The sequence below is a fragment of the Anastrepha obliqua genome, chromosome 4, assembly GCF_027943255.1.
Source record: "Anastrepha obliqua isolate idAnaObli1 chromosome 4, idAnaObli1_1.0, whole genome shotgun sequence".
NCBI classification, from domain to species: domain Eukaryota; kingdom Metazoa; phylum Arthropoda; class Insecta; order Diptera; family Tephritidae; genus Anastrepha; species Anastrepha obliqua.
Window position 1 is genome coordinate 12,614,051 of NC_072895.1, and position 144,179 is coordinate 12,758,229.

At 36.5% G+C, this 144,179-nt stretch overlaps 3 protein-coding genes across 5 annotated transcripts in view; 2 read left to right on the top strand and 1 right to left on the bottom strand.

Moving 5' to 3' along the window:
• Positions 1-12,747: 12,747 nt before the first annotated feature.
• Positions 12,748-84,391, bottom strand: LOC129244578 (Bardet-Biedl syndrome 4 protein homolog). Its single transcript, XM_054882290.1, has 10 exons — positions 84,280-84,391; positions 84,053-84,192; positions 71,111-71,223; positions 68,657-68,947; positions 68,366-68,519; positions 60,130-60,258; positions 49,565-49,649; positions 34,306-34,392; positions 26,580-26,788; positions 12,748-13,073 (listed from the first exon to the last, which is right to left on the bottom strand). The coding sequence occupies exons 1-10, from the start codon at positions 84,350-84,352 to the stop codon at positions 12,762-12,764; spliced, it is 1,593 nt and encodes a 530-aa protein (XP_054738265.1). The 5' UTR covers positions 84,353-84,391; the 3' UTR covers positions 12,748-12,761.
• Positions 84,392-98,654: 14,263 nt separating this feature from the next.
• Positions 98,655-133,036, top strand: LOC129244579 (solute carrier family 35 member F5). 3 transcript variants are annotated; one of them, XM_054882293.1, is made up of 11 exons: positions 98,655-98,776; positions 122,980-123,588; positions 123,663-123,803; positions 128,499-128,552; positions 128,623-128,856; positions 128,956-129,138; positions 129,215-129,365; positions 129,435-129,594; positions 131,309-131,560; positions 132,337-132,421; positions 132,479-133,036. In XM_054882293.1, exons 2-10 carry the CDS (start codon positions 123,499-123,501, stop codon positions 132,383-132,385), a joined length of 1,314 nt encoding a protein of 437 aa, XP_054738268.1. In that variant the 5' UTR covers positions 98,655-98,776; positions 122,980-123,498; the 3' UTR covers positions 132,386-132,421; positions 132,479-133,036. The 3 variants fall into 3 exon arrangements, with proteins under 3 accessions (XP_054738268.1, XP_054738266.1, XP_054738269.1); XM_054882291.1 differs by having other exon boundaries at positions 132,337-133,035; XM_054882294.1 differs by lacking the exon at positions 98,655-98,776 and adding an exon at positions 98,795-99,050 and having other exon boundaries at positions 132,337-133,035.
• Positions 133,037-140,912: 7,876 nt separating this feature from the next.
• The window catches only part of LOC129244745 (peptidyl-prolyl cis-trans isomerase 5), a 6,781-nt gene continuing 3,514 nt past the window's right edge, over positions 140,913-144,179 (top strand). Inside the window, exons 1-2 of the mRNA XM_054882557.1 lie at positions 140,913-141,271; positions 141,540-141,664. Of these exons, the coding sequence (XP_054738532.1) occupies positions 141,182-141,271; positions 141,540-141,664 (215 nt within the window). The 5' untranslated portion in view covers positions 140,913-141,181. The remainder of the gene's footprint in view (positions 141,272-141,539; positions 141,665-144,179) is intronic.

Sequence of the window (144,179 nt, forward strand, 5' to 3'; positions counted from 1 at the left end):
AGGTGTGGCAGTTGGAATACTTTGCTAAGTAAAGGTTTAAAATTTCGAAATGAATTTGTTAGTTAAGAAAATTGTGAACTATCGTAAAATTAAATTAAATTGTAAGTAAAAAATTCATCAATACAAAGTGCCATTCGTTAAGAAATCAAGAAGTGAAAATAGTGTTTGTATATTTTACATTTTTTTAAGTAATTTTTCTAGCACTAAGCGCAACAATACATAGATAAAATTTCATGCCACACATTTTTTAATGAAAAATAAAACTTTTGTATATATTTAGTAACTTCGAATTAAGATGTTTAGGTATTAAGTATTTAAGCTTCTTCATTGTGTTTAAAAAAAATGTATTCTATGTCATTAAAAGTTCCCAATTTCTATACGAAACATTCAGCTTTGTTACAATAGACGATTAAATGTGGTTTTGTGAAAAATAAAGTACTTCAATGTTCATAAGATAAATTCCAAAAACATTTATAACTCATAAAAGCTGGTTGAGTCTATACAAAAAATAATTTAAAAAATAAGATTAACAAAAAAAGATGAGGAATCCTACATGCAACTAAATAAAATTGAGAACTCCTATAAAAGTAAATATAAAAAATAGTAATAGTGAAAGCTACTTGAGAAACCAAAAAGTTAAAACAACACTTGAAAGAGCTTACGTAGCGTTTTAATGTAGCTTAAAGTTCCCCGTTTGCTCCAAAAGAAATCATCCGCCTTTGAAAGCAGCGAGTAAAAGTATATTGGAAATGTTTGATGTGGCGAAGAAAAACACGAAAAATAACCCAGCTTACTATTTGAGCAAATCTCCAAGCGCACTACACTACGAATATTCGGCTCATGCGTGAAGTCCCTATTGTTGTACGGAAGCGAAACATGGCTGGTATCTAACACTATCATACAGAGACAACAATCCTTCATCAACAAATGCCTCCGCATCATCTGCAAAATATTCTGGCCAAACACCAACAATAACGACGCACTGTGGAGATTAACGAACGAGGCACCCATCCTTAGGCAAATCAAACGCAGCAAGTGGCGATGGATAGGACACACAACGAGAAAACCAACAGAGAGCATCACGAGAATGGCAGTGGACTGGAACCCGTAAGGGAGCAGAGGTCGCCGTCGACCAAAAAACACTTGGAGAAGGTCAATGTTGGGCGAACTAGCAGATGCCGATATCTCATGCGACGGTGCAAAACCACAAAAACAACAGCACAGACTCGGTACGATGGAAAAGTCTTGTCGAGGCCCTATGCTTCCGAGAGGAGTGAACAAGGAAACAAGGAAAAAAAAAACAATTTAAATCCATTAGACTCGAATACCTAAACGTTTCTAAACATGGCAGATACGGCCGCCGTAGCCGAACGGGTTCGGAAGTGCCCGGGTTCGTAACCTCGGACATGAAAGAACAAGTGACAGAAAATGTTTCTTTCTAATAACGGTGGCCCCCGGCAGCCATTGGCAAACCTCTGATTAAATTTTAGCCATGGAAAGGCTCTTCATAAGAAACCATCGCACGTTCGGAGGCGGCGTAAGACTGTAGGTCCCTCCATTTGTGCAATAACATCAAGACGCACACAACGAATAGGGGAAGAAGCCGATTCAAAAGGTGTAAGCGCCAATTATACAGTCCGTGTAGGAAAATAAGGAACCATGATTATTCATGAAGTATAAAAGAAAAATATGTAAATTATTTTTACATGAAAGTATTCACAAAACTACGAGTTGCAATTACTTAATAAGCCGTGTAGTCTCCATCGTTGTCGAGTATAGCCTGGCATCTTCTCGGCATGCTTGGAACCAGCTTTTCTGCGTAGCTCGTCGACAAACAGGCGAACTTTTACGAACTTGACGCACGAGTTGCTTTAAATCATGGCCTGACCTTCCGGCAAGATGGGTTTTCATAGTTTTCCACACATTTTCAAAAGGGTTGGTGTCTGGGGACTGGGAAGGCTGGACGCCATTTTCTTGTTTTGTTATTTTTCAATGTGTTTTTCTGGAAGCAGTGGTTTTGATGATGTGGGACGGTAGATATGTTCGCCGCCATCAATCGACGTTCGATGCAGTTGATACTCACATCTTTTCCCTTTTTAGCAAGAACTGATCGTGTTTGGCGTAGTCACAAAGAAGCGTACCGCTTAAAAAGTTGTACCATCACTTTATCCTGATTTTTTGTCGTCACTCGCTTCAAGGCGCGCTTGGAAAAGTCTTCAACATTTTTGTACACCTTATACCACTGATTCCACATCACAACAAACTTTTTTGATTTTTTAATTACTTTTGCAGTCGCGGCGTAAGATAATTTCGACCCTTTCGACTGCGTGCATAAAAATGCCACCTCGAAACTCTTCGCGTACTTCTCACTCATTTTTGTTTGGTTGCGTTTACGGGAAAGTTTCGAACACTAACCTGAGTTAGCACTGGCGTCGTAGCCCTTGAGTGTGTCTATTATGCAGCAGAAAGCGAAAAATATTTTTAAGTTACAAGAAAAAAACCGCTTCTTTTCTTCTGACACAGACTGTACATATACGCTGCGGTCAAACTACTAGCAGTGCACACACAGTGGGAAGGAAATGAAGAAGTAGGTTTTTTTAATTTTTTTTTTTTTTTTTTTTTCGGTGTTTCAGTACGATCCATGGTTTCCTTTATCCAGTATAGCGGTCCAACACGTTTAAATGAAAAACATACCGAAATCATAATACTTTGTTCCCCACGGTTAACAGTTTTGATGGTGAATTTCGGGTTGTGCTCGTAGTCAGCAGATCATCTCACTTCAAAGCTTACACATTGCTTTTGCTTAATCCAAAGCGACGAAGTGTACCTAAATTACTTTCAAATCAAACGAGATTATGTGATTTTCAAAGTATTTTACTATACTTACTTAGACCTGCCATAAGTTCTGTTACAAGTTAAGTCCGTTCTAGATATGAAATTATAATACTTTTTTAATGAAGTTAGTTTTATTTAATCATGTAAATATAAAAAAAAATTTAAAATTTTCTTTTTCATTCGAAATGGTCACCATTTGCTTTTACGCAAGCCTTCAAACGTTTAGGCCATTCAGCTTTTGTAGCATGGATATTCGCGTCGCTGCTCGAACCAAAGATTGTGTCAGACTCTCCAAATTTCTGTAAGGTCTTCCACAGCCCATATTCTCAAATTTTCAACACAAACTGTAGTCCAATGGAGTCATACCTAGACTTCCAGATGGCCAATCTTCTGCGGCTATGAACCCAGGAATGCTGTTTTTTTAGCCATTGTTGGTGGTTTTTGCTTTATCAGCTGGAGTGGCAACTTGCTGGAGAACCCTACGCTCTTCATTGAAGAGAGTACTGCTGAAAGGCTTCACCACGCCTTCTAAGACAACCTCCTGGTACACTTAACTCCTGGTCTTAACTCCTTTTTTCGAAATGAAGAGATGTAACGCCCTTACCAGACACTCCCCACCGAACTATTGCGGAGCCGAGATGGTGGCCACGCTGCACCCTTGGAGCAACATTTTTTGCGTCTTTAGAAGTTTTAACGTAGATTTTGTAGTCTTTCTTATCAAAAACTTCTTCAACAGTGAAAGTTTTGTCATCTGTGAAAAGAATATTTTATGGGCCGTTGACGCCAGGCCACCGAAGAAGCTGCTTGCAATTGTCGAGTCTAATTTTCTTCAAGCGCGTTGTCAAAAGATGCTGGTCATCTGAGCGATGGAAGGCTTTCATGTGGAGATAATCGCTAATTAGTCTTGACAGGGATCTGGTCGATGCACTCATTTTCCTGTACATGATTTTCTGCTTTCTAAGAGGATTTCTGCGAATCCTTTCTTGAACGTATTTTATGGCTGCACTGGTTCGAACCACGCGAGGACGAGTACTGCTTTTTCCGTCTATTACTTCAAACTTTTGAAAAGAAACGATTGATTCTGCGGTAGACAAATATTCTTTGAAATATATTTTGAAATAATAAGTTTTTTTTCAGTCACTCGTAAATCTGACTTGCACTTTTGCCATACTTTTTTAAGGGGTTACATGGGTTTCGTGGGTTCAAAAAATCGATTTTTTCTTTGGCTTATTAATTTCTACTACATCTCAAGAATATTATCCTAAATTTTCAAGTCGATCCGAATAATAGCTTCGGAGATACAGTCTTTGGAAGGTGTGCGCTCCAAGCCACTTTTATTGTTACTCGAAACTTCAAACGCGTTTTTCTCGGAACTGTGTTTTCAAAGTCGGTTGTCAAATGTTCTCGAAAACTACTCAACCGATCTCGATGAAATTTTACACAGGTGTTCGAGATACAATTTACTCGTGCTTGGATGAAGGATTTTGTGGTTTTTTTATTGTTTTGTTCAATTACAACTATTTAAAAAAAAAACCAAATGTCAAACAAATTTGACGGAAATTTTTATGTTTTTGGAAAAATGTCTGCCAAAATTCCAATTTTTACTTTTTTTATATTTCCTTCGTTCAAGCACGAGTTTATGGTCTTAAGGGGGGAGCCTGGTTTATAAGGTCAAAAAAATCAATTTTTTTTTTCGTTTTAAGCGATTCTTAATATATTTCAGAATATTCACACAAAGTTACAGAGCCTAATTCTCAATATTTCCGTAGATACAAAGCCAAAGGTAGGCGAGCGTTAGGTAGTTACGCTGTGACCGGACAGCTATAGTACAAACTTTATCTTCTTTTCTCGACTTTTCATTTTTATGATTTCTTTGAATTGGCGTACATTAATGAAAAAAGCTAATTAATCTTTTGAAATGAATCATAGCTTGTTCCCTTCAGTATTAAATTCTCTTCTATTTCAACTAACAAAATAGATTAAACAAAATTTTTCAAGATTTTTATACCAAGTTGAAGTGAATTTTTTTTTTATAGAAAGGGATTTTTTTCTTTAAAACCTCCAAAAAATTGAAATTTTGGAATTTCTCTCAGTTTTCTTAGTTCATCTAGAATAAAAAATCATGATAATTAGAAATCCATTTGAATTTTTTGCTTTAGATAATAATTACGAGCTGTGTCTTGTACGCCAGTTGGAAACTCCAGCGTTGCAGCACTCTACTAGTTTCTATGGTAAACATTTTTTTCAACTTATTTTAACCAGTACAAAAATTTGTTATACTTTTTAAATGTTCATTAAAAGATAGAAAAAACTTTGCAGTGCTAAACTAATTTTTTCCTTAAAAAAAAAATCGCAAAGAGATGCAACTTTTACACCTCATAAACCAGGCTCCCCCCTTAACTAAAACACTTATTTTTGTTTTTTCATTTTTGATGATCCAGTCAGGAGTTATGCTGACAACGCGGACGCGCCTTTTTTTCGAGGCGTCACCGGAAATGACGGCACAATAGAGGAGTTTTATTTTATTTTTTTGAAAATTTCAGAAATTATTCTTTAAATATGTATCTAAAAGACAAAAAAAAAGTTTGAATTAAATAAATAATTTTTTACATAAAAAAAAAAATTTTGAAAATAGGCCTTTTTTACCCGACGAAACCCACGCAACCCCTTCATGCAATCACTGCAACGCGATTTTCCTTAGCTCCCCACGTAAGTGAGTATAATTTATGAGTAGACAATGCATATGAATAAAAGCAAAAATAACGGAACTTTTTTTCTGCGAATTTGTTCTCGCGGTATGAATTGGAAAAATGTGTCACAGAAGTTATGGCAAGACTAAGTAAATACAGGCCAAAAACTATTATTTAAAGCAAAAAAAAAATAAGTAATATAAATTTAAATCTTTTAATCTAAAAAAACAAAAAATCTAGAATAATTGCACACATACATGCATACAATTTATTGACTTGTTCAGAATTAGAGCATTGACTGGAGTTAAGCATTAAAGATTTTAAATCCAGTGACGACCATCCAGCGCAACATACGTCTTCTTATTGAGCCCCATAGAAATGTATTTTGCAGTTGGATATTTAGGATATTTGAATAAACAAAACACTTGAATTATATACTTAAGTGAAAAAAACATAAAATAAAATTAAAAATAAAATAAAAAAATTAAAAATAGAAACTTAAGTACCTACAAAAAAAGTAAGCGAGAGACTAAATTGAAATTAATGCGTATTATCGAAAGTGCGGCTGAAAGCTCGCTTCCTAATAAAAATAATAATAATTCAACAAAAATACCGAAAAAGCGAAACAAACGAAAGCAGGAGAACAGGAGAGCAAGAAGAGCAAACTGTAACGGATTTGAAAATTACTACTAACGAATGTTAATTAAATAATATTCACAAATTAGATATTTGCAATGGCTGCTAAAGCATACATACATACATACATACATACATACATACATACATGTATGTGATTGTATAGATGCTAACTAAGCCATGCAGTTAAGCCGTGCTGGTACACACTAATTTTATAATATAAGCGCTTTTTTTCTAATAAATAAGTCTAAGCACTTAATAAAAATTATGATTAGGGTAATTCTCAATTAAATGCAAATGACTTGGCGCATTATTGTATTTGCGCATTATAATAGTCTCACAACAACTAAATGTGCACACATACACATTGTATTTTACAACAAAATTTACACCAGGTCATTTACAAACAAAAATAATAAAAATAAAAAATGTGAACTACCCTGTTGTATGTAATGTATTTGTATTATGAGTAAGAGAGGAGAGCGCCTAAATTGCCAACGGTTGTGGGAGAACACTTTTTTATTCTCTTAGTATTGTTCAATTGGTAATTAGCGGCTATTAAAATATATTTCGGTTTCATGATAATTAATTTGTGTTTACATAATTTTTGTGAATTTTAATAGCAAACCAATTATGTGTATAAGAATAGAAATATTGTAAATTTCGAGTTAGCAGAGATATTTTTATATTAACAACTAATGAAATGAAATGCAAATAATGTTAAATGCATATGTAAATATTAACTTAGCGCATGTGTGTACTTATGTAATTATAAGTACCCCATATTGTATTGTATGATTGTGTAAATTTTCTATGATAAACTGAATATTCCCTGATTGTTGTATTAAATAAATAAATATTTGAAAAGAACACAGAAACATGAAACATAAACGTGAATAAATGCTTGTTCTTTTTAATGATATGCTCTAATGAGAACGTCAGAAATAACAATTCCTTAAGGGGGGGGTAGGGTCACAAAATCGAAATTTTTTTTCTTCACTCATCTTATAGTAAATCATTTCAAGAATGTTGTGTCAAAATTTTAAGTGGATCGGAGCAGAACTCTCAAAGTTATAGCCTTTGTAGGCACTCTACCTCGAATGCGGAGCATCGATAATTTTTCAGTCATTTTTTCAAACGCGTTTTTCCCGAAACGACTTCTTAAAAGTCGGTGCCAATCACAACTCCGAAACTATTCTCCGATTCTTTTCAAATTTGGCACACGTTTCTAAATCAAAAATACCTCCCCCCCCCCCCCCCACTGTTTTTTTTTATTTTTTTTTTAAGGTTGTTTTTCACTTACAAATATGGCGAAATTTTTCGCCAAAAATGCTCGTTTTACGTTTTTTTGCCACCAAAACTACAAAAATGAAAAAAAAAAAAAAATTTATTAATGGGGGGGGGGAGCATTACGTCATACTTTAACTGAAAAATTCGACTTTTTTAGTTTCAGATGATTATACGACGAATGCCGATCGGCACCGCAGAGCACCTCTCGAAAAACATATCTCCAAAAAAACTCTGTCATGGGCTTATTTGTCAATATTTTATTATTAATATTTTTTAAAAACTTATTGAAAAGATGTACAAAAACATGCAACTGATTTTATTAAAGTATCTTAAGCCATATTTCTGTAAAAAATTCAAAAAAAGTGTTTTTTTTAGCGCTAAACCCTACCACCCCCTTAAAGTAAGTATTAGTTGAAAAATTCCGATTATAACGCACTAATTAATGTGGTCATCAAAAGACTACAACGTATCGTGAAATCGTTCTAAAAGTGAAGAAGCGACTTGAACGAAATCCCCGACGAAGTGCCAGTCAAATAGCGAAAGAAGTGAAAATATCTGACTGCACCATCCGCCGCATACTGACAAATGATCTCAAAGTCAAGCCTTACAAGATCCAAAAGGCGTATGATCTCACACCAAAGCAGCAGCAAGTCAGACTTGAGCGAAGGAGCGAAGGAGTTGCTTCGCTTGGCCGAAAGCGGTCAATTTCCGTATTCCGAACATTGTGTGTTCTGACGACAGAATTTTTCAAATTGAGCAATTCGCAAACTCCCAAAACGATTGACCGACCGTTGATACGAGAATTTGAGTCATCGATTGGCCACCAGGAGGCAGCACTCGCCATAGGTAATGGTTTGGGCCACTGTAACCGCAGATGAGCGCTCTCCAATCATTTTCATCGATCGCCTGGCGTCAAGGTAAATGCTAAATATTATCGGGAAAGTATTCTGGAGGTGGCGGTCCATGGACGTTTCAACAGGACTCAGCATCGTCTCACAAAACTCGAGTGAACCAAGAATGGCTAAAAATCCACGTTCCGAGCTTCATAACGTCCACAAAATGGCTCTCAAATTCACCAGACGCAAATCCGATGTATTATTCTGTTTGGGCCATTTTGGAGAGCAAGGTCTGAACTGCTTGTAAAAGATTCACCAGTCTCGCGGTGCTGAAAAAGCCATTGTCCGCGAGTGGGCCAATATACCTGCAAGTCACATTCGGGCAGGAAGGAACTTAATGCATTTATTTTGCCTAATTTGAGCAATGAAGACATTGTGACTGCGAGCCTAGAGGGCCCTGCTGGACAGCTGTGAGTGATGTCGGCCTATATGGCATATGAAGACGAGGTGGCGCCACCTTCGATGATGCTGAGTGAAGCCCTGGCTGAAGCGCTTCGCAGGAAAACCGGCGTTATTGTAGGTACCCACGCAAACTCCCACCATACCTGTTGGGGAAGTTCCGACATAAATACAAGAGGTGAGTCACTTTTTGATTTTATTTTAAACGAAGATTTGTTTATTTGCAACAGGAGTAAGAACCCTACTTTTATTACTGCAACCAGGAAAGAGGTGCTGGATCTTATTCTGGCCTCCTCCTCATTGTCATACCGAATTTCCAATTGGGGGGTGCTTAGCACCCATTCCCATATCAGAAAGAACTCGCAGTTGACGCCTTCCTCGACATTGAGGGGGCTTTTAAAACGTTCTTCCGGAGGCAACCACTAAATCTCTGGGTAGGCTGGGTGTTGAAGCCAACTTTTCCAGGTTTATCTACAGAATGCTTAGCGACAAAACGGTCGTGGCAGAGTGGGGTGGCATCTCCCTCCGCCGTCAGGTGAGCAGGGGCACGCCGCAAGGCGGTGTTCTCTCACCATTTCTCTGGATCATTGTTATCAATGACTTACTGGAGAAGCTGGTGAGGAGGGGCTGTAGAGTGATTGCCTACGCGGATGATGTGGCATCAATTGTTAGAAGAAAGTTTGTAGATACCCTGTACGATTTAATGCAGGGATATCAGGACGTAGTTGTTCGATGGGCAGCGGACTGCGGCTTATCTGTGGGTCCTCTTAAGATAGAGCTCGTTCTTTTCACGAGGAAATGTAAAATACCCAGAGCTCAACTCCCCTCAATAGGGGGCACTCTGTTGGTGCTTTCCAACAAGGTGAAGTACCTAGGTCTAATCCTTGACAGTAACCTAACGTGGAAGCACAACATTGAGGAGAGAGTAAGGAAGGCAACAATCGCCTTGTATGGATGCAAGGGAGCAATTGGCAAAAGATGTGTCCTCTCGCCTAGAGTTGTATTTTGGCTCTGTAATACCATAATAAAGCCAATTTTTTTATATTGATTCATAGTCTGCTAGAACTCACTGGAGAGGATGACATTGGTGAAGATGCTGGAGAGAGTTCAAAGGTCTGCACTAATTGGAATCAGTGGGGCGCTTCGAACTACTCCTTCTCTAGTCCTTAATGTAATGTTAAATGTAGTACCTATAGACATCGCAGGCAGAATTGCCGCTGCACGTACCGCAATCAGACTGAGAGGCTTGGGCTATAAGCTCAATCTCGCATATGGGCACTCAAGCACCTTCAGAAACTTTGTGTACATCCCCACGTCGACGGATCAGTGTGTACCCTCGGTTAGTCCAACCGTAACTTTCTCCATCCATATTCCATCAAGGGAGAAGTGGACCGGTGGCAAAACTTGGGGACAGGGCCTGGTTAACCTGTTCATTGATGATGGCTCGAAGTTGGACGGTAGGGTTGGAGGAGGAGTATTCTGCAAAGAGCTCCCCATCAAACTCAAATTCAGGTTACCGGATTACTGCAGTGTGTTCCAAGCAGAGGTCGCCACAATCAAAGAAGCAGCCACTTACTTGCGTAATAACTGTTAAGAAGATAAATATTTACTCCGATAGCCAAGCGGCAATTAGGGTCCTAGGCCCTATTATGGTTCACTCGAAACTGGTCAGGGAATGCCTGGTCTCTCTCTCGTTTGCATCAGAGTTCTTCTTCTTTGGATACCTGGTCATACTGACATTGCTGGAAACTGCGAAGCCGACGAGCTGGCCAGACAAGAGACCTGTGAGGTAGTATGCCCGTGAAAGGAGAGGATCGGGATCCCCTTGACAACCTACGCTCTACTCCTGGAAGGATGGGTTTTGCACCAACTCAGCGAGCGGTAGGCAAATACACGAACGTGTAAGTCCTTCTGCCCACGTTTGGATAGGTGGCGTTCGAGGGAAATTCTGAGGATGACAAAAATTCATCTCTCAAATATCGTGGGAATCCTCACGGGGCACTATCCGCGGGTTATACATGCCGTGAGACTCGGAATTACTTCGAGTCCGTTTTGCGTCAGCTGTATGGAGGATGAGAGGGAATCATCTCAGCACCTGCTCCTTAGCTGCCCAGCTCTCGCGACACTAAGCTTCAAGCATCTTGGTTCTCACTTCTTTTCTACACCTGCTGATATAGCAGGTCTTGATATCAAAAATCTGATGAACTCATCAGTAGCATAAAGCGGCTAACACAACCGAAAAATTAGTCACCGTTCATAGTCCACAAATACACCCCCTCTCCTTTTCGTCCTATCGTTTTTTTTTCTTCCTCTCTTTTCCCTCTCTTGCAATGGCATCACAGAGGATGAACCAAACTTTTTTGGTCCAAGTAGGCCCACTCTCTGGGCAACAATTACTACCTAAACTAGCGTAACATTCGGGCAACTTGCGATTCGTTTCTGGACCGTCTCAAGGCCATAGTCGAGTCAAGAGATGGTCGGTCATATCGAGCAAAAGTAAATTGATTCTTAATTTTGTATAATTTTCTTACATTTTTTACTTTGAATTGAATAAAAGTAATTTTCCAAACTAAATTTATGGAATTTTTAATTGCTTACACTTCGAGTGCCGGACCCTGTATCCATTTATTGATTGAATCAAGTGCCAAGCACCAAGAAAATGCTCTACTATTCACGCTAACTCACGCTTTCAAAGTTATTTTCGCTAGCAAATCGTCACTTTTGGCCGTAAAATTTCGAGGCTCTCGATGTTTTTGTTGTTTTTAAGGCTCCTACTTTTTTCGGGGCTTTTTCAAGTATTTCATTTACTTCTTAAGCCATATTTTTTCTGATGTATTGTATTTTTTCTTTTTAGAGCGTGCGAGGACAGCAGAGTCCTTTCCATTAAAAAGAAAGCAATTTTTTCAAATTTTTAATCATCTTTTATCAGCTTTGCTTTTCCACTCAGCAGTTAATAATGGCCTGGAAAAAGCATGCAAGCCAACACAGCTACTTTTCTTCTATTGATTTAAGCTCAGCATTTGCAACCTTTTTGCTCTCGAATTTACCCTTAGTTGCTATTTTCATGCATTTACCTATTTCATAAAAACAAATAAATTGGAGCATTTTTAATCGTCCTTACTCATCTTTTCCGCAATTACAAACCTTTTCTTTGTTTGCCAAAAACTCTGCTACAAATAAGCAAAAATCATTTTCTAAGCATTTTATCTTTATTTTTTTTATTTCCACTTTTGTTGCTATTCATAATAGAAAGGGCGCCAAGCAAACAAAGTAGTAAGCAAAATCAAGCAGCTTACACAACTACAAACAGATTAGGAAAAACAAAAGAATTTTGAGTTGGCACAAAAACCTTTACTTCCCACAAAATTGGATTGAATATTTCAACAATCACCTTTCGCCTTCTCCGCTTTCTCCTTCTCGCATGCATCGGCTTGTTGTCTTCGCATACCAACTTGCCAAACATTTCTATCCACATCCATCATGCCCGAGAGCCGTGCGCTCTTACACACATAGCTCTATACAGCAACTACACATACTACATACATATACACGGCAATAAGTACGTTTTATTGCTGCTACGTTATTGTTAGCGATTTGCCAGTCGCATTCCAAAATAATAGAAATTATGTAACTATGTTGGCCAAGCTGCCCATGTGACCATTGGCATACAAGCGCAGTACCGGCAACAGTTGTTGTCCTCACTGCCATTGCTATTGTCCCGGGTCATGATGCCTCTAGTGCTGATGCTTGTCGATTTACTACCATCGCGCTGCTCTACCGCACCTCTGCCTGCGTCTGCATTTTCCACACTGTTCCTTTGTATGCCATTTTTAAGCTCACAATCCTCACATTTCTCAGAGTTCTCACAGTTCTTACCATCCTCACCGTCCTCCTTACAGTCGTCGTCGTTGTCGATGTTATTCTTAATTTTATTATTTCTATAACTGGTGCTGGGATTTTCGATAGCTTCGGCCTGCTGTGGCATAAGTTCGCTGTCAGCATGTCACTCATGTCGTCAGGCATTGACCACGGCATTCACTTCAAGTGGCATTTCTGTCGAAATGGGTGTAGTGGGGGCAGCCGCTAGGGCAGCTGTTGCCAATGCTCTTACTTTCCGGTCGTTTAATTCTTTTCTGTTGCCTGCTGCTTCACGTTTTACACCATAAATACCGTAGATATCGTCGATGCTATTGATGTTGTTGTTGTTGTTATTTTCCTCAGTTGGTTGAAAATTGGTGTCACTTGCAGGTCCGGTTGGTGTTGATGTCAAAATATTACCGGTTGAAATCTTAAGTAGCGATTTCAATTTGGTCGCTTGGAATTTATACTAAAATGCGGCATGAGAAAAAAGTTCAGGAAGAAGAGAACAAAAACAAAGTGAGAGAAGAAGAAGAAGAAGAGGAGAGATATGTAAGTAAAAATGTGAGAATGATGTGGATGCTTGCTGCTTAAAATTGTTGTCTGCTAGTAAGACACACACACACACATGCATATATGAACATACATATACCAAGATACCCGAATGTCCTTGCATTACTCGCCATTACAGCGCGCAGCGGGTATAGCAAAATAAAATACGGCAATCTACTTTGAAATACGCAACAAAACTAGTAAAAACCGCATCTGCGGAAAATGTTTAGTACTTTAAATGAAAAATGGTTACTAAGATTGCTTTTGGGGCAGCATGGTGCCTTTTAATTTCGATAATAAGTGGTGCGATATAAGCTTACATACATAAATACATACATTCATGCATGCAAGTCTATACAGTAGCGGTGGAAATAATAGCAGTGCGGCATATTGCCAAGTATTAACTAACATATTTTTTTTTTTTATTAAAGCCAGTGCAGTTTTACAGCAGTTTTCTAAAGCGCCTGTTTAAGAAGTAAAAAATGTTTATGACTACTTTTTAAATTTCTGAAATTTTTGTCAGTTTTATTTAAATTTTGGTGCTTTGAAATAAATAATTTTTTATTAAATTGACTTTGCGTCCAACAGGAGGAACAAAAAGAGACCGACCAAGAAAGAGATAGCTTGATGACGCCGAAGTGATGAACGTTCGTAATAGGAGAAATGAGGCAAGAAAGAGACTGAATTGGAGGAGGATTGTTGCTGAAGCTATGGTCCACCACAGACTGTGAAGCTAAGAGAGATAGAAATTAAATTGATGGCAGTTTTCTAAAGCGTCTGTTTAAGAAGTTGAAAATTTCGTTGACAACCTTTTAAATTTATGAAATTTTTGTGAATTTCATTAAAAATTTGGTGCTTTAAAAAAATGTTTTTTTATTCAATAAATTTTTTGTTTAATATAAATTTTTTTTTTATTTTGTTATTCAAAAATTTTTTTTTTAATTTTTTAATTAAATTTTTTTTTTTTAATTTTAAAATTTAAGTTGAAGTTAAAAATTTAGATGAAAACTTTTTAATTTTATGAAATTTTTGTGAATTTAATTCAAAATTTGGTTCTTAAAAATTTTTTTTTTTATTAAAATTTTTTTTTTAATTTCAATTTTTTTTTTTAACTTTTAAATTTTTTTTCTTTTCCTTCTAAAATTTAAGTTGAAAAAGTTAAAAATTTTGATGAAAACTTTTTAAGTTTATAAAATTTTTGTGAATTTTATTCAAAATTTGGTGCTTTGGGATAAATATTTTTTTTTATTTAAACAATTTTTTTCTAAATTAAAAATTTTTTTTTTTTAATTTTTTTATTAAAAATTTTGATGACAACTTTTTAAATTTATGAAATTTTTATGTATTTTTTTCAAAATTTGTTGCTTTAAATTTTTTTTTATATAAACAATTTTTTTTTTAATTTTTTAATTACATTTTTTTTTTTAATTTTAACATTTAAGTTGAAGAAGTTGAAAATTTTGATGAAAACTTTTTAAATTTATGAAATTTTTGGGAATTTTATTCAAAATTTAGAGCTTTAAAAATGTATTTTTTTATTCAAAAACTTTTTTTAATTAAATTTTTTTTATTAATTTAATAATTTTTTTTTTTTTTTAATTTAAAAAATTTTAAATTTCTTTTCTTTTACTTCTAAAAATTTATAAAATTTTTGTGAATTTTATTCAAAATTTGGTGCTCTAAAAACGTATTTTTTTATTCAAAAACTTTTTTTTAATTAAATTTTTTTTTATTAATTTAATAATTTTTTTTTATTTAAAAAATTTAATTTAAAAAAAATTTTTTTTTAATTTTTTTTATCAAATTTACCGCACTTTTCTAAAGCGCCTGTTTAGGAAATTGACAATTTTTATACAATAACAACTTTTTAAATTCATAAATGTTTTTCTGAATTCTATTAAAAATGTTGTGCATTGAAATAAATGTTTTTTTTTTTTGGTGTTTGTAGTGCATTACACTTTATAAGAATCACCCGACAAAGTCCAGATTACTTACGAATTCTACAACTACGCTGTAGAGACTTTTCAAACAGAGGAGCTAGGTTTATTTAAGGCGATTTTCCTCAGGAAACAGATTCCTTACACCTGTCGTAACGCCATTATTACGTGACTTTTTCACCCTCAGTTGGAAACCTTTTTTAAAACATTCGGTTGGGCACCCGAATCTGGCTCGACCAACATGTTGAATGTGATGACATTGGCAACGTTTTGTATTTGCAAGGAAGTTGATGATGGGCTGAGAAAAAGTGATGCGAGATGGAATTTTTTGTCCTTTGGTCCATTGGTCCTTGCAAACATCGAAAATCGTAGAATATGCAGCCGTTATTTCTCAATTCATTACTCGTTTGGCTATGGAATCATTTTTCAAAAAACGATTTACTATCCATGGGAGTAGTCAACCAACCAACTGGAGCCGAAATACTCACAGCGAAGAGATTGTCGGCTTTGCCCACAAGGAGGCGAAAAGCTTAGTAAGAATCCAGCGCTCAAAAATCGCTTGTACATGTTTTGCTTGTCTTCCACCGAATCCATAAATAATTTGGCATTTCATATTTTACGATAAATTTCTTTGTAATCAACTTTTTTTTTTCTTCAGCCTTCTACGAAATGAGTCAAAATAGAGAAAAAAACAAAAAAAATTTCTTTTTCACAAACCAAAATATGTGCAGCAATTATTTTTGCGAAAGCGCATGGCGAAACCAATGAAAAAGGTAAGAAATTAAAAATATATACCTGCGATACCTAAAAGGGAACTATGAATGAGGCGCATTTGCCACACATTCCCATACAAATGCATGTAAATACATAGGAGTTCAGCTGGACCCGAGGCTGCCAACCGAAGGTGTAACTTTTTAAATCCTTTCATTCGTCCTGTTCGATGATCCTTTTTAAAATATTATATCCATAAATCAATAGGAAATTAAATTTCAGGAAGCTACCTCGAAGCTCAAGTCGTTAGCTATAATAGAAATATGTTAAATTCATGTCCAAAGTCGAAAAAGCCAGTCTGGCTAGACCCGAGTGCCCAACAGAGGGCACAAAGTCAAAAAGTCTAAGTTAGTGGATTTCAGCTTCTAGGCGATCAATTGTCCTCATCGCTGCGGCATAAAGGATGTAAAGATTGGAGGTAGTTTTTAGGAATAGGGATTTTTGACAGATCACGCGTGACTACTCTCAAACTAAGTACATCACTTTTTTCAGTATCCATTGACATTTCATCATGGAAAGACTTAGGCCGCAACAGCGTTTACAAATCGGACAGTAGCATTGCGAAGAACGACGCTCTGTGAAAAGTGTTCATCGCGCGCTCAGACCAACTTATGGTGTTTAGCGATGAGGCCCATATCTGGATTAATGGGATGAAGAGTCGGGTTGCTCGAGTTGGCATTCAAGAACAGCCATTACATCCATGGTAAACAACCGTTTGGTGCAGCCTATGGCCTGGAGGAATCATGGGCCCATATTTCTTCAAAGACGAGGCTGGCGTCAATGTCACAGTGAATGGCGAACGCTAATGCGCCATGATAAACTACTTTTTGATGCCGGATGAACGGAAATCGAAGCCCTTGATCTACACAACATTTGGTTCCAACAAGACGGCGGAGACGGTTTCGTCGCGAAATGAAAGAATTGGGATTCCCCTGAGAACCTGTGGTCTGCTCCTAGAAAGATGGGCCTCGAGTCAACTCAGCTAGTGCTGGGCTAGTGCGCAAACGTGAAAGGTCACGAGATCCTTCTGGCCACGGGTAGATCGGGGACGCTCAAGGGAACTCCTAAAGCTAACAAAGCCCCAGCTCTCGAATTTGGTGAGCATTCTTACCGGACATTGTCCGTTAGGTGTTCATGCCGTGAGACTCGGGATTGCCTCAAGTCCGATCTGCAGAAACGGTCTGGAGGACGAGGTGGAATCATCTCAACACTTTCTTTTCAGCTGCCCTGCTCTCGTCTGGCAAAGACTTAGGCATCTGGGCTCTCACTTTTTCGCTACGCCTGCGGATATAGCCGGTATAAATACCATAAATTTGGTGAAGTTCATCAGTAGCTTGTTGCGGCTAACTACGAACGCAAATCAGCCACCGTCGGCGTCGTCGTAAAATGTATGGTCATCATCGTCTCTAATACCAAGGCTCCTTCTTCCTTCCCTTCTCCTTTCTCCTCTCCCATGTATGGCACCACAACGGACGAATTTTTAGCTAGGGCAGTCATTTAACCTAACCTTACCTTACCTAACCTAACCTAACCTAAGACGGCGGACGGCGCGACTTGTCACACAGCCCGTGAAACAATGGAATGGATTTACTGCGTCGTCGTTTCGGTGAGCAGTTTATCTCTCGTCTCGGACCAGTGGAATGGCCACCAAGACCACTCTTATTTGTGGCGCTACGTAAAGTATAAATGTCTTGTGGATTCTGGATCAACCAGCTTCGATTGAGGCACAACAACGGACCCATTTCGTGGTCTAAGTGGCATCGATGTCTCTATGTGCGATGCGCCTGCCAAACCTAACATTACTAAAGTTATTTAAAATGTATGTTAATTTGGTGCAAAATTTGGTGTTTTGAAAAAAATTTGTTGGTTCTTGTTTTTTTTTTTTTTTGTAGAATACATTACACTTTTATAAAAACTAAAGTAAATGCAAAACAAAATGTTTAGAACTTGGTAATTCGTCACGCTGCTATTATTTTAACACCGCTGTACAATACTAATAATTTGAACAGGGCTGGTCAATATAATAGCAGCGCGACCTATTACAAGTTTTGACTATTTTTTTTAATAATTTTTTTTTTTTATAATTTTCAACGAATTTGCATCAACATTTCACGCTTTTTAGTCAGAGTCTTTAGAAAAAATCTGGAAATGCGGTGCTGTAGCTCATTAAAATTTGGTGTAATAAAGTGGTAAGTTTAAAGTAGCTCAACATACGCGTTGTTTTTGTTACTTTTTTTAAGGTGTTTTGCTTTTTCCTCCATATTACGAGTGCTCCAGTGCACTGTACAAACATACACAAATATTTACATACATACATATACGTATGAAAGAGGACAAAATGAAATAGATGCGGCAAGCTGATAAAGCAAAACTCTTGAAAACTCTTCTCCTCATCCTTATGTGAGCCTGCATACATTTACATACACTCGCGTGAATACAAAACATAAAACTGTGCACAGACACCAGCTGCTACCAACTTTTTCAAGGTCAACTTAAATTTAATAGAAATATAAATAAGTTAAAAGTTTTGCGCCACTGACCTGACAATAAGCTGCTAGTCACTCTTAACTCATTTTTTGTCGGCAACCGTTTTTTTTGTTTGCCTTTTGTTTCAAGTAAATTTCTTAAATATACTTATACGAGCATATAAGCCACTATCACGGCCAAGTGGGTTTGTGCGTACCCTTGCCTACCATTCAGTTGCCCTAAGAGAAGTCTTTGCAAATGGCGGTTGCCTCTCAATATAGAATGGCAAGTGTGCATTTCTGCCGCGAGAAAGCTTCTTACATAGAACCACTATCTGCCGTCTGTAGGCGGAATGAAGCAGTAGGGCAAGATTATACCACAAATTGGAGAAGAAACTCGGCCAAATACGACCTGATAAAGGGTGGTCGCGCCAGTTATATACCCAAATGAATGTACAGTATGCAAAATTCGTATTAGTACACCCCCTTATAAATAAAAAAACCACGTATATTTTCAAATTAATTTTAAAACAAATGCTTGAAACCGTTTTATTTTATAGATAATTAACTAAAATAAGGCCAAATAACAAAACCACTCACAAATAGTATTGAATTGCAAAAAAAAAAATAAGAAAGAAAAAAATTAACACTTTTCACAGAAACAAAATTCGTATTAGTGCACATGTATTTTTAATGATTTAAAGAGTAAATAAAAGATAGTTCAGAAAATTAATATTTTGTAGGATACCCTCGTTGCCTTAGAATAGCAGAAAATCTCTTCGGCATAGATTCCACCAATTTTTTGTGAGATTTGGAGAAATCTTCTTCCACTCTGATTTCAGAACTTTTTAAATGTTCTCGGTTTCTTATTTGATGATGTTTCAGTTGCTTTTTGAAAATCGACCATAAATTTTCTATGGGATTAATATCCGGGCTTTGTGGTGGTGTTTTGAGATAATTTGGACAGTTATAAAGGATCCATAACCTTATATCCAACGCCGTGTGCTTAGGGTCGTTATCTTGTTGGAATATAAATTTTTTTTGCAACCCAATTTTTTGGCACTTTTGCGTAGATTCTTTTTTAAAATATCAATATATTGCCTCGCAGTCATAATTCCATCAATAAAATGCAACTTTCCTACTCCGTTTGCCCCGAAACATCCCCATACCATCAGAGAACCACCACCGTGCTTGAAAGAAGGCTGCAGATTTCGTTTTTGAAGGCTAGTATTACACTCTCTCCAAATTTTTATGCGTCCATCGGACATTTTTATATTAAATTTACACTCGTCCGAAAAAATTACCCTTTTCCAAAACCGCATATTTTTGTTTAAATATTGCCTGGCGAATATAATACGCTTTCTTCTCTTTCTTCTATTGACAATTTTTTTACATAATTGCGCACTGTTTGAGGTGTAACTTTGATAGAAAAGTATTTTTCTAGTTCTGCAGCTAGTGAAACTCCACTGACGGTGGGATCTTTCCTGATAAGGCGTTTCAAATAAGTCTTGTGCCTCTGTCCAAGCTTTGCCCTGTTCACATTTCGAAGCTTTTTGTCAATCCTTCCACTGTCTCTATAAATTTTGACTACGTTTTGTATTGTAGACACACTTTTCTGCAATGTTCTCGCAATTTCGCGTAAAGACTTTCCGTTTTTGTTCATATTTATTATTAATCTCCTAGTTTCGTTTGATAATTCACTTACTTTAGGCGACATTGCAAACTAACTCCGCGAACTTCAACGAATGGCTACTAAAACGCAACTGCCCAAGGTTAAACTTTGAATGTTTAACACAATCGTTTCGAAAATAACGGTAAATACCAACAAATTGTTTACAAATTCAACGCATGCTAAGTGTACTAATACGAATTTTGCCTGCAGTAGAAATAGCTACACTGCTACTAAAGCTATTTTTTTCAATTCTATGCAAATGTTTCGGAGTTTTTGTTATTATTCTATTTTTTTATGAATTATACAATACCGCACTACGATTGAAATCAATTGCTTTAAAGTAAATTTGAAAATACACGTGGTATTTTTATTTGTAAGAGGGTGTACTAATACGAACTTTGCATACTGTACATAAAAACATAGTTTATGCTACAACAAAAACCACATAACACAAAACTTCAAACTTCGCACTGAATTATACAAAGTTGCTTAAAAACTTTTAACCAGAACTTTTAAACATTTTTGGTATATTTAAGGTCTAACAAAGAGTATTTTTAGGCATCAGAGTTATCAAATATGCGAAGTCTAAATTTAAATGGTTCAAATAAATTCCAGCTCATTATTTACTGAAGTATTTCATATTTATTTATAAGTATGATTTCTTACTACCTACGCAAAGTACTCGTATAAATGTACGTAAATAAGGTGTATCTCTATTTAAAGGCATAAGTGGCATACATTTTTGGAATGAGTGCATTTTTAAGATGATTTCACAAATTTTGCTATAGGTGTATGTGTATGTGTACATATATGAACATATAAATAAAAGCAATTTTCAAAGTTAGAATGTTATTATATCTAAAATTGAGGCAACCAATTCTCAATACCAATAGAACTACATTCCACTTGGAAATGATTTGTTAGCTTTACATTAATGAAATTTTGATATCCAGTTCAAATAAAGGCAATTTTTCACGTGAAAATACTAAAATGCAAACAAATATTGTTTATGGGCTCTCATTAGAATTTGTGAAATATTATAACATCAAGCAAACAATGTTAATCTCGTTTTATAATTTAATCAAATTGTGGTAGAGACACAAGTACTGGATATTAAATTAGTGTAAACCAGGTACAGTGCCGAGTATGACATGAAATTGAAAGCTTCTACAATTTCCAACAAGTACCTACAAGTAAAAACATGGTGAGTACAGTACAGCTACAACAACTACTTGTGCTCTTGCACAACTCAGTAAGTGGATAAGTGTACGAGTGTATAAGTATTTAAGCGTGAACTCTTGTACAACTGCAGGCTACTGTGTAACAAATCCAATCGATGAGCCGTTACCGGTGCAACGCGTACTCATGCATGCATACATACAAGCACACATATGAGCGTACGGAGAGCCACGTGCACAGAGCAAGTATTTGTACAGATGTGAAATCAGCCAGATAAGATTACAGCAAATAGTTTGCCAACTTGAATGGCAGCCAATTAGAACTTGAACCGACTAAACTACTAATGATATTACACACACATACATATGGATATATTGTATAATACATTTGTATGAAAGCTTTAATTGCATTATTAAAAAATTTTTATAATTTCGAAGAAATAATTTAAAAAATATCCTGAATAACTGAAATTAAAGTTAAAAAAATGTTCGTTAAGATTTTTAAACTTTTTCATACGAATTTTTAGGATGTATGCCAGGAAAAAATTAATCACCCTATTGAAAGACACTTGTGAACTAGCGAGCCATGATATACAAACAGGCGTAAAGGTCAAAATGAAGATTTTCATCAATCAAAACCATTTGCGTTTTATTTAGTAAAAAAGTTATACAAAAACAAAGAGGGATGATTAATTTTGCGCCACCAGCCAGAGACAATTTTATAATCGCTCTATCTATCCATGTATCAAGAACGATGGAATACATGACAATGCAGATTGAATTGAAATTTTTAGAGTCAAATGTTTGCACCAGTGGATATATTCCATAAATTTTTTTTTCTCCTGATGTCCTGACGTCATTTAAGATGGGCTACGTGAGAGAACTTTGAGAAAAATGTCAAAATAGCTAGCTTTTGTATGCAACAACGAATGGTTAGATTAGATTAATGCAGCCTTTAGAACAGAAAAGAAAGAAAAAAAGTTGGTTGCAAGCAAAAAACAGTTCGACAAAGCACTGAAATGGCATCAGCTGCCCCAATCCGTGAGAATCCAGTAATGGTACTGCGATATGCAAAACCTTCTGCATTCTCTCTGCCATGCGTGCGCCTATGAAAGCTTTGGCAATTGAGCGATTCCATATCCGAGTATGTACTGTTGTCGAGTTATTCTGGATGGTATCGTAAATTTTTCTTTTAATTGGCTTATTTGTATTGTTGAGTATAATAAAAAATAATATTAATTTTTGTTTTTTGGTTTTATAATTTAATAATTTTGAGATTTATTTAGGTTGAAAATTTTCCTATAGAATTTAAGTGGTAGTGAATATCTAACTTTAAAAAAAGTGTTATATTTCTTAATATAAAATATACTATGTAAAATATACTATATATAATATATACACAACATTTTTTTTTTTTAATATTTTGCTCAATTTTTTGTGAAAAAACAAAATTTAAATTTAAGAAGCTTTTGTTTTATGGCTCAAAACGGGTTTTGTGAAAAACAAAATATTTTTTAAAATATTTTTATTTGTTTGCTACAAATTTTCGGGAAAAAAATTTTGCTTTAAGAAATTTTTACTTGCTAAAAATTTTTTTTTCAAGTAATATTTACTTTTTTCTTACAATTATTTGCGAAAAACAAATTTGGTTTGCCAAAATTTTATCAAGAAATTTTTATATATTTGCAAAAATTTTTAGGAAAAAAATTTTTCGTTTTTAAGAAATTCTTAACCAAAACACCCATGTTTAACAAAACAAAAATTAAAATTTCTTAAAAAAAAAAATAAGAATTTCTTAAAAAACAAACCAATAAAAATGTCTTAAAAACATTTCTCAAAAACAATTTAAATTTTTTTTATTTTTTACAAAAAAAATTTGTTGTTAATAGTTTTCTGTTTTTATTATAAAATGTTTTCTTCTAAGAAATTATTTTCCAAAGACAAAGTTTTTAAAAACAAAAAACAATGAACAACCAAATTTTTTTATACAAAAAAATTAAAAATGTCTTCAATAAAATTTTTTTTCTCCAATTACTTCTTAAATTTTTTTTTGCAAAAATTTGGGGAAATAATTTATTAAAACAAAATTTTTAAAAACAATTAACAACAAAAATTAAAATTTTTTTAAATAATGTTTTATTTTTTTATAAAAAAAATGTGTTGTGGGTAATAATTTCTTAAATCTAAAATTTTTAAAACAATTATATTAACAACAAAAAAAAACCTTTTATAAAAAAATAAAAACTTCTTCAAAAAAAATTGTTTTCCAAATATTTCCTAAACTTTTTTGAAAAAAAATTAAGAAATTTTTATATTTTTGCTAAAAAATTTTGGGAAACAAATATTCATTGTTAAGCATTTTTTTAACAAAAATAAATAAAAAAATGGTAGCAAAAAAAATTAAAAATTTCTTAAAAACTAAAATGCAAAAATTTTGTAAAACAACAAATATATATATATGTATACATATATATTTTTTTATGTATGTATATATATATTTCTTATATTTTTATAAAAGGAAAATTTTGTTAATAGTTTTTCGTTTCTAATAATTTTTGTTTTACGATATTATTTCTCAAAAACAAAATTTCTAAAAACAAAAAGCAATGAGCAACAAAAATTCTTTTTTATAAAAAAATAAATATTTTTTCAAAAAAAGTTTCTTTTCCAAATATTTCTTAAATTTTTCCCCCACATATTTCTTAAATTTATTTCCGGAAAAATTTTGGGAAATAATTTATTAAAACAAAAATTTTTAAAGCAAAAAGCAATTGACAACAAATTTTTTTTTTTTTAATAAAAGTTTCTTAAAAAAAATTGTTTCCAAATATTTCTTAAATTTTGATTTCGCAAAAATTTTTGATAAAAAAATTTAAGAAATTTTTATATTTTTGGGGAACAAATTTTCATTTTTAAGGAATTTTGAACAAAATAAATAAATTAATTAAAAATTTCTTAAAAACAATATTAAAAATAGATTAATAGATATTTGTTTATAAAAAATTTTGTTTTAAGAAATTTTTCAACATAAAATTAAATTTTCTTCAAAAAAAATTTTTTTTTCGAAATATTTCTTACATTTTTTGCCCACACATTTCTTAATTTTTTTCCGCAAAAATTTTGGGAAATAATTTATTGAAACAAAAATTTTTAAAACAAAAAGCAATTGACAACAAATTTTTTTTTTTTTTTAATAAAAGTTTCTTAAAAAAAATTGTTTCCAAATATTTCTTAAATTTTGTTTTCGCAAAAATTTTTGATAAAAAAATTTAAGAAATTTTTATATTTTTCCTAAAAAATTTTGGGAAACAAATTTTCATTTTTAAGGAATTTTGAACAAAATAAATAAATTAATTAAAAATTTCTTAAAAACAATATTAAAAATTTCTTAAAAAACAAAAATATCTTAAAAAAATTGCTAATAGATTTTTGTTTATAAAAAATTTTGTTTTAAGAAATTTTTCAACATAAAATTAAATTTTCTTCAAAAAAAATTTTTTTTTTCGAAATATTTCTTAAATTTTTTGCCCACACATTTCTTAATTTTTTTCCGCAAAAATTTTGGGAAATAATTTATTGAAACAAAAGTTTTTAAAAACAAAAAACAATTAACAACAAAAATTTTTTTTTATAAAAAAACCCAAATTTCTTGAAAAAAAGTTTTTTCCAAATATATCTTAAAATTTTTTTTGGTCAAAAAGTTTTAAATTTTTTTTTCACAAAAATTTTTTACCAAAAAAAATTTTAAGAAATTTTTATATTTTTACTAAAAATATGTGGGAAAAAATTTTCGTTTGTAAGAAAGTTTTAACAAAAAAAAATTAAATTTTTTCTTTTTTAAAGTTTTCTTTTTTTTATTTTTTTATAAAAAAAACATGTTTTGTTAATTGTTTTTTGTTAAAAAAAAAAACAATTAACAACAAAAATATGTTTAATAAAAAAATAAGCAGGAACAATTTTTTTATAAAATAAAAAAAATTTTTCCAAAAATTTCTTAAATTTTTTTTTCGAAAAGTTTTCGGGCAAAAAAAATTGTTTATGAAATTTTTACTTATGTATAAATTTTTTTTTTGTAATTTCTTAAAAATAGAAATTCTTTTTCCCAAAAATATAAAAATTTTTCATTTTCCTAAAATACCCATCTTCGGTTTTTTTCTTCTTATTTTTATTATTAACAGCTTAAACTATATGAGACTCTAATAACTTTATATTTTTGGGGTGAAAAAAGTTGTAACAACCTTTAAGAAATATTGTATTTATTTTTTTTTTTTGCTTAAATTTTTGGGGAACAAATTTCTTTTTAACAAATTTCTATTTTTTGCAAAATTTTTTTTGTGTAATTTTCTTAAAATGCCCCTCTTTAGATTTTTTTCTTCTTATTTTTATCATTAAGAGCTAAGACTATGTCGGATTCCCATGTAGTGCTAACTAGTGAATGACTGGAAATATTTACATATTTTTAAAAATAATATTTAATAATTTGTAAGTACATAAAGGGGCATCAGAGTGATGCATATAATTTTGATTGAAATCCTTTCACGTCTGCTAAAAAAGACTTGTATTTGATTGACAAACTTTTGCCATTTTTCGGATTCAAGTACCAGTGAATCAAATTAAATGATGAGCTAAGGATATATCTTTTCTGAATAGTAAATTAGAAGAGCAACCGCACTTTGTACAGAGTGAGATCAGAGTCCTAACTTTCTACAATAAACTAAGTTCCATTAGCGAAAGTGGCAAATTTTCCTAACAATCGAGTCTACATCAGCGCAATGGGCCAAATTTATATCCTAACAAGGATGGTGAAACCAGCAACACATCCCAAAAAGTTTGCCATTACTTTACTATTTTTAATAAATTATACATTCACATACCTGAGCTAGGAGGTGTGCTAAGTGCATAAAACCCCAACAAAGTCCCCCGAATTTCTTACAGTAATAAATTAAGGCACACCGTTTCTAGATATGCACACTAAATCTCCAAGCATCTGAATCCCTTTCAGGGTGACCGGTTACTTGTGCCACTCGAACAAGTGCAACAGCTATACATACAAACAAATGTGCCATTTTAACAAAAACTACTATTAAAGTGTCTACCAACTATCCATTTAACAAACTGTCAATTTCATTTAGCGACATCACAAGAGAATACAAACAATTAAGGACAACAAGGGGCAGAAAATAGAAACTATATAAAGTGCATACAAATACATACATACAATACAACGTCATGTATACAAATGCTTAAACTCTTCACACTACCACTACTAAGTACTACTACTACAACTACATACTACTCCAGCCATTGATAGTGCAACTACTGCATCAACAAATTACATCATCAACGCCAATTCCTCACCGCATATGCCCATTGAGCTTTTTGTAATTGCCTCAAACTTACTTCGGTCGGCAGCAGAAGATCCTGCGAAGAGCTAACAAAGCGTGTAAATTGCTCCGTTGCCAGCGCAATGCGTCCGGTCTCATAGCAGAAGAGCGCAAAGTTTAAGTGCACAAGTGGATTACGTCCGGCATCCTGTTGTAGTTGTATTTCGTTGGAACGTTGAAAAGCCTTAAATGCATTCTCACCATCCTCCAGCTTACGTAAACATACTGCAATTGGTTGGCAATTCGTGTCGTAGATGTTTCGAGTACACAGAGAGTTTTGTTGGCGCGGGATGGTAGGTGGTTGGAGGATCAATGCAAAAGAAGAAGAACATTTTTTGTAATGGCATGCGGCAAAAATGAAAAGTAGAAAAGTGGAAAAGTTTAGAAGAAAATCAGTAATTTTAGTAAAGTAAGGGAAATGATGCGCGGAAAACTTTAAGTAGATTTGGTGACTTAAACAAAACAAAATGAAAGATTGAAAAAGTTCAAGTTTACTCTATACTCTACAGCGCATACATACAAACATTTTTAAAGCTACTAATTAATGGCATCTACGATAAAAATTAACACTTAATCATAGTTTTCTATGGTTTTTACGCCACAAATATGTATATCTGTGAACTTTTGATAAAACAACTTAAGTCGATTTAGCGTTTTAGAGATATTCTTTAACATGTTGGCCTTTGTCTGATGATTGAGGTTTATATTATAACTTAATGTTTACTACAGTCTGTGTCAGAAAAAAAGAACCGGTTGTAGTTCTTGTAAGTTCATGATATATTTCGTTCTGCTTTTTGCTGCATAATAGTCTCACTCAAAGGCTACGACGCCAGTGCTAACTCAGGTTACTTTCCTCAAACTTTCCCGTAAACACAACCAAACAGAAATGAGTGAGAAGTACGCGAAGCGTTTCGAGGCGGTATTTTTATGCACGCATTCGAAAGGGCCGAAATTATCGCGAATTTTGGTACAAGATTTGAAGATGTTTCCGTACAAAGTCCAGACGATGCATCAGTTGTTAGCTGCTGACCGCCAATCGCGTCTAACATACGCTCAAGCCATCCTTAATCACCACCAAGAGGAAGATGATTTTTCATCAAAAATAATCATGAGTGATGAGGCCCATTTCCATCTTAGCGGGTACGTAAATAAGCAAAGTTTACGCTTCAGGGGCACTGAAAATCCGCGTGTAACCCACGGAGAGCCATTACACCCGCTCAAAGTCACACTATGGTGTGCTGTTTTCGCTGGAGGAGTCATCGGACCTTTTTTCTCCGAAGACGTCGCGGGCCAAACGGTTACTGTGAATGGTGAGCGCTACAGAGCAATGATCAACGAGTTCTTTTTGCCGCAACTTGATGAATTGGGATTGGAAAACATGTGGTTCCAACAGGACGGTGCAACGGCACACACTGCACGTGCCACAACCGATATGCTGACGGATGCATTTCCCGGGCACCTAATCTCCCGTTTTGGCGATTTGCACTGGCCAGCAAGATCGCCTGATTTGACGGCTCCAGACTTCTTTTTGTGGGGCTTTTTGAAGTCGCGGGTTTATGTCAACACGCCTCAGACTCTTGCAGCTCTTAAAGACAATATCCGTCAAGAATGTGAGGACCTATCGCCGGAAGTTTTGGCCAAAGTGATGGAAAATGCCATAAAAAGGGCTCAAATGGCAATCAACTGTGGCGGCGGCCATTTACGTGACATCATATTCTCGACTTGATGTAAAAAAAAATTAAAAGACCAAATAAAAATAATCCACAAGAAGAATAAAAGTTTTTCTTTTTTTTTAAATTACAGCCAAAAAACACCGCAAGGTTACTTTTGCGCCACCTGTATAAGGTGTACAAAAATGTTGAATGCTTTTCCGAGCGCGGCTTGAAGCGAGTGAGTACAAAAAATCAGGATAAAGTGATCGTCCAACTTTTTAAGCGGGACCCTTCTTTGTGACTACGCCACGTGCGATCAGTTCTTGCTAAAAAGGGAATAGATGTGAATATCGACACCATCGAATGACAACTGAAAGAGGTAAACATATACTATCGTCCCACATCAGCAAAACCACTACTCTCAGAAAAACACATTGAGAAACAACAAAACAAGAAAATGGCGTTACAGTAACGGACTGGCCTTCCCAGTCCCCAGACGCCAACCCCATTGAAAATGTGTGGGGAATTATGAAAACACAACTCGTGCGTCAAGTTCGCAAAATCTGGTCCTCTTTGTCGACGAGTTACGCAGAAAAGCTGGTTTAAAGCATGCCGAGAAAATGTCAGGCTATACCCGACAACAACGGGGACTACACGACGACTTATTGAGTTATTGCGACTCGTAGTTTTGTGCATACTTTCATGTAAAAAAAAAAATTACCTTTTATACTTCATGAATATTCGCGGTTCTTTTTTTCTGACACAGACTGGCACGTACACCCTTTTTGGGTATTTGGCCGAGCTCCTCCTCCTATGTGTGGTGTGCGTCTTGATGTTGTTCCACAAATAGAGAGGCCTACAGTTTCAGGCCGACTTCGAACGGCAGATATTTTTATGAGGAGCTTTTTCATGACAGAAATACACTCGGAGGTTTGCCATTACCTGCCGAGGGGCGACCGCTATTAGAAAAATGTTTTTCTTAATTTTGGTGTTTCACCGGTAGTCACGCACCAACCCATTCGGCTACGGCGGCCGAATATACCCTCAATTAATTTGTTAAAGCTCCTCGTTTGAGAAATTACAAAAAAAGGTTTACTATCATAATTTGATATGGTACTCGTATCGTCAGAACGAGTTTGTGTAAATGATCCAAATCAATGTTGTTTTATTTGCGGAGAATAAATGTTTAAGAACACCAATTAAATGTGACACCGTCCGTAACTGAGGCTTAGAAAATTTACTTTGGTCACACGATGGAAATGAAATATATTCCTTGGATTCCTCAAAAAGTACGCGAAATATGCGTTGAGTTTCTACGTTTGTGGACAAATAAGAAATGGAATAGATTTAGGCACGAAACTGCTATGGTCTGGAAGGAGCCTGTGCAGCAACGAACGACGATTTTTGTTTGGTTAACATAACTGGCATTAACCGGAAAAATCGAGCCAAATATCCTTGAGGAATATCCTTGCATACGGTCGGCACATAGACGTGTTTAAAGCCCTAACATATCACCTGAAGCTCCAGCTGGTCCATCACAGGAGGAGCCTATGCATTTAAAAGGCGAATACTGACTTAGAATGTGCCCTGGAAACGCCAAGCCCACTCAACCAAAATTATTTAAACGAGCTTATCACAGATTTGGGTCTATCAAAGTCTGCTTCTGAACTTTTGGCTTCTAGGCTAAAAGAAAGAAACTTAGTAACAAAGGAAACTAAAATTTCTCATTGCCGCATAAGAGATTCTTCTGAAGCTTCTGAAATATTTTTCTGAAGAAAATGACTTTGTATTTTATGAAGATGTACCTGGTTTAATGGCTACGATGGGATTACAAAATTACGTGCCTAATGAGTGGCGTTTATTCATAGACTCATCAAAACGGCGAGTAGGTAATTTCGGGCTCGTGTGCGTACTACCTTTCTTTAGCAATATTCTTCAGTTTAACATACGAATTTTTCTTCGTTGACTGAATGCGATAGTTGCATTATCTCGACCGGAAAGTGTCAGGAGATCAATTTAGAGTTTAGAATTTAGAGCTAACGGAATTTAAATTGAAATAAAATAACGAAAACTCAAATTGATTGGGCAATCTTCGAGTTTATTTATTCAAAATAGTCCCCTCTGGTCTCGATACACTATTTTGCGCGATCTAAAAGCTTTTCGAAAGAGTGTTTCAGAACATTGACCGGAATCCGGAATGTCATTCAGGATGTCGGTAAAAGCCTTTTGGATGGCCTCTACGGACGCAAAACGTTTTCCTTTCAAGGCCAAATGTAATTTCTGAATAAGTAGAAGTCACAGGGAGCCATATCAGGCGAATACGGTGATGGTTAAAATGATGTTTCTAGTCAAAACATCAGTCACAAGAGTGGATCGATGAGATGGTGCATTATAATGTAATAAGCGCCAGCTTCATCCTTCGCGCCATTCAGAGTGAATTCGACGAATGCGATGCTACAAACGCTTCAAAACGCCAAGAGAGAAAATTACATTGACGGTTTGGCCCATTGGCATGAGCTCCTTGTGGACAATTCCCTTGGAATCGTAAAGACAAAAGTGCATCAAGTTGATTTTTGACTTCTACAAATGCAATTTTTTGGTTGGTGGCTCGTCTGTGGTCTTCCATTCGGCACTTTGACGCTTAGTTTCAGGTTCATGTTGGAAACACCACGTTCCATCACCAGTTACAATGTCGTAAAGGAAGTTCTCGCCTTTTCTTGCCTCTTCAATGAGATCTTTGGAATGTTGAATTCTGAGCAATTTTTGGACCTCAGTTAACTTGTGCGGAATGACCTTTCGTAAGCCCAAATGATCAGTTAGGTTAGGTTAGATTACGTTTGGCAGCCGCATCGCACATAGAGACAACGATGCCACTTAGACCACGAAATGGGTCCGTTGTGAGCCGCGGGGGTTGGGTTACATTTCCCTCTCCATATTGAACCATCCTGAGCTTTTCACAAAGCGGAAAAATTGTTGATACCTAAAGTGTATAGATTATCTATATTCGTTAGGAAGTAGGATTTTAAAAATCGGTTTCTGCTTCTTGGCTGAATTGTTTCCAACTCCTCTTCATTTCTGCAGCTACGACAGAAATCATGCGTGTAAACGCCTAATCTCCTTGCATGATTTCCTATGAGACAATGTCCGGTGAGGGCCCCTACTAAGGTCCTGATTTGAAGTCTACTCAATTTTATAATACTCTTGGACAGACGTAAGTTTAGCATTGGTCATGTTTGCCTAGCAATTTCACGGGTGTTATTGCAAATCCATCTTTGATTTTCAGAACTGATTAGTGCGTCCTTAATGAGAAGCTTACAAGTTGCGAGAGGTATCTCCATAAAATTACTTATGCTTGATCAGTTAAAATTCGATAAATCGATCTTTTGGAGGTATTTAACTCCAATTCCATGAATTTCAACAATGATTTCGGTTCATTTTTGATAAATTTACAACCAATTTCGATGGAGTTTTCGGTGATTACTGTTTTTGGGCGGCCCGTATGTTCATTGTCATTTATGTCCTCACAACCATTCTGAAACTTGTAAACCACTCATGAACTCTGGCACGAGATAGACAATCATCGCCATAAAGTTTTTTCATCAATTCAAATGTTTCGGTAAAGGTTTTACCGATTTTAAAACAAAATTTAATTTGTTCGAAACTCATTTTTGTACCGATGACACAAACGTACTGACACTTTAGACGCAATAATTTCGCAATAACTCGACCTCCGAAGAAATTTGAGTAGTTCTTATAGTGCCAAGCAGCAAAGGTGACCGTTTCTAACCACATCAGTTTCAAAGACTTCAAGTCTAATTCGAGCGAAGGCCGGGCAGACGCACAGAAAGTGGTCCACCGTCTCACCCACTAAACCGAATGCCACCAAGCTTTCACTGGCCGCGGTGCAGAAAGGATTGCTTTCACTTGAATAACCTTTCAGGATATTTAAAAACTTGGTGAATATGGTTAATGGTAATTATTATGGTTAATTATCAGGTCAGTCCATAAGTTCGTGCGTTTTTTAAAGGTGGTTTTAAAAGTATTTTAAGTATTTATTAATCAATAATGTATTTTCCTTCATTATTTACAATATCTTCCCAACGTTTAGGCAAATTTTTATTTCCCTGCTCAAAAAATTGTTTGTCCTCGGAGCCAAAATACGCTTCGATATCCCTTTTTATAACTTCTGTTGAAGAGTAGTTCTTGTAACTCATATGAGATTGAAGTCCAGGGAAAAGGTGATAATCACAAGGTGCAATATTCGGAGAGTATGGTGGATGTGGCATTAGCTCCCATCCGAGCTCTTTCAGCTTGACTAATGTTTGCCTTGCGGTATGAGGTCTTGCGTTGTCCTGGTGAAACAAAACTTTGCGTCTATTCACTAAAGACGGTCGCTTCTTGTTAAGTGCGCCATTCAGGTTTGACAGCTGATGGGAATAATAATCAGCAGTTATCGTCTGGTTTGGTTCCAGAAGTTCTTAATAAACAATAGCGGCCATATCCCACCAAATAGACAGGAGAATCTTGTTGGGGTGAAGGCCATTTCTAGGGGTCAGTTCTGGTGTTTCGTCTTTATCTAACCATTGGCGTATGCGAACAGGATTATTGTAAACGACCCATTTTTCATCACCAGTAACGACACGGTTCAAAAAACTTTCATTTGCAAGCCGTTACAGCAGCTGAGAACACACATTCATTCGCTGCTGAAGGCTGGCGAGGGAAAGTCTATGCGGAACCCATTTTCCCAGCCTTGAAACCTTTCCCAACTGAACCAGGTGCCTGTGAACTGTTCCATGCGATGAATCTAACTTCTGAGCTATCATATCGACTGTGAAATTTGGCTCAGCTTCCACGAGTTCGAGCAAGGCGTCGGAGTTAAAGACTTCAGGACGACCAGCGTGCGGGGCATCCTTCACGTCGCAGTTACCACTTCGGAATTTTGAAAACCACGTGTGCGTAGTCCTTATACTCACGATATCCTCTCCGTGAGCAGTGTTTATTTCCGCAACAGCAGTTATTGCATTTTTACCACTTTTATAAAAAAAATAATATACAAAATATGCCTCTTAAACGCGTTCGAAGATTCCATTTTATTTTTTAACAACACGTGCTTCTATCTGCGATTAAAATCACTTGTTGAATGCAAAATATATCAAAAAAAAATATAAATAGTTCCGTTATATTTCGCGAATAATTTTTTGTATACAAAAATCGTACAAAAGTGAAATTATGGGTAAAATACGCACGAACTTATGGACTGACCTGATATTATGGTAATATATGACTAAAAAATAAACCAGCTGGTGACCCCGATATATTTTAAAGAAAAAAAGGAAATATTTTATCTTCCAACTGAATGCAAAGGCTTAAAAAAATGCCTACATTCATTTGTATACAGCCATTAGTTCAATTCCAAGGGTATTTCTTTTTTGTTGTCAACATTTTTTTGGTTCATTGCACACTGGTTGCCTAAGTGGATTTACTACTTAAAGGGTATACTTACATACCTACATACATACATGCTGATGTCAACTAGCAAGCGTTTAAATTTTTTCTTAAACTTTTTCCTTCTTTTGTTTCAACTTTTATCCACCACTCAGCGGTTTCTTAAGTGCACACTTCGTATGTAGGCAAGCAAGATATTCGTGGGTGGCTTAATTCGCAGCCACAATTAGCGCTTATGCAACATAAATGCAGGCTACAGGACTTCCGGTTAGCGGTCATGATAAGTACTTCTGTATGTGCGAGTATCTACGTATGTATGGATGTATGTATTTGTGTATAGAGCGCGCCTAAGCTGTGGTGATAATTGTAGTAAAGACAAAGGGTCACGCCCAACAGCCAACCCAAAAAAGTTCATTCTTGGCGAATTTAACATACATACATACATACATACATACCTACATACATACCTACATACAAACAAAGCTCAATGCCTGTTCTGTGGTGACTTTTTGTTCAGGCCGGCTTTGCTTGTATGTATTCTTCAGAAATCCTATATCCATAAGGATGTATAAGAAGCTTCTCACATTCCTACATACAAATCAAACAAAAGTGCGTATGTGTATGTGCGTGTAGATAGCTACTTACTTCCGAGCAGCATGTAGCATTCGGCGCTGTCCTTGCGCAAGTTGATGGCCGCAGCAAGCGTATGAAAGGCACTCGCGTATTGTTGCGCTGCATTGTTGTCAAGTAGTGACATGAAAGGAAACAAAAACAAATTCGAAAGTAAGACAAAACTTTGAAATGTAATTTAGGCATCATAATATAAATGTAATACGTGTAATTATGTATACGAGGGTGGGCTTTTTATACTTTTAGGCCAATAATGAAATCATAGTAAAATAATAAAGAAAATCGATTTTTGAAGTGAAACTTCTTAGGCGTCAATGGACGAGTGAGTATGGAGAGTAAAATTTCAAGGCCATGCAACGTTTTGGGAATTTTCGTTCCGCGAGAGAGAAAAAAAGATGTAACGTAGAGGAAACGGAGAGAGAGAGCTATACCTTATATGTATCTTAGATACGCCTTTGGCTATTTTTCCTGAGTTTTTCCTTGTGGTTGCTAATTTCTAGGGAGAAATAACACTGCCTACTTTTTGGCGCTTGTTTGTTGGTGAAAATATATTTTTGTTGTCCACTTTTTGGCGTTATATTTCCTTGGTGCCTACTGTTTGGGGCGTTTTCTGATCCTCATTTTTTTGGCTTTTTTTGGTGCCTACTTTTTGGCGCTTTACCGTTTTCTAGTGCTAGTGCTTGTGCGTACTATAAAGTGCTATCCATTCCGGCGTCGGATTTATTGGTATTGCCTTGCGGTAATTTGCGCCGTTGCTGCGGCCTGGAATCGCTGCGTTTATGCGGGTGATAAACCCTCGGAGTAGTGCGCGTTGTTGCCACGGTTTGTGTACGGAGTTTACCCACACCTTCTCCGGTTTTTGTAAATTTTATCTATTTGTATTCTGTGCAAATGTTGTGAATTTATTTAGAATATATTCTTTCTCTCTATTTCTCTCTCTCTCATTCTCTCTCGGGTCTCTCCCTCTTTCTTTATCTGCCTTGAAAGTTTCACTTCTGTTGTGTGCACTGCGCCACACGCACTCTATTTTTTTTCAAATTATTGGAAGTTAATACACCTTTGCATTCGTTTGAACTCAATTTTTGCAATTTTTTTTGGAATTTTCAAAGCAGTTTCACCCCTTATAAATGGACACCTCCTAAACGAGCTGTTTAAAGGCTTCAACAACTTCTTCAGGCGTTGAAGAACGTTGACCTCGTATTTTATTTTTGTTGTTTGGAAGCAAAAAGAAATCATTAGGTGCTAAATCAGCGCTGAAAGGCGGACGACCCATTAATTCGATCTTTGGTGTGCTCCACAACTCTCTTGTGTGAACCGATACGTGAGAGAAGAATGATTCCTTTTCGACGATTAAAAAAAACAAAAATAAATAATTGGCGCGTACACTTCTGTTAGGTGTTTGGCCGAGCTCCTCCTCCTATTTGTGGTGTGCGTCTTGATGTTATTCCACAAATGGAGGGACCTACAGTTACAAGCCGACTCCGAACGGCAGATATTTTTATGAGGAGCTTTTTCATGGCAGAAATACACTCGGAGGTTTGCCATTGCCTGCCGAGGGGCGACCGCTATTAGAAAAATGTTTTTTATTAATTTTGCTTTCACCGAGATTCGAACTAACAACCTCTCTGTGAATTCCGAATGGTAATCACGCACCAACCCATTCGGCTACGGCGGCCGCCAACGACGATTAGTTTTCCTTAATTCTCCGAAAACTTTTGGTAAACAAATGCTTGTGTAGCACCCAGAGTTAACTGTCTTAAATTTCTCTAGTAGTACAGTTGAGACATGACCAAATGCTAGATTTTCCGAAACAACAGGCGACCATTTGCTTTGAGATGCTACTTCTGCGAACATCTCTTTTGGATGAAGTGCGTCTTGGAATACCTATACTGTCGATTGCTATTTTGTTTCCGGTTCATATGCATAGATCCAAGATTTGACACCTGTTACGATGTCATAGATGTGCTTTTAACCAGCACGCCCGAATTTCTTCAATATTTCTTTACACCTATCGGCAAGAGTACTGTTTTTTGGGGGGAAATTGTCAAATTATGCGGTATCCAACGAGAACTAATCTTGTTGACGAGCAAATTTTCATGCAATATTGAATGTATTGAATGAAACTAATACCCAAGGACGCCCCTATCATGCGATATTTTACGTTATCACTTGACGCACAGCATCAATGTTTCTGGCACAGCAATCGTTTTTGGACGATCTTCATGAAATTCACCCTACAAGTATCGGCGGTCACATTGCAAGTCGTTGGACCAGGACTATAAGGCGGATAGCCCATTAATTCGATTTTTTGAGTGCTCTCTTGTGTGAGCCGATACGTGAAGGATGATTCATCTTCGGCGATTGGTTTTCCTTAGTTCAGGGGCTAAGTGTGGTGCTTCAAGGCCAAAAGACGAAATAAGTTGATTAGTGCTCTTCTATTTTGCGAATCCCCGTCGCAAATCGTAGTAAATCATTGCATGAAAATTTTAAAAATTTTCACGAGCTAATTCCATCTTTTGGCGAGATGAATTTTTCAACTCATTGAAAAAAAAAACACATAAAGTTCGCTTGTGTGTAAGTTTATGTTAAAAATACTAAAATTTTCGATAAGAATATCGAACTACAGCTCATCGCAATTAGTGTTACTAAGACGCAAAATATAAAAGTCAACCCTCGTATAGTTGTAGACATGGATTTATATATGTATATGTATTTGTACAAGAAAGTTAATGTGACAATCTTACAGCTATAGCAACAAAAACAAAAATGTTTTAATTATCTCTACTAAATTTACATCAGGACTTAACCTCAGGAATTTAGCTATGAAATATTTGCGGGTAAAGTTTCTTTGTCATTTAATTCATTAATAATTGCTTCCATTTTGTTATACTCACGCGAAATTCTATACGCTTTATGAAGGCACCATTTCATATTTGGTCTGTTCATGCCGAAGAGGACCACAATCAAAAATTTCAAAATGGTTACCAACACAATCTCGCAACTAAATTTCTAATTTCCAATGCCGCAACAGCAAAGTAGTCAGCAAATAACAAAAGGACCATATTTCCTTATCCAAAGTACATCTGCAGTGTAATTCACTAACTTTAAACGATACGAAAATTATTTATCGTTCTAGACGACGTTATGAGCCAATTGACCCTGCACAAAAGAGGCAGCGAATGGAGTTTCCCCAAAAATCTTGAGGACCTGGCCTTTGCCGATGGCATCTGCCTCTCCTCTCACAAACTCACTGACATGCAAGCGAAGGCGAACAAACTAGTCGCGAAGGCGGCAAACTAGCTGGCAAGCACTGTCGGACTGGAGGTCAACATCGCCAAGATCAAGGCCATGAGAGATAACCACAATAACGCAAGGCAGATATTAGTTGACAGATGCCCGGTGGAATTCGTCGAAAGCGTCCGATACCTCGGCTGCATCATCACGGCAGATAGTGGATCAGATGAAGATGTCAACTGCACGCTAAACAAAGAAAGGACGGCATTCGGGCGAATGCATACAGTGTGGGGGAGTTCCCAAATCTCCAGGCACACTAAACTACGAATATTCGGCTTATGCGTGAAGTCCGTATTGTTGTACGGAAGCGAAACATAGCTGGTATCTAACACCATCATACAGAGGCTACAATCCTTCATCAACAAATGCCTCCACATCATCTGCAGAATATTCTGGCCAAACACCAACAGTAACGACGCACTGTGGAGATTAACGAGCGCGGAACCCATCTCAAATCAAACGCAGCAAGTGGCGATGGATAGGTCACACAACGAGAAAACCACCAGATAGCATCACGAGAATGGCAGTGGACTGGAACTCGCAAGGGAGCAGAGCTCGCGGTCGATCAGAAAACACTTGGATAAGGTCGATACTGCGCGTACTAGCAGATGCCGACATCTCAGGGAACGGTACAAAAACACAAAAACAACAGCACAGAACCGTGTACGATGGAAGAGTCTTGTCGAGGCCGTATGTTCCCGAGAGGAGTGAACAAGGAAAAAATAAAAATTTCATGGAAATGGGTAATTTTCGTTCTTTCAAACTGCAGGATATTTTCAGAAGAATATACCAAAGAATCTGAAAAATTCACACGCGACTTGTTATTTCTGTTTCTGTCGCTATTCTATCCCATCTTTTTTCTTCTATTACTTCTCTCCTCTCCTCCATGACTAGTTATCTATCCTTTTCCAGCGCTTTAAATGCAATGGGCTTTTGAGCCTAAGTGTTTTAGGATATGCCCAGCTCTCGATCCTTCTTGGCTCGACCTTTTCAAATTTCAATTTCATAGCAAAAACGACTAACTATGCGTACAGACAACCTGTTAAATCCAACTTTGAGTGTTTTCTTCAATTATATTTGTGAAAAGTAAGTAGAATAAAATAACTATTTATTGGAAATTAGTGTTTACTTATTGCTTTTTGTATATTGATTTAGAATGTCATCGACAGCACCAAAATCAGAGCCACTCCATCAAAAATGTCTCTTGTAGCTTGCCGCTCCACTTATGTAGGTCATACAAAACCTCACATTTGCGTAAACCAAATAACGGTTGATTGCATCTGTACGCTACGGCTAAATGACGATTGACTCATGGATATTCCGAATTGCTCAGCTGCGGGTCGTTGATAACATCCATTTGCGAAAAAACGCAGTGCAGCAAAAACCCAGTAATATAACGGCAGTATTTAGAGTTGAAGAAGCTTAAAGGTTACAATATGTGCCTATTTTTCAGTCGAAATCGCTGTTATTCTGGAACCTCTAAGTTTACTGTCAAGCAGAGAAATTAGGTGCTCAACCATGTCTGGAGTTAAGCAGAATAGTTTTTGGAGCTCCACTGCAAACAAATGGAATGATTTGTCCACATCTTAGCGAATATTGAGCTACTGTTTGAGGGCTTAAGTAAAGGATTTTGATAATGTATTTTCACCATTTTAATTAAAGACAGAAATTCTCATTTTTTTGTTTGAATTAACGACACCAAAATTGTTGTCGTCTAATTTGCGATAATCGAATTGTTAACCAAAACAGCTGATTTCGGCGTATCGATTTTTGTAATGAAACGGGCTATAACGGGTATAAGTATAAGTATAAGTATAAGTATAAGTATAAGTATAAGTATAAGTATAAGTATAAGTATAAGTATAAGTATAAGTATAAGTATAAGTATAAGTATAAGTATAAGTATAAGTATAAGTATAAGTATAAGTATAAGTATAAGTATAAGTATAAGTATAAGTATAAGTATAAGTATAAGTATAAGTATAAGTATAAGTATAAGTATAAGTATAAGTATAAGTATAAGTATAAGTATAAGTATAAGTATAAGTATAAGTATAAGTATAAGTATAAGTATAAGTATAAGTATAAGTATAAGTATAAGTATAAGTATAAGTATAAGTATAAGTATAAGTATAAGTATAAGTATAAGTATAAGTATAAGTATAAGTATAAGTATAAGTATAAGTATAAGTATAAGTATAAGTATAAGTATAAGTATAAGTATAAGTATAAGTATAAGTATAAGTATAAGTATAAGTATAAGTATAAGTATAAGTATAAGTATAAGTATAAGTATAAGTATAAGTATAAGTATAAGTATAAGTATAAGTATAAGTATAAGTATAAGTATAAGTATAAGTATAAGTATAAGTATAAGTATAAGTATAATATAAGATAAGGTGGCGCAAAATTAATCGCCCGAACGGAAGATTTATAATTTTTGCAAATGGCGTCGTACGTCAATCGTATTTGACACTTGTGAACTAGGTAGTTAGACGCCGGTTAGCACGAGAAAGAAACGACTGGCGCGCTTTGTTGAACTTGGGCAAAATCGCTTAAGCAGTTATCGTGCCAATCAAGAAGAAAAAAAACTAGACGGTTGCAGTATTCCAAAAGACAACAAACGGGGCGCATAAAAGACAAAATAAAGATTTCCATCACAACAATTTTTTTTTTTGTAGTATTTAGTAAAAAGTTATGCAAAAAGAAATCGATGATTAATTTTGCGCCACATTATATACCTATATAGTATATATGTATTTGGCGCGTACACCCTTTTTGGGTGTTTGGCCGAGCTCCTCCTCCTATTGTGGTGTGCGTCTCGATGTTGTTCCACAAATGGAGGGACCTACAGTTTTAAGCCGACTCCGAACGGCAGATATTTTTATGAGGAACTTTTTCATGGTAGAAAGACACTAGGAGGTTTGCCAGTGCCTGCCGAGAGCGACCGCTATTAGAAAAATTTTTTTTTTTTCTTAATTTTGGTGTTTCACCGAGATTCGAACCGACGTTCTCTCTGTGAATTGCGAATGGTAGTCACGCACCAACCCATTCGGCTACGGCGGCCATTTGCGCCACATTGCTTATATATAATTGGTATTTTCATCCTTTCTTGGGTGTTTGGCCGAGCTCCTCCTAAAATTTGACGCTCACCATTCCAGAAATTCCTGTTATTCCAGAAAAGCCGCCTCCAAAAAGCAAATGATTTTTATGGCCAGCATTTTTAAAGAATCATTTCAAAGATTTAAATATAAAATTTTGAATAACTCAACGGAAAAAATTCGCATGAATTTCGAAGAAGGGCCTTATGATGTAACTTCTTAAGGAATTAGAGTCATGGTTTAAAGTTTGGCTCTCAAAAAGAACAAATTTGGAACTTAGTCGCAAAACACTAGCAGTACTTCAGTGCACTAAGCTTTGGGCAGCGAGTTTTTTCACTGAACACAATTTTTGCATATACATTTTTTGTAATTTTTGAGCTCGATTGTGTATTAATAAAAAAGTAGGTGAACCTCACTTTTCCGGTCATGCAATTAAAGGCATCAAGTTTACGTGTTTCCCTGGCTGGCACTTTGGGGCTCGCCGGACTGGTGGACTGTGCACTCACGGCTACACTTGCCATTACAATGTTCACGGCCATCAAGGGAAGAGTGGAAACGGGACGATGTAAGACAGGACGAGTCCATCCATGTATACACAGATGGCTCAAAGCTCGGGAGCAGGGTGGGTGGACATCTGGTGATCTCCGTCAGTTTTCGGCTCCCCTACTATTATAGTGGCTTTCAAGCTGAACTGATGGCAATAATGAAAGCCGCGAAACTGATACAGTGTCATGCGATATCCAGAAATGATATCTACATTTTCACTGATAGCCAAGAGGCGATAAAATCCCTCACAACACAGTCGACAACCTCCAAGGTAGCCATGAAATGCCGTACATCTCTTAACGAGATGACTGAGTAATTTCACCTGAAAGTTGCATGAGTTCCTTTACCCCCCGCGGGTTAGGGAGTTTTTTCCCCGAGGTAACGGATGCCTGTCGTAAGAGACGACTAAAAACCACACCTGTTATTTATGAGTTAACTCAACGATAAGAGGCTAAGCGAAACAGAAGCGGCTTGGTAACGATGGGAACACTATCGTCATTGGAGCGTTCAAGCACCTAACAGTACATAATTTTACATTTGCTTATCGGGCTTGTGTGTCATTCCGCATTTGGGGTTTGGTCCCACGTACAAGTGATTGTAATATAACAGAGACTCAATCTGCTCTTATACATATTCTTTTGGATTCCAGCCAAAACAAGACTCTGTCGACCGAGTCAAGGCGATATAACCTTGTCAGCACTTTAAGCTAAGGTGTTGAGGTACCCGTGCCGAGCGCTGCATGACTGGTAGCGCCTAAATAACCAGTCCTTAACGGTCCCCTCCGATGCCCAGGTAAGGTCGATTGTAGGAAGCTCCTTGCCGTGGCATGCCGGCTCTGTCACGGCGGACCATTTCTTTCCGTACATACTCGTAGGGCCAAAATCTATGTAAATGGAATACATAACACAAAAACACTACGGAAACAATAAAAACTGAGAGTATGCTGGGCACACTCAACAAACGCAATCCTTTTCTCCGGCGCTCTCTGGTAAAGATGTCAAAAAGAAAAATAAAAAATCCTCTGGGTCGCTGCTCAAAGACCGCGCTACCTGAGAGCCAAATTCACGCTGGCTAAGATAGCTAAGAATGAATTGGCCGGCAGACCAGATGATTGCGATACAGGGGACAAGGTCAGATATGAGGCCGTAGTTTCGGAGTAAGAACCCATGGCTGCGAGGAAAACTACCAACCTCCAGTCACAAAAAAATCCTCAGAACCAACCAACGGCTAAGCGGAACCGATCACAAGATATAAGCGGGCGCGCTGCCAAGAAAATAAAAAGTTTCTCGACTCGGGGAGTTGAGGGCTCTACAACAACTTAACCTAGCCTAACCTAAGGTACTTCCCTAATAATTTTCTTTCCAAGCGAACGCTAACAAATAAAAATAATGAACGATGTAACAGTAATTCAGAAAATAGGCTGCAAAAATTATAAAAAAAAAAAATTTATAAAAGTAAGAAAATATGTAGTAACTTGGGAGCATTTTACTATCCCTTGCACTAAGCTTCAGATTGACAAACTACACAAAAAGTTCTTCGTTTTCTAATCCCTACACTCTCAAACTGTTGTCCTCGTTCTTAGTTTGGTCCAGGTTAGAATACGCGGTATTCTTAAGGAGACCGTTTCATGCAGTCTATATCAATAGATTAGAGTCTATTCAGCGAACTTTATGCGTTTTGCTTTGCGCTCGATGAAATTCGTTGATTCCATTCCGTCTTATTGGTTTCGTTGCTTATTAATAAATCTAATGTCCTTAGAGTCTAGACGTGTTCTCGTGTCGATGTATTTTGTCTTCGATATTTGTGCGGGCTCAGTAGATTGTCCGCATCTGCTCAATAGAATTAATTTTAATGCTCCCTCACGGATTTTCCGTTGCAATGAATTGTTTTTTGTGGGCATCGCTAAAACTTTTTATGGAATGAATGCTCCTTTTAGAAGGACGCTAGCTTAATGTTTATTCTTCTTCCTTAGTCTTTGATTTCTTTTACTCTAAGTTTACTTTGAAGATGTTACTTGTAAGACTCTTGTCATAAGGTCTTAATTTGTGTCTACATATGTAATAGTCTGTAAGCCTCTTGTTTGTTGATTAAATAAATAAACAAATAAATAAAACCACAACAAGCAGCGCTCTACTGATGCACATCACCCAATTTTGTTTCAACATGGGTTTTGAGACCGCCTTACTTTGACGACAGATGCGGCCATGTACAGCATTAGTGGCGAAATGGTTCGCCATTGACGAAATCGGAATAGCTATGAACCATAAATTGTTTGCACTGCTTCAGATTTTCACAGCTGGGCTGAGAATTCATTCACAAGTCAGCATACAAAGCGGCACAAATAAACTCAATGGCGTACCGCAGCTACAATGAAATAATGTCATTGGCATTTTGAAATGCCTTCAAGAATATTCGATGAACTTTGCAGTGACCCCTGAAATGGAAAATTCAATTTCCGAGTCCCAGAAAAATGGAATACACAAAAAACCGATAAAAATGTGGAAATCAGGAAAAGTGCCGAAAATATATCAAATATTGGCAAAAGAAAAAAGTGGCGAGCAAAAATTCACAATGGTACGAGTATGATTAGGCAGAAATCATTCAAGTGCAAACGATGTCTTGATGCCCACCTAATTTTATCAGCATCATTAGTTAATGCGCAAAGTGCAAAAAGTGCCAACTGGTGGGTTTACTTGTAATATGACAGCGGGCATATCTGTGATGTGTACGGCTGTATAGAAATACATATACACATACGCATGTATGCAAGTATGTATGTACATCCATATACATATGAGAATACCCGCAGTAATAATAACAGTACATATTCTTTCATTAAAAAGTGTCCCACTACCAAATTAATTGAAATTGTGATTGGAATCTCCATAAATAGATATTACATGCAGGTGGATATGTGTGTGTATAAACTACAAAATACAATATCAATTGGGATTAACCTAAGCGCAACGCCCAGAGGTGTGGGCAACCGAACAGGATGTATTTTGACAATGGCAATGATTATCCCTGACGTTGGTGTACGGTGATTATGATGATGTAATGACAAGGTGTATAAATGGCGACTAATGTTAGTGACAATCAGGAACTTGGCCTAAAGCTTATTCAGTGGAAAATGGGCATAGGGACGCAGCAAATCACCGTAGAGGGAGAAATTATGAGTTGGGTTTTTTTTATTAAAATGATTGGCACAATGACGACATGAATTACGATGAGACGGATGTCAGTAATAAATATTTTATTATATAATGGGGAAATCTGTACAATTTAGGCAGTGAAGTGAATAAGATTTGTATGAAACAAACACACACACATACACACATACAATGCTCGTAAGCGCTGGCAAAGTGCTAGAAGCAATAATCTGTAACCGACTAGAGCAGTACTCAGAAGGACATACAGGTCTTGTAGAATATGGCTACGAGGAACCAAAAAATATTGCGCAGTCGTGACTCTGGACGTTTAAAATGCGCCTAATATGGCCAAATGGGACCAAATACTGATGGCACTGCGGAGTATGAATGTGCCGAATTATCTGATAAAGCTAATTGCTTCATACTTTGATAACAGAACCCTATGGTATGATACAGACGTAGGCCCCAAAAGCTATAAGGTAACTGGAGGAGTTCCTCAAGGCTCTGTATTAGGCCCGGCACTGTGGAATATCATGTATGCTGGAATGCTATGCGTTGAACAGCACGAACAAGCCAGCATTGTTGGGTACGCAGATGACCTAGTTGTGGTAGATGTAGCAAACGCTAAAAGAGGTCTCACGAAGGGTAGAGGACACCATCAATAAAATTAAGCAATGGTTACAATCGTCTGGGCTAAAACTAGCAGACCATAAGACCGAACTGGTTATCATAAGTTCTAGGCGAAAAGATGAAAACATTCAAATAAAGGTTGGTAGTCACAACATAACGTCAACAGATACCATAAAATATTTAGGGGTAATGATCGACAGAAAGCTCAATTTTAAAAAGCATCTGGAATACGCAAGGCCTAAAGCTGTAAAATCCTGTGCGACTTTATCGCGACTGATGCCTGATGTGGGTGGACCAAGGTAACAACCTACCCTACAGAGGATCGATGATATCGCTCTGCAAAATTGGCAGGCCAAATGGAACGATAGTGAGAAGGGAATAACCACTTTTACTATGATCCGCGACATACCGAAATGGATCCGGAGAACATATGGAAACGTTACCTTCATGCTGACACAGTTTTTAACTGGGCATGGCTGTTTCAGGCAGTATTTGTGCAAATACAATCACACAGACTCCCCATTCTGCCTATACTGCCAAGAAAAACATGAAACGCCTGAACATGCCCTGTTGGAGTGCTCTAGATTTGATGGGGAACGAAGCATGTGGCGCTCAAATATCGGCGAGAGCATGATAGCTGCTAGCAAGTACAATATATGCTAGAATCGTGGAAGAAACGTGGAACTATGGTTGTAACGTAGCCTCAACAATTATGCGAAGGCTGAGACATGAAGATAATGAACGCAGATAAATGAGTGAATAAACTTATCCTGCCCCTCGAAGGAATATCTTAACGGGCAATACCGAGGGGGGAAAAGCAGAACAGCGAGGCGATGGGGTGGTTTAGTCCGCAGGCACTACGAAACTCAGTTCAAAAGAGCCGGGGAATACCGCATGTGAATCGGGCACACGTATGAGTCGGCTCATGTGTATCTTTAGAAGATTGCACCTCCAAGGTTCGCATACCAAAAAAAAAAATACTCGTAAGTGCACATGTGACCAAAACATACTAAGGTGCACAGCATTTTTTTTATAAGTAAATTCATATTTTTAAAGCTTGCATTGCTAAATAAATAAAAAATAAATAAATCGCTTAAGAAATGGGTGGCCTTTTGTTTTAACAGAATTGGACAATATTAAAAAATATTCGAAAATCTACGAAAGTTGAACGGTGATGCCAGTCAATAGCAATCAAATAAAGGCTAAGGGAATTTCTATCTGCTTGGTCAATTGAGCGGCCTATACCCCTACTGGCTATGAGAACAGCGTTATTACCAGAAAGTAAATGGTCTTCTGAAGAGTATATTCTTAGAAAAGTCTTTAAGAATTTTTCTTAAGAAATCGAACAAAAAATTGTTTGCTAGTTCGTGTCAACCACTTCATAGTATTATCTTTCATAATTCGTAAAGAAATCACTACAGAATTCGAAACATCTACTTTTAAATATGATATTTCGGAAAATTTTGGTGCGCAGGGTACGCAGAGAAGAACATATGAATCAGTGTGAAAACCTTAAGAAACACGGACCACCCGAACGAATTATAAGACCAACTAAATTTCTTATATTTAGGGGGTAACAATTTATGTTTTTAATATTTAAACTTTTGATTTTGATGATAAAAGTTTTAAAAATATCCAGAAATAAGCACACATTTCACAAAACTTAAATTACAGAATCCGGTACTCGAAGTGTAACCAATTAAAGAGGCCATAAATTTAGTTTGAAAAATTACTTTTATTCAATTCAAAGTAAAAAATGTGTGAAAATAATGCAAAATTAAGAATCAATTTACTTTTACTCGATATCACCACCTTTTGCTTTGACTATGACGGTCCAGAATCGATATTAATCGCATTTCTAAGGCTTTTATCGCTAACAAATTCTCTTCCATTTTCAAAAAATGTTGGAGAAAGTACGTTGCTTCACTTGTTCCCTATCGATCTGGCTGGCAAAGCGATTGCAGCGAAAGCAGCGACACGCATGAATGCCATATCGAAATGGAAAAAGTATCTTGGCCATTCGGCCATACTGAACAGGAACACTGTTATCTCTTCCGACATAGACTATCATGTAAGTCTTCCATCACCACCCTTGCTATTCTCCTGTTCGCTCCCAACCAGGGAAGAATAGAAGACAAATCTTACCGAAATCGATGGCCCTCTGATTATATATACAGATGGTTCAAAACAAGACGGCAAAGAGGGATTTGGAATCTTTTCCAATTCCCCTCCCATCAATCTATCATTTAAATTACCCGACTACTGTGGTGTATTCCAAGCGGAAGTATGCGCTATCTGGTATGCTGCGAAAACTATCTTAGAAAAGAGAATATCACTTGAGGATATCCGCTTTTTCACTGACAGTCAAGCGGTCGTTCGAGCACTCAGCTCCTCTTATACCCACTCAGATGTGGTTCGATCCTGTCTCTTATCTCTTAACGAAATAAGTGTTCAGATTTCTGTCCAAGTTATCTGGATACCGGGCCACAGTGGATTCGAAGGTGATGAGTTCGCAAGAGCTGGAGCTGCGCAATCAAATGTTAGTAACTTACCCACAATCCACATTCCGCTCTCAACATGTAAATTGCTCATTGATCGAGAATTTCACAGCATTGCTGATCGGAGGTGGCGAGTGGAAACTACTTGCGTTACGACCAGACAAATCTGGCCATCCTACAATCTGAAACAGACAAAGACCCTTATAAGTCTATCGAAACACGAACTAAGGCATATAATATCTCTTATCACCGGCCACTGCCTTTTGGGCACTCACGCACGTCGGCTCGGGGTTCCTCAAAACGATCTGTGCAGATACTGCGAGGACGAAGATGAGGAAGTATCGAGCAAGCATTTGCTGTGCAGTCGACTCGCTCTTCTAGGCTCTCCAGCAATTGACAATCTTTCAGTACTCTCGGACCTGAAAATCGAATCTCTCATAAAATTCTCGAAACGAATTAATATTTTGGACCAAAATCTATAATAAAAATCTCGGTTAGGTGGAGAAATCATATAAAATAATGAGCTCTAGGGCAACACAAAGGACCCAACTTGCGGTCTATGTGGCACTCCGATGCGGGGTCACCCTTAAACCAACCACCCAACCAAGTACTGGCTAAACATTTTTGATTAGTTTAAGGAAAAAAATCTCAATATGGCCTTTTTATGTCGTGTGGTTAACTTAGGTTTAGGTACTCGTTTTACATATTTTAGACTAGAATCTGTTTGCAAAAATTGTTGACACGACGGATAGTAACTTCCAAGCTGCGCACATGCCCTTATACAGCCCTTCAACCACTTCAAGGGTAATTGAGTACTGCAAATCCAGGTTAAACTATGTCAGTAGACATAATCGCCCGATGCTAATATGGGTACCGGGACACGTAAGTATAGCGGGTAACGAGATCTCTGACTCTTTAGCCAGAATGGGCTCTACGGTCAACTTTTTTGGTCCGGAGCCCGTTCTGCCACTCCCTTCTGCAGCCATCAAGCCACGGTTAGCAAACGGGTTACTCTAAGCCACAAGCGAGCCTGGTAGGCTGAGAGAGGCTGTAGATGGGCAAAACTGATGGTATCCGTCGCAGTTCCTCCTGTCATTAAGCAGCAGGGACTGTAGGCAGCTGGTTGGACTGATGACGAGCCACTTTCTATGGGCAAAGCACATGGAAAAGGTGGGCATCTCAGACAGTGCACTCTGCCCAGCATGTGGAGAGGAGGATAAGACAGCGGACGACTTTCTGTGCATCTACCTTTATTCACTCGAATCAGGCTTGAGGTCTTTGGCACTCAAGTGTTAAGAAGTGACCACCTTGGCTCCTTTCCACTCAGATTTCTTCGGAGATCGAGTAGATTTAAAGAAAATTAAAATGGGGAACCCGAGTGCAGTAAAATGAACTTAATTGTGTCTGAGTGTTGTACTTGCTAGACTGTCCCAAAAAAACAGAAAAAAAATTCGAAATTAAGAGTGTATTTAACACAGCAAGGCACAGTTTTGTTGGTTTTTAATTTAGAAGAAATCTCTTGCATTGTAAGGCCATCCTAAAACTTGTCCCTGACAGACAAAGCCCAAAGCTTTTCCGCACGGCATATTTTTTGTTTCTAAACCTAAAATAGCCATATAAATATCACAAAGAATTAAAGCGATCAAAAACGCTTATAATAAATTATTTTACGTAATAACTTAAATTGTGCACATTTGAATTAAAAGCAAGTGCTTTTGTTGTTATAAATATTTCGTTTCGCACAGAAGAAGAATTTGCGCGTTACTAAAATACCAGCAATAAATGCGAAATAACTTCCGTTATGAGATACCGTTTTAAACATACAATCAACGAAATGATATTTTCGTGCGGAAAAAATTAATTTCTAATATTGTAATTTAGTTCAAAAAGCCATCACCCTAAAGTTAGCAACTATCCACAGGTACTTATATACATAGGTTTGTATGTATGTATATGAATATAGCCATATTTATCTGCAGACAAATTCATTCGAAATTATTTTGTTGATAATATTAGAAGATTTTAACAGGAAATTTAATTTCAAGGGCAAACTCACCAGTTATATAAATCAAACTCAAATTGTAGAGGGCATTATAATTAAGCGGTGAAAACCAAATGGATTTACGCAGTGACGAGATTGCCTGCAAATAAAGGAAATACAAAATTTGGCATTATTTGAATCATGCGAGGCAACAATTGCATTTATGTAAAGGAGTTTAGGGGTTGTTCTCAAAAATTAAAAATTAAAAAAAAAACAAATGAAATCAATTTGTGATATATCATACAAGCTGGCACAAAATTAGTCATCCAATTTTATTTGTTTGAGTGATGGAAATCTTTATTTTAACCTTTACGCGCTCTATTGCTTGACTGCTTGTATACTGCGGCTGTCCAGTTCAGAAATGTCGAATATGATTGACGGACGACGCCATTTGCAAAAATTATGAAACTTCCGATAGGAGGATTAATTTTGTGCCACCCTGTATTGTGACTTTATTAGGAACAAAGCCAGAGGTGGCATCCCTTCCCGAAGCCTAAACTTTCAGCATCTCTTTCCAGTTGTCAAACCACTACAGAGTGCTCCCGACTGAGGTTTAATCGACTATGGAGGCTGTTTAGCTATTCGAATTCTACGCTCTTATAAAAAAATTGTGCCTCAGCGTTTAAGTTCTGCGGCTCGTACGATCCTTTTCAAAATCAAGTTAAGGGGGAACACCACTGTGAACGCGTGAAAATTAAGTGATTTTCATGAATTTTTTTTTTAAGTAGGGATGATTATTTGAAAATCGGACAAGTTATAATTTATTTAACATATATTCAACTATACCGACGCAAACTTTTATTAAAAAATATTAAAAATTTCAATTGTTATTATGGTCACGATACAGCGGTGAAAAATCATCTGAAAGCAAAACACCAAACAATTCTTAATCTATACATCAATAGTTATCGGCGTACGTGGCGTTTATTTTTTTATTTTTATTTTTTTTTTTTGAGAAAGTGGTGAGGTTTGAAAAATGAGTTTGTGTTTTAACCCTTTTCCTTTTGTTTTCGAAAGGCTTGCAAAAATTTTATTTGTTGGAATTTTAAAAAACGGCTATGTACGACTGTAGCCAATACATGTAGAAAAATTAAAAAAGAATGTAAATCGGTTCATAAGTCTTCGAGAAATCGAGGCCACCGTGCTCAGAAAAGTAGCTTTAAGGAAAACACGTTTAAAGTTTTCATTGGCCGTAGTAACTCACTACCTGCACTTATTGTATTGGGTATAAACTCGTCAATTTTCAAAATTTTAAGTAAACGTTTTTTTTACATAATTTTGAATATATCTACTTTAAGAAAATGCAAAAAAAAATTTTTTTTAAATCACAGTGGTGTTCCCTATTAAAGAAGACACACGAGAGCGAGTTATTCTGTCTGAAACCTGGTTTGGCATCAAACAGCTCGGAGAGGTCCTTTCCAGCCCGGAGAGATCCTTCCTGCTGCTATTGACCAACGTCATCTTGCATAGCCGTATTAGTTTTGCGGGGATACCAAATTCAAGCATTGCGGCATACAAGTAACTCCTTTCCGTACTGCCGAATGCTGCTTTGAAGTCGACGAAAAGTTGCCCAACTATAACTGAAAAATTTGGTTAAGCAGAACTAACTCCGCCTCTCTTGAATATAATTTCATGTGAGAATGTATGGAAACTTCATGGCTGCTGCACTTGCAAGACAAGATATGACAAAACAGATTCATTCTAGGAAAGAATGCATTGGTATGCTCTATGCCGTATGCCACTAGTAAACTGCTTCTCACGAAACGTGTAAGTACGCTCTCAGAGTGGCGTATTTATCCACTGTCGCTAAAGCTCTGACAGGGTAAGCGGAAGAAAAAAATATTCATCTATGCAAAAGCATAGTGGCGGGTCCCAAATCCAGCTATCCTGGGATGCTTCGCCTTCTCACGTTGGCTCTCAACATGCCCGTCCTAACGTATGGCGCAGAAGAGTGGACGATGACAATATCCGATGAAGCATCGCTTAGAGTGTTTGAGAGAAAGGTTCTGCGGAAGATTTTTGGACCTTTGCACGTTTGCGTCGGCGTGTATCGCAGTATCACCAGGCACCAGAGGGAGTCTCCCTGGTCTTCTACGCTGACGATTGTACGATATTGGCGTCGAGCAATGACAGTGATGACTTATGCACCAAAGTAAATGATTACCTCACCAGCCTTTCACACTTTTTTACTGCAAAGAATCTACAACTTTTTCCTACGAAGTCCGCGGCAATCCTCTTTCGAACTACAGCTCAAGGTTAAAGTCGACGACACACCAATAACGACTGTAAACAACCTCAAAATTTTGGGAGTTATCTTCGATAGTTTGCTCTTCCTTTCCGAACCTCTACCGGCAGTACTTGGGACAAAGACAAATAAATGTTGCTGGCGACATTTGAAACAATTGGCCTGCTGGTTCTAAATTACGCTTCACCTGTTTGGTCGCCTCGGACTAGTGATACACAGCGGAAAAAGCTCCAAACATGCCAAACACTGCTTTTAGAACAGCCACGGGATGACTCCTGATGCCCGCTTTACTGCACCTACATAATGAGGCACAGATGCGCCCTGTCAAGGAGCACAACAAAGTGCTCAGCAAAAGGTTTCTACTCGGGTGTTAAAGTAGGTTTCACCCAATTATACACCTGCTTGAAACAGAGCCCCCTCTCAAGCACTTAAGGAAACATCTCTTCAACTACTCCGGACCGGACAGTGTTTAGACAGTCAATAAACGACATTCATCGGGAGACACTTACCACCTTTTTATGCTCCCGAGCACCGAATGCTGTAATCGGAGCCCAACCACCACCAAGAGCCTCCACCTAGGCACAATTGCGTTCTGGATACTGTAGCAGGCTAATCACCTACTTATCCAGAATTGACCCCGATGTACTAAACATAAGACCAGCATGTGAAGGCACCCCGCACGAAACTAACTACCTTTTCACATGCCCCTTAAAACCCTCTCATCTAACACCCCTTTCCCTCTAGACTCAAACTGTCGAAACAGCAAGTTTTCTGCGTTAGATGAACTAGACGAAGACCGCCAGTCATCTACATTGCACTGACAGGGTTTAGTAAGTTGCTACAAAAACAAGAAGCATTCGTATTTATTTCTGTTTTTATTTTTATATATTAAATGAATTAAGGTATGAATTAAATCAATCAAATTTTATAAATTTCTTTATTTAATTTGATGACTGCTACTAATTTAATTTTTTCGTATTTATTAATAAATATGAACTCTGGCATCAACAACCTTAACTTCTGACTGACAACTACATCAACAGGTTTTTCAATTATTGTATACCTTCTGGGAAATAAGAAAATATGCTGCTGTACGAGTATTAAGTCCTTCACTTTATATGCAGCGTGGAATGTGACTCACTAAAAACGTTTACGGAAAACCACTCAGAAGTTTTCATTTCACGAATATGTAAAATCTCTACATTCACACAGCTTCTGCTTCATGCAACTCAAATAAATGCTTTTGGCATTGTATGCTCGCATATTATTGCTACTTACTTTAATAAAATATTTAAATACATAACTTCAAAAAATTTGCTTATTTCCTTCCGTTTGTTCTATTCTGCACTCAATCGTCTATTATTACTTTTTGGCATTTCACCAAGGAAACTTTACAAAAACATTGTACCAATCCATTTTACGTAGAAGCGACGCAATAAAACTTTTTATTTTAATATTAATTTAAATGTAAAAATATACAAATGCTTCCGAGTATACAGGGGGTGTGGGGAATTTACGTACGCAGTTTAGTAGTTGATACTTATTTCTCTTCTTCCCTTATAATCACTTTCATCCTATGTATTTCGTACACTTGTTTAGACAATGTAACGGGTATTTTTTTGAAACGTATAGAACTTTGGAGAGGGATATCTGTCAAACCATAAATGTTTTTGATTTTCTGTTAATTTCTGGCAAATTACGTTACAAAGACTAAGGTTAGCTTAGGTTTTTGTGGCAGTCGGCTTAGAGTTGCCAACTCACTTAGACCATGTGGTTCCGGTGTGATACGACTGTGTAACACAGGAACTTTACTGTTCATTTTTCATGGAACCAGTTAGACGCTCTGATGAAGCATAGGACAGATTTTATCCCAACACCGGATACTTCCGTAAGAGAGTCAAAATGGTATTTTCCTTGCTCTACTCCTAGCTAAAGCTGGACAATTACAAACAAAAGTTGTCTACTGTTTCTTCATCGTCTCCACAGCTTCTGCAGTATTCGCGCAAAAATACGCCTAGCCTAGAAGAGTGCCTACCTAACAGCTAATGACCAGTGACACATGCCACGACCTTCGATATGTTCTCTCTTGAGAGGTTGGGCAATTCTATTGACCTTTTCTTAAACAACCCTACCTAACACAATTATTGGGAATGGGAGTAAGTTTCCGCCCTCGTAAAAGAGATGTCGCTGCTGATACTATTTTTGTGTTCGCAAAAAGTAAGGTGAATTTGGTTGTAAAATGAAAAATCTTTATTTATTCTTGTAAATCAATTTCATCCCCTTAAAAATAATCCCCTGTCGATGAAATGCACTTATGCCAACGATTTTTCCAATCCCCGAAACATGCCAAATAGTCGATTTCCGGTATAGCCATCAGCCATCACCTTCTTCGATTCAACTTTTATCTCCTCAATCGACTCGAAACGCGTTCCCCGGAGTGGTCTCTTGAGTTTTGGGAATAGCCAAAAGTCACACAGAGCCCAATCAGGCGAATACGGTGGTTGCGGAGCGATATGCGTGGAATTTTGGCAAAATGGTCACGAAGAACGAGTGCAGTGTGAGATGGTGCATTATCGTGATGCAAAAACCAAGAGTTGTTGGCCCATAATTCTGGTCTTTTTAGACGAAGTGCTTCACATAAACGACGCATAACGCTCAAATAATATTCCTTATTAACAGTTTGGCCAGGTAGAAGGAATTCATAGTGCACCACACCACGAAAATCGAAAAAAACTGTCATCATGACCTTTATTTTTGAACGACTTTGACGTGCTCTTTTCGGTCTGGCCTCGCCTTTAGCACGATATTCGCTTGATTGGTCGGTTGTTTCAGGGTCGTAAGCATAAATCCAAGTCTCATCTCCCGTAATGATGCATTTGAGTTTGTCCTGATAGTCTGAAAGCATTGTTTCACACACATCAACGCGACGACTTTTTTCCAAGAAGTTGAGAGTTTTCGGTACCAAACGAGATTTGACTTTTCGTAGGCCCAAATGGTCTTTCAAAATGGTTTTCACAGATCCTTCTGATATTCCGATCATATCAGTAAGGTATTTAACAGTCAACCGACGATTTTTGAGCACTAACTCCTTCACTTTATTGACGTGTTGGTCATCTGTTGACGTCGATGGTCGTCCGGAGCGCTCCAAGTCATCAACACGTTCTCGACCCTTTTTGAAGTCTTTGTACCACTTATAAACATTTTTCTGTGACATGGTCGAATCACCAAATGCCTTCTGCAACATGCTAAACGTTTCCGTAGCCGAAATTTCATTCCGCAAACAAAATTTGATGGCACTTCTCTGCTCAATTAAATCAGACATTGTAAAAATCGAAAAATGCACTATTGGTCGTTTGGTAAACACAAGCGTAAATATATTACTGATAATGCCACTCACATGAAAGTTTGTCCAGATGTTATTAACAGTGCTGCCAACTCGTGAAAAAAATAACTAGAGCGAAATTTTAATTCCGCGAAGTTTGACAAATAAATTCACCTTACTTTTTGCCCATACTGATGATTTCAAGGTGTATTTGTGAGGTCTCCATCGCAGTAGTTCACATTCGTTTGAAGCGTAAAGATCCTTTTTTATCTTATGTCAAAAATGTCTACGTGTCTCTAAATAGTTGGATGTTAACAGATGAACCGTCGGTAAAGGTTTGCACGCGATGGGAATAGTCCAGAAAGCAGGTAACTTGCTGCCACATCAATTGTAGGAAAGGAATATCGACAGAGGTTTGGTGACGTGCGAGATGCTTCTTTAACGGCAGAAAAGAAAAGGTTTTCAGCATCGCATCGTCACTGGCAATGAAAAATTTATCTATTATGATAACCCTAAGCATCGAAAAAGTTGGAGCCTACCAGGTGAACCAGGTCCATCGACAGCGAAAAAAATATTCATGCTTCAAAGGTAAAGTTGTGCATCTGGTGGGCTCAAAAGGGTGTCATCTATTATAAACTCCTTAATCCATCTGAAACCATCACTGGCGATCGTTACCGACTGCAGGTCATGCGTTTGAATCGAGCTTTCAAAGAAAAGCGGCCGGATGGGACGGTAGACATGACAAACTGATTTTGTTGCATGACAACACCAGGTCACACGTTGCTAAATCAGTCTAGAAATATTTGGAGGGACTGAATTGGGAAATCCCGCCCCACCCTCGTATTCCCTAGACATTGCATTTTCGGATTACCATCTGTTCCGATCAATGGAGTCTGCCCTTATTGGAGAGCGGTTCACTGCTTACCAGAGCATCGCAAACTGGCTCTATGAATGGATCAATTCAAAAGAACTCGAATTTTTCGTCAGAGGAATCCGTATGCTGCCTGAAAGATAGAGTAAAGTTTTAGCTTCTACTGGCACATACTTCACATAATATCGAGTAGTATTTAATTGTTTAAATAATTCGTAACTTTGGCTAAGAAAGGACGGCAACTTATTCTCATACCCAATATTTTCTTCTCTCCATGACCTATTGGCCTTCTGGAGATTATAATTTTTTAATTCTTAATTTGCAAGTTGCCATAGGAATCCCAATATTTCCTCAATTTGTAAACAGTAGATTAGTACCCTTTTTGGCTAGCTCATCGGCCTTGCAATTTCCTTCAATATAACTATGCTCCAGAAACCATATAAGGTTGACCTTGAAGACGGTGCTAATATCATTTAGAGCTGACAGACAGCAACCTTTGATCATAGTATGACTGTCTCCATTGATTTGACAGCCGCCTGGCTGCCCGAGAAGATATTTATCGTAGTTCTTGACACACAGGCCGTAAGGTACACAAATACCTCCTTAATGGCTAAGACTTCTGACTGATATATCCGGAAGTCAGACCGATAATTCGTATCCTAATTCTTTCGAAAAAGCTTCATAGCCTACTTTATTTTCTAGCTTAAATCCATCCGGATAGAAATTTATTTTCCCTCTTCTCCATGGTCTTTGAGTTTGCTACTCTCTTCTTGACGGGATGTTAGTCTTGAAGAACCTGTCGAAGGTGAGTTTGGGAAAAGAGTAATCGATTTCTTGATTATATCTACGCATAGTATAAAGTATATCGTAGAAGCGTGGCCAGGTCTTCCGTAGCGCCATACCATGAAGTCTAGGCGCTGAAGCGGCGGTCTCATGTTTCCTACCAGATTTAAAGCAGGCAAGTTGACTAGCGCCTCGATCGCTTTATTAGAGGGGGACCTTAAAGCGGCGGTGATGCACAAAAACGTAGTTTTTTGACCTTGGTCAGCAGTCCAACTTTCCTTTTGAGTTGATGGCCAGCGCACAAGTATTCCATATAGTAAAATAGGCCAAACTATCGAAATGTAAAGAGATACGAGCTGTTAGTCCCCATCTGATTTAGACCTATTTTTTGCATGTGAGCAATCCAATGTTGACCTTTTGAACCCTATTCTCGCCATTAGGTTTCCACGTACGTATCCTGTCTAATATGAGACCAAGGTATTGAACATTGTCTTTCAAAGGAATCTCTACACCCTTGAAAATTAGCGGAGAGACTCTAAGCAGTCTATGTTTCCTTGTAAAGAGAATTAGTACAATTTTATAGGAGTTCATTCCGAGTCCGCGTTAGAGCGCCATCAGATTAGGTTAAGATAGGTGAGATAATTGCTCGGGGGCATTGCTCACTTGGACAGGTAAATAGGAATAGCTACATTATGTTTCTATGGAGGAGGGAAATATCAGGAACAAATCAGATATGCTAAAGATAACGACTGGCGATTGCGGACGGAAAAACGCTGCGTCCTAATAGGAAATCCTGACAGTTGCTCAGACTTAGCAAAGATACAGCAAAACGGCTGAAGAGCAGTTGCTGAAAGGGTTCCGCCTCATCATGCTAGCTGAATCAAATGGGCCTCAATACTAATCTTAGTCAATAACATGAATAGGATAGTACTAGGTTAATGATAGCAGTGGATCGTTTAGCTTAGGGAGAGTGGCTCGCGGAACTGGGGAATGAGTCCCTTTATAGGGAAGAGCTCGTTGATGCTTATTTAGCTTAGAGAGAGTAAATCGCGGAACTTTTATAGGAAGAGCTTGTTGATGCGTATTTAGCTTAGGGAGAATGGCTCGCGGAACTGGAGAATGAGTCCTTTTATAGTAAAGTGCTCGTCGATGCTTGTTTAGCTTAGGTAGAGTGGGTCGCGGAACTGGGGAATGAGTCCCTTTATAGGAAAGAGCTCGTCGATGCTTATTTAGTTTAGGGAGAGTGGCTCGCGGAACTTTTATAGGAAGAGCTCGTCGATGCGTATTTAGCTTAGGCAGAGTAAATCGCGGAACTTTTATAGGAAGAGCTCGTCGATGCGTATTTAGCTTAGGGAAAGTGGGTCGCGGAACTGAGGAATGAGTCCCTTTATCGGAAAGAGTTCGTCGATGCGTATTTAGCTTAGGGAGAGTGGGTCGCGGAACTTTTATAGGAAGAGCTCGTCGATGCGTATTTAGCTTAGGGAGAGTGGCTCACGGAACTGAGGAATGAGTCGATTTTATAGGAAGAGCTCGTCGATGCGTATTTAGCGTAGGGAGAGTGGCTCGCGGAACTGGGGAATGAGTAACTTTTATAGGAAAGAGCTCGTCGATGCGTATTTAGCTTAGGGAGAGTGGGTCGCAAAACTTTAATAGGAAAGAGCTCGTCGATGCGTGTGGCTCGCGGAACTTTTATAGGAAGAGCTCGTCGATACTTGTTTAGCTTAGGGAGAGTGGCTCGCATAACTGGGGAATGAGTCGATTTTATAGGAAGAGCTCGTCGATGCGTATTTAGCTTAGGGAGAGTGGCTCGCGGAACTGGGGAATGAGTAACTTTTATAGGAAAGAGCTCGTCGATGCATTATTTGAGCTTCGGGATGAGCTCTTAATGGAGTATATCAAGTGGGTGCTCTTGTAAAGAGTCACTTTTACAGGGAAAAGTTTATTGATGCGACATGCCACATAAGTGCAAAGTACCCCTTAAAATTTACCATTTCCTAAGCACTTTGAGAGATGCGGCGATCTGCTCGGCAAATGAAGTGATAAACAAAAACACAAGCAGAAGTCGCTTAAATCCGGAGACTTCCTCAAACGCCACTGACTCTAACAACCTGAAAATCAGTACGGCACACAGAGCTGATTCGAGGACTACCCGACTACTCATTAACGGGCATACCACAGATAGCCACAGCAGTCTCCACCATATTTTATGCAGAAAAACAATGTCACTGGTGCTCAACTGGGCCAGTTCAAGAGCCATACAGTTTCTCATAATTTCTCATAAGTTGGACAGCGAAACATTCAGATGAGACTGAAAGAGAAGTCAGACATTTTCCCAAGTGACTACGAACACACCAGGCTATTATAATAAATATTATACCTACCTTCTTACCGGGTCTTACCCTAACCAGCAGTCCTTTAATAGTCCAATTCTGTGATAGCTGCTACTTCCACCCGAAAGGCACTGTATTAGTGCGGAAACCTAAATTTAAGCTTAATAGGGAACTAATAGCCGAATACGTTGGTGCGTGGCTACCATTCGGGAGTTCGTAGGTTCGAATCTTCGCGCGTGAACACCAAAATCAGGAAAGAAGTTTTTCTAATAGCGGTCGCCTCTCGGTAGACAAAGGCAAACCTCCGAGTCTATTTCTACCATGAAAAAGCTCCTCATAACAAACATTTGCCGTTCGGAGCCGGCTTAAGACTGCAGGTTCTTCCATTCGTGGAACAACATTAAGACGCATGCCCCAATTAGGAGGAGGAACTCGGCCAAACAGAAGTGTACGCGCCCATCATAATTATTTTTTTTTCATTTCTAGAGAGCTCTTCTCAAAAGTCTTGCCCACAAAATTTGTACCATTTTCATCCAACAGATTCGCTGAGTGTTCTTTCCAAATGTTACACTCCATCCAAACTTCCCTTTTGAGTTTGTGGGTGCAATTGACCTCCAGTTAAGTCATATGGCCGATACTTTTAAAGAGATTTGGTTCAAAATTTTTCTAAACGAAGAAAAATGCATCCTATCCTTTACTTCCGCGCATCAGTGCCAACCATTTATGGCTTCCACATTCCACACAGACGGCCACAGCATGACTTGATTCGGATGACCTTTCGGTGTCTAATCAAGATAAGACCAGCCAATCAACAACGAATGCTACAAATAACGTGAATGGCCTGCGTAAAACACAGTTGAGGTAGCCACATACCGAAAATTCTTTATAAATACTCAAACTCTTAAAATATGCCTTTTAATAAAGCTTTGAATGGATCAAATATTTTTCTGTTTGTATAAAATTAAAAAAAAAAGTTACAATGCCAACAAAACACCCATTACTTGTATATATATGTATTTTCTCACTTACCGCTATAATCTTCTGTTGTTTCTGTTTGAAGAAACACAATCCAATATTATTCCACAACTCTGGGATGTCCGGTTCTGTAATAGCGATTTCTTGATATTTTCCCAAGGCTCCATCGACATCATTGCGTGACTATGACGTAGCGCCAATATGACAATAAAAAGTGTGTTGGAAGAAAACAGGAAATAACTTGAATTACAATTCATGCATACATATTTACGTATATGTATATATATGTGTATTTCTTCACGTTCCGCACGCAAAAACTGCATTCTTCCCATATTTGGTTTAAACAAGTCAAAAGTTCACAAAGAAACAAAAAGTGGCAAAAGGCACGTGCGTACACAAATGTGGGTATACCAAATATATGTATATTTGTGTTTTGTATATATGTGTATATGTGTGCAAGTATTTAACATATCCTGCAGTGAGAAGTCATGCATAAATTCTAGTTCATAAGCTTGCATTTGATGGGAGAAGTCATACTAGTTCGATAGTGACTCGCATTGTACCAGTTGCCAGGTGACCAATTATAGGTTTATGTAAAAAATTGTTCTCTATAGTAAATAAGAATGTCTCAAATAAAAATGGAGAATTACCGAATATAAATGATTATGGAGCCATTCAACTGGCTTTTTTTAAATTTTGTTATTTTAATACCCTCGAAATTTATTAAATTTTGTAAATTATGATAGATAATTTTGAAGTGAAATATCTACGTTTCTTTTTAACAAACTCATACATTTCTTGTTTTAATTTTTTAAAATAAAATATACTTAAAAACACTCAATTTAGAAGAAATAAAAAAAATTTGTTGAAAATTTTTAGACATTTTTTTGACAATAAAAAAAATGTTGATGGAAAATTTTTCAAATATAATATGACAAAAAAATTGTGTTGTCAAAAATTGTCAACAAAAAATATTTTTTTTCTTAAATATTGTTTTATGTATATTCATTCTGAAAAAATGTTTATACGAGTATCATATATGTTTTCATTCTAAGAAAAAATTATTTTGGAAAAAAATAAATTTTGTTGTTGTAAAATGTTCGTAATTTATTTCACATTTTCCAAATACACTTTCAACAATAAGAAAAGAGCTGATGGGAATAATTTTCATATACGACAAAAAAAAGTACTTTCGGAAAAATTTTCAACAAAAAAAAATTTTTTTTTCTCAAATCATTTTTTATGTTATTCATCCTAAAACAAAATTATTTGAGAAAAACATAACATTTTTGTAATAAAAATTTTTAGAAATTTTTTTTAAGAATGGAGAATTTTTCAAATATGACAAAAAAAATTACTTTGGCAAAAATTGTCAACAAAAAGTATTTTTTTTAATATTTTTTTATGAATATTCATTCTATAAAAACATATGTATAAACATATATGTATTCTAAAACAAAATTATTTGAGAAAAAATAACATTTTTTGTTGAAAATTTTTAGAAATTTTGGTAAATTTTTCAAATATGGGAAAAAAATTACTTTGTCAAAAATAGTCAGCAAAAAATATTTTTTTTTCTTAATTTTTTTTTTTTTGTATGTATATTCATTCTAAAAATAATTATATATGTATAGATATTCCAAAACAAAATTATTTGAGAAAAAAATAACATTTTTTTGTTGAAAATTTTTTTTAAGAATGGAAAATTTTTCAAATATGACAAAAAACACCTTGTTAAAAATTGTCAAAAAAATTTTTTTTTTTTTTTATTTTTTTTTATGTATCTATATTCATTCAAAAAACAAATTATGTATATTTATTATTAAAAATATTGCAGAGTCTTGTTGGAACGTGTTCTTCTTTATTCGAACACACAGGAAGTGAAAAAATTGTGTATTCAATGAATTGACATAAATGACATTAAGTCTGAGTAATATGGGTGATGCCAGATTTGTTATATATTATTCATTTCAACATTTATTCTAAAACAAAATTATTTGAGAAAAAATATAATTTTTGTATTAAAAAATTTTCGTAATTCTTTTTGACATTTTCCAAAAACATGTTCAACAATAAGAAAAAAGCCGAAGAAGATATTCTTCAAATATGGCAAATATGCTTGCCCAAAAAGTGTAAAGAAAGATATTTGTTTTTTCTGAAATAATTTTTCTTATTCTTAAAACTAAAAAAAAAAATGTATAAGAAAATCGAAGAAATTTCCCTTCAAATAACTCCTGGTTTCTTTAAACAATTTTGTTAATTTCTTGTTTAAATTTTTTAGAATAAATTTTTTTAAAAAAAACAAAACTTATTTAAGATAAAATATTTTTTATATTCATTTTTCAAAAACTTTCAGCAACAAGAAAAAATCAGAGAGAGGAGTTTTTAAAATTTGACAAAAAAAAGTGTTTCGCAAAAGTTGATGAAAAGAACCGAAGATATTTCACTTCATTTGTTTCCCTTAAATAATTTGTTTTTAAGTATTTGTTATTCTAAGAACTTAGGAAAAAAATTGATAAAAAGAACCGGAGATATTTCACTTCAAATAACTCTTCGGTTATTTTAAGAATTTACAAATTTTTTATATTTATTTTTAATAATTTTTAATTTAATTTTAATTTTTAGAAATTTTCTAATTTTTAATTTTTAGAATTTTTTTTATCATTTTTTAAAAACGTTAAGAAATAAATTGGGGTATTTTTCAAATATGACAAAAAAATTCTAAAAATCGTCAAAAAAAATATTTTTTTCCCCCCAAATATTTTTTCCTTTCAATATTTAGTTCTAAAAATTTAAGAAAAAGTTGATAAAAAGAGCAAAAGATAATTAACTTTGAATAACTGTTCACTTCTTTTTAAAAATATACTTAAGAAAAATTATTCGAGCAAAAATTTTTTTTTTTTTAATTTTTAGAAATTTTTTAAAAACACTTTTTAAAAACACACACACAACAATAAGGGGGAATTATGCAAATATGACTTAAAAAAATCCAAAAATTTACAACAAATAATTGTTCCAAAAATAATTTTTTTATATATTTTATTCTAAAAACTCTCTAAGAAATTTATAAAAAAGAGCCTTTAAAATTTAGAAATTTGACTTTTCTTTTAAAAAATATACTTAAAAAAAATTATTTGAGCAAAAATTAGCTTATTTTTTTTAATTTTAACATTTTTTTTTTAATTTTTCAAAAACACTTTCAACGATAAGGCGAAATTTTTCAAATATGGTTAAAACAAATTCCAAAAATTGTCAACAAAAAACTATTTTTTTCGCCAAATAACTTTTTTGATATATTTTATTCTAAAAATGTTTTGATCTAAAAACTCTATAAAAAATTCATAAAAAGAACCGATAATTCCCATCAAAAAAATCTAAACTATAACGTTCAACATTGACTAAATCTCAAAATGATGAAATTTTTTTCAGAATTTTTTTTCGTACACTTCTTACTTGTATTAATCGCTCAAACGCCGAATTATTTCGCACGAAGTTGGTTCAGAACTAGTAGGTTTGACTGTAGGTTAGAGGCAACTACCCACTGGAAAAGGAAAGAAGTCAGCTTTGCCAAATACTAATCAACAACAGAATAAAACTTTAGAAACAAAGTTTTAAGTGAAGTGGTCTACTTTGTATACATACATATATATATGTGAGTATGTATATGTTTACATGGCCGATACGTGTGAGTGGATATACATATTTGAGTTAAGAACTGTAAAGTCAGCATGCGGTACGCAGTAGTAATACAAAATAAGTACTAAAATGCACAGATTTGGCAGTCGCAGTCTTGGCCAAAAGTATAAACAGTTAGATATATCTCGTGATATGTGTGTGTGTGTTTTGCGGTTGAATTGCCAATTTTATTATTAAATTTGTAGAGGAATTTCCGCTTCCTCTTACAACTGTGGACAACTAACGGCACTTTCAAGTGCGCAGATAAGTACGTTGACTGAAATTGTAATGGCATTCGTGGTATAATTGGCTTAACTTACAATAAAAATAGCAATAAAATTTAAATTCATGAAATAGCTATCGAAATAGCTGAAAAAATTGGTCTGCTTATTGGTCTACTTATTAGACTTAAAAAATATTTAAGATTAGCCTGCAGGGTTGAAGTTTTCTATACTCATTTTCATCACTTAAATACTCTCTCTAAAGCAGGTGTTGCATGAACTCATAGCTAGGCACTGGAAGATAAGTGTGGGTCAAACCTATGCAAGGATTTATGCAATGTATCTTTTTTTTACCGACATCCGTCTGTCGGAAAATATTAGTTTGGGGAAGAAGTAATCCATTAGTTTCTCGGTAGATGGCTGTAAAGTATCGATCAAACAATTTAAAGCCCGGACATTTTCCGAGAAAGTGCTCAAAAGTTTTCTTCTCTGAAAGGTCCCCTCAGCTTCTGTAATGGGGATTAAATGGTAACCCTAGCATTACCGCCGATTATCCAGTGACCGGTAAACACAGCTACGAGTTTGGAAATTGAATGGCGTGGCGTTCCCAGGACTTTCTGCGTTCTGCGTCTATTGCATTGAAGCATCTATCGAAGAAATGGAGCTTCATTTGTTCTGAACTTTTCCGAGAGATAAGTTGCACAATTCAAAGGGATGCCGATGTCAGAGTAAGAGATTTCTGAGCCCAATTCAGTTGTCCTCTTCCTGGTAAGCTCATCAGCAATATTATTTTCTCTGTGTTCCTATGTCCTGGAACCAGGATCAGAGAAACTTTACCTGCACACCCAAGAAATTTGATCTCCTCCTTACAGGAGTTGACCAGTTTGGATCGGCATCGTCAGTACCTTGATCGCAACTTGACTATCGGAAGAAATGTTATTATCGCCTTCAGTCCCGCCTTCTCTAAACATTCGACATGCCTGCAGAATCACCAAGACTTCTGCCAGAAAAACACTAACAGTATTCGGCAATTTTAAAGGAAATATATAAATTGGCTGATTTAGAGAGACGCTGATCCGACTCTAGATTCTATCTTGGAGCCGCCAGACAGAGGTACCAACATCGGAACAAATTTTCCCCTCGTTCCAATCCTACCGACTTGGAAAGATTGCCCTGGCACGACCCTCAAATTCCAATTTGCGGATAGAGAGATCTGTACGAAGTTCAGAGAAATGCGAGGTTAACTGCCTAAAAAATGCTACCATAAAATTTTTTCCATTTTTGGTATGTACTTTTTTCTTTATTTTATTTTATTTTATTTTTTTAAATATTATTCATTCTACAACAAATACCAAAGTAATATAAATGTTTCAAACTATATAAAACATTTATTCGATCTCTACAGATTTTCATAAAAAGAATTAAAAAATAAAAAAATGGGTACGCAATTTTATAGCATATTAAATTTTAGTGCAATAAAGTGAAGTCTGAAGTGATTCAGAGCGCTAGTTGATTTTCAGTCATTTTTCCCCTTAAATTGTGACGCATTTTCTCCATATAAAAAAATTCCGTGCATTCGTTGTATGGAGAAAATGCGCAACACCGTTAGTAGGTAGATACGAGTCAAAGAACTGAGTAAATATAAGATATCCTCTTTCCTTTGCCCTAAACTACACTAAATTAAGTTAGAGAGCTGAATAAAAGCCGACAAAAGTCGACACCAGGGCCACCTAGAAAATAATATTTTCTCTATGAAATGTAACCTATAAACAGCTCAGAAAAATCTTCTTTCTAACAGAGATGCCTGTCGAATTCGGTTCATCCATTCAAGAGACTAGCGCGTTCAAACACAAAGCAACAAGCAGGCAAAGTTTTTAAAATAATAATTTGGTAATAATATTTTTTTATATATTTTCATAGCATAGATAAATAAAAAATATATATATTACCAAGAAATATTTATAGGAGTGCAGGTAAGAGTGCAGCAAATATTTTTGTTCGTTTACAGCTTCTATTAAAACTCACCAACAAAAAGGGGCGTATTCTCATTAACGCAATTAACAAAAACAATTGCAGATTTATAAGTACCGGAGAACCTACCTATTGGCCAACTGACGTTAAGAAAATTCCAGTCTTGATCGATTTCTGCATAAACAAAACTATAGGCCATAACCAATTGACAATTCAGTCGTGCTATGAACTTTCTTCTGACCACTCGCCGATATTACTTCAATATGTAAGTTATACTCGTATTAAATTTATAGATACATTTTTTCGCATAGTTAGTGACAGGACCAACTGGAAAAAATTCCGCCACTATATTGACGATCAACTTATACCAAATGTGACATTAAAAGCGCAACTTGACATTCAGCATGCCATTATCCATTTCAATAGTCCTAGAAGCAGACATCAGATCGGCACCAAAGCAAGCGAATAGAACAAATACAGCAACAACTGACATTTCTATTAAGAAGCAAATTGCAGAAAAAGAAAGGTTAAGAAAGAGGTGGCAAAAAACTAGATCACCTGACGACAAAAGAAAACTAAACTTAGCTACAAAAATTCTAAAACAAACCTTAAATAAGAGAAATAACAAAGAAATCGAAAACTATTTGAAAAACTTGACTCCCTATCAAGATACAAACTACTCTGTACTAAAAAATTAAAAACCCAAATAGAACATCAACCACCATTAAAAACAGATGACAATTCATGACGAAAAAGCGAAAACATTGGCAAATTACTGTGAAAAAGTTCTATTAAATGACGAAAAAAAAAAATCGACAACCAAAACAAATTCCAATATGATTTTACAAAAATAAAAGGGACGAATACATACGAAATAATAGCTTGCATCAAAAAAGGAATAAAAAATAAAAAAGCACCCGGATATGACTTGATAACAGGGAAAGCATTAGCGAAGCTACCAACCAAGGCATATTTTTGCGAAACGTTTTTAATGCAATGTTTCGCTTACAATATTTTGCGAAAATGTCGAAAGTGGCAGAGATTATTGCATTGCCAAACCCGGGTAAAGATCCAACTACTGTGTCATCTTATAGACCAATAAGCTTACTACCGACAACATCTATAATTGCTGAAAAATTACTGCATGATCGACTAGCCAATTTCTGGGAAAAAAATGTATAATACCCGATCATCAATTTGGATTGAAAAAAAATGCAACTATCCAACAGATCCATAGAATTACAAATATAATCCAATCAGACCTGGAACATAATAGTTACTGTGAGGCAGTGTTTTTGGACGCAGCTAAAGCGTTTGACAAAGTGTGGCACAAAGGCTTACTCCATTAAATAAAAAGGATGCTACATTTTGACTACTATCTCATCATCAAAAGCTACATAACCTTTTGAAGCTTCTATATTAAATATAACAATCAATGTTCAAATATTCATCAAATAACAGCTGGAGTTCCGCAAGAAAGCGTTCTTGGACCACTACTATATGTTTTGTTCACCGCAGTACCACCTCCTGACGAAACTAATTCATCAATTGCTACGTTCGCAGACGATATACTCGTAATACTACTGCCATCGAACAAAAGCTGAACTATCGTTACTGAAAATCGGCAGCGATACACAAACGCAGTTAAGGAATGGTTCGATAATTGATGCCTAAAAATAAATGAAGACAAAACCGTACAGGTTATATTTACTACCAAAACAAAATTTACTGCAGTTCCAATTAAAATAAATGGCAAAGCAATTACAATTAAACCAACTACTAAATACCTTGGAATACATTTGGATTCGAAACTAAATTGGAATCACCACATAAAGCAAAAGATCAAACAAATAAAAGAAAAACTTCGACAACTTCATTGGTTAGTCGGCACAAAATCCAGACTTACTATACAGAACAAGTAGTATACAAAACTATGATTAAACCAATCTGGCTATATGGAGTACAGGTATGGGGAACGGCTAAAAAACGCATATATGTAGTAAAAATCTAATGACAACAATCGAAGATTCTTCGAATTTTTACCACGTCTGCCAGGTACACGAAAAATGATGACATCCACAGAACTTTTAATATAGCAACAGTAAACGAAGAAATCAAAAAGATAACAACAAGGCACTTTGAAAAATTACACATCAATGCAGAAATCAATAAACTTCTTGAAAGAGAAAAAAACACAAAAAAACGTCTAAAAAGAACTCGACCAAGCGACCTAATAAATGCTAGAAAACAATAAATATGTAAAAATAAATAAAATCCGCATATCTATTAAATATACGTATCGTACATATGTACATACATAAATATAGTGAAATGCCAAAGACTTGCCTTACGGACACTTAAATATTATATTTGCATGCACACACATTTGTACATAAATACATATTTGGCATTATTGTAATTACCTGTAGTATAGCACCGTAAGCCAAAAGTCCTCTCGGACACTTCTTATCCAAATTGATTACTTCGGACAGTCGATCGAAAGCTTTTTGTGTGTCATTAATTTTCAAATAAAGCACACCAATTTCGGTAAGAACTTCAATATTTTCAGGCGATAAACTGCGAAAAAAACATAATTGAGATGGTAAATAAATAAATTGTACCATTCGTACTCTTTTCTTCCAATAAAAAAACTTAAAAAATGCCATAAAAACATATGCATACATTTATATACAAAAAGTATATTAAATACTCACAGCAAACAATTCTCGAGCACCTCGATTGCCTTGCCATAGTCCTTCTCCTTGCGCAGTATTTCGGCTAGTCGTTGAAAGCTTTCCAATTTTTTGCCAGACTGCACTGCTTTCTCGAAGTATACCTTCGCCTCGGCCTCCTCCTGATGTGCGAGCGTTAGCTGATTGCAAGCAGCTGCTGAACGATGCAACAGTTCGCCAATAAAATGGCAAATTTCATGATCCTGGCGTGGTGAGAGCTCTTCAGCTTCGCGAAAGACACTCAATGCCTGATTGAAGCGGCCCATAATGAAGCTGCAAGGATATGACAGTAAATGTTGAGGTGCTGCTGGTAAACCATTAAGTTTCAATGTCTGCCAGTTAGTGAACTTAGGCTCGAAGAAATTATTTGAATATACAGAAAAAAAGGTTGACAATTCCTTTCAAATTAAATTATCTGTGGGATATTTAGAGAGTAGCTATAGTATTTACTCATACATTGTAGACTTACTAAAGCAAAAACAGTAGTTTCATCACCTCTCACAAGCTTATAAACACGCCTTTTGAAATACCTCGATTTATAAAAAAATAATAATAATAATAATAAATAATTTCTCTTCTTCGTGATTGGCGCTATAACCGCTTACGCGATTTTGGCCGAGTTTAACAAAGCGCGTCAGTCGTTTCTTTCTAGTGCCAAGTCCTTCTCCATCTGATCTTTCCAACGCAGAGGTGGCCTTCCTCTTCCTCTGCTACCTCCAACTGGTACCGCATCAAATACTTTCAGAGCCATAGCGCTTGTATTCATTCCTCTTCCCACCTCTCGACCAATTTGTTGATGCCATTCCGCCAAAAATCATCTGGTCTGGTGTTAAAAAAGTTGTTGAGCCAATTTTTAAGGTCCTCTTTGTCATCGAAGGTTTGACAGGTAGCGGAAAAGATGGTAATCGATCGGTGCAAGGTCAGGAAAATACGACGGATGCTGAAGGTCCTCCCATTCGAGCTCTTAGAGTGCGGCTTTGACGACTTGTGCAACATGGGGCCTAGCGTTGTGGTGACTGCATATGGTTTGATCATGTCGATCAGGTCTTTTCAGTCGAATAGCCTCATTCACGCGGTGTAGCTGGGCAATGTAGAGCTCCTTGTTAACCGTGGGGTTCTCCTCCAGCATTTCTCAGTGCCCCGCCCCCTCCCAGTCCCACCAAACAAAGATGATAATCTGCTTTGGATGAAGATCCGCATGACTCTCGGCTTGGGCGTATCTCCTGGAGCCACACACTCCTTTCTTTGCTTCATATTGATGTATAGGCACCATTTCTCATCTCTCGTGACGATTCGATGCAGAAAGCGCTGTTTATGAGCGCGTGTTGCCCGATGGCGGGCGAGTTGGTCAGAAGCAGTTTGAAGGTGACTTTCTTTGTTTTTTCCGTTGAGCTCGTGAAGCACTCAAGCTGCCAAGTTTTCTGTAAATCCCATTAAATGAAGGTAATTGGGAATCATTTTATGAGCGCAGTTCATTTCTTCCGCCAATTCACGACTGGTTGGGCGACCGTTCTCCTTCCAAATTGATTTGAGACGATCTTCATCGAATTTAGAAGGCCTTGGTCTGCGGGACGTGTCATCGACGTGAAAGTCGCAATTTTTGAACTTTGCAAACTATTTCCGTGCCTTCTCCACACACGTCGAAAATGTCCCGGGCTACTTCGGCAGCTTTTTGATCTCGATGAAAAACAAAGTTTTAAAACTTCCGGTTTTTTAATTTCGATAAATGCTTTGAGTCATAGACTTGTTGGTATATTACCTTAACCTGACCCGGAAGCTGCATTTGATCTGCGGCTACTTTCTTCGATAATCTTTTAACAGAGATCCTTGGTGATTATTCTACGCCATAAATCTAGTGATCCTAGCCTAAAGTGCATTGAGCATTCGTTAAACGAAGAAACTGCATAAGACTGCCGGCAAAAAAACTACCAAAAATCAATGCCAATTTTTAGCCACTTCACACTTACATTGTACCAAAATACGAGTATAAAAGGCTATAAAAGGGCATACTCGAAAATTTTCTAAAAATTCTGAATTAAAAGCGTTTTTATGGAAATTTGTACATTTTTTTTTTAATTTGAAAAAAAAATGTTAACTTGAATTTATGTGCTTTTTGTATGAAAATAAACTATATCCCACAAAAAAATTTATTAAAAATAAAGAGGAAAGAAATTAATAGTAAAAATTATACAATAAGTCCTAGTGCTGCTTAACGGAGTGTCTGTGAATAATTTTTTGTTTATTGTGGCTTACAAGTATCAGTATTCGTGTGTTTAGTTCTGCTCTACTGTTACAGGGGCTGTACTCTTATTTGACCGTCTGTACATTGCAAGTATAGATACGCACGTAATCTTAAACTTATATTTGCAGATTAAATTGAGTATGTAAGTATACAAACATACATATACATATTTTATGCAATTTTCTTATACTCACAGCGTTTTGCCAATCTCCTTGTAAGTTTCGATATTTTTCGAATTCAAGTCGAGTGCCTTTTGCAGATTGCGCAGTGCCTCAATGTTGTTGCCCTCTTCACGGTCAATTAAGCCCTAAGCTTGTAGTAAGTTAAATGATGGTCAGCACGAAATAAGTGAAGCAGCACATGCAACCAATTTAGAGAAGGTTAAGAACAGCGTTGTCATCGGCGATTGAGGGAATAGGCGGGGCAAAAATTTAAAAATAGGAGGCAAAATGTATTAACTTTAAGCTGTGGAAATGTATGAGAACAATTTAATAGGAAAATAAAATTGTTGTATAAAAAAACGCAATGCAATATTTTTTAAATAAATATCTATAGATGCCATGTCAGGATAGCACAAAAAAAATTAATAATGATAATATAAAAAATTATGATCCCCATTAAATTTGTGCTATGCACGAAAATGAGACTGATTTTTTTTATTTACATAATTATTTAATATTATATTTTATTTACCCGTGAACATATTACCATTTAATCTTTATGTGTTTTGTTTAAAACTAAAACGCGCTTTATTTAATACCCTTTAAATTTTTTTTATTTTGGATTGTTTACATGTTTCTAAATTTTGGGTAGCTTTTGGGGTCCGTATAAAAAATAGTTAAACGAATTTGTTTATGAATACAGCATTAGAAATGTTGCGCCGCCATTCAAAATATATCAGAGAATGTGTGACATTACATTAGCTGAGGTGCAGTGTTACCAACCATTTGCTCTTCGCAATAAATGCAGTGCTTTTTTATACCCAAAAAAACGAAAATTTTTAAGGGGGAACGCCACTGTGGGGGGTCAAAAAATAGTCGATTTTTGCAATTTTTTTTTTGTAAGTAGTATTCGAGGATCGGACAAAAGGCAATTTATTATATACACTGCTGGTCTTAGGTTAGATGCACCATCGTTTTTTTTAAACAAAATCAATTATTTATTATCATTCTCGTTCTAATTGTCCAAAATGCTTTTCTTATCAAAGTGCGAATCTTGTTCGAAAAAAAAAAAATGCTGACAGCTGGTTGGTTTGCGAAAAAATAACTGTACATTCGGAGATTATAGAAGTTTCTATGGCAATCACACGTGTTTTCGGTTGGTCATTGAATTAGACGCAGCTTAAATTTCTTCGTATTGCGTGCACAAGTGTAAACTTTCGTATTGAAAAAATATCAAAAATAAACAAATAAAGTATTTTCGAGCTACATTTGAAGAAAAAAATGGGAAAAGCTGCTGTTATGAGCTTATTGGAACGTCAAAAAGTAGACTTTCTTCACTCGCAAGGACTGTCCAATCAGAACATTGCCAAACAAATAAATCGCAGCTCCAGAACTGTTGACAGATATTTGAAGGATCCAGAGGCATATGGAAATAACTTCAAAGGGAAAAAAGGCACTATCAAAACAAGCAGTACGCCAAATTGTTAGAATTGCTTCGAATTCGACTAAATCTGCTGCCAAGATCAAGGAATTGGCCGGAGTAAGCGTACGATCAGAAATGTAGAACACCTGAAGCGTCTAAAAATCAAGAAAAAACCCCCTTTGAATGCAATACGCAAAGAAAACCGGCTTCAATTCGCGAAAGAATACATGACGTGGACTGTCCAATCTGACACTCGACTAAATGATTGGCGTTCAGTTGTATTTACTGATGAAAAACGTTTTAATTTAGATGGCCCTGATGGATATTAATATTATTATCACGATTTGCGAAAAGATGAGCTATATTTAAGTCGCCACCATAGAAGGGGGAATAATGGTGTGGGGTGCTATCACGTTTTATGGAACAATTGACTTGATTTTTATCGATGAAAAGATGAACGGCGATCGCTTCAAAACATTGTTGGAGTCCGTATTTCCAAAATTAAAAGATCTCTTTGGACCAATTCCTTGGATTTTTCAACAAGACAATGCTCCTATTCATAACTCTCGAGTAGTAAAATCTTTTATTTCGAGTCAAAACGTTAATATCATGACCTGGCCACCATATTTTTCAGATCTTAACGTAATTGAAAATGTTTGGGGCTGGCTAACACGGAAGGTATACGAAGGAGGAAAGCAATACGAAGAAGGAAACATTAACTGCAGATATTAAACGTGCTTGGAGCGAGATTTCCTTGAACTACATAGATTCCTTGTATCATTCTATGAAGGATCGGATTTATGAAGTTATTACTAACAAAGGAGGCAGTACTCATTACTGAAATTACTATTATTTTTTTTTTTTTCAAATAAATCCAATAGTAATTTAAGTTAAAATCCAAATACTTTTCTTATAAAAATTAAAAAGCCAAAGTGCGTCTATTCTAATGATCAAGAAAAATTCGCCTTATTTTGAGTAGCTTTAAGAAAATGTTTGAAAAACACAATTTTGTTAAATATGTACAATCATTTGAATATTATATTTAAAGTATCATTAAATAAGAAATGTTTTTGCATATCAACTTCTTTTCTATCGTCCTTTAATAAATAAATATGTAGCCAAGTTGTATGCAACTAAACGTGCGTCTAACCTAAGACCAGCAGTGTATGTATGTATTAAACTACATATGTTGATGTAAATTTTTATTAAAAAATATTGAAAATTGACAAATTTATGTAAATAAACGTAACGACTTAAAAAAAAATGACGTCATCTGGTGGCAGCGATACTGCAATGAATAATCATCTCAAATCAAAAAACCAAAAATTGTATTAATCTACACAATAGTGGCTATCGTTGTACGTAGCCGTTTTCTTTTTTCTTTTTTTTTTTGGACAAAATGGTGGTGATTTGAATTTCGATGTGCGTTTTTCCCCATTTTTTTTTTATTTTCAACAGGCCCAAAAAAATATTATAGTTATTTTCAAAATTTTGAAAATCAGCTACTTACAACGAAAGCCAATGCGATAACAAAAATTTTGAAAAAAAGAAAATTAAAGTCGGTTCATTAATCTTCGAGAAATCGTATCAAAAAAAGTAGTTTCGAGAAAAACGCGTTTGAAATATAGCATCGTATCGTAGGCGCTACGGAGCCGAACCGACGGGCGCTCACTTAAGTGCACATACTATAGAATCGGGAATAAAGCGAATTTCGCATTAAAATGTTTACCACATTTTCTTGAGTAGTTATACTAACAATTTATGCAAAAAAAATCGATTTTTTTGAATTTTCACAGTGACGTTCCCCCCTTAAGTAATTTAAAGCTACCGAAACTGTAAGTTAAAAAAAACTGTATCATTAAACAAAAGAATGTTAAAAAAGGCCACTCCGAGAAGATTTTAGTGCTTATGAAAAATTGTAGGTTTTTATAAAATTTGATGCTTTAAAAGTTAAAATTTAAAATTTTGCTCCTTTTAAGGTTATGTTAGAATATTAAATCTTCTTCTCTCAACTTTTCTTAGCATTGAAAACCTTTTTACACATTTTAAAAAGCGTTTGAATTTAATTAATACGAATTAAAGCCATAGAGGTGTAATCGTTTCTTCCGAAACGTGTACCATAGTAAAAAAAAGCAAAAAAAAAAATACCAGAAAATACTGAATTTAACGACATTTTTACAAAATGAGTACCTTATCTTGTTACATAACCTCAAATATAGCAAAAACGTCGTTCTTTTAACAAAACAGTTTATCTTAATAAAAAACTCATAAATTAAATTATACGTAAGTCTAACACATTTATTGGAAAAAAATGCACATTTTAAAGACAATTTTTCACGCATACAAAGTTATTTAAATAATTCAATAAAAATAAGTATTTTATTTCCTTTAAATGGGCATTTTAGTGCGTTTTTATATTCAAAACTAGCCAACACTGCAGTAGCGAAAGAAAGATTTGATTGCTGGAAGGAGAAGAATAATCGGTGGCAATGTGACCAGATGTTAAAAAAAGGTAAAGCTAAATAAAACTGAGTGAATTATTGAAGTAATTAAAAAAATGTATATTATACAAAATTATAAACATTACATTTTAATTAGAATTGGCTAGAAAAATGCCATGAAAAAGGAACTAAAGCTCCGAGACTAAATAACAAAAAATTTCTAAATCAAGTTACGAGTTGTAATCTGCCCATACTGGTGCTAATATGACGTCACTCATTGTCAAATTCGCTGAGAGTAAAGTAACGGTACAACGATAAGCTAATATTACTCGGCAGAATATAAAGATCAGCCTGTGCAATAACGGTCGGTGCAATCTGAACGCACTGATACACGTTATTACAATAGACCTACACATTAAGAAGGCGGCAACCATGAGTGCATTCAGGTTAAACGAAGCGGGTCGCTGGAAAGAAAAAAACTTAGGGTCATGCCAGTCTACTATTGCGACAAACTCAGTTAACCTCGGTAAGGCCTGACAACATCATCCCGACGGTAACATTCAATAGGGATTTTGCCACTCTCTTTCCATCTAAGGAGGCATCGAATAAGGGATTCTCACTCAACAACTTCGACACTACAGTCTACGAGTATACAGATGGTTCTAAAATGGATTGTGGTGTTGGAGCTGGTATATACTCTCATAGACTTAAAATTGAAAGATCTGTGCGTCTCCCCAATGCCTGCAGTGTCTTCCAGGCGGAAATACTTGCAATTGGGGAAGCTTGTAAGCTACTAATCGCAGATTTCTCTTTTAAAGGCAATATCGCTATTCTTTCGGACAGCCAAGCTGCAATCCAGACGCTAGATTCGGCTGCAACAACCGCTAAACTGGTGAAAGAAATCAGAAATAGCCTTACCACTTTGAGTGAAAAGCATGAAGTTACCTCAAACTGCGTGCCGCGGCATCGGAACATTGAAGGTAACGAAAAAGCAGATGAACTGGCAAGAAGGGGATCTGCCATGAATAACGCTCTTGCAGAATCGGTATTCACACCATTAGGTGCAGTTAAGAGTACAATTTCCCTAAAATACCTTCGAATCGCGGATTGTAGATGGAGAGACCAGACGAAATGCAAAATCAGCAGAACGTTATGGCCCACCTACAACCTCAAACAATTGTCAATATCGTTAAACATGAAACGACGGGACGCCTGGAGACTAACGGCAGTCAGTTATGCTTTTGGTCTGTCGGAGAACAAGCAGCCAAAATGGGCATCCCTCACAACACACACTGCCACAGCTGTAAACAACCGGAGAAAAAGGAAGCAATCTTCTATTTCCTCTGTGAATGCCCTGTCCTATGGAAGGACAGAATGTTAACCCTGGGCAGGCCGCTGTTCGAGAGTCTCGAACAACTGTCTGGCTTAGATGTCAACAACCTGATAAGGTTCCTGAACCGCACAGACTGGATATATTCATGCCGTAAATAACTGGTAAACAAGTTGGTAACGAGGATGTGGCAACAAAATGGTGCGGAAGTGCTAGTTGGATTCTGGAAGAATCACCACTAAAATCAACCAACCAACCAACGATAGGCGCAATCTCGTTATTCTTTCCATCAAGCGGTCTACCTATTTTCCCCTTCGTTTTACCTATGTATATTCCCCTTCGCTGGCAAAACTGTTACGCTCTCACGCAATTCATTTCAATAACTGTTCAACTCATTCAATTGTCAATTGTAATCAAATGGAAGCAAAATTCCAGGGACATTTTTAATTTTTTCTTAAAAGTGTAAGTTACTGCATATTGGATTCTGACTACGGATTGGGTGTTAAGGGGATCCGGTGATCTAAAAATGTATAAAAATCAATTTTTTGTTTTTTCGATATTTCGAAAGTGTAGTTAGTATCTTAAAAATATACAGTGAAATTTCATTTATCTCGAAACGACTTTTTTCGGCCTGTTGTTGTCAAAAAAAACACCTATTCAACCGAATCGCCTGAATTTTTAATATGTTGTTCACAACATCAATGGCTCATCGCCCGTACTAGAATCATGTTTTTATTTCAATTATTTCGTATTTTTCTTTATTAAAAAAGTGAAAAAAAGTGTCAAATTCAAAACCGCGCCATTTCGTCACATTTTTTTTTTTTTATTTTAGTACGAGACATAGCTGCAGTTATACTGATAAATAATTTTTTTGGTTTTTGTGCTTCAGATAAATAGAAGAGCCAAAATGGACAACACCGTCCAGGTCCAATTTTTCGGGAGGGTCAACTTCAGCGCCATTTTTTAAATTATTAAAATTAAAAAAAAAAAAAAATCATTTTTGTATATAAAAGAAGTTAATAAAAAGCCTAAAAATTTAAATATCGTTTTGAATTTTTTTATTGAAAAAAAAATCCCTGAAAATACCCTAAATTTTTGAGTTCTAGACCACCGTGACCCCTTAAGTTAAAAACTAGTGTAAGATTTAAATTAAAATTATAAGGAATTTGTAACTAAAAGTTTAATACATTTACAGATTTTAGTTAATTTCCTACAACACACTTAAAGTACATTTTTTTCATTTCGCACCCGACTTCACAATGTATAATTAAAACAAACAACAAGAGTTGCATTATTTTCATGGTCATGGAACAATTTTAAGTGGTAGCATCAAGAAACCATTTTTTTTTTTTTTTTTTTTGGTGAGCTATCCTAAAACCGTGCTTAGTAGATATAGAAATGGGCTTATTTTCTCAAATTCGTAGCATGAAACATATTTTAGTGAATTGGCTTGAAACAGACGAGGAGAGTTCACCATCTCTAGCTAATTATACCTAATCCAGGCCTTTCGTAATCTAAATCGTCAGCATTCACATTTTTTTTAAATTCATTTAAATGCTCTGCCTCGAGTGTAGAAGTATGCAAAGTGAATTCGGTTTGTTTAATTTAAAAATAAATTAACATCCTCTAAGTCTTAAATTCGTATTTGTTCTTTATAAGCAGTAATTATTTTGAAGCAAAAACCTTTCGCCAATATTCTCACATAATATTTTTGTTAGCACATCCAAAACCACACTAACACAACGGGTATACCTGTATGTATGTATGTAAGGACACATAGTTGGAATACAAAAATGGTTTAAGGGGTAACACCACTGTACACGCGTAAAGTAAACACGATTTTTAAAGAATTTTTTTTTTAGAGAAGGAAAGGGGAAACAATCACTCTGATTTGGGAAGTTATTACTTGTATACTAAAATACAAAACTACAAAGTTTGATCGAAAAATTTTACAAAATGGCGGCATTGGAGACATTTTTGTAATGTGGTTTCTCTTGAAGGTGCTCCGCGGCACGCAGCACAGAGGATGCAAATTTTAATCTGGAACAAAGAAACATTTTTTTTCTTAATCTAGATAAGAATAGCTAGAGAAACACGTAGGGGATTTAAAAAATATTTATTTTTGTGGAATTAGCAAGCATTTGAAAGAAAAAACTCTATTTTGGACTAAAAAAACGGCACTTAAATAATTATAACAATCGTTTAAATTAATCTATCGAAAATCCCCTACGCTCTTCTCTTAAGAAGGTTATTATACAGACGTAGTGAAAAACCTGATTAAAAGTATTTAAAATTGTTTGAGTTATGCTGAGTGCCAATTTCAGAAAACGTGTTTTGAGAAAAACGCGTTTAAAGTTTGGGAATTTGGAGAAGTCGTTAGGTAGCAGTCACTAACGCTTGGTTAAAAGCTTAAAATATTTATGAAATAGACTTCGGTAACGTATAAAACTTTTTGTTCTGTATTTTAAGAGGTTCAAAGAATTTTTTAAGCTTATAAAAAAAAAATAAATTTTTTGAAATTTCTACAGTGGTGTTACCCCTTAATGCTTTTTAAATAAGTCTGCTTATAAACTTTACGATGTGGCTACAGTGAAATTAGGTAAATATTTGCTTTCAGCTTAAAATAGCATAGGATTTGAAATTCAAAGAGTATACTTTTTAGGTATTTTTTTGGGGGTGTAATAAAGTAGCAAATAGATTCAGTGAAATAGAAAAAATCGCGCACAATTTAAACATAGAAAAATATGTAAATCACTTGTTTGCTAAAAGCTTTTGAAAAATTTGTTCCTACTAATTGACCTAATTCAGGCAGGTACCTAAGTTAATGGCAGACCACACAGAGCGCCACAATGATAAATGTAATATTTCCTATTGGAAAAGCATAATTTGTATCTTACAGATTCCCAATGCAATTTCGCTAACTTAGCAATAATGAAAATCTATCAATGAAGTTTACATGCTTTTCCCGTTCTGCTTGCAAAAGTCCATTAGAATTTAATTAATATCTTATTTGTCCACGCATTGGCAGCAGTGCCAACACATTATGGTCAAATAGGGTATATTCAGGAACACATTATAATGCGCAACATACGTTTGCAGTATGAGCATAGCGTTCAAAAACGCAAATATGGCAGCACTGCGAATGCAACGCGTTTTTAAATGCGTTCATTTCTGCATAAAAAGTCGCGCAATATTTGCAGGAAAAATTTTAAGACTGCCATTTAACGATGGCTGGTGAAAAGAAAGTATAATAGTAATTTTTTAGCTTTTTATGGAAAAATATATTGAAAACACGATAGTTAAACTATATTTCATTATATTTTTCTTTTTTTAGCGATTATTTTAGTACTTCTCTTACTTTATTTTAGAGCGTTCTCTGGAAAAAGGTTGTGGAAGAAATAAAAAAAAGTTAATAAAGACATGAAGATCGACAGGAACATCGCCCAGCGAAAGTTTTCAAATCTATTAATCACATACAAGCGTATAAAAAAAGAAATAATGCATCTGGTAGGGAAGCAATATTATGGTTTCACTACGAGGAATTTGATGAGGGATACGGCACCAGGCACTCAATCAATGTGCCCACTGAAAATTTTCAAAGCTCAGTTGAGCTGCCAATGACGCCATTAACGGAACGGAATCATGTTGAGCCATCAAATTCTCCTCCAACTCCAAGTCGTAGAACCGGACAGTCCCGAAGAAATGGAAGTGGACCAATTCATTCGAAAATGCGAAAAAAATATATCCTAGAGAAATGATTTTATTGTTTCAAAAAAAGATTTGTTTTTCGGTATTTTTCATTTTAATAATAAACTTCGTACAAAATATGTCCTTCTTTTAAGCTTTACGCGGTGTTTTTTTTCCTAAATTTAATAAAAAATTATCAGTTTTTGACTCACATGCATCGTCGGCTACTAAACTTAGTAATAATTCCATTTTACAGCAGAGCGCGTTTTTTATCTTAAATGCAGCACATTTATTTGCAAAACGTCAGCAAATCTATCAATTTCATGAATTGTCACATTGGCAGTGCTGCCAACACTGCAATTACTGCGCATTATAATGCGTTTCTGAATTTACCCATAGTTTTGAAGTAAACATTTGTACTCGTAAATAGTGTCAAGCTTCTATAAGTCGAATCAGCATAATCGAATGAAAATGTTCGACTTATGGAGATTTCGAGTTATTCAGATTCTTTATGAGGTTTGCACTTCGACCTCATGGTCTTTTGTACCCTCACTTTGAGTTATAGAATACTGTTACTTTTTTCAAGAAACTACAATTGTGTAAGATACATCTTAAATAATGAACATAGTATTTATTAAGTCGAAATATTGGGTTGGGGAATAAGTTGATAGGGTTTTTATAATGGGTTGTTCGGAAAGTAATTTCGTTTTTCTGTGGATATATCGAGCTTCGATGTTAAACCCAGGCCTTTCAGGTGGTCATAAATAGTTGAGTTCGATAAATTTAACCTCTCACCGATCTCACGTGTTGTTATTCGCCAGTTTGCATCAACTAATGCCTTTATTGCGTCTTGTATCAGCTTCAACCGGACTTCCAGAGCGTGGTGCATCTTCGACATCAAAATTGCCGGATCGAAATTTTGCAAACCACTTCTGGCACTGGCGTATTGTCAACACATCTTCTCCATCGGTTAATTTCTTTCTGGCTTGAACAGCATTTATACCTTTTCTATAGTAAAAATGTAAAATATGACGAAAATTCTGCATTGCTCTCCATATTTAATAGGGCACCGACCAAAAATTACTGCGTAAAATCAATTGAACTTATTCACACACCAGACCTGCTATATCAGCTGTCAAAACATGTAATGACAATGCGACTTAAGTGTGAAGTTAGCTGTGAAAAAATACAATTAAATCCTCTGTCGGGAAAAAACGAAATTACTTTCCGAACGACCCAATATTTTCGAATTATTTTACAACGATTTGTTTACTGTTTGGCAAAGGGTAAGTATTCACTCGACAGAACTCTTTCTGCTCTACAAAACCATGTTAATTGTATTTTTAAGTTATTACATTTTTTATTGAGGCTTAGAAATGGAATACCCAGTAGGCAAAAAACAACATTTTCGACATCTGCTCCTCTTTGCTTTTCATCGAGGTCAAAAAGCTGCCGAAGCAGCCCGGGCATTTCCGACGTGTATGGAGAAGGTTGACACCTAGGCGAGTCTACAGCACGGACAAGCTTTGCAAAGTTCAAAAATGGCGACTTTGACGTCGATACATGTCCCACAGCGGAAGGCCTTCTGAATTTTCGAATTCGATGAAGAACGTCTCAAATCACTTTTGAAGGAGAACGGTCACCAAACCAGTCGTGAATTGGCAGAAAAAATGAACTGCGATCATAAAACGATTCTCAATCACCTTCATTCAATTCATTACCCAAAAATTGGGAGCCTCGGTGCCTCACGAGCTCAACAAAAGAAACACAGAAAGTCGCCTTCAAATTACTTCTCAGAATCTCGCCCGCCATCGAGCAACATGCGGTGATAAACAGCATCGAATCGTCATGAGAGATGAGAAATGTTGCCTACACATCAATATGAAGCAAAGAAAGCAGTGGGTGGCTCCAGGAGATACGCCCAAGCCGAAAGTCAAGCCGGATCTTCATCCAAAGCAGATCATGATATTTGTTTGGTGGGACTGGGAGGGGCGGGGCACTGAGAACTGTTGGAAAAGAATGCCACGGTCAACAAAGAGCTCTACATTGCCTAGCTACATGGCGTTAATGAGGCTATTCGACTGAAAAACCCTGATCGACATAGTCAAACCATACTTCTGCACGACAACGTCACGTTACACAGGTTTTGCACAGGTCGTCAAAGCCGAACTCCATGAGCTCGAATGAGAGGACCTTCAGCATCCACCGTATTCTACGGACCTTGCACCGACCCATTACCATCTTTTCCGCTCCCTGTCAAACCATGTGAAGAGCAAACGTTACCTTCGATAACAAAGAGATCCTGGCTTAACAACTACTTTGAGACCAGACCAGGCGGTTTGTTGCGGAATGGCATCAACAAATTGGTCGACAGATAGGAAGAGATGGGATGTAAACAGCAGCGGCGAATATATAATTGATTAACTTATTGATATAATTCTGGTTTTTTGTTTAAATAAAGGTCTTCTGTATAAACGCTACGAACTTATTCCCCATCTCAATACAGAGTTCGGCACTCAAGTATAATCAACTTCAGACCGCTCGCGCAGCTGATGTACGGGCATCAGCTGTCTGTTAGTTGGCTAAATGACAGTCCACAGTATTGTTTACAAGCGCGAGGAGGCATTTTGCCGAGAGTAAACACGAAAAAAGAAAATCAGTAATGGATTTCAAACGTAATAGTCTGGGATTGCATTATATTTGGCTGGAAAATCATAACTAGCGATTGTTCGTGAGCTCGAGCTCTTTGAAGTAAATAAAGTTTTTGTTTACGGCACTATAAAACGTAACAATGAAACTGGTAACATCGCGAAACGTCATGGAGGTGGTCATCAAATGACTGCAACGTCACACGAAATGGTTCAAAAAGTGAAGAAGTGACTTGAGTGAAATCCCCGACGAAGTGCCAGTCAAATGGCGCAAGAACTGAAAATATCTAAACGTGGCATCCGGCTCATGCTGAAAAATGATCTCAAAGTCAAAACTTACAAGATCCAAAAGGCGCATAATCTCACACCAAAGCAGCAACAAGTCAGACTTGAGAGAGCGAAGGAGTTGCTTTGCTTGGCCGAAAGCGGTCAATTTCCGTGTTCCGAACATTGCGTTTCCTGACGAGAAACTTTTTCAAATTGAACAATTCGTAAACTTCTAAGACGATAGGGTGTATTTTACCTGCATTTGAGTCAGCGATTGGCCACCAGGAGGCAGCACCCGCCACAAGTAGTGGCTTAGGCCGATGTAACCGCACATGGACGCTCTCCAATTGTTTTCATCGAACCTGGCGTCAAGTTAAATGCAAAATATTATCGGGAAAGTATTTTGGAGGTTGCTTTGAAGCCGTGGGCAGACAAACATTGCGGTGGCAGACCATGGACGTTTCATCGGGACTCGGCATCGTCTCACAAAGCTCGAGTGAACCAAGAATGGCTAAAACACTACGTCTCGAACTTCACAACGTCCACACAAAGGCTATCAAATTCGCCAGACGCGAATCCGATGGATTATTTTCTTTGGGCCATTTTGGAGAGGAAGGTCTGGACTAAAAGATTCTCCAGCCTCGAGGCGCTGCAAAGAGCCATTGTTCGCGAGTGGGACAAAATACCTACAAGTCACATTCCGGCAGCTTGCGATTCGTTTCAGGACCGTCTCAAGGCCATAGTAAAGGCAAAAGGTGTTCATATCGAGCAAAAGTAAATGGATTCTTCATTTTATATTATTTTCATACATTTTTTACTTTGAATTGAATAAAAGTAACTTTTCAAACTAAATTTATAGCCTTTTTCATTGGTTACACTTCGAGTACCGGACCCTGTACATAATTTGGGATTTGCCCTAAATAATTCGCATGTGCCAACATTTCTATTCGGGCAGAAAATTAGAAATAAAGTTCAGTTTTTGGATATAGGTATAGCATTAACTAGCATCTTTCATTACACATCCACCGAAATAGAGCTTTTAATATTTAATATTAAATCGTATTTTCACAAAAACCCTAAGGATAGGCATAAATTGTTAACACAAATTCCATTTAGCCGCTTTTAGGTTGTTACACGCCACACTTACTACACTTTAGTTTCACACACACACGGACGTACCTTCACAAAATACAAATACTCGGGATTTAAACTCCTATACAGCTCCCGTTCGATGATGACGCGGCAACGAATGAAATCACGGCGCGCATAGTAGAGATGCAACAGCCAGTCGATGTTAGTGCCAGCCGCCATGATAGGAACTGGATTACAAATTTTTATTACAAATTAAAGAGAAAGTATCATTAAGCGAAAATTAATTAGTTTAAATTTGTTGCATTCGGACGCACCTGCTTTGACCACCTCCAGCGTGGGCAGCGTTATAACGTGCCCATTACAAATGATCTCGTCCGCACTGGCCATGCAATTGAAGTTGGTAATAAAGTTAAAACTATGTATGACTCAGGAACGATTTTCACTTTTTTTTATTGGTCTTCTTATTCGGCCAACGGGCAGGTAAATAAAAAACCCTGCGTTGGTGTAGGAGTAATTTGTAGTGAACCAGAGGTGATGCGTGTGTTTGTGTGATTGTGTGTGCACAAATGTCCGAAAAAAACAAAACCGCTGCGGCTTTTTTTAATTTTTATTTGCAATTTTATGTTGCTTTTTTACATTTCTATTGAACTGGTAGTTTTCCGGTTGTTTGTGCTTTGTGCCACAAAAGAATTCACGTTTAGCCAAAACAAAAGTTAGTGGCCATGGCAACCTGAATGTGGGCATTAGCAATTGTTGTGGTTTGCAACAAAGCAATGATATGACAAAAAAATTAGAGTTTCCTTCATCGAATTAAAGGGTATCTCAAAAGTGAGGCCTACATAGATGTCAGTAATTCCTAGGCGGTACGTTTTTTTTTATTTCAACTTTGATACTTGTCAAGCAGGCAGATGGACGATAGAACAATGCGTTTAAGGGGACAGATACCTGTAAACGGCCATATTTTCCCTGATTTTCATTAAAATTATTTCAAATGAAGATATCAATATATTTTTTTTTAAATTGGCATACAGTTTATTCATAAAGTTTGAATACAACTTAACTACAGGGTTTGATTGAAAAGTAATGAGCCTTCCCGCGCGGAACGTCTGCCAAGCGATCAACCGAATCTCAATCTCTGTCTTCCCCACCCTCCCTACAGCCCAGACCTGTCCCCTCCGAACTTCTTCTTGTTCGCGCGCCTGAAAAGAAAGCTGAAGGGGAGGCGTTTCGACTCCATCGAGGCGATCTAAAAAACTGTGACAACCGAATTGAACGCGATTCCGGCGGATGAGTTTAAAAAATGTTTCCTGCAGTGGAAGGACCACTACCAGCGGTGTATTGACGCTCAAGGGTCCTATTTTGAAGAATATTAGTTGTATAAGCCAAAAGGTGTAATAAAACAGCTTAAAAAAATAAGGCTCATTACTTTTCAATCAAACCCTGTAAACCTCTCCCAGCCATCGAATGCAAAGAATAGAGTCGTCAAGGTTGACGATCTATAATATAGGAAATACTTAAATTTACGTTCTAAAATTTTTTTGACATATTCTTAAAGGATTATATTAATATTTTATGAAAAAAAAAATTGAAATTTTACTGGTATCTGTCCCCTTAAATTATTGAAACTTATTATGAAAATAGTCGATCGGGAAATTCGTGATTTTTTTCGTGGAAATAATCGTCCGAAAGAGTTGACAATTCAAAGGTTGGTGAACAAATTTCAAGAAACTGGTACTGCGCGTATAGACAAAAGGACTGGCAGACCAAAAACTGGACGTTCTGTTGAGAATATTGCTGCTGTAGCGCAAAGTGTTGCTGAACAACCTTCAATCTTCATCATCGATACTTCGACGTTCTCAATAATTAGGTATTCATGAATCGACAGTTTGGTGTACTTTACCTGTAGATGGTGGACATTAAGCGGGTTTGGGGTAGTCAGAGACACGAAAAAATGATGCTTTTCAATAAAATTTTTTTGGTAGTCAATTGCTTTATTTTACAAAAATAAAAACATAGCATTAACACATCCTGTTTCGACTTGACTTCATCAGAAATTAAAAAAAAAATATTAATAGTTGTAAAAGTTAGCGCTGTTTGTGTGAAGCCCGTTTCTCCAGAAGTCGCTTATGGTGATGAACAAGAGTCCTTGAAGATTCATCTAAAATCAATCGGACAAGAGAAATTAGCTTTATTTATAGATAATATTGTGCCTGATTGAAGATTTTTTTCTTCAACATGAACAATATGCCGGCCTAAGGAAATATTTTTCAGATTTTCAAGAAAACAACCGACAATTAATTGTTTAAAAAAATTGAAATTTTTGAAAACCAAAAAATCCTTCGATCAGGCACGAGTTTTTTATGTTTTTCAAAAGCAGTATACATTTTTTTGAAATCTATCAAGCGGTGTTTAAGTTACAATGATCACCTGTTCAAAAAACACAGTTTTGAGAAAAACGCATTTAAAGTTTTGCTATCGAGCTCCGGAGCTCCCGAGCGCCCTTTGTTAAATGTTGAATAACTCGAAAAGTATTTGTCGGATTTGCTTCAAATTTTCACACAATATTTTTATACTTACAGTAATACTTTAAGAAAATGAAAAAAATAAATGCAATTTTTTGAAAATTCTGACTACCCCTAACCCCTTAAGTGATGTCATTTTTCAGACAGCCGTATTTTGAATAAAAATAGTGAAACTTGAAAGAATCTAAATTTCTACATCTTTTATTTTAACCAAAAAATTCTTTAAGGTTGGTTTGATTCTTTTTTCCCTTAAAACCTTTACAGCTTCATTTTTAAATATCTAGGTGCAAATATATAATAATTTCTTCGGCCCACTGACGCCGTTGTTGAGGTGGTTGAACATTTCTGAACTGAAATGCTCCTAATTAGTGACCAGCACCGTTTTACTACCACTATCTCGTGTGATGATGATGTTTTTTTTTCCAAGTCAGATCCATTTAGTGAGGTCCAAGTATAGCAGCAAATCCTTTATCTCGATGTCTGAGATCTCCTTAATTTGCTGTAGGAAAGGCTTACCGAAAGATGAGAGTCGTGCCCTGGCTAGTCCCGAACATTCACATAAATAGTGGAAAAGACTTTCCTTCGCCCCTTCCGCTTGACAGCTTCTACAGATAGGATTGAAGGGTAGATTGAGTCTAGCAGCATGATCCCCTACCTTCCAATGACCTGTAAGGGTTGCAGTAATGCGTGAGATGTTTGGCGGAGAACATCCTAACAGGTGATTCGTCCTTTGGAGTTTGTAAGACGGGCTTTCGTTTTTTGTTGTAATATATGTAGTTAATTGCTTCCACCTTCTTTCGGCTAAAGCAAGCTAAAGTGTGAGGCAATGGATGCTTTTATTGTGTTGAGTGGGGTGACGACTTCCACCGCCTCTGCTTTGTCTAGTGTCGAACCTTTTCTTACTAGCTCATCCGCTATCTCATTAACCCGTATGTTCCTATGACCGGGAACCCATGTCAGAGTAATTTTAAGCCAATGACTAAGCAACTCTAGTTCCTCTCTACACTGCAGAATTAGTTTGGATGAAGTGGAGTTGGAGTTTAAGGCTTTGATAGCTGCTTGACTGTCTGAGAAAATAGCTACTCTTGCACCAACTTCCTTGTAGAGTTGTGGTAATTCACATGCTTTTCTGATCGCTAAAAGTTCTGCCTGGAATACGCTGGTGACCGTACGACCTTGTTGTCCAGCTTCCTATGCCTCTGAGTCTCACCGCACTGCAAGTAGCTATTGTTTTAATGTGTAAATCTAATGGCAATAGATGTGTTAGTACATTGAGCGCTTCAGTAGGACTGGTGCTAAGCGCTCCTTTAGTTAAGATACACGCTGTTCTTTGTATCTTGTTCAGCTTAGTTTTGTTGTATTTCCTTTCTGTTGCAGGCCACCAGATTACTGCCGCATATGTTAGTATTGGCCTTACAATGGCTGTGTAGGATCAGTTGGATAGTTTGTGTTGGAGACCCCATTTTTTCCCCAACATTCTCTTACACGTGTAAAGTGCTATATTCCCTTTCTTTACCCTGTACTCTACGTTGGACTTCCAGCTGAGTTTGGGGTCCAGGATAACCCCTAGGTATTTTGCCTGTTTGGTTAGCGTGAGGCTGACGCCGTTTAGTTTTGAGAGATTAAAGTTTGGCACCTTGATTTTCTTGGTGAATAAAAAAAAACCGACGCCGTTATAACATGTTTTTCATTTCATTGTTAATGCTTCACAGAAAACAGAGCTAATCCTTTTAACCAACAGACGTATCCCACTAGAAGTAGATATACAAGTACTCGATGCCACTTTATCGACAAAAAGAGTGGTCAAATCCTAGGAGCGCAATTAGACACAAGGCTAACTTACTGGGCGCACATAAATCATGCTGCCACAAGAGCTGCCAAAGTAAGCGGCATGTGGAGTAAGCTCATAGCAAACCTTGGAGGTCCAACGCAGAACAAGCGAAAACTTTTAACGGACACGATGAACTCAATTCTCTTATATATATATATATATATATAATTGGCGCGTACACCCTTTTTGGGTGTTTGGGCCGAGCTCCTCCTCCGATTTGTGGTGTGCGTCTTGATGTTGTTCCACAAATGGAGGGACCTACAGTTTCAAGCCGACTCCGAACGGCAGATATTTTTATGATGAGCTTTTTCATGGCAAAAATACACTCGGAGATTTGCCATTGCCTGTCGAGGGGCGACCGCTATTAGAAAAATGTTTTTATTAATTTTGGTTTCACCGAGATTCGAACCAACGTTCTCTCTGTGAATTCCGAATGGTAATCACGCACCAACCCATTCGGCTACGGCGGCCGCTCTTATCTTCTTCTTAATTGGCGCGATAACCGCTTACGCGATTTTGGCCGAGTTTAACAGAGCGCGCCAGTCGTTTCTTTCTCGTGCTAACCGGCGCCGATTGGATACACTAAGTGAAGCCAAGTCCTTCTCCACCTGATCTTTCCTCTTTCTCTGCTACCACCAGCAGGTACCGCATCGAATACTTTCAAATCCGAAGCCCTTGTATCCATTCGGACGACATGACCCAGCCAACGTAACCGCTGGATCTCTATTCGCTGCGCTATGTCTATGTCGTCGTAAAGCTCTTACAGCTCATCGTTTCTTCGCCTGCGATATTCGCCGTTGCCAACGTGGAAGGGTCCAAAAATCTTACGCATAATCTTTCTCTCAAACACTCCATTCGTCGCTTCATCGGATGTTGTCATCGTCCAAGCTTCTGCGCCATACGTTAGGACGGGCATGATGAGAGTCTTGTAGAGTGTTAGTTTTGTTCGTCGAGAGAGGACTTTACTGCTCAATTGCCTACTTAGTCCAAAGTAGCACTTGTTGGCAAGAGAGATTCTACGTTGGATTTCCAGGCTGGCATTGTTATCGGTGTTAATGCTGGTTCCTAAATAAACGAAGTCTTTTACAACCTCGAAATTATAACTGTCTACAGTGACGTGGGTGCCGATACGCGAGTGCGCCGACTGTTTGTTTAAAGACAGGACGTACTTCGTTTTGTCCTCATTCACCACCAAACCCATTCGCTTTGCCTCTTTATACAGTTTGGAGAAGGCAGAACTAACCTAACCGGCTGTTAAGGCCGTTGATATCGATATCATCGGCATAAGCCAACAATTGTACGCTCTTATAAAATATTGTGCCTGAGCGATTAAGTTCTGCGGCTCGTACGATCCTCTCCAACATCAGGTTAAAGAAGTCAAACGACAGCGAGTCACCCTGTCTGAAACCTCGTTTGGTATCAAACGGCTCGGAGAGGTCCTTCCCACGGATGCGACATATGGGCAGATTCGCTAAGGGTGCATGCCGGCGGAAAACTCTGCAATCTGTGCAACGCTCCTGCGCTTTCGTAATAGAGAACAGTATCTGAAGCAGCGGTTTTAGTTATCAGCGGAACCATCCCTATAGATATTCTAGCACCTTATAGATATTCTAACAAACAGAGATGGGAGGCAAAAATCTCAGGAACTCCAGTACCATGCTTCTCCGACATTAGAATTCAAACGCTCACACTTTGGCAGGCAAGATGGAACTCTGAACGGTACAGTAGACGGACAGCGAGACTAATACCCGATCTAAAAAAGTGGATAGAAAGTAAGCACGGTGAGTTTAACAATTACCTCACACAGTTTTTGTCCGGGCATGGGTCCTCTCGTAAGTATTTGTGGCGAATGGGAAAAGTGAGCCTACCAAACTGCATACTCGTATATGGAGATGCAGAGTATGATGATGCGGAGTACACCTTCTTTAAAGGCGAGCGGTGGAACATAAGAGAACAGCTCTGTAACGAGCTATTGCTGTATTTACACCTGAAGACATACTGGAGAAAATGATGATAGACGAAGAAAAATGGAATACCGTCGCAAATTTCTTGGAGTATATTATCCGAAAAAAAAACGTGAAATGGAAACTTATGCTGAAAAGCACTGAGCGTAGGTTTCTCAAAACAGGCGACCCTGGGTCGCAGGGTGAGTAAGTATGTGTCCTTCTTAGGACGCCGTCTTGGCCCTCTACCTCGAAGCAGAAAAGAGGAGAGATATTTTTAGTATGGAATCACCACGCAACCCAACCTCACCGCCAAAAAAAAACCAAAAACAAAAAAAAAATTGATAATGTTGTTCACTCAGCTCAGTAAAGAAGAAATGTAAGGGGAAATTTTTTTTTTCATGAAATGTTAATATACAGGGTTTGATTGAAAAGTAATGAGCCTTATTTTTTTTAAGCAGTTTTATTAAACCTTCTCGCTTATACAACTAATATTCTTCAAAATAGGACCCTTGAGCGTCAATACACCGCTGGTAGCGGTCAATTCGACTGTCACAGTTTTTTAGGTCGCCTCGATGGAGTCGAAACGCCTCCACTTCAGCTCTCTTTTCAGGTGCGGGAATTTAACTCTTCACTGATCTCACGTAGACCAGCACGACGGTCAATGTTCAAAAATTCACGAACCCGGTTCACATCTTCGTCAGTTTGCGTCGTCGAAGGCCTTCCAGATCGCTGTTCGTCTTCGACGTCCTCCCGGCCTTCCTTGAACGACTTGTGCCACCGTTTTACCTGGCCACTGGACAGAGATTGGTCCCCGTAAGCCTCCTTGAGTAGCCCAATGGTTTCGGTACTCGTTTTGTTTAGCTTTTCGCAAAATTTGATCGAGTAACGTTGCTCCAACGAACGCTGCATTTTCGCCCCTGCAAAATCCTAACACAATTTTAAAACAGCTTTCACGCACGGAGCGATGTTGACTGCACCGCTGTTGCCAGCGAACTGGGACCGGTTTCTAGTGGAAGGGGAAGGTCTAACGACTATTTTCCCCCACCAGCCGATTCGGTTCATTACTTTTCAATCAAAACCTGTAATCCTTTCAGAATATGTCAAAAAATTTTTGGAACGTAAATTTATGTATTTCTTATATTATAGATCGTCAACCGTGACGACTCTATTCTTTGCGTTCGAGGGCGTTGAGAGGTATTGTTAAGTTGTATTCAAACTTTAGACGCGTTTTTCTCAAAACTATGTTTTTCGAATCGGCGTACACGATAACTCGAAAAGTTGTTGACCGATCTCTCTGAAATTTTGCACACATCTTTTTTATGATATTACTTTCTATGTGAATTTAAAGTTTTCGAAAATTAAAAAAAAAAAAAAAATTCCGAAGCAATAGGAAAATTCGCCCCAAAACTAATTTTTTTAAGCATTTTATTCCGCGATTTTTTTTTATTTATTGTTAATTCATATAGAAATTGTGACATAAATAAACGAAAGAGTTTTTGGTTTTTTGTATTCAGGTCGCTGACGCCGATGCTGCAATGCCCGCCGATTGAGAAGCCCCGATGCGACCTTCCTGGAAGAATTGAGTGCACATCCGCCATTTTAAATTATTAAAAAAAAAAAAATTTATATTATTTTAATGTATAAATAAGCTGTATGCCAATTTTGAAAAAACCTTTAATGACTTTTAATGACTTCTTCATTTTAAATAATTTTAATGAAATCAGGGAAAATATGGCCTTTTACAGGTATCTGTCCCCTTAATATTCACTCCATCGAGGAGTTCACTTAAGTCGGGATTCATTTAACCCTAATCGTATCGTAATTAGGAAATTTTATATTAATTTTTGATAATTTTGTTTTTTTTTTCAATTACTCTCAAGCAGCATGAAATCCACGAAACATCTTAACAAGCGCCTTTGGAAAAAAAAATTAAAAAACGCTACGAAATAACGCAAACTCACCTTCCTTAAAAAATTCGCAATGCAGCTAAGCTATTATCTGTTTAACCATTTACTAAATTCATTTTAACCATAATTGCCTTCTGAGATTTTTAAACTCATTTTCACGGCTTTGCATTTTTAATTAGTTTTTCCAAAACTACTCGGAACTCATTTAAGAGCCATAAAAATTCCTCAAATACTTACATACATAAATAGCAAATGAGTAACCAGTCAGTCTATCATAAAGAATTACATAGAAAAATCTCAATGAATACGAGTACCAAAGTGGCAACAAGTTTCCTTTTGGCAACGATGACCACAATGCAATAACGCCGCTGCTGTAATAAACTAAACTCAAAATGGACATATGAACGCTATGAATTTTACGCCATCAACATTATTTGCAGCACTCATACGAGTATGTGTGTATGTGTGCGCGCTGCTTTGTAATCTCTCAATTCACACCAACGCTCCCACAAGGTCGCTAGTGCCTCTTTATGGCTACTGGTTGGTCTGGTGATCATGATCTGGATTTATTTTGTGACACAGTACGCGATTCGTGGAAAATATGTGTAGTTCATACGCGAAATGGGGCGAAAATGGAGTTGTTTACAAGTGCGCATAGTAAGCAGGTAGCGGTCCGTCACACAAAATGCACCAAATGCGGTTACACACAAACGTACATATGTACGTCGGGTGGTGGGTACTTCTCTCAATATGAAGTAATTGATGAGGACGATTTCTAAGGCATAGAAACATTTCAGTAGATGATGCGCACAGTTGAGAGAATATTCTAATATCTCGCAATATTTACATTAATCAAATTCAGGGTAGAGAGAAAATTTATGGTTTCACATATCGCTACTCCACTCTCAGTGAATTTTAAAGAGTCGGTCGTTAAGGTTATGTAATTGTAGAACTTTTTTTATATTTTTTGTTTAGAAACAACTGTTTTCTTTACAGTTACAGATTTTCTACCAACTTCCCTGTTTACATTAACCTAACCTAAATTTCGTTCTTGTTTATAAATGCCTACTATTTTGACGCTCGCTTAAGTTTTCTTACAATTCATGCAAATTACATCAAGGCAAAGTTACGTTCTTTTTTCAATTTCAACCTGCGCAATCCGAAGAATACCTGCATCGGTTTAAACTGGCAAACACCCCTTTCAGTCCACCCTGCCCCCACATGGCGGAAAGTGCGGAACAAGTTATTTTTTACTATGACCGCTTTAAAGAATGAAGAGATACACTAGAAAGCGTTCTGTAGCACCCAACGGCAGCAATCTGTAGTAGCATCATCAGGCGCAGCATCACCATTCGCCTGGTGCTTCGCATCACCTTTCGATCAGTGCAGCGGAGGCTAAACGAAATTGACGGGCCGACGACAACCACAGACACTTGAGTCGTTGAGATACAAGAAGACGAGCCTATAGCATGAAGCTGGCTACAAATATGGTGGACCCAGATGTTTTAGTGGCCACTCAGCGCAGTAGATGACGGTCGCTGTAAGTACGAAGGCATTTTGAACCCCACCTTGCCAAAAAAAAAGGAAATAACCTTCGCGATTTTGGGTTCTACTTACACATGCCCCACAAAGTCTGCGTTCACCCGAACCTTAAATTTATTAAAAACAAAATAGAATATTATGATTAAATTGAAGTCTTTACAATTTGTTTATTCACTACATTCCCAGCTTTTAAGGGCAAAAAAAAACAGATTCCCCACTTTACTTTTTAAATAACGGGAAAATAATTTCAGCAGCATGTAAATGTGGCACCAAAAAGTCTGCGTTCAGCCTGTTTATTTTAATAATACCGTTAATTTTAAGATATTTTTCCTTGTTTATATTAATTTTTGATTGCGCATTACTTCGACTGAATGTAAACAAAGCTTAGTTGAAAATTTTATTTATAACTGGAGATAATTAAAGAACATGGAAGGAAAGGGAAAAGAAATAAGGGTTTCTGCGAGGAAAATAATTATAAAAATGTGGAAAGACGGAAAAAGTTTCTGAAATATTGGAAAATCTATTGGGAGAACGTATTCCTCTATTCAGCGAGTTGTAACAAATTTTCAGCAAACTGGAATTTTTACATCTAAGCCCAGGTCAGGGCGTCCGAAAAAATTACCGACCTGGGAAGAGCGTTCTATAATCAACTTAGCAAAGGTTAACCCCCGGATTACATCCTCAAAAATAGTTGAAAACCTAAATTAAACATTTAAAAAAAGTATTTGCGCTGAAACTGCCAGAAAAGGTCTACGTCAAGCTGGATACCATGGTAGAGTCGCCCGAAGAAAGCCTTTCATTTCTCTTGTGAACAGACGTAAACACATTCAGTTTGCTAATGAGTACATAAATAAGCCTCCCGAGTTCTGGGAAAAAGTAATATTTTCAGACGAAAGTAAATTTTGTATATTCGGAATAAAAGGCCGTCAAATTGTTTGGCGAAAACCTGGAATTGTTCTTGAAAAGCAAAATCTTGTTGGCACGGTTAAGCACGGAGGTGGCGGGGTTATGGTTTGGGGCTGCATGGCGGCAAATGGGGTGGGTCAGTTAGAATTTATTGATTCGACGATGGATAAATGGGGATACTTGAACGTACTAAAACGGAATTTAAAGCAAAGTGCAGAAAATCTCGGCTTATAAAGAACATTTTGGTTTCAACAAGACAACGACCCGAAGCACACAGCCGAGATCGTTAAGCTTTGGCTCTTGTACAACAGCTTAAAACACTGCCACATTCCCCAGATCTTAACCCCATCGAGCATCTGTGGGATCTATTGGAAAAAAGAATTCGTCAGCAAGTAATCACTTGTAGTAAAGAGGTTTTGCGGAGTGTCATGCAGGCAGAATGGAGGAAGATAACAGCAGAGGAAACAGAGAAACTAGTAGGTTCACTGCCCAATAAGCTGGGTGAAATCCTGAAGCAACGTGGATATGCAATTAAATATTAGATTTAATTTTTGCATATAGCATATCATGTTTTTGTATTAGACTTTAAGACTGAACGCAGACTTTATGGTCGCTTTATTTACTTGTTACAGCCATTATTCACCGTTATCTAAAAACTTATGTGAGGAATCTTGAAATTATTTTTGTTTTTGAAACTTAAACATATAAAAAACATATAAATATATACAAATTTATAAAAATTATAAAATCAGGTTGTGTGTTTCATTCACTTAAAAGTTATTGTAGGGTGAACGCAGACTTTATGGGGCATGTGTATATGTAAATTTTGCGAGATATTGGACTGAGCAGTCAATTTCTTTTACAATAATTTTCCGGTTCTGCTGAAACGAATGACACGCCGAATCTGCAACCTAAAACTTCTCATGTTTCTTTAATTAGCCGCTAACATAGCCTCCATATAACAGGTTGGCCAAATTATTAAGTTAAGTTGCGTAACGTAAATTTAGACACGAGTCGGGCGAAAGAACTCCATTCCGTTGATTACCGTGCGCACGTACAGACAAAGGGACGGGCAGACAAGGCTAAATCGAATCCTCCCATCATTCTGAGTATTTTGAGTATATATGTATTTATTTCGATTTATTTATGTTGTCACGTATCAATTTATAATATGGGTACAAAAATACATTGCATTTTATAACATTACCATAATGTTTCCCTTCATGAGAAACTAATAAACTTCGGCTGTTGGGAAATATTTTTCCAATTCAAATTAACAAATTTCACACCATTGTGAATGCTTTCTCTCAAAAGTAATCATGGACACAAACCATAAACAGCAAAGAATCACTAAATTATAAACACTAGTCGATGCACACCCCTTCAGTTATTTGGACAAACATAATTGTTATGAATTAAATCAAATTAAAATGCTTATTTATCTTTCTTGTACTCAAATAATATTTATTTTTTTGTAGTTAGCAATACAATGTTTGCAAGCCAACCATTGATTCTCCAACTAAAAACTATGCTAAAATACAACACTGCTGCGAACAGCTGATTTTGCCAAGAAAGTTACCAGACCTGCATTTTTTGATATATTGAAATTAAATTGAATGAACTGATAAAATTGTCTCGATAAGCGCTTTACTAAATTAAATTATGTGCACTATCCTAGCACGTTGTATGCTTTTTACTAAAAAACCAAACCATTTTTATGGTACTACATTTCTTTTTTAAATGCATCACCTAAAGTCTTCTTACACGTTGTTTATGCTTCACATGCACAGCCATACGTGTGTCACGATGCACAGGATACAGAAGGGGTTGCTGTCCAAAAGCTGTTATTTTGTTTTTGGGGAATTTGACAATTAAACGACGTCAGTATAGAAAATAAACAAACGTTTGTGTGAAAATGTATGTTTGTCCTAATTATTCTACAATTCTTGGCCTCTATTAAATTTTGTTTAATAAAGTGTTGTTATAATAAAGTGTCTTACATATATTATTTTTTTTTTAATAATTATCAAAAAATGTATATATCGTTTCTATGCAAAAACAAGTTGCATGTCAAAAAAATTATTCTTTTTCTAAATTGGCCTGATAACCGCTTACGCCATTTTTGCCGAGTTTGACAAAGCGCCACAGTCGTTACGTTCTCGTGCTAACCGACGCCAATTGGACACACCAAGTGAAGCCAAGTCCTTCTGCATCTGATATTTTCAGCGCAGAGGAGGCCTTCCTCTTCCTCTGCTAGCGCCAGCTGGTACCGCATCGAATACTTTCACAGCCGGAACGTTTGTATCCACTCGGACGACATGACCCAACAAACGTAACCGCTGGATCTTTATTCGCTGCGCTATGTCTACGTCGTCGTAAAGCTCTTACAGCTCATCGTTCCACCGCCTGCGATACTCGCTGAAGCTAACGTACAAAGGTCCAAAATCTTCCGCAAAACCTTTCTTTCAAACACTCCAAGTGACGCCTCATCGGATATTGTTTGTTTGTTAACAGTAATAGCCAGTAATACCCCGCCAGTGTAGGGCATATCACCGGTCATCTTCGTCTAGCTCATCTAAAGGTAGACACAGGAAATATGCTGTTTCGACGGGTTGGGTCCAGAGGGAGAGGGGGGTTAGCTGAGTCTGATTAAGGGGGCATGTGAAGAGGTGGTTAGTGTCGTGCGGGGTACCTTCACATGCCGGACATGTGTTTGCTATGTCGGGGTCGATTCTGGATAAGTAGGAGTTTAACCTGCTACAATATCGAGAACGTAATTGTGCCAGTGTACATTCCCATGGCAGCCGGTTCTACGTTACCGGAATGACTCGGATTTTTTCCGACCAAGGGCTGCCGCCCCAGTAAACTAGCCCTGTCTAGGGAACAGCATATCGGATATTGTCATCGTCCACGCTTCTGCGCCATACGATAGGACGGGGATGATGAGAGCCTTATAAATTGGTAGTTTGTTTTTTGTATAGTATATAAGGGCGGACGCCGTAGCCGAATGAATTGTTGAGTGACTACCATTCGGAATTCGGACTACTTAGGTTCAAATCTCCGTAAAACACCAAAATGAAAAGAACGTTTTTTCTAATAGCGGTCTCCTGTCGGAAGTCAATGGCAAAGCTCCAAGTGTATTCATCCATGAGAAAGCTCCTCATAAAAAAATATCTGCCGTTTAGAGTCGGCATAAAAAGGAGGAGGAGATCGGCCAAACACACAGAAAGGGTGTAAGCGCCAATTATATATATTTATATGCACTCGTATGTATTATTATGTGTTGATAATAACGAAATTAAATTCTTCAAGTTAAAATTTTTTTATATTTATTGAACAAAAATATTTAAATTGTTGTAATTTAATTGTAATTATTAAAACAATTATTTTCTTTATTTTGTCGTGGACCCCTTGTTCAAACGAAGGCATATTAAGCATGTAGTAGCGGTAGAACAAAACCAACCAAAGCAAATAATTTGCTTTTTGTCCCTTGAATGTCATAGTCTAAAAACAAATATTGGCAGTTTAGAGTAGTTTAAACAAAGTTTGAAAATTTAGATACCAAATAAACAGAAATAAATTAAAATTGCGTCCTGCTGCTGCTATTACCTATATAATGTGCCTTGGTTCAAACACAAGCTATTGAAACGATTTGTTCTTTTTTTCTTGAGTGCTTTTTCATATGCAATCAGCTGTCATAGAGAACCAGCTGTTCTTGCCGTGTTTCGATTGTAGAAGCCATTGCAATCGCAATGGAACTAGAAAAAATTTGTTTATTATTTTAGTTTTACTTTTCAACGAATATTTTTACAATAGTCAACAGTTTCGAAAATTTACACATACAAGCTTTTATATTTCGTAAATGTAGGCACAAAAGGGTCAAGTCACAAATTACCGATTTTGACAGCCATAACAAATTATTGTGCAAAAGCTGCAAATATTGTATGTAGCTTTTCATGCATAGAATACGCGTAGTGTTATGCCTTCTATTATTCGCCTTCTTTATTATTCAGCTTTTAATTTAAGCGTCTGGCAACTAAGTGCGCTGAAAGTTGCTGGCGAAAAGTCAGTGTCTCACTTCAAGAAAGCAAAACATCTCGGAAGAAAATTTTATGTAAATATAGTATTGCGCTGGAAGAGTTAACTGAAAGAATTGTGTAAGCATTTAATTATAAACTCGAGTGTAAAGTGCAAGCAAATTCGCAAACTAAAACTTAATTAACGTCAGAGAAGATTGGCGAAATGCCACAAGCTGGGTCAGAAAGTGAAGTTGTTGCTCTGCAACCGCAGTGCGGTGCCGCCCGTTTTGTTTACTAGTATTTTGCTCAAAATTAACAAAAGCGTTGCTTATACAATACATAGACAATTTGTTAAAGTTTTTTGTTTGCTACAGAACTTAAATAATGCAATAAAAAAGGGAGTACTTTCCTGGTAAGCGGTAATTTGACCCTAACTGCGTTCTGGTGACTTGCTTCTGTTGTCCGTATTTGAAATATTAAACTAGACGTGTTAAAATAAAAAAAAGGTTTCATTAAACTTTCTCTATAACAAATGGTTATAAAATTTCCACAATATTAACCAGTCAAGATGGTCTGTGCTTTGAAAAAACTGTTGTGGATTTTGTAAACTAAACCATCGGCTAACAAACGGCCTAATTCTTTTGTCTTATCAAAAAGTAAATATTTGCATATTCACATACTTTGCATATCAAGAAGCTAAAGGCGTTACGCCGAAAATGAATGTCGTTTATATGCGAACAGAAACTTTCCAGTTTACTGAATAAATTGTATAAACAGCAGACTGACTGAGTCATCAAACTTGATTATTATTTTCAAATACCTTATCTTAAACTTTTGTGGTTTAACTTAACTTTTGTAATTTCGAATCGATTAATCTCCATAATATTGATATACGAAATGAAAATGTATGCTTTTGCGACAAAAAGGCTGAGCCAAACCTGGTGGCACGTTTTCCTTCTTAATTGGCATATTAATCCGGCAAAATTGACATTAGGACAAATCTTATAAAACCACTTTTCGAATGCATTTAACACAGTATGATATCTTAGTGGTCTACAATCATCAATATGAAACTCCTATACTTCGAGGTAATAATCAGATGGTATTTGATGTCTTACGCTGATTGCTATTCTTTAACGGGTTCCAGCATTAGATAGGTAGATAGATTTTCGCGAGGTTTTCACTTGGTCTTTTGCGCGCTCTACTCATCACAGAAGCGCTGAGGTACCAGATTCAGTTCCCTTGTTAAACTCAGTATAGAGCTGGGTTGGATTGTATGTATGTGCTTTTTTTCTGGCTGAAGTTGGCCGAGATGCCTTAACCTTCTCTGCGCCATAGCGCTACATTCAAGGAGAAGGTGCATTGGAATCTCATGGGATTGGTCGCAGGAACAGCAAGAATCACTCGACTATATACCGATCATTTGCAGATGGTACGCAGTCTGCAGTAACCTGTAAGAATGTCGGTGAGAATTCTCAGCTTAACCTCGGAGAGGGTTATGAGTTGTTGTTGTTGTTTTGTTGTAGCAGCATAAACATTCCGCATACATGCACAGGGAACGTTGCTAGAGTGACAGTCCTTGGCCGGACATAACTTCGGGTCTTTCCAATAACGTAGAAACGACTGTCATGAGAACGGAGGGTTATGAGTTTTTTAAACCTCTTTCGGTTGTATCCTCCCAATAAAGATTTTGCCTGGTGCAGTCTATAGATTGGTGCCAGTAAACCTCCCTTAGCCCTAGCTCTTCACTCCTAAGCTTCTCATTGATGGTGTGTTGTATCATAGCAAGGAAGGGGTTGGGTCCTATTAATAGCAAGGCCGCATCATTTCTCGCCAATGCATCCGCTACTTCTTTCCCAGTTATACCCCTGTGTTCTGGGACCCAAATTAGCCGATTCTGCGTTTCTAGTAGATTCAGTTTCTCGATACACTCAAGCACCAGTGAGGACTTAATATCACAGGATAATAGATTCTTGAGTGGTGCCGCCTGACTGTCGCTCAGAATGGCAATTCCCTCATTTCGGAAATTTCTTTCTAAGTTTATCTCTGCACATAGACAGATGGTATACATCTCCGCTTCGAAGATGCTTGGAAAACTACCCATCGGCTCAGACCGCTTGATTCTGGGGTCTTCGAGCCATCTGTGTACAGTGCAGGGTTCACTCGTCGAGTTTCCTTTCAAATGCTGGTATACTCCAGTCTAACTTATTGTTCAGTTCAATTCTGAACTTCTTTTCGAATTTGATGACTTTAGTGATATCTATGGGTAGCTGCGTAAGTGGGAGCTGTACTTTACGAATGCATTTCATACAGTAGGAGTAGGTCTACAATCTGAATCGTTATAAAGGGTTTTTCAATTGGCACGAGTCGATTTTGGCGCCCTGTGGCAGCCATTTTATTTTGGTGACATCTGTCAAATCTTTTGTTTATTATTCAGTTGTTTATGCCAAATCATCATGGCAAGTTACACGATAGAACAGCACGTTCAAATGATACAACTTTATTATCAAAATGAGTGTTCATTAACGCAAACGTTTTTCAATTGGCGCGGATCGATTTTGGCGTCCTGTGGCAGCCATTTTGTTTTGGTGACATCTGTCAAATCTTTTATTTGTTGTTCTTATGACCCATATTGAACCATATGGACCTAGAAGACATGTGGTTCCAGCAGGACGGCGCTACCCGCCCTTATTGAAAAACCCTATACTTGCCTACTCTATTCTTGTAAATCCAGCAAAGTCAATAGACCAGTATCTATTTGCAAGTTTTACGAACAGCTGATTAAATTGTTGGCAGAAAAATCATAAAAACTACCTCGTCTTAAATTAAAAAAAAAAACACAATTAAAATGCAAAATAACGAGATTGACATCCGTTGATTTTATTCTGTTCACAATAATTTTTTTTATATTTAATCATCGCTGTCAGATAAAGAGCATTTCATTAGCAATTGCAATTCGAAAATTTTAATTTATGTTTATTTTTACTTTGCGATCAGCTGTTTTTCTCACTTGCAAATTCTTACAAGTAAAAATTTATCAAGTAAAAACTTGCAACTTCCCCTCAAAATGAAATGTCATTTTGCTCTCTCACTTTCCCCAGGTGTGTTTGCGAGTGACATAACGGCTGGTGTTACATTTGAAGTATTTAAACCTAAATAGGCCAAAGTGCAATTTTGCTGCCGAGCATGTTTGTGCATGAGTATATTTTCAGCTAATGAAAAAGTAATGGGTTGATCCCGAGCAAATTGTCAAATTGTGCAAATCTAAAATGGCTATGAAAGGTAGTATTTTTTTTTTAGTCTTTCCTTTCTCTTATTCCTTGCAAACTCTTCAAATCAACTTATTGCCCAAATCAAAACTCAATTTTAGTATTTTACTAATTCAATGCAACACACCTATAATAATAAGCCAATGTTTATCTTCATACGTCAAAGCAGTATTGCGTTATATTTACTCATATGATTTATCAAAAAAGGTCGCTAGCCTAGCAGTCGTTTGTACAGGGTGGGCCAAATACGACCTACTAATGACTAAAGACTACTGCCTAACAGTATGCGCAGTTGTTCCATCTTGTTGAAACCACAAATTAGGATACTGCTCCGCCATTGGCCGCAAAAAGTTTTCAATCAATGTTCTGTAAGAAGCTCCTGAAATCGATTCCGGCGTTTCATCCTCATTTTTTTTTTTTTATTCAGTCTACAAATAATTCTTACAGACTATATTAGACAATTTTTAATTATTAGTTAAAGATTATAAACAATTGTTGCCTAAAATTATATAAACTTAGTCTAAAGTCGAGGCTAGGATAATTGTTGCAGAATCGAATGCATCTCACCATTGGTTCATTGAGGGCATAGTTAGTTCTATACCGTTGATCTACAAATAAACGAACCTGCCTTAAATCATGGTGCTTTGTTTGATATGTAATTAGACTCTGTAACTCACTACAATTTATGTTGAAATTTAAAAGATTATACACGAAGAGAATCGAAAAGTAGATTCGTCTGTCCTCAAGGCTTTGCAGTCCAATCAATTTGCGTCTGCCTATATAACTAGGGAGCCCTTTAGGCCAGCGCAGCTTACACAACGCATATTTGGTAAAGACTTTTTGGACTCTTTCAATCTTATTTATATGACATTGGTAGAATGGGTTCCATATTAGAGAACAATAATCTAGTCGGCTTCGAATTAAGGAGACGTAGAGTGCTTTCAAAGTCAAGGGATCTGAAAAGTCTTCAGTATTGCGTCGTAAAAATCCAATCATAGAAAAAGCTTTAGAGATAATGTAATCAATGTGTTTGGAGAACGTAAGTCCTGAATCGAAGATTATGCCCAAGTCTTTGATTTCCTCTTTTCTACTAAGTATAATATTGTTCAAAGAGTAATTATAGATGAATGGATTAGGTTTCTTCCTGTATGAAACCATGCAGCATTTGTCGGTATTCAAGTGTAGGTGGTTCATGGTACACCAATCTTGAAGATGTTTGAGATCCTTTTGAAGATTGGAACAATCTTCAATACAGCTGATTTGTAAAAATAACTTTACATCATCTGCAAACATTAAGCATTTTACATATTGAAATATTTCAGGTAAGTCGTTTATGAATATTAAGAAAAGAATTGGCCCACAGTGAGTCCCTTGGGGTATTCCAGACCAAGCATTAATTAATAATGTAGATTTAGACGATGCTATTTTAACGAATAATTTCCTTCCCGAAAGGTAGCTTAAAAAGAATTTTAAAAGTGTTCCCTTAATACCGCATGCACTCAGCTTCTTAATGAGGATAGAATGGTCGACTTTATCGAATGCCTTTGAGAAGTCCGTGTAAACTACATCTAGTTGTGCGCGATTTACAAAAGCGTTAATAATATTGTTTGTGACTAGTGCCAAATTAGTACAAGTGGATTTTAAGGGGACAAAGCCATGCTGGTACTCGCAGATAAGATCACTAATACGACTTAACATTTTAACTTTGAGAATATAATCGAATATTTCGAAATGGTGCTTTGTTTAACTATTGGGCGATAGTTGCATACGTCATTTCGGCTTCCTGACTTATAAATTGGCGTGATTGAGCATCCAATCATCTAAGAAAATCGATTTGTTTAGACAGTTTTTAGTAGGTCTTATTTGGTCCACCCTGTATATGTTTGTACATTCATACATATAATATATGAAAATATCCTATAATGTGACAGAACAAGTCAATAAAAATGATGAAATACTTGCAAACAACAAGGACTTACATACACACTTGCATGCATACATATACATACTACATACATACAACTTACACTGCTTAGTCGATAGTTACAGGTATTCAGTTAGCGTATATAGATATGCAGTAGGTCATATAATACTCGTATCAAACATCCCGAATTTTGCTACTTCTGCCGCTTTTTCGCGTTCCGAACTCCCGGGCTTGGGTACCAATACCCATTGGGCAATAGTAAAATTGTATCTTATTTTTGGAATACTAATTAATAACGAGTATGATGGCATTACTTTATTTACTTTGTTATGAAAATCAATGTCCAATTTGATGTATAGTAAATATTTTCTTACATACATTTAAGCGGTTCTGGGAAAATGATGAAAATTATTTGATAGTTAATTTTCATGTATTAATTCCTTATCTTATATCAACTCTCGAATAAACCAATTTGTAAATATTTACGTTATGGTTAGCATGTGTGGGTATTACAATCGGTAGTATGTGCTTAGTATTATATGAAGATAGGCTGCCGTAGCCGTATGAGTTGGTGCGTGTCTACCATTCGGAAGACCGTAGGTTCGAATCTCCGTGCTTGAAACAGCAAAATAATAGGAAAAGTTAGGTTAGTTATAAAAGCGGTCGCCCCTTGGCAGGCTATGGCAGACCTCCGAGTGTATTTCTGCCATGATGAAGAAGCTCCTCATAAAAACCATTTGCCGTTCGGAGTCAGTTTAAAACTGTAGGTTCCTTCATTTGTGGGACAAAATCAAGACGCACGCCACAAATAGGAGGAGAAGCTCAGTCAAACGACTTACCGAAGTATACGAGGTAATTATTTATTTTTTAGTTTATGTAGCATCATCAACCACCTATTCAGAATGCAGTCGAATGGATATTCGTTAAATGTGTTGCGTATGTTAAGGAAACGGTCATAGACTGCCGAAGTGTTAACCATTTGGCATACACCCGTACTCCCATCCCAATCTATCCGTAGTAGGTCATCACTATCGCTACAATGAAGATAGCAAAATATTTGCAGGGGCAATCGCCATCTCTGCATTACACTTCGTCCGTCTTTCGTCAGCCCCTTCGGAGGTAGCTAACTACATGCAGGGGGATAGTAACTATAATATTAAGAATTAGGAATGGAATTTAAATGTGCTTAAATTATATAAATTTGCATTTAATTTATTTTCTATTACTTTCTCATATTTCATTAGTTTTTTTAAAGAAATACTTTTGAAAGCCCTTTCTTTTGGCTGCGCTATTATACAAAAGTATAGAAAAAAAAAAAAAATAGTTTTTTGCGCTAACAAATGCCTATTGACGAAATCGCCGCGCAAAATATAAAGTTTTTCGAAATGTTTTTCATCTCCAATTTCCGGGTCATGACAGATAAAATTTCTTTGTTCTCGTGAGAGGATTCGCAAATAAAGATGCCATTAATTTAAGAAAAGTTGATGAAATAAGAAAAAACAACTCTTATCCTTGAACGACATCCACGTTGTCCACAAAATTATAATGTTCCTGCTTCACTGATCAGTCAAGAATTGAAAAATGTGCAAAGAACAACGTGCGAAGTGTGAAGTAAAAGTTTTCCTTTTTTTTGTTTTGAGTTCTTCTTCGCTTGTCCAAATACAAATTTTAAAATAAATCGCAGAAATGGACTTAAACAAGACAGGCAAAAGCAGTGCATTTGTTTCGCTATCTACAATGTAACGCTGCGGTGGCGATTGACCCCAGCTAACACTAAATGCTATTTACAAATAGACAATAGCCACCTCTGCTACCGGGAGATGGTTAAATCACAACTATTTGCCCTGGGCATCTTTTTGTTTATCCTAACTTCCCGTGCTGCTCTCACTAGGAGAATTCTTTTGTTTTAACTAAAGAGCGCCCCGTAATTACTTTGACTTCGACTGGGGTATTTGGCGAGAATAATTAAGCTGTCACTTTTGTGTTAAGTAAAGGGGTTTCCAATAAGAGGTGTTATTTTGATAAAATATCATTGATTTCTTTGCACGTGGCACGTAGCGCCGTCTTGTTGAAAATAAACGTTGTCCGGATCCAATTCCGTTCATAAAAAATTGTTAATCATCTCGCGATAGCGCAATCCATTCACCGTAACTGTCGCTCCAGCTTTATTTTCGAAAAAGTAAGGTCGAATGACTCCGCCGGACTGTAAACCGCACCAAACAGTCACACGTTGAGGATAGATAATAACTCTTGGATTTCCTGAGCCCCAGATCCGACAAATTTGCTTGTTGACTAAGCCACCGAGGTGGAAATGAGCCTCATCACTCAAGATGATTTTTCGATTTCGAATTCCGGATCATTTTCATGCATTTCAATGACCCAATCAGAAACCCACGACGTTGTTGATTATCGGCCGGCTTGATCTCTTGTGTTAACTGGACTTTATAAACCTTAAGACCCAAGTCTTTATGCAAAATACGGTATAATGACGTTTGTGGAATGCCACAAATTCCAAAGAACGACGAGGAATGAACAAACCTGGGTTTTCGTAAACACTTTCGGCTACAACACCAATATTTTCGGCTGCTCGGCTGTTCTTGAGCGACGTGCAGGGGTTTTAATCTTCACATCACTAACTTATCCCAACAGCTCGAATTTTTTCCACCAATTTCTGTATTGCGGTCCGACAAGGTGCTGCACGATGACCCAAAAATGTTCGAGTTTTACGCACCATCTCTGCCAAATTTTCACCATTTTTATAGTGAATTTTAATCACTTCAATGCGTTGTTTAAGCGTGTATCGTTCCATTTTTATTAATGGCGTAGTTTCTACTTGTCAAATATCAAAAAATGACAGCTTAAAAAGTGACATCTACCGAAATAGCGGGCTATTCAAAATAACACCTGTTATTGGAAAACCCTCTACTTCTAAAATAAAAGCAACAAATTTAATTATCCGATTTCAGATAAAAAAAAAATTATAAATTCTTGTATTTCCTGGAAGACGAGAAAATAGCGATAAACAGCAACTGCTTTGTAAACTCATACCAAGAAATACATAAATATTTGCAGTGTAGAAGTCGAAGGCAATTAGTTGATCAAAAAATTGTGTTATCAAGTCTCGCCTGTGATTAGAAAAGTATTTATAATTAAAATATTTGATTTATGTGCTGTATTTTATTATTGAATTTATAATTCTTTCAAATAACGTGTTCCTACTTACAAACGGGAAAACAATTGGCTTCATTATCACCAAAAAGCAAAGGAGGAAATAAATTTTGGTTCGGCAATTGCTGCAATAGTAGGTTGAATTTATCAAATACTCGTAGTCAGCCTATCAAGCCAGCTGCCACAAATCTTTAATTAAATTATAAAAAATTTCCATATAATACACCCACAATGTGTTACCCTACTAAGGAGTATGAAGCTTGCATACCTACATACACAAAATCTATACCTACATTTAAATTTCTACTAGAAAAGTGCAAACAAATTCTATCTTTAACGTCAGTGCGTTCCATCTGCTACCCCGTCTCCGACAATTTAATTAATCACGCTTCATTGTTCAATGTCCATACAGGTGCAAAGTAAATGTGCCTACCTACAGTGGCCAACATAAAAATCCGGACACAAAAAAAATTTCAATTTTTTTCGCAGTTCTTTGGGGTAGATAATTTGAAAATGAATACGCAAATTATAAATATTTTGCATTTTCAATACATAATTACAAGAAATATCAGATTTTAAATTTGAGCTAAAAACCATTGCTTTAATATTTTGTTGCCTCCTGTTCAAGCGAGTTGCGCTAAATTTTCTTCTCGCCTATAACAGGCTTTTTCTCTAGGTTGTTGTTGTGAAAGACTTGCTGGAGGAGCTGGTGAGAGGGGGCTGCAGGGTAATTGCCGTGACACTAATTGTTAGAGGAAAATTTGTGGATACTCTGTACAATTTGATACTGGGATATCTGAACGTAGTTGTTAGATAGGCAATGAATTGCCGCCTGTCGGTGAATCCTCTCAAGACGTGCCTCGACCTATTTACGATGAAATATAAAATACCCAGAACTTAACTTCCCTCACTAGGGGGTGCTCCGCCGATGCTTTCTGACAGGGTGAAGTACCTAAGTATCATCCTTGACAGTAAGCTTACATGGAATCCCAATATTGAGGAAAGAGTGAAGAAGGCAAGAATCGTCTTGTATGGGTGCAACGGCGCAATTGGTAAAAGGTGGAGCCTTTCGCCTGGCTATATAATACCATTGTAAAGCCTATTCTCGTTCTATGGAGTCACAGTCTGGTGGAACTTACTAGAGAGGACGACATTGGCGAAGAAGCTGGAGAGAGTTCAGAGATCGGCACTCATTCGAATCAGTGGGGCGCTTCGAACGACTCCTATTCTGGCACTCAAAGCAATGTTAAATGTGGTACTCGTAGACATCGCAGGCAGAATTGCCGCTGCACGTACTGCAATCAGACCGAGGGGTTCGGGCTAGAGACTCAACCTCACTTATGTGCACTCAAGCATCCTTAGAAATTTAGATTTCATCCCCCTGTCAATGGATCATTGTATACTCTCGCTTAGTCCAACCGGAACTTTCTCCACTCATACTCCATCAAGGGAAGAGTGGACGGGGGCTACACTTGGGGACAGGGGCTGGTGGACTTATTCACGGATGGATCAAAATTGAAAAGCAAGGTTAGCGGAGGAGTTTTTTTGCGAGGAGCTCCCCATCAGACTCAAATTCAGGCTCCCGGACCGTTGCAGTGTGTTCCGGGCAGAGGTAGGCGCAATCAAGGAGGCAGCTGATTGGCTGCTCACATGCGTACTAACAGGCAAGAAAGTAAATATTTACTCCGACAGCCAAGTGGCAATGAGAGCCCCCGGGTCAATGACGGTGCATTTGAAACTGGTCACGGAATGCCTGGCCTCACTTTCGACTGCGTCCGAACTCTTTGACATAAGCTTCATCTGGGGACCTGGTCACAGCGACATTGCGGGGAACTGTGAGGCGGATGAGCTGGCCAGACAAGTGTACAAACTTGTAAGGTCGCGAAGTCCTTCTGGCCACGTGGATCGGGGGCGCTCGGGTGAGCTTTTTAGGTTGACAAAATCTCAGCTCTCGAATCTCATGGGTGTTCTCACAAGACACTATGCGTGAGGAATGCATGCTGTGAGACTTGGAATTATCTCGAGTCTTTTTTGCGTCAGATGTATAGAGGATGAGGTGGAATCATCTCAGTACCTTCTCTTTAGTTGGCCTGCTCTGGCGGTGTTAAGATCTAGACATCTTGGCTCTTACTTCTTTGCTACGCCTGCTGATATAGGTGGCGCTGACGCAAGCGCAGAACAGTGATCGTTCATAACACACACTCTAAACTCATCCTCCTAACCATTCCTTCACCAACTCTCTTCGCTCCCTCCTTTCCTCCCATCGGTTTTCTCTTTTCTCTAGTTTGCTTTCTCAGCACAGATTAGCCAGGAAGCTAATTCACGGCAAATGGGGGAAGCAGTGGCTGTCCAAACAAATCAGCGTGCATACCAAACTTTAAATCTGTAATTAAAATGTTAAGTCTGCTCTTCCCTACTTTTGTGAAACATGGCGTCTAACAGCAGAAACCGTTCAAAAGCTGCAAGTGTTTGTAAAACGTAGCCTGAGGTAAATCCTGCGCATTTGGTGGCGAAACCATTAGATATCGAACGCCGACTTACACTGACAATGCCAACAAAAACCACTCGCGCAAGAAATCCGAGAGCGCAAATGGAGGTGGTTCGGCCATACACTACGCAAGGAAGGCACGAAGATCAGCAGGCAAGCACTAGTCTGGAATCCTCAAGGTCAGTGGAACTGAGGTAGATATAGGAGCTCATGGCGCCATTGCATTAAAAGTGAAATAAAAGCTGTGAAAAAGAATTGACGTAGCAACAAGTAAAAGCAAAAGTGGGGAACAGAACGGAGAGGAAAAACTTTGCTTTGACCTTATACTTCGCAACAGAGCTCGAGGAACTATGTGGATGATGACAAACGAAGTCACACTGGAGCGGTTGTGGTTGTTGGAACAGCTTAAAAATTCGCAAAAAATGTTTGAGCAATTTTGTTGGAGTAGCAATCTTATGTCAGATATGAATCGAGGTCGTTCCGTCGTAACGTATAACCGACAGGAGTGGGAACAAAGCTCAGGTAACAATCCTGTTTTCATCGGTTGTCCCTCTCTTCCTAAAGTAATCAAGTCTTATTTAGCTTATTCCCATAAAAGAGGGACTAGCGGCAATAAAAACGAGAGTATTATCCACAAGTCTTCATATACTCGGACAGTCAAGCAGCAATAGAAGCGCTAGAATCTAAAACACACTCGTCAAAAACGGTCATAGAATGTTTTAAACTTCTAAATGGCGTATCTAAATACTATAAAGTACACCTTCTTTGGGTGCCAGGCTATAGGAATTTAGCAGGGAAGTGTTAGACAGATGAACTTGCTCGAATCGGTACAACGCTCGACCTCCAAGTGAATAAGACGGTGATACCCATCCCTATAGCCACTTGTAAACTACTGATAGATAGGGAAACTATCAACAAAGTAAATACAAGTTGGCAAAATCTCACAATATGCTAACGAAGCAGACAGATATGACCGAAATGGAGCAGCAGTCGATCAAAAAGCTTGTTAAGATTTAACAGAGAAGCTATAAGAAAAATGATAGGGGTATTAACTGGTCATTGTTTAATAGGCAGCCACGCTAGAAGATTACAGCTCCCGTACTTTGATTTCAGTAGAAGCTGTCTTAATACAGAAGAAAAGGAAACAGTCAGACACCTCTTATGTGAGTGTGAAAGCTTAGCTACAAGGAGGCTCCGCACTCTTGATACGGCATTTCTAACTGATGAAGCGGACATAGCGCATCTAAAACTAACAAAGCTTTGCTCGTTTATTAAAGCTCCCGCATGTTTTGTAAAGGAACCCATAGGGTAAGGATAAATTCTAGTGGTATCACAATGGAACTACGAAAGGCCTAATTGTGTCATTGTGACAGCCACCCCACCTACCTACTTACCTAGCTTTTTAAGGGCCTTTATGTGTTTACTTCATTAGGTCAGCGGTCCAACACCATTTGGCTAAGTCTTGTCTAACTTTATTTCACATACCCCGTCACTATAGCGCACACCGGATTTTCGATGTCGTTTCTCCCTTATAAACGTCGTTTTGTCGGAATCCGAAAGTCTAAACTGGAACTCGAACTCCGAAAAACTTGTAGTCCAATTTTGATGCTGTTTGGTGCGGCACCTTTCGCTATCATAGATGACGTTTTATCAGAACGTCAAGCGGATATGTTTAAGAAGGAATTTTTTTCACATCTTTTTCACATTTCATCACACCAAAGTATGCCAGCTCACTACTTGCACGGATTTATCTGAAACCTGCTGTATATACCATATTTTGATACGCAAGTAAACCTATCGATTTTCTCGTTCGAACGCAAAAGGCAGTTTTCAAAGTTATAAAAATTACACTGGTTTACAGCCAAAATGCACCAGAGACGCCGTTATGAAATTCCTATGTAAAATCACCGTCTGATTCCGAAAATCAAGGTTATTTTTTATTCTATGGTAACGTTTTTGAGATATTTACGAATTACCGTTATTTCAAAAAAAAAAAAAATTCGGCTCACTTAATCATATATATCTCGAAAACGAATTGAGCGATTCCAAAACCGTTGAAAGCTTTTAAAAGGTAATAAAATTTGCTATAAACTGTGTGTAAAACACTTTTTGCTAGGCCCTGCAGATTTAAAGATAACGAGCTATCATAACGGATTTTTTTAATTTTTTTTGTAAAAATATAAAAAAATTTGTACTTTGAGAGAAAGGATCTCGAAAACTTTTTACTTTTTCGTATATTTTTTGTTTTCACTCTAAGCTCCGTTTTATTACAAAAAAAATAAACTTTGATTAAACAAAATCGATGAACTAATACAAAAGTTACAAGCATTCAAGTAAATATATCCATTTAATACTTAAGTACCCTACAAATAATACCATATGTACATATGATTCTGTCTTAACTCTATGATCTTATTTTATAATTGAAAAAGTTATGTGTCTTGTTTTGACGCTTATTTATAGAAGGATCGGTTTCTCTTATGAGAAACCAACAGTAATCACCCATCATAGCGACATCCCAGAATCCTTGATACCTACTTTCAATCATTTGCATTTGCTGGTGAAACCTTTCGCCATGCTCATCACTTTCGTCGCCAAGATTTTGCGGGAAAAAATTTAAATGGGAGTGCAGAAAATGAATTTTTAAAGACATATTTACTCCTGAAAGAAAATTAAAAAGGGAATTAGATAAATACATAAGTGACACATTAGCATATAATTTTCTTAGGCTGGATTAATCTTCCAATTCAGAACAAATTTTGGTGGTTCTTGTTTGTTCGGAGCAGGGCAATAAATTCAGATTAAGGGCTATATGTTCTCATGTAAATTTAAAAATTTGCTTTCAAACTTTTTGTTTAGTTTTAAAGTTAACTGAGAAAATGGTCTTATATGTGTTTTTTATTTACCCATTTCCGCATAGTTTTTGATTAAATCGTTTACTATCAGCTCGAAGTTAGGACTTTTGTGTTTGCCTAAAAAAGAAGTAACGACCTTTTCAAAAGAGTCCCACGCCGCTGCCTCCACTGGTGACAATAATTCTTTGAAATGGGTATTGGCCATTATTTTCCTTATTTGCGGCCCCACAAAAATCCCTTCCTTTATTTTTGCTTCTGAAATCTGTGGAAAGATTGTTTTCAAATAATGAAAAGCTTCGCCTTCTTTGTCCAAAGCCTTGACAAAGTTTTTGATAAGGCCGAGCTTGATGTGGAGCGGAGGTAGAATTATTTTTTCCTTCTTTATAAGTGGTGAGTATTTTATGTTATCCACCCCAACTTGAAACTCGATTCGTTCTGGCCAATCCTTTATGATGTAGTGGTCTTGACGTGCCCGGCTATCCCATTTGCATAGAAAGCAACAGTATTTTGTGTATCCAGATTGTAGACCACATAGCATTCCAACGACTTTTAGATCGGCACATATTTTCCAATCATGTTCTTCGTATTTAATTAATTTAAGCAATTTTTGCATTGTCTCATATGTTTCCTTCGTATTTACTGCATGCGCGATCGGGATAGATGGCTTTTGGTTGCCAATATGCAATAATACGGCCTTTAAACTTAATTTATTGGCGTCTATGAACAATCGCCACTCTTTTGAATCATATGGTTCACCAAACTGTTTAAATAGACCAGCAATGTTTTTGCAATAACAAATACTGTCCTTCTTCGTATAGTACTGGGAGAATTGTTCGTGACGAGTCCTATAATATGTTACCTTAACATCGGATGAAACAAATTTAAATTGTTGCATACGAGAGGCGTGTAGTTCGGCCTTTTCTTTTGACAATTCCAAATCCCTTATCCAATCATTGAGTTGTGCTTGTGACAAAGGGTTTCTTTCGTTTTCCGTTTGCAATTCAGTACAACATGATGCCGCGTAATCAGATACTGCTGTTGACAATGAAACTGGAGCCGGAACTAAAGTTAAATTTGATGCTGGCAATCTAGCTTCCGTTGAATTTAGTTCTGGTAATGACACTGTAGATACGCTCGCATAGGTTACTTTTCTTGACTTTCCAACCCCAAATACTTTTGTAGTACAAATATAGCAGTCCGTTGAATGGCAAGTTGGTTCCCTCCACTTCATTGGTGTAATAAATTTCATATGTCGTCTAAATAGATAGTTTAAGAAACTTGTCAGATATGCATTAAAAGAGAGCAAACTCCTAATTTTTATGATGTACCTTTTGGTTCCGGTTTCCGAAAATATCAATTCGACTCGACATGTGGTGCACACAGTATTCGGTGTCCATGGTTTTTCATTGTTTCTAGGCTCAATTCCATAACACTTATGGTATGCAAATTTCAAAGGATTTGAAAACACACGTCGCATCCTTTTAACGATAAACTCCCCGCAGATGAAACAGAACATATCTGGATCATTTTTACACTCAAATTCTCGCGCCCTTTTATTCATATTATATTTTTAAGCAAATGACGGATTATAAACTGCAATTAAAAAATGAACAGTATCCGGCGATCCTTGCAGAAATTATGAAGGAACGAGGCACATGTACTATTATTTATACTTACATAGATCACCTACCTATACAAAAAGGTTCCCTAGTTATACATAGAAAACACTACCTGCCTTAAACATATGATCTTGCTTGAAATGTGTCTGTGCTTGAGATAACGACACTAACAATTTTTTGTATCTAATAACCCTTCCAAAATCTACCTGAAACTAACTGATCTGCGAATACTAACACATATTACCAGTAGGGTACTTAACACGTTCCCTGTCCGCTGAGCCACATATGGTTCAGGAAACGTGCGCCTGATAAGCACTGATACGTTCCTGAGCCATATGTGTGTCAGCATAGAAAAAATTCCCTGAACCACATGTGTTTCATGAACATGCAGAAGCAAAAATGGACCATATGTGTTTCAGGTAGAAATACCCTACATCCGTTTTTTTTTTAGTTATTATTATTACTAAAGCTATCCTATGACTACAGAAAAAACCTTGTTGGACTTGACGGTCAATTTTGCATTTTTGTATTGGGACAGGGAACGTGTTAAGTATTAAATGGATATATTTACTTGAATGCTTGTAACTTTTGTATTAGTTCATCGATTTTGTTTAATCAAAGTTTATTTTTTTTGTAATAAAACGGAGCTTAGAGTGAAAACAAAAAATATACGAAAAAGTAAAAAGTTTTCGAGATCCTTTCTCTCAAAGTACAAATTTTTTTATATTTTTACAAAAAAAATTAAAAAAATCCGTTATGATAGCTCGTTATCTTTAAATCTGCAGGGCCTAGCAAAAAGTGTTTTACACACAGTTTATAGCAAATTTTATTACCTTTTAAAAGCTTTCAACGGTTTTGGAATCGCTCAATTCGTTTTCGAGATATATATGATTAAGTGAGCCGAATTTTTTTTTTTTTTGAAATAACGGTAATTCGTAAATATCTCAAAAACGTTACCATAGAATAAAAAATAACCTTGATTTTCGGAATCAGACGGTGATTTTACATAGGAATTTCATAACGGCGTCTCTGGTGCAGAAAAAAAGCTGAAATTTGTGATCCAGTGTTATTTTGGCGTCGATGGGACTTTATCGCCAACACTTTGTTTTTAGTTAGTTTTCTTTGTTTATAGGCAATTGTACTCGGTGTGAAACTTTGATTGCGTACAAAATATTCATTTATACAGCGGTGCGGGTGTGAGTACTGAATGTCAGTTAGCCAAGAAAAATTGGAAACAGTGGAACGTGAATTGTGTGATATGAAATTGCATGTAAATGAGATAAAATTAAGAAGATATGTTGTTGTTGTTGTTGTTGCTGTTGTTGTAGCAGCATAAACCTTCCCTATACATACTTATACGGAGGGCGAAAAAAGTATGTCTTATAATTTGGTTGGCTCAAAGAGATGATGCGTCAAGGAAAATTTAAAAGTTTAGAACAATAAAAAATATTAATATTATTAATTAAATATTTTAAGGCAGCGCTTGAAAAAATACTCAACTTGTCACCGATTGATTGATATTGCGGCGGAATGTCTAGTAGCTAAATCCGCCGTAAGACTCAGCGCGACAGGCGAATGTACTTGTAAAACATTCGGACATAGCTCAATAGGCATGAGTTACAGGGTCCAGACGGACTATATGACTCCGAAATGCAATTGGGCGAAGAAATTCCGAACAATAATAGAAGAAGAGGGATGGAAAAAAGAAATGAAACCTAACCCAAATACTCTTAATATATTTGCTGATGGCTCGAAAATGTTAGACGGAGTAGGGGCAGAGATACATTGCGCAGAGCTAGGCATCCGACAGCCATTTAAGCTCCCTGACCACTGTAGTATCTTTCAAGCAGAAGTCTTTGCTGTAGGTAAGGCTGCGGAAATAGCATTCGCAAAGACATCAACCAACACCAAAATAAATATATACATTGACAGCCAAGAGGCGATAAAAGCACTAAACTCATATGAAATTTTATCTAAAAATGTTCTAAAAAGCAGGGAAGCCATAGAGAGATTAGCCGCAGACAGGCGGTTGCATATCTATTGGGTACCCGGCCATAAGAGCATTGCAGGAAACGAAATTGTAGATGAGACTGCCAAACCGCGAAAATAATGTGCAGAATGCAGATAAATACGTCCGATTCGTACTAGCCCTGTCTAGTAAAGAAAGTAGAACTATTTCTAATAGATATGCTAACGAACAACGATAGCTGCAGATTTTGCAATGAACTGGAAGGGAGGGAAACGCTAGAACACCTTCTATGTTCTTGCCCTGCGTTAGCTAGAACCAGATTAAAATGCTTAGGAGCTTTACAGTATGAGAAGTTAGAATGCCTCTCGGGGATAGAGCTCCAGAGTTTACATAGATTCGCAAAAAACGCAGACGTATTACAAGATGCCTACTACAAGGAAACTTAAGGGTCAAGCTCCATCTGGTACCACTAAGGACCAATAGGTCTATGTGATGGCTTTCAGCCAGCCAGGTCAACCTTACCTAATCTAAATATTTTAATATTAAATTGAAGAGGACATGTTTTAATAGTCACTGTAGTCACTTTCACTAGAGCAATTAGCCAATTTTCCTTAAGTTAAATTTTGATGAATAAACTGCTGAAAGATTGTACTTAGTTCAAGCCTATCATGAACTACATATCACAGCCATATAGCGTATTTAGTGCTTAAGGGTACCCGGTGGTCTAGAGCACGAAAATTTCACCTATTTTCACGATTTTTTTTTGCCATTCAAAATTTAAAAAACGATGTTTCACCTTTTCGGGCTTATTATTAGTACGTTTATTGAGCATACAAAAATTTTTTTTTTACTTTTGAAACAATATTTATTATTATAAAAATGCAGCTGAAGATTACCCTCTCGAAAAATCGAACCCGGACGGCGTAGATGATTTCGAGACTTCTACTCATCTGAAACACAAAATTCAAGAAGATTCTTAATCAGAAAGAGTGCAGTTATGGTCGGAACTAGAACAAATCGAAAAAATGAAAAATTGACAAAATTTTGAAAAAAAAGTTCGTAAAATCGGGTTTTTTCACTAGTTTTTTAGTTTAAAAAATAGGAAATTATTTAAATAAAATTATGATTCTAGTTCCGACGATAGCGATACATGTTGTGAAAGTTTGGACGATTCGGTTGAATATTTTTTTTTTTTGACAACACCAGGCCGAAAAAAGTAGTTTCGGGAAAAATGAGCTTAAAGTTTGAGGTACAGGAGCGCGCGGACCGCTTTCTACCTAGTTAATGGGCTGTAGAAGCTATTTATAATATTGGGAATTTCCACATCAAAGTTTCATAGTATATTCTTAAGATACTATACTTTCGAAATATCGAAAAAACAAAAAATCGATTTTTTAAAAATTCTAGACCACCGGGTACCCTTAAGTTATAAGCAAAGTTAAATTTGCATTGAGAAACTATCCATTCATTTCCTGGAGGTGTTCGTAGCTTGTAAACAAATAAGCGCAAATGTAATTTGGCCAGCTATGCTTGCATATCATCATTATCCTACACACACGGATAAAATTATCCACAAAAACACCTAATTTTGGGTTCAAGAAGTATTTGTATCTTGAGAAAGATTTAATGTAATTAAAAATGTTATTCTAAGAAAAGTAAACAAATATATTGTTTATTTAAAACTAACATAAACTTAACAAAACTTTACTCCATAAATAAAATATTAACGAAAATCATTCGCTTCCCCATATTTTCAAACGACAAATGTATTCACACAAAGTAAGAACTTTAAATTTTAACTGATTTCATTTTCCTAACAAAGCAACCAATGCTTTCGAATAAGTCCCGTTATAAATATGACCATTCGAAACTCAACTTATTGCGTTGGCAACTAAGTAATTCCGGATTTTTTTTTTAGAAAATCAAAGATAATTTTTTCATGGAACTAAATAACTTTATTTTTTAATGTATTGCCCATTTAGATCAATTACCTTTTGTCATCTTCCAGGCAGCATCATAATCCCACGTTCATAAAACTTCCGGTTTTTATTAGCAAAAAACTGAATCAAGTACGATTTGACATCATCATCATTATTGAAATTTCAACCACTCAAAGAGTTTTATAAAGATCGAAACAAAAAGTAATCAGATGGTGCAAGGTCAGGACTATATGGTGGATGTGGCAAAACAACCCAACCAAACTCTAATAATTTTTGTCGAGTGGCCAAAGATGTTTGTGGCCTTGCATTGTCGTGATGGAATGCAATACCTTTTCGATTTGTCAATTCGGTCCGCTTTTCTTCAACTGCATTGTTTAATTTCGTTAGTTGTTCAATGTAGACATCAAATTTGATCGTTCGGTTGGGTGGTAAGAGTTCAAAGTAGACAATTCCTTTGTAATCACACCAAACTGATAACAAAACCTTCTTTTGATGTTGTTTGAGTTGGTTCACCTGGCCTGCTCCACGATCTTGTCCGCTTGATATTGTTGTAAACAATCCATTTCTCATCGCCAGTTATCAGTCGTTTTAAAAATGGATGATTTTCATTACGTTTCTTTAGCAAATCGCAGCTGTTAATGCGTTTCTTTCAGTTCGTGTGATTTCAGTTTTTGTGATTTTCAATGCGTGTATTGCATGCATGAAGCTTCTCTGCAATCTCACGTGTTGTGCTGAGACGATCCGAGTCGATTATTGCTTTGATTAAGGCGTCAGCAACTTCAACTGGACGACCAGAGCGCTTTTCATCTTTGAGTGAAAAATCACTAGAACGGATTTTGGCAAACCAATTTTGACACTGCCGTTTTTTTAAGGCTTCATAACTTTTTATGAGCTTGCGATGCGGTTTTCCCTTGCGGAAGAAAAAAAGGAAAATATGACGAAAATGTTTCTTTTGATTTTCCATTTTTCAACGAACGCCAAACCGAAACTACGTAACCAATCGAAAAACGTTTTTTACTGATTGACAGCTGAATTGCCAACTATCAAATAACAAAATGTGTTTTACATTTGTACTACGTCTGCAAACCTAAAAATTCAACTGAAACCGTTCATAAGTTAAATCCGCAATTACTTAGTTGCTAACCCAATACTTCGACATTTCAAGTCTTGCTTTCGCGTTATTAATACATCATAGGACGGAAAAGAACAGACACAACTGAAGCTGAAAGAAAAATAATTCTGTATAAGCGTAATGAGCGCAAATCATGTGCAGAAATCGGTCAAACGATGAATCGAAGTCGTTTTACTATTTATAGCATAATAAAACGTTTTAAAGGGTAAACAATTCTTAAGAGCCGACCTCATACTGGAAGACCTCGCAAAAAAAAAAAAACAATCCAAAAATTACATCAACGCAAGTGGTAGCAGAAGGTCTTGAAGAGATGAATAAAAAAGCCCATCCGAAAACAGTTTGCAGGACCGAATTTTTAGGAACTCTACCGAAGTGATAGTGCTTGACCGGACATAAGTCCGGCTCCTTCCGGTAACGTAGAATCGACTGATTCCGATGGAGTGAGAACGCATGAAAGTGTTAAATATCTCTATGAATATCACTTGAGCCTGTGTCGTCAGTGGATGAGTGTTGTCCAGGGTGACTTCTGCGCAGCATTCTGCTTCTTTATTTACAAAATTTATGGCTACTGAATTTTGATCGATGCTAAAAACTAGCCCAGAGCCAATGCATCATCAATCTAACGACGAATGTGGTGCTCATAACACTTTAGCTAAAAAAGACAAACAAACTAAAGCAGACGGAACCCAAATACATTTTACGCATCTTTGTCATCGCATGGCGTCATTCTTTTTTTATATTCATGGCTGATGATTTATGCGCCAAAACCAGTTTAGTATGTCAAAATATTATAAGCCAGCAAAAATCAATATGAAATTTGCGTATGCACTTGAAGGAGTTAATTTTTCTCTCATTTGGCACTTTGGTAATGCGAGGGTTCCATTTTATATTTTTCACTTTTGAAACACTGCGTTTAATTCGATATTGTAATTAAAAAGATTGGTAAATTTTATTACTTAGATATAACTTTTTCACGTACGACCTTTATTTATTTATTTTTGCAGTGAGTTGAAAAATATCATCTCGCTCAAAGATGGAATTAGCTCGTGAAAATTTTCGTGCGTTGATTTATTACGATTTTCGATGTGGATCGAGACAGGCGCGCACTGATCAACTTACTTCGACTTTTGGCATTCAGGCACCATAATTGGATACAATGAAACGATAGTACAGTGTGTCCATGATTCCATTGTGGCCATCAATCCTTGAAGGTTAATTTTGAGAAGGTCGTCCCAAAACGGTTGCTGTGCCAGAAAAAATCGTTACTGTGCATCAAGTGATAACGTAAAATATCGCGAGATAGTGACATCATTGGCCATTAGTGGGACTGGATTTAGATTTATTGGAGGCTCACTCTTCGACCTCATGGCCTTTTGTGCCCTCTACTTATCACAACATCTCATCCAGAACTTAAGATAGAGCTAGGTTGGTCATGTCGAAACTGTACCACTAGAGAAACTTAAAACAGTGAATTCTGGTAACCATTTGTTTGCCAGAAGTTCTCGGAGAATTCGTTTACCATTCGCCGAAGAGGAATCATTCTTCACCGAGCCAATGTGAGCATTCACGTTTCGTCTCGCACAATAGAGTTTTGAGCACTCAAAAGATCTAATTACTGGATCATTCGCTTTACAGACCTGATTTGACATCTAGTGATTTCTTTTTGCTGCTGAACATCAAAAATAAAATGCGAGGTCAACGTCTCAAAAAGTTATTGAAGTCTTTAAACAGCTCGTTTTGGAGGCTTTCCTTTCTAAGTGCTTTGAAATTGGTTCAAGCGAATGCAGAAGTGTATTGAGCTACAAGAAAAACATTTTGAAAAACAATAAAGTTATTTTCGTTATTATTTTACTACATTTTCATTAAAATGAATAAACAGTCGGCCCATGTCTGTTAGATATATAGCCAAGCTCCTTCTTCTATATGTGGTGTGTGTCTTGGTGTTGTTAATCAAATAGAGGGGCCTACAATTTTAAGCCAACTCCGAACAGCAAAAGTGTGTATAAGGAGTTTCTTGATGGCAGAAATACACTCGAAAGTTTGCCATTGCCTGCCGAGAGACGACCGCTATTAGAAAAAACTCTTTCTATTAAAAACTTTTTCTATAAACTTTTTATATTATATTAATCGTCGTAATCGTATTGGCGGACGCCGTAGCGGAATGGGCAAAATATAAACGGCAACCCTTCAAACAGATAGATGAGTTTTAAATAAGAATGAAGGTGTTTTTGGTATTCAGCAAACACTTGTGCTCACACAATTAAAGGGTCCCGGTGGTCTAGAGCTCGAAATTTAGGGTATTTTCAGGATTTTTTTTTTTTAAACAAAAAAAATGAAAAGAGATATTTAACTTCTTAAGCTTTTTATTTAACTGGTTTTACATACAAACATGAAAAAAAAAATTAATTTTAAAAATGGCACTGAAGTTGAACCTCCCGAAAAATTGGACCTGGATGGTGTTTTCCATTTAGGCTCTTCTATTTATCTGAAACACAAAAACCAAAAAAATTATTATTCAGTATGACTAGCTACATATGTCCCGTACTAGAATAAAAAAAATTTTCACAAAATGGCGCGATTTTGAATTTGGCACTCTAAAAATCTGGTTATTTTTCAGTTTTTGATTAAATACGAAACAATTGAAATAATAAAATGATTCTAGTACGGGCTATAGCCACTGATGTTGTAAACAACGTATTAAAATTTCAGTCGATTCGATTGAATAGTTTCTTTTTTTTTGACAACACCAGACCAAAAAAAGTCGGGTCGAGGTAAATGAGTTTAAAGTTTGAGCTACAGGAGCGCGCGGACTGCTCTATACCTAGTTCATGGGTAGAGTTAATGTAGAAGCTATAGGAAATTTCACAGTATATTCTTAAGATACTATACTTGCGGCATATCGAAAAAACAAAAAATCGATTTGTTGAAATTTCTAGACCACCGGTTCCCCTTGAGGGGTTAAATACAGATACAGTAAGAAGGCCGAAAAAAGCGAATTTTCCAGACATTTTTCTGAGAAAACTTTTTAATTTATTGATCTAAAAATTTGTGCACATAATATGTTATCTTTGAACTGTATTTTAAGACTTAATATTAGTAAAAATATTTATTTGGAAAGGAGCTACAGCTGATCTCCGGGAGCTCCTCTCAAAAAAGACGTTTGCGGGGACCTCTATATCTCTGAATTGGATCCACTGAAATTGAAAAAAACAAAGAAATTTCGTTAAACTAATGTTAAATCTAGTATTAAATGGAAGGAATAAGTGAAATAAATTGTTTTGACAAAATGGCGGTTTCTCAAAAAAAAAAAACCGATTTTTAAAATAAAAAAATATTTATCGATGAGAAGAAATCTTCGATTAGTTACTAAAAAATATATTTAAGAAGCTCGTGTTAAAATTTGAGACTATTCGGTTCAGCCGTTTTCTAGTAATGTTAGTCACCGACTTTTAAAACACCATTTTGAGAAAAACGCGTTTAAAGTTTTAAAAGCACTTTCAAGCACTCTAAAACGCCTTTTCAAATTTGCGTGTAACTTCGAAAATATTCACCGGAACGATATTAAATTTTCTGTGTATTTTCTTAAATATATGTACATTAAGAAAATAAAATAAATTTTTTTTGAAAATTTTAACAGTATATAACCCCTTAAGTCGCTTTATCGCTTTTATCTTTAAATTAAAAAAAAAGGCATTAAAATTTTCAATTTCTTAATCAGAATCTTTGGAAAACTTCTGGGAATATATTTTTTTTATAATTTAAATTCTGAATACGGGAAAAAATAAATCAACTTAATTGTGTGAGCACAAGTGTATATGTATGTATGAGATTGTGCTTAGACGCAAATAATAAAGAAAAAAGCGAATTGCTTTCAATAATTTTTCTTTATTAAATTCAGACTCCCAAGCTAAAGGATCTCATTTGCGTTTTGTTGTTTTTTAATTAATGGTCTTCTCTTTTTAAACATTTTTTTTCAGATGCCTGCTAACAACAAATTACAGCTAAATTACAATGTGCAGCAGCGCATCATTCGGTGCCAACGGAACAGCTAAATTAAGTCAATGAATTAAAGCAACAACAAAGTGTTGAATTAAAAACTGAATGTCAATGAAAAGGAAGCGCCACCAGCAAAATTCAAAAATGAAGCTTAAACACTGGCATCTACATAAAACTGGTTAAATAAAAATACTGAAGAGGGCAGAAATTTTCGAAAAGGCAACAACCGCTGAACGGTAACGGTACTAAAAATAGAAAACGACAAGGAAAAAAGCGCGAAAATTTCCACTTTCCCCCCAAAAACCAACAAACACACAAAAATCCAAGAGAATAAATAATAGCCACAGCAGCCAAAAACAATTTGAGGAGGGGTGGAGGCTGGTGAACACGAAATTGGGTCAAAAGTTGAATAGTTATACGTAAACGCGTCGCCACACGTTACTCGCCGGCTAACCGACACCGACGCCGGCGCCGACGCAGTGCATTGTGCAAAGGATAAAATGTTGAGCAAAACACAAAAGCTCATTCTTGGCATCATTATATTGTTATTGGTCGATGTAATTTGGGTATCGTCTAGTGAACTCACAAAGGTGCATTTCAATGATGAAGTACACAAATACAATGGCAATCATTTCTCTTAACTGTGTCACTTGTTTACTTTCAGTTTCTTTACGAAAATGAAAAGTTCGATAAGCCATTCTTTTGCACTTACTTCAAGACTTCGATGTTTGCAATTTATTTAGTTGTAATCGGATTGGTCACACCCTGGCGCGAGTCCTGTGAACGCCAAAATGGCAATTACACGGTAAGTAATATAGATTTATTTGCCTAAATGTTTAGAGCTACGAAGAAATATTATATGATACGGTAGAATTGGAACGCCTTTGCCAAAGCCAGATAGGTTAGGTTGACCATCACATAGACCTATTGGTCCTTAGTGGTTCTATATAAAACAGGTAGACTAAATTTGTCTGCCTTTCAGAACCAAGAAACAGACTAAGCATCCGAATCTGACTCCGTAAAAACCCAAGTGAACTTTGTAAATCCAGCAGACGTCATCTCAAAAGTGAATAAAGTATTTTTTTTTCTTCTTATATTTCAACTTAAAGTCATAGGAGGTGAAGAGTTGTACTTTGAGATACTGTTATGAGATTAAAAGAAGAATATTTCACGGTGTTACATAACCTGTTAGACTACCATTTGAACAAGAGAACGACATACTAAAACTTCTAAATACGATATACAACGAAATGGAGAACTACATGAAAAAGCGAGTGGAAGTCAGGTGGACTAATCTGACCACATGCAAAACAGCAAAAGCTATGCGTAGAACTAACGACAAAAAACTGACTCAATTCGTATTTACGCTCTCGCGAAAAGACTGAAGAACTATCATAGGTATGCGAACAGGTCATAATTACCAGGTCCGACATTATTAAAAACGCGTTCAAAATGCCTGGGAGCCCCATTGTTTGAGGGTCTTGAGGACGTTTCAAAAACGGATCTTCCAGCTCTGCTTAGATTCGCCAAAAGCGTTGTCATCCTACATTATGTCTACTTTTAGTATTCATAGAGGTCGGTCTTCATCTGGTATCGCTAGGGACCAAAAGGTCTATGCGTGGCTTAATGCCAACCAGGCTAACCTAGCTTAACCTACATAACCTCAATGTAGCCAAATAAGTATAGTACAGGGTGGGCCATATAGCGTTTGCTTTTTGAACCACCTATTTTTTGAGAATGGTAATACAAATGTGTTCATAATTTACTTAAAGGTTTGACATTTACGAAATGGGACGCTATACGCTTGAACAAAATTGGGAAATATTGAAAACCTATTTCCAAAGTGGTGAGTCTTCTTCGCCATTTTTTTTTCGAAAATGAGCGAGGAGCCGCGGTTACAGTAAATGGCGAGCGTTACCGTGACATACTCAACGAGTTTTTGTTTCCAAAAATTGAAGAAGATGACATGGACGACATTTGGTTTCAACAGGACGGTGCAACTTGTCACACTGCCAAAGTTACACTCGAACTTTTGGCTACCGTTTTTGAAAACCGAATAATCAGCCGAAATTCCGATATCAATTGGCCGCCTCGGAGCTGGGATTTAAGCCCGTTGGACTATTTTTTGTGGGGAGCCGTTAAGAACAAATGCTATGCGAACCATCCAGAGACGATTGATGCTTTAAAACACGAAATCGAAGTTGCCATTCATGAAATTAGAGCCCAAACAATCGAAAATGTGCTTACAAATTGGGTTGATCGAATGATATTATTTTTTATTCATAAATGACAATATTCAATCTTCAATACGAGTATAAAAAATAGCCGATTCAAAAAGCAAATTTTACATGGCCCACCCTATAGTAGTACATTCTTGCACTTTGAACCACCTGACGTGCATGTACCATTTCCTAAGCTCAGATTCGAATTCTCAAAAGTCAAAGAGTCAAATATGTACTTTCGGAAAAATGTATTCTGTATCTTGGTTAAACATTTTTGTCCGAGTGTATTATGTTTCAACCGCCCATGAAGAATTGTACTCCTTTTTGTTGATTAGACTCTCTTTTCAGTAAGTAATACGAGTAAGATCTATGATAACTTATTTTCGGAGAATTCACTCTCAAAGAGAAAAATATCAAAAAAAGTACATGAACGCGAAACCAGTACCTAATAATTTGCGACACGAACAGCTGATTAAATTGTTGGCAGGGAAAAATCACAAAATTTAAAAAGATGCCTTCAATGCTTTCGATTTGTGTTTTGGAAACTGCAGCAACTGATAATTTCGAGCCATTCGTAAACACGTTTGCCATGCCCTCTCTTCACATTTTGCACCAAGCCCACACTCCTCCCCTTTTAGGGAATATGGATAGAACAAGTACCACGCGCACTCAGCGAAGATGTACTTAAAAATTTATCAAGCACTATGGGAATGAACGCAATGCTTCTAAGAATACTGTAGTGTACGTAGATTAAGTCAAGCTTGTGACCCGAATCACTCAATCTGGCGGTGAAGTGCAGTTGTTACAGATTATTTGTTTCATGAACGGACCTATAGATTATCGAAGTAATAGTCATTTTTTGTTTTTTTGTGAGAAAGCAAATTCTTTAGCTTGATGTCTGACATATCATTCATTTCCTGTAAGAAAGACTTACCGAAAGAGCGAAGTCGTGCCCTACTCAGGCATTTCAACATTAGCAGTGATAGAAGTTTGTTTATAATTACTTATTGATTTTATGAAATACTTTTATTGTGTCAAATTGAGCCTTAGTTGTTATGACGTTCAACGTACTCCAATACATATCACTCATCCTCAGCGACGCTCGGCGCTCGAGCGGCTCTGTCGCCGTCCCGAAAGAGTTATTATTTCAGCGCATATTCTCATCAACTGCATATCGCTTATATAAAGGGTGATTTTTTAGCTATTATCTTTTTGTTGGTTGGTTTAAACAGCTGACGCACGTTTCGTGTTTTGTTTCACTGTCAAGTTTCTTCAGTTTGGTCTATAATTTAACCATGAATCGTCTTACAAACGAGCAACGCTTGCAAATCATTGAATTTTATTATAAAAATGCGTGTTCTATTAAGAAAGTTTATCGCGCGCTTCTTCCATTTTATGGTCAGTTTAATCGACCCACTGAAGCGGCTATTCGAGTTATTGTGACTAAATTTAGAACCAAATTTACATTATTGGACATCAAACCACCAAAACACGCTTACGTAGAGTGCAAACTGAAGAAAATATCGCAGTTGTATCGGCCAGTGTTAATGATGACCATCAATTATCGATTCGGCGCCGTTCGCAGCAATTGGGCCTGTGTTACACAACAACGTGGAAAATTTTGCGAAAGGACTTAGGTGTGAAGCATTTCAAAATACAGCTTGGGCAAGAATTGAAGCCGAACGACCTACCGCAACGCAGAATTTTTGGTGAATGGGCTCTAGGAAAGTTGGCCGAAGATCCACTTTTTTTTATCGAAAAATTGTGTTCAGCGACGAAGCTCATTTTTGGATCAATGGGTACGTAAGTAAGCAGAATTGTCGATTTTGTAGTGAAAATCAGCCAGAAGAATTGCAAGAGCTACCAATGTATCCAGAAAAGGTCACTGTTTGTTGCGGTTTATGGGCTGGAGGCATCATTGGACCGTACTTCTTCAAAGATGCTGCGAATCGTAACGTAACTGTGAATGGTGAGCACCTGACTTGCATGACGTGTGGTTTCAGCAAGACGGTGCCACATGCCACACAGCACGCGTAACAGTGGACTTGTTGAGAGGCGAGTTCGGTGAACATTTTATTTCACGTTCGGGACCTGTCAATTGGCCACCCAGATCGTGCCATATAACGCCTTTAGATTATTTTTTGTGGGGCTATGTTAAAGCTCATGTCTATTCAGACAAGCCTGCTTCAATTAACGCATTGGAAGACAACATTAAAGCATTTATATGTGAGATACCAGCCGAAACATTGGAAAGAGTATGCCAAAATTGGACTAAGCGGATGGACCATTTGAAGCGCAGTCGCGGGCAACATTTGCATGAAATAATCTTCAAAAATTAAATTATATGGACTGTACTATCGATTTAAATAAAAATTTCATGCATTTTTCTGAATATATGTTCTTACTTTTACTTAAGGGGTTATATACCTTGTGTTTTTCAAAAAAATCAAAATAAATTTTATTTCTTTATCGTAAAGTACAATCCCTTGAGAACATTTTCCAAAAATTTCATAGAGATCTGAGCAATAGATCGAAAGTTACAGCGTTTTAAATTGTGCGTCGTCACGTCCTGAGCGTACGGCCTCATGCGGCGCTTGAAACTTTAAACGCGATTATCTCAAAAACGTGTTTTTCCAAAAATGCTTTTGCGGTGGACGCGATTGCAAAAAAAGTATTCAACCGATTTTTATAATTAAATTGTTCGTAATTGATGTCGCCTCTTAGTGAACGATCAACTTTTTATGTATAAATTTTTATTTTGCAGATATGAATTTTTTAATGCCAATTTTAGGACTGTAGAAGTGGAGTTTTTTAAAAACATGTTCCTATTTTCACAAAAATCAAAATATTTAATATATTGATCGTTCACTAAGAAGATATAACCCTATACTAATGAAATCTTTTCGATTTTTTTATTTCAGTTGACTTGGTGGACTTGAATCGCGTCCACCGCAAGCCTCTTCCAAAAAAAGGGTCTTGGGGGAAAACGCCATAACTCCGCCATTTTTAAATATTTTTACACAAACAAAGCCTTTTTTTTCTTTAAACATTGTAATATCCAATAATAAAAACTTTTATACAATAAAATTATTGCTACATATCTTTAAAAAAAACCCAACTTTCGCTAATTTCACCGGACCACAAGGTATATAACCCCTTAAGGAGTTTTTCTCGATATTTTGCCTTTATGAGTTATGACACTATTGAAGTAAAAGAATGATGTGTATTTTTATATATAGCTTGAATTTTATAATAATCGAAGTATTTCTCCATTATAGGTTATGGATCAGGTTGTTGACGATGAAAACTACTACGAAACCAATCCCTCACTGGTATGCAATCCCAACAGCCCAAAAAATTTTTCAATTATAAAAAAAAATCTCCACATAATTCCATTTTCAGAGTGATCCCACATTCATCCCGATACGTTCGAGTGGAGTCATCTCCGGCACTGAGAGCGATGATTCCAGCATACGTAGTGTGCGTTTTAGCAAAATGGCCGAGGTGCGTGAAATGTCCGCACACGAGGCGACCGAGGCGTTGATGGCGCGTCTCTCGTATGCGGCTAGCATGCGCATACGCCGACAGAAGTCACATCACAAGACCGCCAAGACAGCATTACTCTTTTGCGTGCTGGTGAGTAGAAATTGAGCGGTTTTTTTTTTTTTTTTTTTTTTTCAAATGACAATTCGCTGTTTTTAACAACTTACACCATGCAACTTTTTATCGTTTTAGTGGTTTATAGCAAATTATTTTTTCCAACTATCACTGGATTTGGGGGAAACAGCCATGGTGACTTTGCTCAGCTCTTCATCTGCGCTTTTCACACTTGTGCTAGCTGCTTTTTTCCCCTCTACTGTGGGTGATAAATTTACAATAACCAAATTGATTGCGGTCGCTATGAATATTGGTGGAATCGTAAGTAGTAGAAAGCATTTAGTATTAGCTTTTTTGTAAAAAAAAGTACAAAAAATTTTTCTCTTTTATTTGAAAGGTTACAGTTACAATTTTCGATATCCATGATGCAAGATTTTCGCGTGGTGCTCTTTTAGCGCTATTTAGCGCTTTCTTCTATGCCGCTTATTTAGTTTTTGTGAAGCGAAAAAGCGATACTGAAGAAAAAATCGACATTCCACTCTTCTTTGGTAAGTATTTAAGTACTTAATTATGACATCTATCGAATACTCGAATAAGCGCAACATTTTAATTTTCAGGTTTTGTTGGTCTCTGGAATCTTTTACTCATGTGGCCAATATTCTTTATTTTGAATTTTCTAAAAATTGAGCAATTTGAGCTACCAAATCAGAATCAGTTCGCTATATTGTTTTTAAATGGTCTAGTCGGTACTGTGATCTCAGAAGCGCTTTGGTTATGGTATGCAAAATATGATACTAACTTAAGGGGTTACAAACGTCCAGCAGCGCCAAAAATGCGATAAAAGAAAAACTGTTTTTAGAAGGGATAACAATAGAAAAATATATAAAAAAATTGTGTGCATTGTTTATTAGTATTTAAACTTTATATAAAAATTTATTTTAATTTTTCTTTACAAAAATTAGTATATAAAAAATCACGTGACCCAAAGTAAGGGTTTTCCAATAAGAGGTTTATTTTGTAAAAAATCAATTGTTTCGTTGCTTGTGTGGCACGTAGCGCCGTCTTGTGGAAAATAAACGTTGTCTAAATCAATACCATCTTATTCCGGTCATAAAAAATTTGTTAATCATCTCTCGATAGCGCAATCCATTCATCGTAACTGTTGCTCCAGCTTCATTTTCGAAAAAGTAAGTTCCACCGCCGGACCATAAACCGCACCAATAGTCACACCTAGAGGATAGAGAGGCTTTTCAACAATAACTCTTGGATTTTCTGAGCCCCAGATCCGACAATTTTCCTTGTTGACCAAGCCAACGAGGTGGAAATGGGCCTCATCACTCAAGATGATTTTCCGATGGAATTCCGGATCGATGAAATGCATTTCAACGATCATGACCCAATCAGCAAAGACACGATGTTGTTGATGATCGGCCGGCTTGAGTTTTTGTGTTAACTGGACTTTATAAACCTTAAGATCCAAGTCTTTATGCAAAATACGGTGTAATGACGTTTGTGGAAAGCCACAAATTCCAAATAACGACGGGGAATGGACAAAGCCGGGTTTTCTTCAACACTTTCGGCTACAACAGCAATATTTTCGACTGTTCGGCTGTTCTTGAGCGACGGGTTTTATTCTTTACATCACTAACTTATCCCAACAGCTCGAATTTTTTCCACCAATTTCTGTATTGCGGTCCGACGAAGTGCTTCACGACGACCCAAAAATGTTCGAGTTTTACGAACCGTCTCTGCCAAATTTTCACTATTTTTATAGTGAATTTTAATAATGTCAATGCATGGTTACGCGATTATCGTTCCATTTTTATTAATGGCGTAGTTGCTACTTGTCAAATATCAAAAAATTACAGCTTCAAAAGTGACATCTACCGAAATAGCAGGCTATTCAAAATAACACCTGTTATTGGAAAACCCTTTACAATGAGAAAAAGTTGCTCACGGTCTGCATCATTTCTCCTTGAAATGTTGATGGAAAATTTTGTAAAATAAAGTTGTAGTTATAGTATGTCGAGCCGGATTTTTGAATTTTGAAAAATTTTGCAATGCGTTTTACGTCATAAATGTCACACTTTAATTATGTTTATACATTTTTTTAAATAAAAATAACAGAAATCAAATCTATGAAGAAAACACTTTCAAATATTTTAAGAAAAAACCGCATCAAAAAACATTAAAAACTGTATGAGTTATCATGCAGATCGTGCCGGAAGAAGTAGTTTCGAGAAAAACGAGTTTAAAGTTTGAGATACAGGAGCGCGCGGACCCCTCTCTACTTAGTTAATGGGCTGTAGAAGCTATAATATTGGGAATTTCCGCATGAAAATTTCACAGTATATTCTTATAGTATCTTAAATATCTTCGAAATATTGAAAAAAATCGATGTTTTGAAAATTCTGGACGTATGTAACCCCTCAAAAAAATAAATTTATACTTAAAAATATTTTTATTCTGATATTTATTTCTTCATCTATAGGGGCTGCTTTCTCACCTCTTCACTGATTGGCACCATTGCCATGTCGCTACAAATACCACTCTCCATTGTCTTTGATGTCGTTTTGAAGCGAAAACCATACACGCCTATGTTTTATATGGGTTCGATACCCATATTTTTGGCGCTCATATTAGTGGCATTATTAATGCGCAACGATGACTCAGATCCATTAATGAGGCTATTCAAGATCATTTATAGGAAATTGTGTCGCTGTCGTACGCCAAATATAGTCAGGTTGGTAGCTCAGATAACAGAAGTGAAACTTTCAAGGCAGACAAAGAAAGAGGGAGAGACCCGAGAGATAATGAGAGAGAGAGAGATAGAGAGAGAGAGAGAGAGAATAAATTCACAACATTTGCAGAGAATACAAATAGACAAAACTTACAAAAAACGGAGAAGTGTCGACTGGTGTAGGTAAACGCCGAACACAAACCGTGGCAACAACGCGTACTACTCCGTGCGTTTATCACAAATTACCGCAAGGCAATACCAATAAATTTGACGCCGGAATGGATAGCACTTTATGGTACGCACAAGCACTAGCCAGGAAACAGAAATAAGCGCCAAAACGTAGGCACCAAAAAAAAAAAAAACGCCAAAAACATTGGGACCAAAAAACGCGCCAAAACGTAGGAGGCAAGGAAATATAACGCCAAAAAGTAGGCACCAAAAATATAATTAATACTAGTTTGCACCAACAATCAAGCGTCAAAAAGTAGGCAGTGTTATTTCTGACTAGAAATTAGCAACAACAAGGAAAAACTCAGGAAAAATAGCTTAAAGCGTATCTAAGATTTATGTAAGGTATAGCTCTCTCTCTCCTTTTCCTCCACTTTATATCTTTTTTCTCTCTCGCGGAACGAAAATGCCCAAAACGTTGCATGGCCTTGAAATTTTACTCTCCATTCCCGCTCGTCCATCGACGCCTAAGAAGTTTCACTTCAATAAGATGATTCAATTTGCTGCTATCTTTTTATTTAATTATTTATTTTTCTTATTTCTTCGCATAGAATAAACGATGAAGAACAGCAGGAATCTCTAATTGGCAGTAATGACTGAACTTTCTTCCAAACATTTTGCTCCCATTATAAATAAGTGAATATGTTTGTGAATATATAGTAACCACCTTTTACTTACTCCTCTTTTAAGCAGAAACGATCGTTTTTTGAAAACGATTCCATTCTAAATTGCTCACTCTGCAACACATCAACAACTCTGGCTGTATTTTCGAGTTCAATTCGAACTATTATTTAGGGAAAATGTAAATCATCGCACAAATAGTCGCTTTCCCTAAAATGTTGTGAATAATGTTTCCGCTGCGTGTGGTCCGATGCTTGACACTAATTTGCTTTTAATTAATAAATGGAAATACATCATTTTGGTTCCGTTTTGTAAATAAACCTTCATAATTAATTGTGATATTAACGAAGACGTAACTTTTGGAAATTTGCTGTACTCAATTAAAATAATTATTTTTTAATATTGCATAATGATGTGTGTATTTTAATTTAACGCTACTCATCACTACATATGCTGTTTTATTTTATACACAATACTTTTTTAATAAATAGGCGCTCATTGTATTTTTCAACATTTAAAACTAGATAAATAAATATTTGATTAAGTTCACTGCGAGTAATCTCATTATGTAGACTTAAAAGTATAGAATTTTAACTGGATTTATACTGTGTATAGTTGTAGCTTGTTAAAATATGTAAAGTATTTACAAAAGTTTATATGTATATCGTATTTAACAATAACAATAATAATAATAATAATAATCATTTAACTAAGAAATAAAGCAAATAGTGAAAAGAAATGTTGAATAACGAATCAGTACGAATTTATTTGATGGTAGATACCCAAGAAGAGATGGTTAGTGTATGAGAGTCTCTATATGAACAGCTTTGGTAGGCTGTAAAGTATAATAATAATCAGCCCTATCATAGAATCCGTCGTAGAAAACCTTCGAATACGAATGCCTACTACGAATACAAAAAAATTGTAATCGTGGGTTACGTGTGAATACGAAAAAAGTGCTGCTAAACTGAAATGTTAAATTTTGATATTTCGACAACAGCTCACTTCAATGTAAACAAGACAATTTAGCAAATAATCTTAAAGTTTATTGTCAAGTTAGTTAAAATTTCAAATTAGAATGTATTCTGCGGTTGTGTTAATGGAGAAGGAAAGTGAGAGAAGCAAACGGAGTCTCAAAATTGAGCGAAAAATATTGAGAGATACAAGCAACCCTCTCGATATGGATGTAATATGGCCAATGTAAGTTCTCGCCTTTTTGTTAAAGAAAAAGTTTACTTGAGGGGGTAGTATGGTATTTTTTTTTTTCATTTTTTTTTTTTTTTTTTAAATTATTCTATAACATCTTAAGATTATTGTGTGAAAGTTTGAAGTGCATTAGAGTAAAATTGACAAAGACACAAAGGATTAAGTATCTACCTCTCCAACCGGATTTCACGCTGCCGAAAATAGCTACCTAATCTTTAAACGCGTTTTTCTCACACTTGCCTTTTTTACGGTCGGTGTCCACTGTAGATTCATATCTACTGCACCGATTCTTTTCAAATTTGGTTTTTTTGTTTCTTTACTTTATTCACGAGGTAATGACGTCGAGTTTTTTTTTTTTTTTTTTAATTTTGTCATATTTTAAAACAACAAAGTTTTCAAGTTTTTTTTATGAAAAATCGGTGTTTTGACTTCAAAGCGCTTTAAAAAATTAAAAAAAAAAAAAATTCGACGTTGTTACCTGCGAAACTTTATTAGCTGATGAAATCAATTTGGTTTTTTGATTTTAGTTGATCCAGTAATGAGTTCTGAGGGACACCGCAATAAAACTTTTTTATGAGACGTCCGCGAAGATTCGCTGCCACCAACTCATTTCTTCATAAAAATCAATGAAAATTTCACACAATATTCTTTAAATATGACTTTATAATGAAGTAATTTTAAAATTTTGAATAAATCAACTGTGTCGACAAAAAAAATTTCGAAAAATATGCTTGTTTTACACCGAATTAACCATACTACCCCCTTAAATAGGGTTTAAAACAGGTTTATCAAAAAATTACCGGTTAAATAAAGCTGCATTTACATAGGTTTTAAGTTTTATTGAAGACAGCGCGAGCTCAGCAAAATCGTCGTCCATAACTCCAGTTCTCCGACTATCCTCTGTTTTACGGTTTCTTGTCGAGGGAGCCTATCAGCACTGAGTTGGCAAAGATTTCGACGTGCTAATGGGGCAGTCCGCCTTTAGCTATCGTATTGGTGTCACTACAAACACGATTGTGTCTTCAGTAGGTAAATCTCGACATGAGTGCCAATGAAAAACTGCAAAGCAACATGGAATTCTATCAAAAATATAGATTTCCTGGCATCATTTTGTATGAGGATGGGACGCACATAAAAATTATTTCCCCCACTAAAGAAAAATTTCTCTATTAAGACCGGAAGGGCTACTAGAGTATCAATGCCATGATTGATTTCTCCTTTATAAGCTCCAACAAAGTGGCATTCTGCTGCCGTGTTGTTAGAACTTTACACCTGTGGAAGTCACATAAAAGTACATATACTTCAAAAATTTCTTTTTATTTATAGTTTATTTAATATAGGACTTACGTTTTACAGCTTTTTTATTTGTTTTCTTTAAATCCTATTTTTATTACTCCTTTTATTTTTTGTCCCTTACTCTAACGTCGTCGTAGAAAAATTGTACGAAACTCTAAGATTTAATGTTACGAGTGTATTCGGTATGTGCCCCTCGAATGTACGTTCGGAGCTATTCGAATTGTATGATTACAACTTCATAGTTTCTACCAAAACAGTCTACGATGAATTGCAGGGCTTTATATAAATTGCACTAAAACAGCATGAGACCCCGCTCGGTAAACATTACCAGAACGACCTGAACTAGCATCTTGACAAGGGCACTACCCAATATTTACGGGCGTCATTTTGCATTGCTAACAGCTTTTAATATGAAAAAGGCGTTCGAAAGAGTAACCCGCAATTTCATATGGCAGGCTCTTAGAACACAGAAATACTTGAATACAAAGCGGTTCAGGTCATTTATGGCAATGTAACCACAAAAGTTAGAGCAATAGCTGGGGAAAGCGATGAGTTTGCCGCAAAAGTGGGGGTACACATTGAGCCATCTTCTATTCAATCTGGTCATTGACTATATACCCGCCAACATTCAACGCGACGCCCCGTGGATCATACTGCACGTAGGCGACATAGTGCTAGTGAGCGAAGAAGCAAATGATATCCAAGCCACATTCAATCAGTGACAAAACAATCTCGAGTCGCATGTGCTAACAGAAAGCAGGAACAGACAGACAGAGGTTATACGCTGCGTGTTTTCCACTCAACAACAACAAGAAGCTTAACACCAATTTTGTTGGATGGCAGCCCATTAAATGAGGTTCTTATGTATGTGTAAGTACTTAGGTTCCGTTATAACAAATACTGAATAACTTAAGGAAGACGTGCAGCATAGATTTAACTCGGCTTAGTTAAAATAGGAAACTCTAACCGGGGTGTTATTTGACAAAAGAATGGAACTTCACCAAAGAGCAAAATATATAAAACCACCCTGCGTCCCACTTTGAGGAGCCGAATGCTAGCTTATAAAGAAGTCACACGAAAGAAAACTTCAAAAGGCAGAAATGAAAATATTGATATGGTTAGCCTCGGTTACAATGCTGGACAAAGTGCCTAATCGGTTCCTTCATGGAATTCTTAAAATTGATTGCCTATTGAGCAAAATATACAAGAAAGTCGTCTTTGCTGGTATGGGCATGTCCAGCGGAAGCCTGAATGAGATATGACAAAAAACGTGTTAAATATCACCACGGCGCCGAGGAAGCCAGATCTACAGTATACATGGAAGAAGAGATATGAAACGTGCAATTTTAAACACCGAGACGAGGCAGGATCGAAGAAACTGGAGGTTGCGTAGCAGTAGAGCTGACCCAAAATGAAATGAAATAAAAGCGAGGAAGACGAAGGAGAACAGCATGTAAGTACAACGAATATTGGAGCCTTATCTAGATCGGCAAGCCCATTGTGTGCTATCATCGAGGTCATATAACAGTAAACGTGCTATTTTGATGGAGTTGGACCAAATGGAAATTGGTAAAAGACGTGTTAATTTAAGGGGCTAAGGGTAGTCAGGGACCCGAAAAAATGATGATTTGAATAATTTTTTTTTTTTTAATTAATAATTGTAAAAGTTATCGCTGTTTGTGTGAAGCCCATAATAAAAATCGATTTTTTTTGCATGTTATTGTAGTAAAACATTTCAAAAATACCGTGTTAAAATTTTAAGTCAATCCGAGCAAAACTTTTTAAGTTACACCCCATTTACACACGGAGACATCTGGAATGGAGACACTGGAAATTCTCTTTTCATGTCTCATTCGCGGGCACACGGGCAAAATTGTTTTCGGCGACATTTTGACATTTAATACTTTAGCATCGTATGGTTCGGATGTATTCTCGCACGCGCTTACATGTAAAGCGGAAAACGTTCGTCAACAATTTCTTAAATATATGAATGAAAAATGCAAACTGGTTAAATAATAAATAATTTGTTGTTTTTTTTTATTGAAATATATTTATAAATTCTTATACTTGAATAAAAAAAATTAAATTAAAAATACTTCATATGTAAATAATTAACTTAAAATTAACTTGAGTATCTAGAAATGCAGGGAAAAATTAGAAATCAACATAAACATGTCCCATAACTATTTAAAATTATACCTAATTTACTAGCAAAAATAATCGTGCATTTCCCAAGCAGCGTTCGGATGTTTGTCATCGTTGTTTTCTTCCGTTTGTATGAAAACCAACACATAACTTAGAACTTTCTTCCACAAAAGCAGAAAACGAATGAAGCAACTGTCAAAAATTGCTTTAAGATTGGAAATACGAATAAGAAGAGCAAAGCGTGTCGCCAGTACAGGAGACAAATTCCCTTCCCTCTTCCCCGGCCGTCCTTCACCCCCGAACAAAATGTTTCCCTTCCAGTGGAGACATCGTGTAAATGGGCACTTATAGAGCATAAAGCCGAGCCGCCTCAAGCATCTGCCGAGATAACTTAAAACTTTAAACGCGGTTTTCTCGGACCTTTTTTTTTAAAGTGCGTAGCCATTGGCATTTGAAAACTACTCAACCGATCCTTTTGAAATTTTGCACACATATTTTACATATAAAAAACCTCCCGCCAACGTTTTTTTTTGCCATTTTTTTTTATATTAAGGTGGTTTTACACCTACAAAATGGCGGCATTTTTTCGTCAAAAATCACTTTTTACTTCAAACGACTACCAAATGGCTGAAAATGAAAATAAATCGTCAAAATAAACGTTGGGAGGAAGTTTAACTCATACTTTAACTAAATTATTCGATTTTTTTCGATTTCAGATGATTCTACGCTGAGATATGCTGACTACTGCAAAATGTATTTTTGAAAAGACGTCTACGTAAATGTACTCTCATTCGCTCATTTTGCAATATTTTTACATGAAAATCTTATCAAATATTCTTGAAATGTTACTTTATAATATGCAACAACTTTTAATAAACTGACTTGAACCGTTTCGCTACAATAAATTCATGAAAAAAGTGTTTTTTTTTTAGCGTTTATCCTTTAGCGTTTATCCCTTGCAAATCAACTTTCGATTCTAATTTCAAAGCGTGTAACGTATTCAAAAAGTTGATTCTAATTTCTGGAAATTCTAATTACTAAGAGTTCTAATTTGTGAGCGTCTACTGTAATTTATAATAATTATCACAAAATATATGCCACACAAACTGAACTGATGTGGGGTTGACTTAAAACGCGAAGTTGATATGCGGATACAAATGTTTTAAAACGCGTAAAGCAATTAGGTTAGGTAAGGCAATTAACATATATGTATAAGCAATTCTTACTCAGAAACTACTTTTGGCACATTAGGCGCCCGTATCCCGCGGTGGTGTCCCACATCATCAAACACAATCAGTTTTACATAACATTCAACTTCCTGCATTGAACTTTGAATTTTCTTAAAATAATATTAACCTTGTAACGTATTTTAGAATTTAGTGCACATACTTTGACATTTACATACACAGTGGAAAATTAATTTCAACTACGTATTAAGAGAATCATAAACTTCAAAAGCGACTTACAAGGAAACATCAAAAAAAAAAATACAGCAGTTCTTTCATCAATTTCATTGAACTTGAATACATTTATGGTAATATTAATGATAACTTTCGAATCTAATATCTTTTCATAGCTCATATCATCCATACCTCGCACAACCAGCGAATTATTTAACTATACAGCTGTTGACAGCTAATTAGAAACGACACTTATTTCAAAATAAATTTTCCAGTTTCCTTTTAAACACGTATTTTCATAACTTTTTGCCAATTTTATTTAAACATATGATAAACTTAAAAACTAGTGGAAAACAATTTAATCGCAATTCTTTATTAAATATATATATATTTTTTTAAAGCATGTGAAATGCACGATTTGGATAGGGCAACTAATTAGAAACAGATAAACATAAAGATTATGTTAGTATTTGGTTCCATAACCCTTTTGCTTCAACACTGCCTCACATCGATTGCGCATTGATGTAATGAGATTCTGACAGCGCGCCACAGGTATTGCTTGTCATGCTGTTTTTACTTCGGCAAAAAGGACATCCATATTTGGTATATTTTTGGCACTCACGGCTTTTTTAACGTCACCCCAGAGATGCTCTATTGGGTTTAAGTCCGGACTGGATGATGGCCATTCCAAAACATTGATGGAATTTTCGTCGAAAAACTGTTGCGTCAACTTTGCCGTGTGCTTTGGATCATTATCCTGTTGATACTTCCATATAACAGGCGAATTTACAACAACATTACATTTTTTAGTATATCGACGTATATCTCATTATTTAAAATTCTATCAATCCTATGGATTGGGCCAACACCATTCCACCAGAAACATTCCCACACCATGATTGATCCTCCACAATGCTTCACTACCCGTGAAACGTAGCGAGGATTGAATTCTTGGTTGATTGGCCGTCGAAGATACCTTTTACCATCTGGCCTTGCGATTTAGCTTAGTTTCATCGCTCCAAACGATATATTTCCATTGATTTGGAGTCCATGACCAATGAGATCTCGCAAAGACTACTCGCCGTCTCCTTTGTATCTTGGTTAGAAGGGACTTCTTGCGTGCTGCTCTGCCATGCAGTCCAGATTCGACCAGACGCTGTGCAATTGTCCTCTTGGATATTTCAAAATTATATTGATTCTGAATTTCCCGTTGGATGTCAGTGGAAGTCTTTTTTGGGTCTCTTTTGGAGATGATTGCTATCTTGCGGTCAATTTCTGCTGAAGTTTTCCGGGGCCTTTTCTTACGTGGAAAATTGTCAACAGTCTTAAAAAGTTGGATATGCTTTAAGGCGTTAAAAACCATTTTTTTTGAGCATTTGACTTGTTTAGAAATTTCACTGTACGACTTTCCAGCTTTACGAAGGTCAAAAATGGAGCTGCGCAGGGCAGGTGTACAGCTGCTGCTTTTTCCCATTACACATCTTGAAGACGAATATTTTAGTTGCTTTTAAACAACCAATTTAAAATATATACATACCAAAAAGTCGATTATATTACTATTAAAATAACACAACTTGCCGAATATGCTTCCATTGAACAACTGTTTCTAATTACTCGACTCAGTTTATTTACCTTGAACTAAGTAACCCATGCACTGCGTTGGATAATATTAACGGTACTTCAATTTCACAACTACAAAACTAGGCGCATTGGGTAGTAAATAGAGTAACAAAAGCAATGCAAATGATTTTAAGAGAAAAAATAACGGTAAATTTAAACAGTTTAATATTATGCTCATCAAGCGTTTATTAAAAGGGAGCGTTTCTAATTAGCTGTAAATATCGATATTTCTCAGCTTCACCTACTGCGCTTATACAAATTTACACAATTTGTAAATGGAATGAAAGTCAAGAACTTCAAACTTTTTTAAATTTGTAATTTTATGTTACAACGCAGTTTTGTGAAGCTCTTAAGTTAAATATGTCTGTTATATGTATCTACCTCAGTGCAGGTTATCGAGCGTACGCGCGTTTTGAATTCTAAAATAATGTTTCCGCGTGCTATTTTCTCTTTTATATTTCTCAAAGTTGGAATAAATAATAGCATATATTTAAAATATAAAGCATTTATTGTAACATAAAGCAAGATTTAACCGCTGTTGCATTTATTAAAAACAAACACCAATAATTTCATATGAGTTAAGGCAATTGCGTTCTACAATCGATAACTATCGAAATCTCCACTATAAACATCATGCAATATGGCAAGGCCGGTAAATAATCAGTTCTCATATACAAACGGACAATTAAAGTCAAGTCGTTAAAAAAAACAGAAACAACATGAATGAATGAACTGCTGATGAGCATACTAAAGAACACTAAACACTTTTGTTTATCAATTTTTTGATGTTTCTTCTTTGGACGCTTGTCCTCAACGTGTCTGGCTACGTGTCGCTTCCCTATTCCACGAGCGCGGAGAAATAAAGAATCTCAGAGTCCAATTGCTTCATTGTGTGTTGCTGTGTATGTTTGTGGCTCTTCTCCCAAAGATTTCACGCAGGGCTAGCAGCAACATAGCAATTGGTGGCGGTGGTGGTGGCTTTTGACATCAGCTGCCTTTTCATTTATTCGCCAACTGCTGTCGGTAACGGAGGTGCTTTTTTTGAATCCCAGTGAAAGAGTATTATATTTGTGAGTTTTTAGTGTGTTTGCTTAGCGGAAATCGCATAATGAAGCTCTATTTGGGATTGTGTCTGGTCGCGCTTGTGGCCGGCAGTGTGATGGCTGACGAGAGTAAAGGACCCAAAGTAACCGATAAGGTATGCATAATAATAAATAAGCTATATGGCTGTTAGTTAAAATACTTTTAGTACAACTCATCTCACATCTATGTGCATTAGTTTCATATTTGTTTGATATTAAAATGTGTACAGCACTTGGCATTCTTTCAAGATTTTTGCTTTCATTTCGACGTAACTTTTGTCTCCCACATTTCCATTGTTCCGTTTTGCTAACGGGGTTCTTTATTGGATAAATAAGTTTTATTCATATGTGTTTGCATGTATGTATGTATTCTTTGTTGCTTAGGTTTTCTTTGACATCACCATTGGTGGCGAACCAGCTGGACGTATTGAGATTGGTCTATTCGGCAAAACGGTGGAGAAGACTGCACGTAATTTCAAAGAGCTTGCTGAGAAACCAGAAGGTGAAGGGTAAGTGCGTCGAAACACGAATACATAAATGCATAAACAACTTTTTGCCGCTATTCGCAATATTCTTGTTTCATTGTTCGAAGAGCCACAATGAATGTCTTTTGTCAGGGGATGATTGTGCTCATATGCATGCTCTTATTTATTTATTGAGGTTAAGTTGGTAAACGCTGACTTAATGCAGTGCATTACAAATTGAATGGAACTCGTAAACCTGTTTTGCACTTGGCAAATAAGAATGTTCCCGTGTAGGTAGCTAATTTCACTGGACGCTTTTTTTTCTATATGCTTTTATTTAAAAGCATTTAAAATCTGGAATTTTCTTACGCTTTGTCGCTGTCACTGAATCAAAATTTGTTGCGACCCGGCAGCCGATAACGCACGTATCAATTTTTGATTTTTATCTCGACAAACTAAAATTGTTTGTAAGTTAGCATTTCAATTAGACGTTCCAATGGATATTTGAACTTATATGTATGTCCACATGGGCATATGCATCTTTGATATACAAACAGACATATCTGCGCACACGTACATCTGATTTGTTTGCTTTTTATTTAAGCGATTAAATAAATATTAAAATTTTTAAATATTGACAGAGCTCAAAAATCATTTATTATGAGAAATCTTGCAGTTGCTTATCAGCATGGAATTAAGTCGTTATACTCGTACATACAGATAGACAACTTAATCGGCATTTTCTTAAATAAGTATTGATCCTCTATGGGGTATATAAAGGCGCATTCTTAGTAAGTTACGCTCTAGATAATTGTACGTACCTTTCAATAATTTTAATACCTAAATACGAGTAAATCAGTATGCGCACAAAAGTATTGAAAGAGTAAGGAAGCTGAACAGACTTTGCAATGCGCTTCCGTTTCTTTGTAGTCTACCTATTGTGCTAATGGCACTTTAATAATTGTTGTTGTTTGAATGGCAAAGAAAACAAGGAAAAGTAGTTTGAAGATTTCATGTATTAATCACTTGCACGTTCTGATATCGTAGACTAGGGACGACGTAGTCTGGCAGAACATGTAGATATCAGTTGTTGTTGCAACAACTTTAACATATCTCAAAAGTATTTAGTGAATTTTGACATCGTAGACCTTAAAATTGGCAGAACATGTAGATATTTGTTGTTGTTATCACAATTTCTCATAAAGGGTTACATGGGTTTGGGTAAAAAAGGCCTACTTTCAATATTTTTTTTCTATATAAAAATTATTTATTTAATTCAAACTTTTTTCTGTCTTATAGATACATATTTAAAGAATAATTTCTGAATTTTTCAAAAAAAAAAAACAAAAATTAAAACTCCTCCATTGCGACGTCATTTCCGGTGACCCCTCGAAAAAAAGCTGCGTCCGCGTTGTCAGCATAACGCCTGACATGCTCATCAAAAATGAAAAACAAAAATAAGTGCTTTAGTTAAGACCATAAACTCGTGCTTGAAATGAAAATTTCTGTGAAATTTGCTTGACATTTTGTTTTTTTTTAATAGTTGTAATTGAAAAAAAAAAAAAATAAATAAAATCCTTCGTTCAAGCACGAGTAAATTGTATTTCGAACACCTGTGTAAAATTTCATCAAGATCGGTTGAGTAGTTTTCGAGAACATTTGACAACCGACTTTGAAAACACAGTTTCGAGAAAAACGCGTTTAAAGTTTTGAGTAACAATAAAAGTGGCTTGGAGCGCACACCTTCCAAAGGCGGTATCTCCGAAACTATTATTCGACTTGATCGACTTGAAAATTTAGGATAATATTCTTGAGATGTTGTAGAAATTAACAAGCAAAAAAAAAAAAATCGATTTTTTGAAGCCACGAAACCCATGTAACCCCATAAGTCTTTGGTGAATGGTGCTGCAGTAAGAGCCCTTTTTTATTCCTTGATAATACAATATATACTTTTAGTTTTACAGTCCTGGGCTTGTTATAAATCTGGGTTGTTGTTGTCGCAGCATAAACATTTCCGATACATATACGGGGAATGCTGGCGAAGTGACAGTCCTTAGCCGGCTCGGTCCGGTTGCGTAGAACCGTCTGCTGTTCTTGTTAATTGTTGTAGCAGCTCATCAAGAACCGACTGTAGTGGGAACAATCTAAGCGTCTGTTGCTCAAGGAGGAATTGGCAAGATCAATCAACTCCAACTCGTTCCCCCCGACAGTCGATTCTACGTTACCGGAGCGACCCGGACTTACTATATATCCGGCCAAGGACTACACTTCAGCAGCACTCCTCCTACATGTATGTGAAATGTTTTTGCTGCTACAACAACAACAAAAACATCAACTGTAACTCAGATAGTATGCCATTTTTTAAACCAAACGCTGAAATTTCATAGAGATATAGAATTGTAGCCTACTTATGATCGATCATTGTTTTATGTAAAGTAAATATCTTCCTCCTTGAGATTCTTTAGCGTGCCCTTTGGGGATGACTTGAAGAAAATTTCCAGCCTAGATCCCTTTTCTCTCCTCTGCTACATCAACAGCACGGGATGGCTGTAGACGGTTT

Bases quoted from the DNA above. Each gene is read 5' to 3' on its own strand.
- LOC129244578 (XM_054882290.1), bottom strand. From the start codon at position 84,352: ATGGCCAGTGCGGACGAGATCATTTGTAATGGGCACGTTATAACGCTG. The intron at 68,520-68,656 runs GTGAGTATTTAA...TTTTTTTCGCAG, and splicing joins GTGCTCGAGAATTGTTTGCT to TTTATCGCCTGAAAATATTG. The intron at 34,393-49,564 runs GTGAGTTTGCCC...ACAACAATGCAG, and splicing joins GAGTTTGATTTATATAACTG to CGCAACAATACGCGAGTGCC.
- LOC129244579 (XM_054882293.1), top strand. From the start codon at position 123,499: ATGTTGAGCAAAACACAAAAGCTCATTCTTGGCATCATTATATTGTTA. The intron at 123,804-128,498 runs GTAAGTAATATA...TCTCCATTATAG, and splicing joins GCCAAAATGGCAATTACACG to GTTATGGATCAGGTTGTTGA. The intron at 131,561-132,336 runs GTTGGTAGCTCA...TTCTTCGCATAG, and splicing joins CGTACGCCAAATATAGTCAG to AATAAACGATGAAGAACAGC.